This window comes from Ischnura elegans, chromosome X (genome assembly GCF_921293095.1).
Source record: "Ischnura elegans chromosome X, ioIscEleg1.1, whole genome shotgun sequence".
Lineage (NCBI taxonomy): Eukaryota > Metazoa > Arthropoda > Insecta > Odonata > Coenagrionidae > Ischnura > Ischnura elegans.
The window spans coordinates 68,382,169-68,526,347 of NC_060259.1; the positions used below are offsets into that span (position 1 = coordinate 68,382,169).

The window sequence follows — 144,179 nt, forward strand, 5'->3', positions numbered from 1 at the left end:
AAATAATTCCAAAATAATGAATATTCAAAACTTCAAAGGAGTTAGAGTTAAAGTGACTTACTCTCTGCGTATGCCCAAAGTTATCGAGCATTCATGAATTACAGCCAATTACTTGATTTTCTCTCTTAAGAATGTAATTCAAACGCCATCATTATACATAACAAATCGATCTGAGTTGATGAATCCGCAAGCGTACCGTACTTATTGCCTTGAAGCTGCTACATAAAGTTTTTGCAAGCTAGCACAAGATTTGACCGTCATCAGTCCGTGTAAAGTAGAATGTAAATATGTGGAAATTACGCGTTGAATATGCGATGTGTGTATTAAGTTTTGAATGCTCAAATTATTTGTGGGTCATGAGGACGAACTGCTAGCATTTGCGCTGAAAACTTTGAGACAAACAGATAAATACGTGTCTCTGCGACAGGTAGAAATTACCTATTCGAAAGCAGCTGCTTGAATCACACAAAATAGAAATTTTTTGTGTAGTGCGACCGCACCTTTTTTTCCAGTAAAGCACAACCGTGGAAAAGGTTCTATATTAAATTCAGCACGTAATTCATTCATATGCTACGGAAGCCGAACGATTCCCCTCCACCGTCGATGAGGTCCTTGCGGTGTGACGAGGAATGCCGAAGTGTGGCGGGGCGGTGAGAAGGGAAGCCCCCAGAGAGCGAAGGGGGACCGTGGGAAGTGGTTGACGCGGGATGGCCCACGGGCTGGCCGTGTCTGCGGCTGCTGATACCCTGAGGCCATTATCCGAGATTCGACTACGCGACGGTGGACTACCCATGAATAACGAACAAGGTTGTGGGGAGTTATTATGCATTTTCCACTTTGAACTCATTCGGGCACTGCTTGGAAGTATAATTAGTGCCACCGATGGCACGCGAGTGACGGCTCTCCAACAGAGCTCATGTCTAAGGGCACGGTTCATTTCGGTTGTGCTATCGTTGCTACTTCCAGCAATGAATGACTCATTGAACGATTCATTTGACGATCCATCAGCTCTCTGAATGCGGTCATTTTCATTAAGAAATACAGATTTCCCCTCCCCCCCCCAGTTCTTCGCCCATCAGTAAGGTACCTTTGGCAAGGCTGATGGTCCATTACTGCCTATAAATGCCAGATATGAACTCTATATTCTCGAATTCTATCATTATAACTAACAATAATCCCATAATGTGTGTCGACAATCTTGCCACTTAGGAGCGATGTCATTTCGTACCAGGTATTTTCAGTTCAAATGCCCATTTCCTGTCATCATTTCGTGCCATTTTGCCATTGATATTTGAACGTATGCGGTCCGCAACCAGTGATAAACATACCTCAAAGCACTATTTGCTACCGAGTCGTATTTTTGCTTTTGACCCTCGGTTATAAACCCCATAGTTTGTCAGCGTGAATATAATAGGCACTCTTTACAATGGGAAACCAAGCGTTTCAGGATATTCCGCTCTTTTCTTTGAATTTCGATTTGTAATTGAGTCAAAAGCCCTCAGTAGACTGTTCGTGGGAAATTTTGATGGATGTGATGATCGCAAAGTAAGCGGCTATCTGATAAGGCTGTTCCTAAGATTACCTTTGAAGAGCTTCTCGGTAGATACGCAAGCAGACATTTAAATTTAATATCTCCTCAAGAAGGGGAAGGAATTAGTCCACTACTCCACTTCTCATTTCCGTATTTACATTCTTCAGACATAAGTGTCCCCGCTTAGTCTAATGTGCTCGCCTCAAAAGAAAATAAAACAGCCCTCCGAATGTGTTTTTTTTTCATTTGGATGTAAGAATAATCCCCCTGGATAAGATATGCTAAATGCACTCCAGTATAATGATTACAGTGCCCAGACTGGTACTCGAGTACCCATGTTTCCTGGGAACTCGAATATGCCGATATATGTGTTCATATCTAAGCGGCTTGGTCAACTGTATCTAAGTTTACTGGGACTAGCCACAGTGATAACTTTACGGGAGTCTACCGCAATGCACAAATTGTCTCTGTGGATTTTTCGCACAATCGGTCAACTGTGTTGTATGTGAATGGAATGGATAACATTAGGTATATATTCGATAAATTTCTTTGCCATATGAACACTATTTTACCTTCTACGAGGGAGGTTTTTTTTTCAACCTCCTATCGATCATCAAAAACACCAAACCAGCGGCAGGCGGGTACTGCGCAGGTAGGGCAATTGTGGGGTAATTGCGCGTCCTCCGTGCCACATCCTCAATTGACCGTAAATCGTTAGTTTAAGGTTAGTAGCAATCTAATTTACTTCACTGCCTCAATTGATTCTCCCGCCAAGTGTGCACTGCGGAAAGACAGACAACTCGCCAAATGGCTTCAGTATTGACATTTCATGACCTTAATGCCGATAAAAGAGATTTTATGCACTGCGGCTAGAGTATGAAACTGTATGAAACATTACGTCCATTCCCATTCAAAACAAAAGAAGAAAAATGCTGACTTCTGGAAGTGTTCTGATCCATGACAGCGCCCGTCATCTCAGCGCTAATGCAGCCCAAACGCTCCTTGAGCAATTTCAATGGGACATTTTCGATAACCCGCCGTGCAATGTCGACATAGTGTCGTGTGACTTCCATCTTTACGCTGAAATAAAGAAGTGGCTAGCAAGGGAAGCGTTTTCAAACGGGCGATGAGCTCCAGGGCAAAGGAAAAATTCGTCGGAAGTCATTGGCGCCAGCATCCTATGAAGAAAGTATAATAAAGCTTGTCGATAGGCACGACCAATTCCTCAATCGCCGAGCCGATTTTGTCGAAAGGACACCCCAAGTGTGCTCAAAATTTAGCAATGAAATAATTTTTAATCGATCACTTCGTCTTCTGTTTATGACCCATCGGAGGTTGAAAAAAACGGCCCTCGTAAAACTTCTGACTTCTGTTAATGATGATAATTTTAATTTTTATGATAATTATTGATCCATGTTTAGAAAATTGATGACTGTGAAAATGATTATCTTGCGATTCGATCGATGGATTTTTCTTCCTTATAGGAAAATCCACAAGGATCGCTAGAACATTAATTGCTTATGCTTGGTTTCGCTAATAGTAGGGCCCCCTTCGCTTCTATAGCGTTGGGGTGTTTTTCCCTCGTCCCGTCCCTTCCGTACCCATCCCTTCCCAGAGGCGTCGGCGGGCTCCCATCGCGGCGGCGCCTATATCCTTTTCCTTCCTTTCCTTTCCCTCCCCGGGTGCCTGGGCGTATAAGCCACGGGCTTGGTTCCCGGCCCCGGTGCGTTGTATCCTTGAAGGGCTCCCCTCAGCTCTCACACGTTGTGAAAATTATTGTACCTCAATGACTGCTATAAAAATGACAATAATATGGGCAAAACTTATTTAGGAATAATTGAAAGTATTTGGCGTGTCACTAGCCTGAATATTATCATTTTTGTTATTACAATGGTCGTGGTAATCGAGTGCTCACGGAGGAATTCAAGCGTCCGCCTCAGATCCGAAGGTATTTTTCTAATCGTCTGGGTACCCAGGTACCTTGAGGAATGGAGGGATGCCGACTGAAATACCTTTCTGGGTTATCGAGTTCAATACTAAGACCTAGAACTGTATCAAAAGTACTCAAGTACAGATATTCTAGTTTTCAGTAATTCTTACGGTGACATTTTCCTGTCTTCACAAAACGAATTCCGCTCTTTGGCAGACAAAGCCATGGTTGTCGACTGCATGACTGCTCGTCTTTGGGCAAAATCCACCAGTGCGTCAATCGCGTGAGAATGACAGTAACACGGTCTAAACCAAAATAGGAATCATTGAAAGTATTTGGTATAATGTTAATCTGATATTAGTTTCATTTTTGTTGTTGCACTGGTCGTGGTAATGGAGTGATAATGGAGGAATTTAAGGGTTTGCCTCAGATCGGGAAGTACTTTTCTAATCGTATGTGTACACCTTGACGAATGCACGGCTACCTACTTCGGTATCCGTCTAGTTTATGATAATTTGAGGATTAGGAGTGTACGTTTGTTTATTGCCACCTTACCGAGGAAAAAAAACGATATTTGGCCTCATAATATTTTACAAAAATTACTTGAAATGTACACCAACACCCATTCTATGGATAGGGGCAACCAACCCAAGTGGGATTCGAACCCTCGATTTACGGTCTGGCATGAAGACTTTACCTCGAGGCCAGCGAAAAGCAGGGATGCCAATAGAAAGTAAACGAAAGTGAAAAACAGTAAAATTTCAATATTTTCGTTCCCAGGAGCGAAATATAGAAACAAATCTAAATGGATTTAAACCCTGGGAGCTAAACTCAGGGTCGAAACAAAATCGGAGTCAAAATTACTTCGTGTCGAAACTAAACTAAAACTCTGGGACGAAACGAAACGCAGATGATGTTTGGTACCGGAGGGACCACGTGCTCCACCTTCAGACAGCTTACAATTAGTTCCGACCCACACACCGAGTACGAAGTATAGGTTCGGAAGTAGAGGTTCGGACGGAAGTAGAGGTTCGGCGTACCACCATTAGATGCATGGAGCACTCATATTTTTATCACTAGCAGGGGAACGGTGAACGCAAACTGGCCATTTGATTTTTTAGCTCGATTTTTTTACCTCTCTGCACATGTGTCAAACGCAATGGGTCGAAACTATTCCCTCTTATCCCCCTCCACTCAAATTATGGGATCGAAACATAACTATGAGAAGCGGAGTTTCGATTAATTTAGTTTCGTTCCCGGGAGTAAAGTTTCGTCCCGGGTCGAAACTAAACTCGTTGGTGATTTTCATTTCGTGCGGGAAGGAAACTAAAACTAGGCCTCGTATTTTCGTTTCCCTCCAGGTCGAAACGAAGCATTTTCGTTTCGCCTCACTTGCCAACCCTGACTAAAACTCTACCCTGCCTTATTCCCTTATTGCTTTTTTATTCCGTCCAATCCACCTCTCACTTTCGAAGATTTACTAAGTCACACGACATATCTTGTTTTGATTACTCTTCATTCAATAGAGAGCTAAAACTAGCAGTTGGTGATTAATGATAATAATTGAATCCAAAGGTATTTCAACTCGGTAAGGAAACTCAAACTAGGCCTCGTATTTTCGTTTCCCTCTGGGTCAAAACGAAACATTTTCGTTTCCTTTCACTTGCCATCCCTGGAGAAAAGTCTTTAAAGTGGTTGAAGTCACCCCATCCCTTGTCGAGGATTATTTCTATATTTCTACAGAGAATTTTGAATGTGGGAAACCGTTGTTTCATCTGTGATCATCATCACCTATGGCAGATTTACTCACCAACGAGAGAGGCCAAAGAACGCACCAAAAGTACTCAAGTATAGGTATTTAATTTTTCAACAGTGACGTGTTCTTTTCTTCAAAAAACGAATTCCTCTCTTTGGCAGACGAAGCCGTGTTTGGCGACTGCTCGCCTCCGGGCCTGTGCGTCAATCGCGTGCCTGCTAGCCCACCCCCCAGGGAATCGTTGGTGAGCCTCGCATGTTCACGCCCCCGTCGGATCCTCCTCTAAATGCCGCGAGTCAGACGTTTTATTGCCCGATAATTTCTGGCGCGGACTCCAAATGCCAATCCCTTTGTTCATGCTAAGAAAATGAGCGCGTGAAATGTTCGCCGAATGAGCCCTGTGTTTCTCGTGCGTGGTCACTGCACGCAAACGCCTACGTATACCGCAGGTCAAAGCCTTTGATCGCAAGGGTGGATTAAGGGAGACGGCCGTACCCCTGTTATTTCTGGAAAAATTAAAAATGGCAATGTTTAAAGTGGCTCTTCGATGAAAGTTTTTATTTCACCAGCTCGATAATCGAGATTTAAAAATAATTATTAATATGTAAAAGCCAGTTGCGTATGCATAATAGACCACCACCCTGGTGCATTGAAAATTGATGAGGCCCCCCCCTAAAACAACATCTTTGATTCCCCTCCGTTTGATCGTAGCGACGCGTTCGGAGTGGAGTGAAATGGATCAAAATTGTATCAAAACAGTAGAAGAAATAATCTTAAAATGATAACATCTTGACCATCCTTGTTCTCGAGGTAAATATATATTTTGCTCTAACTACCTTATTCAGCGCTGTCCGCTAGTGTTGTATTCCTAGTGGTGGACAAGTATTCACTGAGGATTAGAATTATATACCTAGAAGTATTTGTCATAGTTCTCCTGGCGTGAGTGAGCCAGAATACATGAGTACCTGTGAAGGTACTCGAAAATGCGTTCTCGATTAAATGTGTTAGAATCCTTTCCCTACCGCAGCTTTGTGAACAGTTACAATTTCTCATTGCATCAAGTTCGTCGAATTCTCATCAAGAAGGAATTCCTTATTTCTGTTGATAAATCCACGGTCGATTAATGTATGATGAATCTCCTTTGATCCTTCAAGTTAGCGAAATCAATCTTTGAAATCTTCGAAAATCGAAAGACGCACCAAGGGATCTCTATTGTATACCGCTAACATTATTCCTGTTTACTTGATAAAGATGTAGGTACCTTACCATTTATTTCTATATCTCCTCATTCTTTAGCCTGGAGGTTGGTTTAAGGGAGGGTGAAGCTCGCCCCGGAGTAACCCACAGGCGTGTGAATTCAAGACATTACGGTTATGGGGTCCATTTCCTTTCCTTAGGCCATTTGAACTTTAAGGGTTTTTAATTTACTTATTTTCACTTTTATTATTATAAAATTTTTCACTAATGCTAAGTTTGAAATACATTACAATATTGATAGTCTTCATTGGTTGGTTGTTATTATTTGTTATTGTTATAGTTATTATTGGTTTCTTTTAGAATTATCTCTACTTTGCCTTTTAGAACTTATTTTCACTCTGCTATTCCCTGTTTGTTTACATTTGTTTGATCCTCTCTTTGAAATCATGAATGTCTTTTTTTACTTGGTACGTAGAGAACTCAATAGTAGATATTTTGTTGCTATTATTAACATAAAATTATGTATTTGTATTATTTTGACTCGTAAACACTCCTGTCAATTACGTTAATTTATGCCCGTATATCACTGAGAAAGCAGAGAGAAAATTATTATGTACTATTTTATTATTTCCACTAGAAAATGATTCGTGAGTGTTGACACCGATGGAGGCTTGTCATATAAATTTGCGTTGAATTAGTATAGAATTAGCCATTTCTTAAAATTTCCGCAAAGCTTATTCACAGTGCATTAAAAATGTACCATGATAGCTATAATTTTCCCTTATATTTCGAATTAATCTAAAATTTCACATTCTTAGCGAAATAGGCGTCAAGAATAAAATAGATATCGAAAAGTATAGATACCTATAGTAATGTAAGAAATGGAAACAAATTTACATTGTAAATTACTATTCGCGTTGCAAAAAAATCTTGAATCACTTTTCTAAATTCTGCTAAACACACTGCTTTTCATCATGGATAAAATTGACGAAAAGGGCTTCAAGCTCTCCTTACAATGAGCCTGGATCTATTGCTAGCGTAAATTATCATCCTAAACTGAGCTATCTTTAGCATAGTGTCATGTGATCTCTGGTCATTGTGTCAGTCACCTGCGAAATTCTCAACCTACAAGAGTGAGCAAGTGGCAAGGAAGTGCATGTAACAGGATATGGTTGCAGATCGGCATTGGGCAAATTTATGAACGCCTCGAGCTCCATCTACTTGATCGCCCGTATCCCTTTACCAAATTGATCGAGAGCTGTAATCGTGGACACCTCAACCGTTTTGATAATCATCGAACAGCTGAGATGGCAATCAGAATTGACAGCGGCAAATGAAAATAGAGTTTCACTTTCGTCCTGATCTAGTCACGGTGAAGCAACAACTTTCACTGAAGTAACGTGCACGAGCAGAGAAATTCAACTTGCCGTCGAGGGCACTTTATGTTGGGGTTTTTACAAAGGCACTGCTATCCTGATTGCTGAAGTGTAAGGAAAGATAGATGGTTGAACGAGGTTGTAAATGAAATGCCACTTTCATAAGATCTCTGGATTTATCGGTTGATGCTTAGATTGTAGAGGCCGGACGTTTCCACGCGGGTAGAAATGTTAAACTCCATCAGCGAGCAACGACGAGCCTGCGTCGTAGTCTCTCATTTCCTTCTGGCTAGGGAGCATTTGCAACATTCATATTTTCACACAGCGTGATGATCCGGCGGGTAGAGCGATGGACTAGAGGAGATCCATATTTAAGTCCCGGGTGAAGCCTTAGGACACGCCAAGCGAATATTTTCGGTGAGGAAGGCGATCCATGGTAAGGGCACAGGTCTCCATGCCCCAAATGAGTTATATCACGCGCCTATGGTTTATTCTGGGTTGAGCCCGAACCTCGCCTATTCAAACCAACTTTTTTTGTAGGAAATCAGCGATTGATAATAAGCATAGGAGATTATATATTACATTTACATCACGCCAACTGACCTTATGGCCTGAATGAGTGATGTTACACGCCTGTGGTTTAGTCTGGGTTGAGCCCAATCCGCTCCTATTTAAACCAGCCTTTGGGCAGAGTACTCTGTGACTGATGTGCTTAGGAGATTTTGTTATTACATTAACATCACGCCAATTGTCTTTATATCCTGAATGAGTGTTGTCACACGCCTGTGATTTATTCTGTGGATCCCAGGCCTCGCCCTTTCAAGCCAATCTTTGGGGTGAATATTCAGTGACTGAATTGCTTAAGAGATTATATTATCGAATTTAAATCACGCCAACTGACCTCATATCCTGAATGAGTGATGTCACACGCCAGTGGTTTAGTGTGGGTTGAGCTCAACCCTCACCTATTCAAACCAATCTTTGGGGAGTGCTCAGTAACTGAAAGGCATAGGAGATCATGTTACATTTACAGCCCGCCAACAGACTTCCTCCATGGCTCAATACCATCACCATTATTATTGGTATTATTATTATTTTCTCTTGGAGAAATTTTTCATCGGGAATAATGCGACCTCTTTTTGACTCAATTGACATCGGATTGTAATCAATGCGATCATTTTCCTCTCGAAATAATGAGAAGATGGCTTCATTGCCTATCGTGTGGATAAGCTTAGGAACCCAATTTTTCTCCCAAAAACGCCTGCTTAATGTTTAAATGCATAGTTGTGCTCTGTCGTAGTTCACCAATGCATATTTATAGGAGTGGTTCTAAAATTGGAAAAATAAGACCTACTTCCTCACATTCTAATCATTAACCCTATTTTCTTCCTCCCAATTTTCCGCTTATCTAATATTCTTTCCTCTAAAGGCTTTAAGCATCCCTTACCGGCGTAACTACTCCCTCACACTACACACGCTTTGTCCCCTTCGTATCTCCGTATGTATCGAGATATTTTAAAGTAATGATCGCTTGGTTTGTAAGCGATGGTAGTATCACATAACTTGCTTGATAGATCTCTGAAAAATTGGATGGTATGTCATGTGAATTAGATAAATCCCTCCAGGGGGAAAAATTAATGCCTTTTTTTAAACAGCTACGGAATACAAAGCAATACGATTCATTATATTTCACTATAGTAAAAAAAATAACTCATTAAAAGAAGATTACAATTAGACAACTCAGAAGAAACAATTATTTGATTTTAGAATCCTGAAATAAATTGGCTGCAGCCCATTTAACAACATAGAGATTAATTATTTTCTAGCTCCAGGGGCGGTCTTGGCTGAATGGGGGCCCTCGGCTAGGGCTTATGATCGGGCCCTCCCCGGAAAACATTAGGAAGTTGCATTCCCGGAAATGGATTTTGACGCTATTCTGGCTCTTTAGAACTAGATAAAAGTTTATATAAATAGCAATTTTGTATGGAAAAAATACTGTACAAAGGGAGAATTTTATAGCTTATAAATGTTGAATAAAATTAACAGAAGCAGGCGAAATGTAGTGGAATGAAATCCTGTAAGTATTAATAGAAAATTTCACTTGATAATGACCTTTTGGCTGAAACGCGTCGTACTTCAAATAAAACTGTGGAAAAGTGCCATCTCTATATTCTTTTAATACTTATAAATTTTAATAAAACAAATCTAAAAAAGCTCTAAAATAAGCTTTTCGAATGACCCTTCGAAAAAAGAGTCAGGTTCTCTTTATTCTTCTTGCTCCTTTATTTTATTTTTCCCTTTTTGCTCTCAGTATGTTGTAAATAGAGCAAATTAATGAAAACTCAGAATTTTATAATTGCATAAAAAAACTTTTGTTCAAGTAATCCGAGTCTTTTTTCATTACACCCTCCATGTACGCTTCACGATAGACGCGAGCGTCATTGGGGCCCATAAGCTCTGGGCCCTCGGCGATTGCCGACCAGCCGACCTGACCAGACGGCTCCTGTCTGGCTCTATGGAACGTTATTACAAATTTTCTCCACCGTAACAGTAAATAAATAAGATAGAACACAAAGCTCAACCTTAAGATAGAGAATAAAAACAAGGACACGCATTTATGATCTTAGGTTTCCCCGGCGTATCAGGTGCAGAAAAGTTTCGGAAGACCCCCTGAGGATGATCAGCAAGTCGCTGCTCGAAACGTCGGAAGACATGGACGACATCAACCGGTGGAAAACCCGAGAAAATTTTCTGCATAGGACACGCATCTTAAATAATCTCATAATAAATATAACAATGAAAGAGTCATAGCTTACCCTAGGACCAATGGAGCTACTTTTACCTTTTATTGTAATTATTTGAATTGTATATTTTAATTGAATTGTATTTTATTGTTTGGCACGACGCGATTAACAGCCGTGCGAATGCCTTGTCAATCATCTATGCCGAGGAGGGCCGTCGAAAGGAAATGCCTGTCTTGTATGCGCTGGGATTACCGCCCTTTGAAAGGCTTATGTCTTCCCCGCCTTTTCATCGCCTCGTCGTGCACACGTCCGCCCCTTTCGCCCAAAGGGAAGCGGGGGCGAAAAGAATCCATTAGCGGGGCTGAACCGCGTGCCCTGGGGCTACCGGCGATCATGAGTCGGGTCGTGCGACGCGTGGCATAGCTCGCGGCTCACCCAGCCTCGAGGCGACGAGGCAGCGAGCTATGCAACGCACGGAGGGGATACCCGACTATCTCAGTTCCGGTCAATTAAACGTCGGTGTTCAGGAAGAGCCCCTAACAACTGGCACGTGGCCGGCGGGGGAAGGGAAAGGGCCACAGTCCCCTTGCGGCACGGTCATAATCAAGGGGACTGCATAGAGGAGACCCCTGCCCGTCCGGTAGAATCTTGATTCATTCTGCCTCTTTTAGCCCCTTTTAACCCTTTCTAACCCAGAGCTACCTTTGGGAGAATTCAAATTTCAAGATTTTTCATCATGAAAACTTGAAAATTTTGCAATCCATCATAATTATCGTGGAAGCTGAATATTTCGTCATAACAATTAACAGCACAAAATGATGCGTAGTTTACATATTTCATAAACAAAGCATTTAATATGCACATTTTTGATGTTGCTTAGAAGCAACATTGGGTTATAATGGGTTAATCGGTTTCCAAAAATTACGGCAGCATGACAATGAGCACAGAGCAACCCGACTATATCCCATGGTTGAAAAAGTTACATAATCCTCCATATCCTTAATGAGTGATATAGCGCGCCTTTGGTGTAGTCTGGGTTGAGCTCGAGCCTCGCCTATTCAATCAAACCCTCGGTGAGAATACTCAGTGAGTGAAATGCATAGGATATTATATTGCATTTACATCGCTCCAACTATATATGTAGGTTCGAATATTTTCGCGGCGTTGATCAGATGATTTCTGCATTTTTTTTGGACCATCATCGCGTCCGTTGGCTTTTGCAGACAACGCCTTCGGCTTCATGACTCTGACAGCAATGCAAGCGAAACTGTTGTCAACATAAGCCTACGGACGCGGCGAGCACCCGAAGAAAATGCAAACATCCGAAACTCCCCGATACCGCTTTGAAAAGTTGCGGATCCGATGCATTATGCCGTCACGAATATGAACTTTGGTGAACAGAGCTAATTAAAGCTTATTTTTCTGTTAAGTTCGTACAGCTCTGCGTCGGCGCCGCAATTGGGAACTTTGTGAAATCCATCCTAATGCGCGGTTGGTGAGAGCATATCTGGCGTACGGCTGCAGATCCAGTATTGTAATTTTTGTGGCCTTTATCAAGAGGATTGCATAAATGAGGCCCAATTCCATCCCATAAAAGGTTTTTCTCGTTTGCCACCTCGGTTGGATTTTAATCGGTTTTCAAAAATGTCCGCGACGCGGTGTTGACTACAGTGCGATCAACTTTTTCCCCAATATTTTGCATAATGTTTGTTACTGCGAGGAATAACATAGAAAATTAATAAATTTTATAGATTACATATCATCATGTGCATAAAGTTCGGTTATTACCATTAATTTTACCTAATTTACCCGTGAAACTCGGATCAATTTGTCCGTCAGTGACACGAGTGGCGACTTTTGTAAACCCATTTAAATGCGCGGTGGGTTACAGCACATTTAGAGGCCAACTTGAGGATCCTCTTTAGTAGTATTCGTCTTAGACTTCTTAGACTTCCCACCTCTTAGACTTCTCTTGCCCGCAGCTTTTGATCGTCGACAGCTAAAGGAGCTGGTGCGAACGATAAATAACGATTAACTTTTCAATTCAAAAACACTGCATAGAACTAGTGACTTTGTTCGCAGTCACGCGCACGGGTGCAATACACACCAAGGATGAAGTTCGAGATTAAAAAAATTATTTCCGTCTGCCGGGGCTCGGATCCGAATCTCATAATTTGGTAAAAGCTCATGTGATGAAGGTAGATAAAATATTTTAGAAGGTATATCGAATACTGGGGTTTATATTACCATGAAATGTTCCTGCAGTAATGACCACATTCCTTTGCCACTCAGCACGTTAAAAGTTAGGCAGGGTATTGAAATCCATATTCACCTCCAAAATCCTAATTATCTTTTCAATTTGTAATATGTGAAGTGTATTAAATGAAGTGAACTCTATCTTGGTGATTCAACAGTTACGTCGCGGAATCACTGCAAAAAATATCAGGATACATACATGCATACATATCATGCGTCATATCCTTTGAGTCATTTGCCGGTCACGATGGAAAAATTATTTAAACTGTATTCACTCAGTGACTGCGCCGTTATCGTCGACTTTCACGCTGAGAGGTGAGTCTAACATCATTTTTGACTGCTCACAATTAACTTCCAAACTGTATCAAAATTCACCAAGCCATACCAGCGAAACCCCGAAAAGAAGTATAATTTCCTCAACGCAAGATGTCTTGTGATAAAAGCTACGTTCAATCAGTGGATATGCTATTATCATCGATTTTCACGCTCTGAGAGCACGAAGATCTGGCGTTGATTCGGAATTTTTTCCAACTCAAAGCATAATTCAGGATTGGAGCCTGGTTCAATAGGATAGAAATGAGTATTTGCCAACCTTAACTTGACTCATTTCAGATGTTTTCTCCTTCAAACGTGGCAGTTGAAAGTGTTTGATTTTCTGATGGAAATGACACTCAAAAGTATAACTTTTGTGTTCACCTTGAGTGACCCAGGCATTCCGTGAGGCTGTCAACTTGCCAGCCGTATCTCGGCGACCCAAATGGCCTCCCGCCTTCACTTCATTCATTTCTACTTCTTACACCTCCGGTTTCATATCCAGAGAATACGGCGAACGCTGTTGGCGAAGGAAAAACATTCAATGCGATCGTGGACCAGGATATTGTTGATTGACCTCTTGGACCAGTGCCCTAGGCATGCGTGTTACACAAGTTCGGTTGCACTTCCAGGAACGAGGCGGTGAGTAGTCAAACACCAGAAGGCGGATGTCTCGTGATTTCGGATCGGAACAGAAAAGAATTCATTTATGTATGCGATGGGAGAGTTTGCTTGACTATTTGAGCAGAGAATGTTTGGAATTTTCAGGAAAATAGATACTTTCTGCAACTTAAATTCAAACCTCGGTCTTCTAATTTAAATATTCATTTAAAAAATATATTAGTCAGTCTATGAATTTTGGCGATAGTTTTGGGAAAAATGAATCCTGAAGTAAGAAAAAAGATCTTTTAAAAAGAATTCGAGGAATTATCTCCTATGTAAATAACTGAAAGTGTCTCAATGGCTGAAGTGGAAGTGTAAGCCTGGTAATTATCGACATCGCTTAATATGCGCATAATGAAGCCGCTGATAGGATGGGTTCCTAAGAAAAATCTATTTTTGGCAGTGAGAGTGAGTAATACTGCACAGAAATCTGTAGGTAAATTTCTACCCTTGATGAATAAACTATTCCTCTATTCGTATTTTAACGCTTTAATTATTGTATGGTGATTTCGTTCTAGCTCTCACCCTAAATTACTCAAGTAACCCTTGAGAATCAATTTGTAATCGTCTCCCGAGATTAAAAGTGTGAATATGTCGTATTTGTTTATGTGGATGTTTTCAAAAGTACGACTTTTGAATATTTCCATATGTCTCTCTTAATTGGGAACCATTTGACGCAATTTAAAAATATTATGTTATAAATTATCCATGTTTGTAGTTCTTGAAGATTTTTGGCAATTCCAATAATATCTAAAAATGTAGCAATGGTGACAATTGATGCTCTATTGAAATAAATATTGCTGATATAAATAGGTAAGGCGTGGGGTGAATGTGAAACAGGCAGATGAGTCAATATTGGCTTTAGTGTTTAACTCGAGTAAGAGTCAATGTAGACCTATCCATTCGTTTTGCGATCGCATGTCTTTTTATGTGTCGGGAGAGCTGTCCATGGGAGAGAACATGAACATATAGAGTATGTGGACAAACATAGAGATAGTGGGAGTTAAAGATAATTTGTAATATACCACACAATGTTATCAAAGATAACGCTATTCTCTTCGCAAGAATTACTCCTGCAAATGGTGAAGTAAGTTGTAAAGTTGGTCTGGTTAACAAAGCTTTGTGGAATACTGAAAAAGTTTTTGCTGCTCCTATCGTGACAAAATTCCTTTGAAGTTGAGATGGAAGTGTTGAATCAACCATTACGTATCAGTAAAGCGCATTTAACGTTTTCCCCAATAATCATTATATTTATTCGTTTCCAGTTACTCGGTTGGCTTTACGCCGCTATTTGAAGGAGAGAAAGACTTCTATGAACGCCGTATGGTTATTTCGATAACTTTTGCCAGCTATTTATTTATTTATGTATGTACTATGCATAGTAAAATTTCAATGCAATCGTGAATTTTCACGGATTAGAGGAAGTAAATATGTTTCCCTGTTTCAAAACACGAGAGACATAAAATAATGCGGAGGAGATAAGTGATTACTTCATGTGATCGAAAAATTTGTCTCGGTTATTTAAGTTTTCTCTCTCACTGACCTTTAATAGTAACACTTTCTTATAATTGGCCTATGAGGAAGATTTTTAACGATTCTCACATAGATATTTGTTTTCCATGTGTATGCGTAGCGCGTGACGATTGCTAGTTTTTGGTTTGTTTGGCACATTGAGACCCAGGGTAAAGTCCAGTTAATAGAAACATTTTGTAATGAATTTCCCGCTGTGTGAAACCCACCCCTCACTCCTTTTTATCAGTTACCCTTTTCCCCATGGGGCGTCATTGGTTTGCCATTGCAACATTTTCATATTTCATTGGCATTGCAGAAAAATTGACTACAACTACAGATTTGGTACTCCAAAAAGTAATATTTCTTTTTATGCTACTTCTCACATTTAAGAGAGAAATACGAAAGTATTCTAAAATCCTACCTTTGAAAATATTAGCTCAAAATAATATATTTATTCATATTTTGCGTGAACAAATGCAATTTTTTCGTGATAGTGATTTATTCGTGAGACAACTTGGGAGACAGCAACAAAATGAATCTCAAGGGTTACTCGAGTAATTTAGAGAGAAAGCTGGAATGAAATCATCATACAATAACTAGGGCACTATAAATACGAGTAAAGGAATAAGTTAGTCATCACGGGTAGTACTTTACCGGGAGACTTTAGGTATTACTCCCTCCAACAATTAGGTATTGCTGATTTTTCTTAGGAATCCATTCTATCAGCGTCTACATTAATTATGAGCATATTTAGAAATATCGAAAAAAATGCATGAAGACACGATGGAAATTTATTTAAGCACGGAGATACGTGGAGTCGCAGTTGGTAGTTTCTGTGATCTCTTTCAGTGAATCTTGACGATTGCCGTGCTTGATGCGAAGGAGATGGACCTTAAAAAATTATCTCTGGACTAGAATTTAAAATGACGAAGGAAAAACTCAATTTCAATCCGGAGAACTGAGATTCGTAATAGTTTTTTTTTTAAAGAATGAGAGATGGTATTCGGTATACGTCAATGTATTTCAATAAACGCGCCAGTGTCCATTCAGTCATACTATCGCAACCCTAGGTTTGATGCACTGAAGCCCTCCATTTTTTACCTATCCCAAGCCAGCATCTTTATTACCTTGGATTTCTGCCTTTTTTCCTTATAGGTCTTCCCCAAATAGGCCACTCTTAGCCCTCCTTGAAAACGTTTTCCTGCAATTATTACCTGAATCGTATTTATCTCGTTGTTACTGCGTCCCATTACATGGTATGTTCTCAGGGTAATTTGTTCCTTCACTATTTTTCGGTGTACCTCCTTTTTTCACCCTCTCTGTATAGTTGGTCTTCAGTATCCGCCTCAAGAACCAGGTTTCAGAAGCTTCAAAAATTTCTAATTATTTTTTTCCAGTCGTCTTTGTTTCTTGTACTTAGTGTGCTGTTGCTCACTCAAGTGTGTTCGCATACCGTTTCTTCGTCTCCATCGTCTAGCCTTCGAGTATTGAACCTCACTCAGTGATTTAACCCGTAGGCTGGTTTGAAGATAAAATGGATCGAACGAGTAAGTAATGGGGAAGTACTAAGAAGAGTGGGAGAAAAATAAGTCTTCTCAAAACCTTTAGAAGAAGACGGGATACCTTAGCTTGACTCAATAAGAGACATGATGACCTGTTGAAAGAAATTGTAGAAGCCAGGTGGAAGGGAAGAAGGGAAAAGGACGGCCCTGATGAGTTACAAGGAACAGGTTATAAAGGATGTAAAATAGACGGAATACGTCACTATGAAAAGCCTAGCTGGTAGGAGAGAGGAATGGAGAGCTGCGTCAAACCAATCTTAGGATTGTTAACCAATGATGATGAGGCTGGTTTGGGTAGATGAGAGTAGAGCTCACTCCGCGACAAGCGTGAGAAATCAGAAATTCTGGGGGGGGGTCCTTTCCCCGGGTCCACCTCGCACTTCGAGAATTTTATTTCGCATTTCCGAAGGCTTCCCCGAGATTTGAACCTATGATCAGCAGCCTAACGCTCAAGCCACTACGCTACTACCCTCTCCCTAGTAAACCAAAAATGTTTCCAATTAACTCGTCGAAATCCTTAACGTTTTATTTATTTTTCTTCACCGCCCCGAAATCAGCGCGCATAAGGCCATCACAGCAGGATTCCAACGAACATCAACGTTGGACGATCACAAATTTTCATGTCTTGGATGATATCAACCTACCCTGGAAGGATTTTGAACCCGCAACCTTCCGCGTGGAAGGCGAGAACCACCCGAATTTTAGTGCATATTTCCTGTGTCACTATTGTTTTTCTTTTATTCGTCGCGTATTATTGGTTGATGGCATGTTAAAACATAATTTAAAATGAACCTAAAATGAATTTTACCGTGTTTTGAAGTGCTATGTCTCAGTGGCCTCTTAAGTCACTATTAATGTCAAAACGATCCGTCTGTCGCCCAAAGTATAAAAAAATCCACGGAAAATTTAGCCGATCCGTGGCCAATCGCTATGACCAGCATGGAACGGCGGCAATTTTCATTACCAGTCACTGTGACTAGTGTGTCAGTCAACGTGTAAATCGATTTTTTACTTTTCTTTCACTTTTTCTGAGGAGCGACCGTAAAGGTTCAAGGGGACTGCATAGAAGAGGCCTTATTCCGTCCCATAGAAGGCTCATATCTATTGCCAATTCGGTTGCAGTTAAATCAGTTTTGAATAATGTCTGCAGCGTGGTGATGAGTACAATACGAACCACTTTTTCTTCAATAATTTGTGGTATAATGTTTGTAATTGCGGGGAATAGTATTGAAACTTTATGAATTTGAAATATTAAATCATCATTAGTGATACGTGAAAATCGCACTTGCGATAAATGCGATACTGATGCGATGACAGAACTTTTCTGATATTTAAACCACACATTTGCCTTTTCATTGGAAAAATTCGTAAATTTAGTGCCGAGCCAACCCCTTGGTACGCCAGTGGACGTTGGGGTTTACTGCTTCAAAGATGGTGATGGATGTATTTTCATCGGCAGCTACTAGAGAGGTTGAGACCCTTATAACTTCTGCGATGTTAAGCAAGTATTTCGTGCCATCTACCTAGAAAAAACTGAGTTTGGTAATGATTCACTCCACACAATCTGGATACCAGTTTTCATCGTGGATGCAGAGAGGTTTTTCAGCCAGTACAATCTAGTAGTGACTGGCAGACGCTACCAGTTAAAAGAAGAAAGTGTTGAAACATGCTGAATGTTGATGTTAAACTAGTGTAAATGATATTCAGGCTGCTAATATAATTTTTAATTATTTACTTTATATTTTATTCCTTGATTTATTATTGCTATAACCCATTATTATTTAAACTAATCTGTCTTTTTTTTAATAATTGTGTTTACTCACACTTGTAGTCAACCACTGGTGATATATTATGAAAATAAAGAAAAAATTGATACTACGAAATGCTATAAAATGTAATTTAAAGTGCTATTTACATGTATCTCTAATCATCATGTGTGTAGATTTCGGTTATAACCCCTAATTAGACCTTATTTCCCCGTGAAACTCGGATCACTTTGTCCGTCAGTGATGCGAGTAGCGACTTTGGTAAACAATTTTAAATGCGCGGTGGGTTACAACACATTAAGAGGCCGACTTGAGGATCCACTTAGTAGTATTTGTTTCAGAGATCTCGGGGGAGTTATTTTATCTGACCGACCTCACAGTTTGAGAATTTTTCTCGGGATTTTTCACGACATCCCCCAGATTTGAAGCTATGATCAGCAGCCGAGCGCTCATAGCACTTGGCTACTACGTTATCTCTAGTGAACCAAATTTTTCGAATTTATCGATGTTTCATTTTTCTTCGTCTTCTTCCGTGATGCAGCTTTAAAGGTACGTCCAAGGGGACTTCATGAAAGGAGGCCCAATATCATAGCGATAAAGCGTTATATCTGCTGCCGTTTCACGCGCATTTCATTCGGCGGCGCCACTAGGCAACTGTATCTCATACAGTGTGTCTTTCGCCATGTCCTTACCTAGTGTTCAAGCTATCCCCTTGAGCCAATACCTGAGTCAATATACCAAGAAATATTTTTCCTGGAAACCCTGTGTATTCATCGTCACTCATAGTTCTCAAAATAATTTCTCTCCAAATGATCTGCGCCCTCATTTGGAGCCTAACCAGCTCATTACCTTCAGTGGCCAGTGTGCATGAATTTATCAGAAAATACTGCGATATTGTGATCCCTTCAATTCCTGCATTCTTTTTACTCACTCGCCAACCCCCGTTGTGCACGAAGACCCATCGGCGCCGGGTTACCCCCGCCCAGTCTAACTTTGCTTTTTTCCCTCCCACTCCCTTCCCTTTGAATCTTAGTCAACAACACCACGTAACTACGACTCTGCGATATCTTTCCTTACACTTACATGCTCACTTGCTTTTAGCATACCTATCAACTGTGGTAAACAAATCTTTCTTACCTTAGAATGCCAGTATACCTTGGACTTGCAGACGTTTTTTAAAAAACCATTGTATTTTGTGGACAACTCTATGGCTAAGTCTTTATACATCTTTAATTTTTATGACACAGTAAAATCCCAGAATAGCATAAGTAAATGCTGATTTAATCTTGCTCGATACGTGAAGTTAAAAACGTCAAACACAATCACAACTCGGTGAAAACTCATCTGCCAAACATCCTTGCACAAACACTCCAGCACTCATGTAGATGTAAATCTAGGACTAAAATATTGTACAATTGCCTGTAGTCAAAGTTTCACCATAAAAATTTAACATATTCCAGAAAAGTTTTTTTTTCAGTCCCAAAAGAAATACTCTTAACGACAACTGCCGCGGCGCGCCATTGCCCTGGTTTATCTGAAGTACCTACTCCCAACGTTGCGTGAACGCAACACTTCGTTTATTCTTAAATAATTTGAAAATCACTTCGTCAAATTCGCCCAAAATGTTACAGTGGCCTAAAATACAAACGCATCATTGCATGTGTGGATATAATCATCGAGTGCCTCAGACTGTACACAACTTAGAAGATAACCTAAAATAACGGCTTACCATAAATGAAAAGGTCATGGTAAAAACAAAAGTTATTAAATGTCCTCAATAGAAAAATTCATAACATTTAAAAAAGCATGTAACTACCTTTGTTAAAAATAGGAACTGCGTATTAACAACAAATACGGAAAAAATATCGCCAAGTTTGCGTTGCGTTCACACAACGTTGGTAAGACATGGGTTAACTGTAGTGGAAGTGGACCTTCTTGATAATCGTTTCGCATGCGTTAAATGTATGGTTTATGTGATTTATAGACTCAGTTACATATGACTGTATTTCCTCATGAAAAATGGATATAGATGACTGTCAGGGCCACGAGTGGCGATTTTGAAGTCTGATTTTCATGCGCGCGGTGCGACAACAATTCTATCGGCGGACTTGAGAATCATCTAATGTAATATTCGTGGGTACGTCGATCGCTAACCCCATGTTCATGGGAGAGAGAAAAATGCAATGCGATACGAGAGATGGGGGTCTTCACGGCACTCCTCCGTGACGTGAGCTTTGGGTGGCAGGGGTGGCAAGTCTGCCGCACTTAGGTAATTGCAAGAGGGGGATAGCGTGAGGAAGATTCATGGGACAGGTGGAAATCAGGTCCGTTTGGATCTTCTGCCCACGCGGAATTGACTTGGACAAGGGTCTCGGATATGGGGAGTGTGTTGGGTCTCCGATATGGGGAGTTTATTCGGCCTCGAGGCTATCTATATTTAATCCACGCGTTAAAGGAGACCGCTCACCAGGAAAACTGCAGTGCTCGGAGAGAGCGAAGGGAAAAATAGAACGAAATTGTTGAAGGAATAAAATTTAGAGGTTGTGGTCTGTCAGGTACTACGTGCATGGACGTGCTACGCGACAGTTCTGTGCAAAGGCGTTTGAAATAGGATGCGCCGTACCAACTTTAAAATAATTGGCTGTGCGGGAATGGGGATTGGAAAAGGACATGCAATAAAGGTATCGATATGCGAGAAATTTTCCTACTCTGATCGAATTATGATCTCCATCTACTTTCGTAGACGGCAGTTCCAGGCAAATAGGAAATGATTCGCCAACCTCCATTTCTGAAACCGCTTGTGAATTTATAGTGCTCTTCTTTTACTTATTTTTTCATGTCTAACAATTATCGCAGTCAGCATAAAAATACCTACATTGTTGAAAGGAAATTTAGTAATCGGAGAACATACTTGTATATGTGGAATGGTCTAATACGATCGAGTATAAATATTTACATACTAAATTAATTTGGGTAATGTCATTGAGTCCCTTCGGATTCTGAAATTAAAATTTTTTGACCGCTAATATGCATCAGTGTTCCGTTGAGGCATGTGTGATTTCGGTGGTCACACAGTGGACCACAGTGGCATTCGATGGAATTCCCCAGAATTGCAAGGGGATGATTCACATACCATCTTTGCAATATAAGGCTTTTTCTTCCACCTTTCGTCATATGCATGTTCCTGTATCCTTAACGTACTGTCTCATGTGCTGGTCGTCTTTCCACGTTTTCCTTGGCCACTCTCACGTAATTTCCCTTTCAGAGCATTTTCTCTTTCCACGTACATTATCCCCTGAGATCTATTCTATGAGGTCATTCCATTTTACATCCCTTCATCGAACCCACTGATTAATCCTTCTCACCCCTTACACTACTTTTTCGACAAACCACTCTATCTCTCAACTAACGTTTAAATAATACTACGCAGAAATCTCTTTTTTGTGGTTTCAAGTAAACGTATAGTATGGAAGTGTCGGATTGCAACTTTATTGCATATTTTAAAATTGCTTTGCTAAAAATATTGTGCCCACTTTTGCTTTCCTAATGTCTCTGTTTCACCAGATTGTGGCGTATAAGCAGCCAACACTTGCGTTTGCTGTTGTCTCTTGTTCTCATGCTTTCTTCAGAATTATTTCCCAAGTTTGGGAAGTCAATTCCTAGGAATTTAAAGGGCATTTCATGCGGAATTGACTCTTTCATCCATTTCCAGTTTATAGAGGTGTGTTTTTAATGATCTATTCGTATATTAAGTATAATTAATTTGTTGCAGTGCCAAATAGTATTTGCTGCAGTTTTTTTAAACAAGCCGGCCTCGGTGGCGGCGGGGCCTGCCACACAAGAAGTCGCGGGTACGAGTTACGCCTGTGTAGGTTGCCCCTATCCAGGACATGGATGCTCGTGTAAATTAATTGTTAAGTTGAAAATTCCGAGGCGAAAGGCCAGTGGTGCTTGTAGTGAAGGCTGCTTGGGTGCTCCACCGGGTAGTCTCCTCCATGGCTACCAACTTTTCGGGGTTCGAGACGTACCTACTCCATCATCAGGTCTGAATGTCGTGGCTGAGAAAGTCTTCATTTCTTGGAGACATTTTGGTTTCTATGGCGTCAAAATGGTTGAAATTAAGCTCTCCCGCAAATTTTATTTTGTTGCCGATTTTGTTATTTTTTTTAAATAAAGAGAGATATATTTTATTTTTTTTCCAGTGGTGCGTGGTTTTTGGGTGGTATAGGAAAAAATGAATAAAGACTTGTGAGGCTTTGGTGTCATATATATATATATCTTGATCCATCGCTTTCATCAACTTGTGTGCACCGGTAATGGGTGATGTCGTGGACCTTGGAGCGCGGGGAGGGGAGCGCCTTCCGGCCATATTGGACGGAGCGGCAAGGCTTCCATCGGCGCGTGGTTGGGGCGCGGGAACTTCCCTTGGCCCGCGTTGGGGGTCGAGCGGGAGGGACGGGGCTCCAATCCGCGTGGCGCTTTGGGTTGGGAGGGGAACGGACGTCCATGGGATGGGTTATAATCGTTCAAGGGGGAGGGATCGTGGATTTTAGGTCGCTCGATAGCTTTGGCCTCCAGTAGCACCCCCTGCCACTCACATCACCTTCCGCGTATCGATCCGTTGAGGGTTCAAAATGGCGTTTAGGCATGCGCACTGGCGTCTCCCAGGTGCGCAGGTGATTACTGGGTGCGCAGAAGTTCCTTTCACCTCTCGAGCATAGGTTGATGATGTCGGGAGGCCATAATAAACTTTTGATGTTGATTTTCGACGCAAGATCTCATTTTCTTGGAGTTATTTTGGTTTCTGCTGCGTCGACATGGTTGAAACCGTATCAGTTATTCCTTGAAAATAGGCTCTCTCACTAATTTTATTTTATTGTCGGTTGTATAGTTTACAAAATAAATAGAACCTTATTTTTTTCAGTTTTTCGATTAATCGCCCACTCATTACTCTCTTCGCTGAGAAAACTCGATGGGTATGAAGCATCCTGAAACATTCCTTAGGGCCTTCTAAACTGGATTTGTAAACAAAGGATTAGATAATGAAGTGTGACAAAAATTAAATGACACTCATTAAACAAACTTAGGGCGCATTATTTTATCAATTTATATGAATTAAATATATTTTAATACAAAGTTCAAGCGTCATATTTCCATAAAATTTTCTATCTATGTTAGTTTATATATAGTCTTGTTGTGTTGCCTATTTCACTTTATCTTTTCTTGTTTTGTCTCTATTATTAAAAAAAGGTTCACCAATTACTATAATGTTTCCATAATACGGACGATTATTATCCAGTAAATTTAAAGAATGCTCATATGAGGCTGAGTAGTTTCACGAGTACTATGATTCAAATTTTTCTTAAAAATTTTCTGTATTATAATCTTTTTCTCTTCAAATAAACAGAAACATAACATATTATACTGCTAAGATGACCACCTCATCCGCTCTATTTGCTAATTAGGGTGGAAGGGGGAAAAAGGAAGAGAAATTTAGAGAGGAATTCTTTTGATGGCGGTCGTAAATGATGAAATTGTTGATGCCCTATCAATAGACGGACTTTTGACGGAATTATAGGTAATAGGTAGGCAATGGGTATGGGATCTCTGAGTCACAGATAAACGGTGGGTAGGTAGACGGATTTTGCTGCGTTGATGATGCAGATTTCGTCGTAACTCACTTTCCCTGCCGCCTCCCGAATTCCTTTTATAAATGGTGGTTTCCGGTCGTATTTATCAACGCCATTGATGCTTGGGACGAAGCTTTTCCTTCTTCTCTCATCATGACAGGATTAGAGGCCGTCCCCGCCACTACGCAATGATATCTGGAGTAGTACAATTCCCAACCCGGTGTAACATTTCACTCCTTATCGGAAGCTGCTTTCCGGAATTCTCGCTTATACTCGGAATTTGACCATAATGGCTCTGTGAACACTCCAAAAGATTCCTGGGATTAACGGATTCCCGGAGCCTCGAGTTAGTAAGGCCGTTAGAATGTTGGGCCCGGGTTCAAATCTTCGCGTTGACAGAGGTTTTTCAGATATTGCCAGATCCCTGCTTGAATGCAATGAGAAGAAAAATTCAACATTGTGTCCGTCGGATGGGAAGTTAAGCCGTGGTCCCCTAGGCGCTTTTCGTTAAGAGTAGGCTAGGGCCGACGCCGGATTTCTCTCCACTCTTCCATCCCTTACCCTTTCCTCATCGCGTAAATGGCCTCAACTCTTGGTCGCCTCCTTCAAATACCATATCATACCATTAATAGGCTACCACTATCGTTACGGTTCGAGGCTCTAGCCAAATAATTGAACAATTTCTTCCTCTATTAGGGAATCAGAGGCTCCGGGAATCCGTTAATCCCAGGAACGTATGAATTGAGGGAGAGTGAATACTTTGTGGCCTCTCATCTTTATATTTCTCCAAAAATTTTGTATTAATAATTGTTTTATTACTCGAAAGAATTAATGCAGAACGGAGTCTAAATTACATGCGGAAGGGAGTAAATCTAGGTAGCCATGAATAATGATCTATCAATTGATAGTTTTTGTAATAAAACTTCGCAGAGTTCAATTTTTTATGGTTCCTAGTAACGCGAGGGTTCTGAAAGTGAATAGTAATAAAAAATGAAGCAATATTTTGGGAGAGAAGTTCGAATTCCGGAACAAATCTTATGTAGATAAAATCGCACAGTTTACGCTACGTCAGCGTGTCATTCGAGCAGTTAGGTCCTATTTGTATTGTGTGATGAGTTCTTGTTATGATATATTTAGGCGAAATAAAATCTATCGAGTAACTTTTACCCCCGTATAAAAAGTGGTAGGATAATTCCGAACTAAAAGCAAGTATTTCGCTGAGGCAATCAGTGCAAAAATAGGATGGGCTGTGTAGTTTGAGAAATATTGTGCGGCGGTTCTATAACATCAGAAATATCATCAATTACATAGACCTATAACTTCTGCAATTCAAAAACTGTTCGTGATACGCCAAATAATTCCCCAACAGTCGGAATTTATAGCCATAAACTGGATCTTACAGTTATTCTGCGCTTTCTATCGCATTTGGAACCTCGGTGCAATGGATATCGTAATCAAATAGCTCGACCCTGAATTCAAAGGAAATATCGGTGAATAATATTGTAGTCGGGCGAAAACTGTTGATGCTTCATCAAGGCAATTATGAAACACATAAGTTGAAGGATATATAAGTATCAGATGGGGAATTTTTTGACTCTGGAATCATATGCGGGCCTGATAAAAGAAAGAAAGGATGCTCATCGCTACGATTGGACGGGAAGAACGGTACAAAAACTTTGAATTAGTCATTCAAGAAATTTTATCTCTGATGTAAAATATAAAGTACACGTTAATATGCTGAGGTCAGCTGATAGATGAGTTGAGTGGAATACCGCTTCAAACCTATCTCAGGAAGGACGCACGATGATAATGATGATTTTAAATTGGATAAGTTAAGTATGCCATGTAATGAAATGTAGTGTTTTTAGTCAGGTATTATCATATAATAGAGGCATATATAAGAAAATATGTGTTACTTGTCAGCGGTACACTTCAGTGACATATCATCATTCTTTTTTTGTTTCATCCTTCACTGCGTATTACTGTACATTTTTTACTTGTAGCTCAATTTGTCCTTTTTTGTCGTCTGTTTGAAATGCACTCCAGCATTTGTATCCGTTCTTTACCACAACAGCTTATGGGCCCAGACACTCTAAACCGCCTCGAAAACGATTGTAATTACGTTTAGTGTTGTATCAGGAATTGAGACTTTCTATGCCGTCTCGTTATGAGACCAGAATTTATAGATAAGTTTATGTGTAATACAACATAGGTCCTCTCGTACGTAGGCTTTCTGAAGTGGAAAAGAAACTGGAGCAAAATGTTTTACTCGACAAGTAAAATAACTTCTAACAATTTAATTTGCCTACAAACACTTCACGTTTATAATTGAGGTGACCTTGGATTTTTAGTAATTGAAGGCGTACCGTGGGGTGGGAATGTCACCTCAAAGCCATATTCCTCCACCGCATGCCTTAGAGAATCCACCCTGGAGAAGACTGAAGACTACTCCATTAAGACGCCAGAACAGTATAGACTCCATAACTCAATGGGAAACCCACGGAATTTCTTCAGCATTATTCGCCAAGAAAAATTGAGATATTTCGTAAATATTCGGATTTTAGGAAGTGAGGAAATAAAGCAACGAAGTTGAAAACAAGCTAAATATATTGATAATATTTTGCTATGTATTGCTATATTCCAATATATTGTCAGTAGATTGGGCGTAGTACGCTGTAACAAGCTCACAAAATTGTACATAATTGTACCAAAATGTACCATAATTCATGTACTCCTGTAATCGTTATTCATAGTATACGACCGTAATTCATGTTAGTATGCCATGTGCTCATCATTTAATCAATGAGCAAGAAGCTTTAATAGTTTTTCTCTCCTGTTTTGGGTCATGATGCGTATTGCACTTATTGTAAATAACAGTCAACCGTTACATTGGGGGACGAAATAATGTATTTAATGTTCCCATTGTATTGTTAGAGAGAAACCATTTACTAACACCAATTATAATACCCTCTGCATGCAATCGAAATCATAGATAGAGACGACGACATTGACCTTGTAATTATCTCTTGAAACATCACGCCATGTCACTTAACCACACGATTCGCCATGAGAATGGATTGTGTGTGCAGAAAGAGATACGAAATCATATGATGCGGTTGACGTCAAAGGCATGTTAGAATATGGTGAAATGTTTTCTCAATTCTTTCTTCTTGTGTCCCATATACATTATTTCGTGTATTCGAGGAAGCCGGGGCAACATTGCTATCATCCACCCAATAAACAACCACCTTGTCTCCCTGTACAGAGTGTTTCAGGGGGAATCGGCAATATTTCAGGAGGTGGTAGGGGAGAAAATTTTAGGCATATATTGTTCATAAACATGCATTCGTGATTCCTTAGTCACTGAGCTATGGCTACGCAGCTAGTCTCAAAATGAATGAGATTGCGTAATCGCATTGTTGCTACTTTCTCAAAGCTCTTGCTTAATTAAGATCAAAGATAAAGTGTCTCAGACAATTTTAATCGTATATTTTCGTCGAGGCTTAATTATTTTATGTCCTTAAAAATCCAGGGTATAAAATAAAATGTTGAAAAGGAATGATACCCAAGGAATATCGTTTTCATAGTAACTGCAAAGAAGAACCAAACTGTTTGCGTTGCCATATCTCAGTAACTAAAGAGTTGCGACCAGTGGTGCCATGGTGCCGGAACGCACCGTAACGCACAGTTTAACAAAAGACACAGTAGTCAAATAACACTTTAAACAATTTTTTTTCTTCAAAATTTCTAATATATGCATTCGTAATCAAAACAAAAAAAATATTATAAAATGTAAATAATAACTTGTGATAAAAAAACAGATAGAGTAATATTTCACTTCTAAAAAAAGAATAAGAAAGGGTGTTCCGGTACTGCTAATTTTTCCATGACGTCACTGGTTGCGACCCCATGTATATGGAAAAAAATGCTTAACATTGTCTCCCCTACCACCACCTGAAGTATTGCATATTTCTCCTGAAATACCTTGAATAATTATCTGTATTTGTGTTTCTCGCCGTATGACCGTCATTCATGATACGAATGCGGTCATACTTATACTTTTACAGCCTCAGACTGGGACGTTTATAATCGGGGGGTCGCACCACCCGAATGAGGAAAGCTTTTAGCGTTTAAGCTATTTACCAACTGCTGCTTAAAGTAATCGCAGTACCACCTCTCCACCGTGCTATCGCACTTTATCAATGTTATTTAACGTCACATTTATTTTGAGTATTAAATATTGCGGGTTTTCATTATTTAACATTACCCAACCCAACCCAACCTAAATCCTGGTTATAGCCTTCTAACCCTCCAAATAAACTCTTGTAAGCGATACGTGGTCCAGGGAAAGAAAATCGCCCCTCTACCGTCAATGTGTGATATTCCATCGCCTGCGGCTAAGTCTTGGGTGAACTCTACCCTCACCTATCCAAATCAATATTTCGGGTTGAGAGGGCCGGTTGAATGATGCCTGGTTAACGCTAACCATGTGATGATACAGCCATTAAATTTACCTAGAGGTGGTTGAAATATCTGGTTAGCTTCGGGATATGATCAGAATTCAATCTTGAGCGGTAAAGGTCTCGTATTACACTGATGTGTCTTCAGTCAACGTAAAGATGAGTATTTTATGCTTTAACCATCAAAGCTACGCGTATTGTTATTGAAACTAACTGAGAGAGCCATCACTAATCCCTTTACCACAGTCCGTGTTAAGTTCTAGGTCAATGCGATATTGAGTGCTTTAAGATTTTCTCCTTATTGTCATTCTTCGGCATATGCTCAGACTTCAAGCTAACCAGAACTTTCAGCCGATGGTACTTGAAGTTGAAGTATGTATCATCTTACGGTTAGCGCTAACCAGACATTATAAAAACCGTCTCTTAGTGAAAGTGACACTAATCTTACGCTAAAAAATTTTTCTTATGATCTTGGCCTGAATGATAAGTGTATGCGCAGTTTTCGTTTAATACAGAAAAAGCAGCAAATAGTCAAAGGTTGTTCGTACAATATATGTGTGAATAATTTTGGTCTCCCCTACCCCCCAAAGATTTGATTTATATACGCCACTGGTCTCTGATCACATTCTGTATACAGTCGTAGTCCAGAATTTCCAGTTATGCAAGACAATGCAATCGATGATGTCTTTTCCCTCTCTCCCGCTACACATTTATTTCGATCGAGTCTTGAAATATTGACACATTCATATACACGCCGCCCCCTCAGGGCGACACGGTGCTTTGTATTACGAGAGCGACTCCTTCTCTGCCCACCAGATGACGCCAGAAGACCACCAGCGAAGCTCAGACCGGAGACATGCTGATAAGGATCGCCGGTAATCCCCGGAGGATCCAACCATATGGACTCACGGACGAGGCCTGGGCTTCGCGGTCTGGTGCTCGCAGCTAGCCGCGTGGGTCGTATTACTCTCTCGGGTCACCACCCGAGAAAAGATGCTTCACGAAAACTCGGATAAGGAGCTGCTCATGGAACGGCTTTAATCGTATCTTTTACTGTCTGGTATGTTGCATGGCAAGGCTAGAGACGTACATGGATGGGGGGACAAAATAATAATAATTAATTTACTCCCAAAATTTTATTGTGCAAACTAAAAACGAAGGAGAGGGAGCTTTAGGTGGTATCCAAGGTCATACGACCGGAATTGAGCTACCAGCACGTAACAAAAATGTATTCCACGAAAATAAACGCAGTGACTATTACATTATTATTGTTACAATGAAATTACATTTGAATAATGTTCAATTTTTCTTGAGAAAAACCAGTCTTTTGCAATTTTTAACATTTTATTTGAGACTTAATTTCAGTGGACAGCAGATAAAAATATCTTTGGCCCTAAAAAGAGAGAACGATGTTTATATAACGTAAATCTTGTTTTTTTTTGTTACAATGAATGACTCGCTCCTTATATTATATTTGTCAGATACACTCGGTATCTTGCCTCTACTAAAAGCAGTCTATGGTTAATAATTAATTTTAAATAAGGGCACACCATGATATTATATATTTAAAATGTTTGAAGAAATATATGGCTAAGTATCGCTGCATATCGCATCAATGCCATCGCGCATGGGCCATTAAAATAGTTCACACCGTGGTTCGTAATATTTTCTGTATTTTTTTCATTTCGGGTGGGGAGGAGGGTCCCCAAAACCCTTTTCATATACGCCCCCGTTGGGGCACATCAAGAGCCATAGTCGAGTCGGTAAAGGATGCACTGATGACGGTAGCGTTTTCTTAAAACGTAAAAATTTCGTATCCATCTACATTGAAGTTTTGCTTTAGGGGGAAAGATAATCCATCCACTTCGGCTTCACTTCGTATTTTGTAGAATGATCGATATAAGAAACCTCTTATTCCATTTTCTCCGTTTGAAGATTACCGCGGCGGACAACTACCTATGAGCGAACTCATATGGTGGCGAAAAGCGAGGTAGATGGCGTCCATTACGTATTAGTGGTGATTAGTTTTATACAAGCACCTCAAAGCCATTAAGCTAATTTTTCATTAAGTGCTCACTTCATATTTTCACTAAATGCTTCTATAAAGTCCTTAAGTCAAGCTGAGTCATTCAATCGTCGAAATAGTAACAAAAATAAATTCATTTTAAAATCGCGATTTAGTTGGAAATCCATAAATTTTGCACAGAAAAAATCTTTCACATTTTTTTTTGTCGAAAATCAATAATTTTGCAATTGATCGCTGGTAGATTTGCTAACCAATCAATGTTTTTGTCGGTCACGTGAGGCATACTTTTTTTAAATTATACTTAAGTTTTTGGATAGGGTTTGGCATGAAATTACTCTTGAGCGGCAAAGATGTCGTATTAGCCTGATTTACCTTCAGTCAGCTTAAAGATGAGTATTTAATGCTTTAACCATGAAGGCTATGCCTATTGTTATCGAAATTCACTAAAAGAGTCATTACCACTGCCTTTACGGCAATCCGTGTTGATTCCTAGGTCAATGTGATGTTGAGTGCTTTAAGCTTTGCTTCTTATGTCCATTATTGATCATCATAATAAAAATTGGGATCAAATCTATTCAAGTATCTGAAGTGTGGAGAGGCGTAACTATCTTTCAAAAACTTAAATTTTGTTTACAAAACACATTTGTTGAAATGAAAGTTAACAGAGCTTCTTTTCAATTTTTTACTTGATCCTCGTAAAGTTTTATTTCAATTGCAAACTTGAAGCCAAAATTATCATAAGTTTCTTACCATTTATTTTTTAGTTTTGAATGGTACAGATACTTTTATCTATCGGGAACAACTCACTTTAGAATATCTATTTATGATTGCTTGTTTCACTTCTCCTTAATTATGTAATTTTAACTTAGAGGAATTTTAGCCAGTGATAGGTCCGAGGAATTATCATTTTAATGCAATTTTATAGTTTATCCTTTGTGAGAAATTAATTATTTTTAAACAAACAATCAGGTGTAGTACAGACCACGGCAAATAAGGATACTGCCAGACATTCCAGCTCTTCGCTGAAACAGAAAACTTTGAAATGATGACAGAAGAGAATTTACTCTGGATCCTAACTTTGACCTGTCACTGTTTGGAAATCTATTATTACGTTGGGAGATGCTAGATAAGGGTTGCTTGCAACGAACATGCAACCCTGCGCGCAACACATTCATCGGGTACTTCCGTCTCACCATAATTAATGGTTGTGTAAATTTATCAAGTTTTTAACAACCACCTGAGGTTGTTTCAGCAACTAAGCAATATGTTTTTCCTGTTTAGAATAAGCATCATTCCCTATCGATTGAATCTCCGCAACGCTTAGGATATTTGGAATTCTAAAATACGTGGAAAAGTTGAATAAAGCGCTTCTGGACACATGTGTGCTTTCTTCTGTTCGGTGTATCAAGAATGGTAACTCCCCCTTAGTCATTGATTTTGTGTCTCGACTATCCAAATTGCCTCAAAAAATTCATCAGATGCTATATATGGAGCATGTCTCTCTATGAGAGCGTGGCTTGGACGTTGACAGCGACAGAAAAGTCAAGAGCGGCAGCATTCGAAATGGGGTGCTACCGAATAATGATGGAGTAAAAATGTATCGACCGAGTAAGCAATGAAGGAGTGCCAAGTGCAGTGGGAGAAAATAGAAATCTTCTAAAAACCTTAAGGTAGAGATGGGACAGCTTAGCCACATTTTAAGACATGACGATCTGACGAAAGCATTTGTAGAAGAACTGGAGGAAGAGAAGTCCGGCCCTGAATGAGTTTCATAGGACTGTTTACATGGATGTAAAAGAGAAGAAATACATCACTGTAACAAGGCTAGCGGATAGAAGAGTGGAATGGAGAGCTGCGTCAAACCAATCCCAGTTGTTGACTGATGATACTGACTGAAAGGTTAATATTAGAGTCATAGTATGAAACCCAATATTTTAGGAGTACTTCACACACTGAATTATATGCTTTGAAAATTATGTTACTATCAAAGAAGTAGAAGTAAGAAATGTTAGATATTCAATTACGCTACTTTCTTGGAGTGACACTCGTTCATGACTTATCACCGGAGGGCATATAAAAAGGCTTCCTTCAGAAGTTTTGAATGAGCTTCTCAGAGATTTTACTTGGTGCAAGGGTGTATTCGCAAAATTTTGCAGATATTTTTCTAAAAATAAATTGCTAGTTAAAACTTCTTAATAATTAAAGATTGTAAGGCTCATTTGTTGCTGATTTTTGGAGGACCGATGGTCTTTTCAGACTCAGGGCTGCGATCATCATCGGACATAAGATTCAAGACAATTTATCAGAACAAAATCTCACTAGCCATGTGATTGATTTTTGAAAGTGCGAGCCTAAAATGCGACGCTGCAGTTAATCCGCACATTTTGAAAAATAAACCAAAAAAATTGATGGTATTCGTGAAGATTCTGATGTGAGAATGAAAATGCCTGAAACCAGGTTCCTCTCGCTGACCCACGTCTTGTAGATTAAAAATCGACGTTTACTCTCCTATGTCGGGAACCTCATCAGGACTACGACTGTCGACTTTTAGGCCACATGACGTGGGTTAATCCAAATTTTTTGATTAATTTACAACATGTGGACCACGAAATGTTTAAAAACTACATTAGGTTTCACTCATTTATTCGTCCTTCCAAGAAGCATTTTTCTTCTAAATCTCTCATTCCGCACGCTGCATTGGCCTAGAATCCAGCTCAAGACGCAAATACCCAACGATAAAGGAAGGAAAAGGCAGATTAAATCCCAATTCCGAAGAATCCATATCTTCGATTGGCTGGTCATTCAACCAATAAAAATGCGCATGAGCGTGACGGAGGTTTGAGAAATTATTATGTAGATAATAATCGCGTGCGGTCCGCTCCTCCGCTATTCCATTTGTAGCCGAAATGAGTTCATGAGTCTGGATTTCAGGTCTGCTTCATGGTCATGACGCCCCGAGGCTGCTATGTGGACTGCGGGGGTGTCCGTTACGCCACCTCTACTCTGATAGATGTTTGCGTAGCGAGCTCGACTGTTCTTCCCCCGAACGGCTCGAATGGTTGTTGGTAAACGCCAGAGAAATGGATGTGGTCAAAGGTGTGGGGCTATTTATTATCTGAGATAAATGTGAGCCGTTGAGTTTGAAAAAAAATATACACGCGGGGTTCAACACTGCACGCCGACTTCAAACGCTTAATAACTTTATTCATGACGCGCGAGCAGGAAAAATCGTGCGAGTTACACGTTGAAAGTTTTCACGCACGTAACTACTTTTAAAGCTCTTGTTTTTTCTCTAATTGCAGGTTCTTCCTAGTGCGTACTCTTGTAAAATGTGAGACTCAGAATAATGGAGTTGGGGAGTATTAGCGCTTGGTATCTTAAGAGTTTTATTCACACAAAAACGAGTTGCAGTTGTGATGAATAACGTTAGACTTGAATCATTAAAGTTGAAACAGAATGCTGCAAATATGCTGGTGGCTGCTTCTCGTATTTTAACATGCGTTCGTGTGAATCTCCGTAGTAATTGCATGCGTTGAAATCTCCATAGCAAGGAAACCATTGACATTTCTGAGACGCAACCAAAAGGAAATTATGCAGAAAAATTTTATTTTTGGGAAAAATCCTTTCAGTTTTAATTAAAATTTTTAACGTGAGCAGAGGGTGAGTGTAGAATGCAGTGCGGGCTCAGCCAAAGGGTGTTTAATGTTCGTTCACACAAAAAAACGAAATGAAAGCTACAAGTTGAACTTAAATTTTTTATTTTAATCCTGATAGAAAAAGGATGTGAGCCTTAGTATCGAGTATGGCGGTATATTTAAAATTGAATTCAACCATTACTGCCGTCTTACGATAACTCTCGTCACATCGGAGTTGTAGCGGATGATATTACTGAAGCTGTGGGTGAAATACTATCAAAACCCCTAATCAAATTTAAAATGTACTGTGGCTATAATTTCTCACCAGTCATATGGTAGTTAATCAATGCCTTTGAATCGGTATAAAATAATGCTAACACTATTCACATCCCTTTATTTAAGAGAATATTAATTTTAAATTTACTCAATTTCATAAGAATGACTCATTCCACTGAACCGGTAAGTAGTACACTAATAAAGCTGTGAAGTTCGCATATTCTTCGAGTGAACAGTTATTGTAATTTATCAGGTAAACATTTGATTCGATTTGAGGACATGACGTAGACCTCATTTCAAAACGCTCATTTGGCATAATTTTTTTGTTCTAAGGTGGCCCGCAGACTCAACGAAAGAATGCATCTGGGGAGGACCTCTCCCTTTACTTAGCGTTCGGAACCTCGTTCTTAAGGGATGTCACGACTCAGTAAATAAAAAAGAGCAATTTTTGGCTCCTACACTAGTGGTTAAGATTCATTTGGCAAAATTCAAGACTAAGTAATGAGTCTGATTGACTGACTACGACTTTGCGTTTGTTTCTATTTTCTTTTTATTCCCATTTTATTACCATCCTACTATCAATTTTATTCCCATTAACGTTAATAACAAAAGGAGTATCAGGATTTTGATTAAATCTATTTATGATCATTTTTCTGACAATTTACATTTCCCCTAATGGTACAGATATTGCGGTATTGGTGTTGGTCTCATCATTTCGTTACTAAGCAACTATCTTGACCGTTCTTTTTTATGTTTATTTTGAGGATGTTACCCTCTGGAGCAGTGCGCGAAGGAATAAAAGAGATCAGCAAAACACTCCAGCGCAAAAACCTTTCCTTGCCCTCGTAAGTATAAATGTATGCATTATCTCCCACATCAATGTGTTGGAAACGAACAAGGCCTATTCGATCCTCCGGGCTCTTGAGGTGTGTAGCAACATTCAACCAATATACCTCGCCGGGCGAGCTGATAAACGGAATAAGCTTATCACGGCCCGCGCATATATTTGAGCGCGCGAATGTGTGTTGGTGCGCTCGGGGCAGGCCATGCGAAGAGGTCGTGATGAAGCCGTGACGGGCGTGGGGTCGGGCCCGATGGGCGAACGTGTGTTGCGAAACCTTTGGCTCGCGCGCGCGCGCGAAAAGGAGTCAAATGGGGCGTGGGTGGGGCGGGAGGGGTAGCCCCTCCCTCCTCTCTCCTCCCGGGTGAGTGAAAGTGAGCGGGTGGGGGGTAGGTAACGGCGAAAGGCCACTTGTTACCACACAATCCGATGACGAGACCGAGAGCAAGTGGATCTGGCGGACGGGGGCAATGAGAAATGAACGCGAGAAAGGCGTGACAAAGCGAGGATTTTAGACATGCACCCATTCAGCTTCGGTCTGCGCGTTCATAGGGATTTCTAGCGGACAGATTTTTCCGCGGAAATATTTTGCTTCACCCTGAATCACTCGATTGTTTGTTCCATTGAGTTATTTTAGCACTAGAGATGGCGCTGCTCATGCTTAGCCATCAGTGAAGATGAAGCCATGTGGGCATAACCCTCCGTCACATTGAATAACTGTGGTTTTCCATTGGCTTAACTGACCAGAAGCTATCAATGTACAATTTTCTGTTCTTAAAATAACGATTGATTGAGAAATGTGGATAATATCGGTAAGATGGATGATATAGTACATTTTAGTTTTGTACGACGGATCACTGTGTTAAATTAAGGAGTAGGAACAGAGAGTGATTATTTGGGTATTATCGATCAATTACGGATTGCTTTGATATCGTGAAACAATTGAAAAGTTTTCAGAATTTTTTTCTGGGAAAAAATGTGAGGATTTTAGCAGATTTCAGCCTTACTGCGTACAAAGTTGATTGTTCTTGGAGAAGGGGTCGGAGATCGGGTGGATAGGGTGATGACTTCCCACCCAGATAGCCTAGGATCAAATCCGGGCGGTGGCGGAGGATGCCCAATCCCTGCTTGAGTGCCATGTGGAGGGCAGTTACTTCTTTAAGTGTAGTACTCCGTCCGTCGGATGGGACGTTATGCCGTGATCCCCTTGGCGCCCTTCATTATGAGTAGGTTAATGCCGACGACGGGTTTCTCTTCTCTCTTTCCTCATGGCGCAAATGACCTCAGCTGTCGGTCGCCTCCTCCTAATACCATGCTTGTTTGTACTTCGTGGGTGTCCTATCTAGCCTCTGCATGATCACTGTCAACTCTTAGAGAGATTTATCTCTACCCATATTCTCTCCATAAACTAGCTTCACCGCCGCCACCTGAGCGTTCCTGATTTGCACTTGCTAAAAACGGGAGGAGATCACTTAGTTTTTTCCACCATTCATTTTTCTGCGCGCACTCATTATCTACCACTCGCCTATGACGCGACAATCTAATGGCACATATGGTTAGCCATATTTCGCCCTGAAATTTCTAAACCTTTCCATTTTCTGATAAGATTGATGACTTTATTTTTAGAATTGGTTGAAATTTTGAACATTCATGATGAATGAAAATTAATGAAATTTATGTGTAAAATACTAATTTTTTTTACCTTTATCCGCGAAACTTCATTTTCGGGCTAACTTGAGAGCATTTGGAAAAAATCGATTTTAACGAAATGAAAAGATCGAATGTTCAACAAAAAACTAAATTTAAAAATTGATCGATTCATCGTAAAAAAACGGGACAGTCGTGGGACTGGCCGACAGAAGTGAAAACTGAAATAATTATTATCCATCTATTTTTTATATAGATTTAATATTATTAAAGAACTAATTTTTCCAGTGATACTCATTTATCAACAAAGATTGAAATTATTTTTTTCAGCAAACTGTTTATTATTAAATATATATTAAAAATACGATGTCTATGAATAGAAAGTAACATCATTTATACATTAAAATATAATATGCTTTTATTTAATATGCTTTAAACCTATAGTTGTTCACTATGCACATAAAAGAAACTGCCTTAAATTGTACTGACCTGTATTTTTATAGCGTGTACGCTCTTCTCTACGTTCATGCACGAGCTCTTTATATTTAATGAACTTATACAATATACACTATAGATTTTTATTTTCAATTTTAATATTTTTAAAACAAAAAGACTTTAACAGTCTATATATTAACAATATATTTACAAAGTTTATTTACTATACCTAGTCAGCCTGCGTAGTTGAAATATCCATTGTAAATTTTTTTTAATTGTATAAGATTGAGAAAAAAATCCTCCCCGGCGGGGAATCGAAGCCCGGTCTCCCGCGTGACAGGCGGGAATACTGACCACTATACTACCGAGGATGTAAAACTAAGAGACGAATTTTAAGACAGAAATGTATATCTCGCTGTAGCGTGTCGGGTCGGTGACGCTCACGCGAATTCTATGCTTTTTCCCCATCCCGCAAAAGTGCTTAACGCCGCTAAAGAAGTTTTCACTTCAAAAAACTTTTCTAAAAACTTTTGAACAAAAAAATGTTTGTTGTTCATTCGAAAACCACTAAACTACTCAGTAGTAGAAAAAAATGTGCTCATACATGTTTGAATTATTGGTAGTAAAAATTTACAAATGCTCGCACATTATTGGAATCACCGCTTGGATCCATTCGGCTTTACTAAAATTTTTAAGAAAGATCTACTGAAGAAGATGCCTTCTTGATGATCGAGGGAGCTCCTAACTTATTTTACCGGCCTTATAGAAAAGCCTTTCTCAAGAGAAGGAACACGTCATCATAAGCTAGTAGTCACGCTGCTGACATTAAAGGAAATGGTCAAGATCGGAGTTGAAAATTGGAGTTTGCATCGAAAATCGAAGATGACTCTATATAAAGTTCCTGTATTCCTGATATTTGGCCATTAAAAATCGAGTTTCCATTAATATCGAAATCGGATTTTCCGTCACTATTTTGGTGTTCACCAATCGTGTTTAATCCAATGAAACGGAACTTGCCTGGATTTCGCGTTATTTTTTACTATCATTCCTATGGTTAACATTACTTATCAATTACTTATCAATTGCATAATCACATCCAAGATCAAATTTTGTAATAAGTAACTACCTTCAGTTGTCTAAATTACCACGTACAATCCCAGCAGCATGATCAATGAGACTACACTTTACTATACAGAACCTTTACCCTTTTCGGTCATATCATGTTTGCAATCAGTGTTTCATCCACAATGCCGTTATTTTCACCGGTTTTATTATGCATATAGTGCGAAAAATGAGACGGTACAAGACGTGTATCAAATTATTTTAAAAGGCTGGTTATTCATAATACTTGGATTATATTTAAAGGCAGAAGTAGTTCATATAAAAATATTTTGCATGTACAATCATGATGAAGTCATTTCAGTCGGAAATTTTTTAGTAATATGGCCTAGATGGTATGCATGTAGTTCGCCATTCTCATACCTTTGAGCCAGACGCCTTGATTTAATAGAGAATAAACTGTGAAATTCTGCAAGTACAGAGACGATTCTTTAACTTTAAATGATAATAGGATCAAAGTTATTGCCGAAAAACGTTTGCAGAAGATTCACCTCGGTGATTCGATTAATGATATTCTTTCGCAATGACCTTTGGCTTGGTATAAGCATTAAATGGTAAGGATATTTTATGAATAAAAAATTATCTCTGCATGTATCAGATAACTTGATGTTTAGAGCGGCGAGTTTTTTTGTGCAGCCCTAACTTAGCGAGGCTTTGACGTCAGTCTTGCTGTCACTATTATGAGCCAGGGTGAGAGCACGTTTTAAACACACGCTATTAAAATTTATACCTTTAAGTCTTGCTGAAGTGTGAGGAAGATATCTTAATCGTTGGCATTGTGCGCGAATAATTTGAATTCGACACATTTCGTTCCAACCCTTTCCACTCATTAGGGATTCTGGTGGAAGGGCAATTGGATGCCTCCGACTTAAAAATTCTGAATTAACGGTCGGCATACGTATTATCTACTTCAACTTTTTCTCAAACATGAGTGAACGTGAATAATTTATAAATTTCTTTTGCTCCCTCTGTGGAGGATAAGCAGGAATAATCTGAAATTACTTAATTCACAAATCGACTCGACTCTCATTACGGTTTTTTTTCCATTGCGATCTGGAGATATCTTTACGATGTAGACATGGTAGGTAGCATGGAGCTAAATTTTTCCGTGCGCAGATAATAAAGAGTGTAGGGAGCGGGAGGTTTATGAACCGTTACGAGGCTATGTTTTTACCCTCGGTGGCACGACCTAATGGTTACACGTTTTGGCCTCAATTATTTATTTCTTCTCAGCAGCCTAAAAAAAGTTAACTTGCCAAAAATATCCTTCAAATTCCCGGCGCGAGTCTCACGAATCAACCCTCAGTAAAATTGTTCGATGCATCTGATTATTATTTGGATCCAGGCTCTTAAAATTTTAGCGAGACAATTTTTTTTTTGCATTTTGCGGGGTTATGGTAATGAAAATCCACGATGGAGGTCATTAAAGAAGATTATATGAGTAAAAGGTAGAGGGCTTAAATTGATATGAAAAGGCTTGTAACTGCTCTTTCTCGCTCCCGTTTGGCTCCTATCGCTTGATCAAAAAAATCTGAAGCTGGCTTTATTCAACGTGGGGCAAATGGAGGAAAAATGCCAAAGGAAGACCTGGCATGAAATGCATAATGAAAATAATAAAGGGTGTAAAAATGAAGAATTAGACTAGCGTTAAACATCTTTGCTGAAAGGAAAGTAAGGGGAGAGCTGTATCAAACCAATTCATTGCACGCTAATGATGGATATGAAACCATCTTTAAGTGATGTTGTGAAATAAATTGGAGATCTATGAATTGGCCAGTGATGCATACTCAGTCTATGTAAAAGCCAAATAGCTATGTGAAGCTCCACAAAATGATGAAAAAGGATAAGGACAGTGATAAGGAAAGGAGTGAAACAATATCTCTTGATGACTCCCTTACATTTCAATATTGACATCGAGGTCATTACAAAAGAAATTACGAGGAAAATGTAGGGGGCTAAAATCGATATGAACCGGCTGGTAACGGTAGTTAATCGTTGAATAAATGCAGGAAAAAGGAGTGTGCTGCCACTTGCTGATGGCATAGTCATACTCTAGGCATAGAGGGATTTAAAGACGACTTGAAATATTTTATATCAGTATGCAGCTGAAAAGAAAAGGCTAGTATTAAACTCGAAAAATACACTAGAAGAGGTGAAATAGTACTCTTACTTTTCTATGAAAGTTACCGATACATGGGCAGTAACGAGCGATCGATGGAGTTGGAAAGAAATATGCATTCAGATGTATGGCTCCGACAAAGAGGGTATTTTACGAAAAGAAATTTTATTTCTCTAAGCATCCAATTTCTTGCATGTGAGATTACTAGAAGAGAAGTAAGAGTTGCTATACGTAATAGCATTGGATTTTAAGTCATCAGAATGTACATCCGGAGTGCATTTGTTTGTAGAAGAGAAATACGGGCGACGACAGCTGCATGAATTCTCGAGCAGAATTGTCCGATATGTGGAGTTACATTCTAAAGGTCGAGGGGATCAACTGCGTAAGTAATATGAAATTCTTTACAAGGGGAGAGTAAGTGCAAAGTCTCTTCAAAACCATAAAAAGAAGAAAATGGGCTGAAAAACAAGACTTTTTTCTGTGGTTTACAGCGGATCCGACCTCACAAGTTTCCTTCAACTCCTTCTTGTTCTCTCATTTACCATTCGTATGGTTTTCTGTTATTGGTATTTTTATGAAGTTCTTCCAACTTGCTCTCATTATGGCTTTACTATTTTAGTTTTTCGTTTAGACTGGAACGTAATTTGTAATGAAAGTTTATCCTTGACTGTCTTACGATACAGGTTTTTCAGTCTTAAATCATTATGAGCATTCATTTCAAGTCCAGGAATATCTAAGTATTTGTAACTGACGTCAAATTTCACTATTTCATTATAAATGGAGTCATTGATATATTTCAATTCAAAATTATTATCCGGTGATGCGAGCGTATGTAAATAATGGTTTGCACATATTTTCTACCCTCATGTAATGATAGGGAATTCATTAAAAATGTACACCTGTGTTACAGCGTCATAGCCTGAAAGAATAGAGCAAGCATCATACAAAAGCCGGCATGTGGTCACCGATGGTTATTCCACGTCAACTATCGTCGCTTTTGAACACACTTGAGACACCACGTCGAAGACTTGATTTTGGGCAAATCCACAGTGTAAGAAGGGAGAGTAAAACCAATTCATTTGATGGTCAGAGTAAGATTACTCAGTCATATATATTAAGAAAATTTCATCAAATAAAATTAGCCTTAAATCTTATTACAATGTAAAGAATTCAACAAATGATATGAGCAGCATTTGATAGGATAGGTTGAAGAGAAAGTTAGGGTTGACTAAGGCGTATTCGCGTTTAAATGCACGTGAGTATAATTCGATTTGTAGACATGAAGGCAAAAGTTCATCTGTTTTAAGTTCCAAAAAGATATAATGATAATATTTCATTTCTTCTATTTAAACATTTTTACTATATTTTTGACTTTGAACATAATCTGAGTCCCTCATAATGTGTCATGATGTCGGTTCAAGTATCCTGGAATAAGCAACACGTGCATTGATTGAAATGATTCAATGTATTTCAATCATCGTAATACTCCATTGTATGCCCTCTGGTCTAAGTTTTACCCTTCATTCTGCTTGAATCAATCATGTGGTACATATTATTCAGCAGTCACACGGTTAAAATTAATATGATGCTCACTTCACTTTTACTTAATTCATTTTTAATTACACCCAGGAATAAATATTTTTGATCCACTCAAGGAGGACACGGCTGAGAAACCTGTCCAGCCTTGACGAGCTCGAGTATTCAATTCGGATGGTAAATGGGGCAACTGGAATAATTAAATCTCGGCGAGAACCGTTGGGGGCACTCATGAACTCAAAACGAGAATGGAACTCTCTGGGGGAATGGGCGAGGGGTTCAAAGCCGACGGCCACTCCCCCACCCCCAGAATCCGATGAAGATGTTGATGCGAATGATGTCATGCAGATTTCTTGTCTTTTCCTCCCGCTTTATGGGTTGGGTGCTGTGAGGTTTTCGTTGGAAACCTAGTTTCCTAAATCCTTTGGAGTCATATTGCAATAATGAGGTGAGATCTTAGAGAACGTGGCGTATTTTCCATTATTTATAATTAAAATATTATAGGGATTGAGAAATGAGATATTTATCTATAACAAACTTCAGGAATTTAAAATTTCTTGAATTTTTTAAAAATCACAAACTTCTTCATAGAAAAAAAATCTCTCAAAGCTCTTAAACACTTTTCTCACTTACGGTTAGTATGTCTTTGGTACTCTGTCTATGTTTTGCTCTTTTACCTCCTTTGACAACGTGATGATATACATACTATACTGTTGGAGATATTTATTTGCGTCGAACGACCGAGTGCTTGCATAGCACTCGCTTCTCAATATTTTGACCTCTCACCTCTCCTCATGCACCTTAATTTTGTTGAAAAGTTAATGAAAGCCTTCACTTATGTATTTTTTACACTAAATGCTTGGTTTAAATTGGATTTTTATCATGTGCTCAAAAATTGCTTCAGAGTCCTTAGTATCTTAATAATCAACGCCATATGGTCAATGAAGTAGTAGTAGTGTTTGGATTTAGGGTGCGTCGACGGCAAGGTCATTTTGCACCACTACTGTGCTATTTAATTACAATTGTTATGTATAAAGTAATCTAATGCATCTGATGTCTTCGTTGAAAGTGTACATAATTAGACTTTATTAAAAATGTTTATTTCTCTGAGAAACCGAAATGTACAGATTAAGTTGGTAGGGTGGTCTCCTAAAAGGGTTTTTAGGTCTCCCCCTAGATTATTTCGCCTTCGCGCTTCGCGGTACTTAACACAATCTAGCATGATGTGTCTAATACTTAATGGACATTTACAATCCCCACATTGGGGAGGTTCCTTCTCTTCAGTAAAGAGATACGCATGGGTCAGGGGGCTGTGCCCTATCCTCAATCGTGTAAGTACTACTTCCTCTCTCCGATTACTACGAGCTGAGGAGGGCCACGCTGCTACCGTGTCCTTGATGCCACGGAGCTTGTTATTATTTAGAATCCTCCATGACTCCCTCCATTTTCCAAATACCACATTTCTTAGAGATGCTCGTAAGTCCTCGTGGGGAACCAGCGTTGAGACTAGAACTTCGTTATTCAGAGCTTCCTTGGCCATAGCGTCTGCTATCTCATTCCCGGCTATCCCCTCATGTCCCGGTACCCACAGAAAATGGATATTCAAACCCTTTCTCGAAAGGGTCAGCAGGAGAGAGTGTATTTCTTGCACGATCGGGTGCACGGGTGAGAAGCCAGAGATGGCTTGTAGCGAGCTCCTGGAGTCAGTGCATATCACAAAGGAGCCGCCGTGGTCATCTAGGGCTTCTAGAGCTGTCCTTATGGCATAAAGCTCCGCCGTGTACACACTGCACATCGGGTGAAGCTTTGCTCTGATGTTCCCGTGGATAGGGGAGACCACTGCACATGCACAAGCAGAGTTATCTTTCGAACCGTCAGTGTAAACGGGGGTAAGGTTGGGGTGATTCCATCGGAACATGGCAAACAAACGCTGGTACTCCGAGGGAGTTGTGGAAGACTTCGGTCGAGATCGTGAAAGAATATTCACCACCGGAGTGGGAGTAATCCAAGGGGGGTGTTCCGAGAATGAAACAGGATACACTTCAGGTAGCGTGAATTCGCATCCGCGAATAAAATCGTTAAAACGAACGCTTACTGGTCTGGTTGCTTTAGTCCTTCGGTTAAAAACATTAATAAAACGGGGTTTAAAAAGTAAACTATAACATGGGTGACTCGTCATTGCTAAAATTTTGGAAACGTAGCTACAAAGAAGCCAGGTCCTTCGGTAGCATAGAGGAGGCTCGCCTGCGTCGGTATATATACTGGGAATCGGGCTGGTCCTAAACGCCCCAGTGCATAGTCGCAGACCTGCGTTGTGCACTGAATTAAGTGCTTTCAAATACGTCTCGCGTGCGGACGCATACACGAATGAGCCGTTGTCTAATTTCGACCGCACCAGTGTGCGGTAAAGTAAAATTAAGGTGGTGCGGTCTGCTCCCCAAGATGCGTGGCTTAAAAACTTTAAAATGTTTAAAGACTTCAAACAGTTTACCTTGACAGAATTAATGTGCTCCTTCCAGTTGAGTTTGTGGTCGAGGGTCATCCCCAGAAAACGGACTGATTCCACAAATGGGAGGTTTCTACCACCTAGGTGTAACGTGGGATTTACATGGACGCCCCGAGTGCGAAAAAAGTGAACGCACTTTGTTTTCTCCAAAGAGAAAAGGAAGCCGTTATTTTGGGTCCATTTGTGAAGTTTATTGATGGTGAGTTGCGCCATACGCGATGCATTCACGACCCTAGATGATCTGCAGAAAATCGCGAGATCATCCACAAACAGTGACCCTAACACTGGCTCCTTGATGCAGTGAGCTATGTCGTTGATCGCAATAGCGAACAACGTCACGCTCAGAACCGAGCCTTGGGGAACTCCGTTGTCAAGAGGGTAAAAATTTGACAACAACTGTCCCGTCCTTACTTTAAAAACACGGTTGGTTAAAAAATTTTGTATAAAAATGGGCAAACAGCCTCTAAAACCCCACTCGCGTAATACGCGTAGAATCTTACGTCGCCAGACCCGGTCGTAAGCCTTCTCTAAGTCGAAAAATACACCGACTACGTGTTGGCGGAGAAGGAAGGCTTCTTGGATGAAATTTTCAATTCTGACCAAGTGGTCCATTGTGGAACGGTTCCGTCTGAATCCGCATTGTATCCTAGAGAGGAGTTTTCGACGCTCCAGCCACCAAATGAGACGTCGATTTACCATTCGCTCCATTAACTTGCACAGGCAGCTGGTGAGAGAAATCGGCCGGTAAGAATTCGGGTCAGCTCGGTCTTTTCCATGTTTTGGGATGGGGACAATGACGGACTCCCGCCAGGACGGAGGAAAATCCCCATTGGCCCAGAGCTGATTAAAAGTTTCAAGGATTTCCAGCAACGCCGATTCCGATAGATTTCGGAGGAAGGCATTGTGGATCTCGTCGGGTCCTGGGGACGTGTCGTGGGAGTCATGAATGGCAGATTTCAGCTCCCAAATGGTAAATGGCATATTGTAGTCTGCCGTTGTTTTAGGCTCCATAAAGGATATAGGGACGTTCTCGAGCCTTTTCTTGAGGATCGCAAAAGAAGGGTCATAGCATTCGTCGCTGCTCACTTTGGCGAGTAATTGGGCGAATACGTTCCCTATCGCAGCTGGAGAAGTGATAACCTTTCCTTCGACTTCTAGGAAGGATATACCTAGATGCTGGCTGCTACCCGATATGCTCCTCACCTTACGCCATACCTGTGCAAGTGGAGTCCTGTGGTTGACACCGGAGACAAAATTCATCCAAGAAATCCTCTTTGCGTCCTTTATTACCTGACGCGCTTTCGCTCTTAGTCGCCGAAAAGCGGAGAGATTATTTGCTGTAGGATACTTGTTGAAAATTCGGAGAGCTTTCTTACGTTTTTTAATGGCTTCTGCGCAGGTTTCATTCCACCATGGCACCGCATTTCTTGGAAGGATGCTTCGAGATCGTGGTATGCTAATTTCGGCGGCTTGAATGATGCTGGATGTCAAAAGATTTAAGTTTGTTACACAGTCGTTGTTTTTATCCCACACGTAGTTAAAATTTGAGTTAAAAAGATGCCAATCAGCTTTCCGGACAATCCAACAGCCTGGTCTAATAAAATCGGGGTTTATATTTTGCTTTGCTATTATATTTGGTCAATGAATGTGTTCTTAATTACTATGGGCCCATCAAATTATTCCCCAAATCTATGTAATGTTCCTTCGTAGCAGTACTTTGACATAGTGTAGTTCGTCACGTTGTGTAGTCACGTCGTGAAAAATGTTTGTTATGCTACAGCTTAAGTTAAAAAGGTGCATACGATATGCGTGAAAGTATCTAATACGCTTATTAACTTAAACGGTCTTAAAAGGTGATGAAAAAAATCGTCCTAGGATAAATAAATGGAGGAATGGCTAGGGAGGGCTTGGTATGAATTATTCAGTTCAGATGACAAAGGACGCCGAGGTAAGTGTCATTTTAATATGTAGAAGGTTGTGAGTGAAGTTTTGATTTTGTAGAGCTGCGTTGCAACAACGCGTTGTACCTATCACCGTAGACTAAGTATATAAGTAATGTACTTACTCTATGCTATCTCATAGTTACTGGCAAATTATTATGATCACTATCATCTAACTACTTGTTCACGGCAGGCAGGCAGGTCAAAGGTAATAATTTTTTAAGGTAGCTACAAATATTTTTGGTTCGCATGACTTCTGGAACTTTCTACGTAAAGGTCGAATCATAGGCAATACTAGCGAAAAATTTAATTAATTTACAAAAAATGAAGCGCATTAAGCCTTACAAAAAATTAAGCGCATCATATAGCGTGGGCGTATGAAATAAAAATGACACGCACTTGACGCCTTGGGTGCCGTGCCTACCCTATCAAAGGAATTAGAGCCATCCATCATACCCACTGCATTACAATTGAATTGTTTATGTTTAATGCCTTTACTTTTCGTATGAAGGTTATTATTCTGATATAAATTGTGTCTTTCTTTCGGAGATTTCTGTTTCGATTATTTTTGCAAGAGTAAACAAAAACTGAAGGAAACCATGGGTATTATTGACTAGCCCACGAATATTACGGAAGAGGTTCCTCAAGACTGCCTCCGAATGTGTTGCCAACAGCAGCGCGTTTAAATAGGTTTACTGAAGTCGTCACTCGCGTTGCTGAAGGATAAATTGATCCAAGTTTCCCTGGGAAATAAGGTATAAATAGGGGTGTCATCCGAAATTTACATTCATGATGATGTGGTTTATCAAAGGCATTACTATTTAATGCTATTCCTCGCTATTGCAATGTCCATACTGCAAAATATTGGAAAATATTGGATCGCATTGCAGTCATCACCGCGCCGTGGTCATTTTTGAAAGCCGATTAAAATGCGACCGAACTGGCAACAGGAATCAGCCTTGGAATTGGGCCTCCTCTATGCAGTCTCCTTGGACTAGCCGGACTAGCGCATCCGAGACGGTGGAGTTTTCTTCTTAGCGTGAATGTGGTAAAAAGTGCTGGACTGCGCTCCAAGAGACTGTGTACGGAGCATTTTTGTATGACATTCGTTAGGAAGGGTCTCTCGGATAATCGCACGCTCTCAGTTCCAACCTTTTTCGACCCCTCCCAGCATGGACTCCGCATTACTTCGGACTACGAGGGTGGTTGGGCCCCCTCCTTTCCGGGTTTATGACCCTACCAGCGACATTGGCTTGCGGTCAATCATTCTTTGTTTACATGAATTAGCTAGCTGTATGGATAAATGTTGCTTGCACGTAAATTGCGGTCTTCGAATTGAATTCCTCGTTTTATTCTGGGAATTGTCAAATTTTGAGCAAAGCTCTACCGTCAATTTTAACGGATTTAATGCGTCAACAATTTCCATGTTGATGTTTATGCTGAAATCGTTATATAAGTTAATATTTATCGTAGAATTTCGTTCAAAAATTGTAAACGCTGTTCAAAAGACAAAGAATTCCATTGTTGGTTTATATTTTTTGAGAAGGGAACAAATATTTTTATTTCGAAAACTGACTGAATTAACAATTGTATGACCGCGGTCCCTTACCGCTAAGAGGGGGAATATAAGACGAGGGGTCCGGGTAACTGCACCCAGATTTCGGGGGTACGGCCAAAGTCCCGCTTTGTTAGGTCCCGAAGCTAAAACTTCGCGAGCCCGCGAGCCCGTCATAAAAGGGGGAAGAAGCTAGGAAACGTATATTTTCGGCATTCGACCCCCTGCGTTGGAAAATTTTCGGCCTTCGTCTCCTGGGTCGAGAAACGTCCTGCCGCATATTTTCATCGTAAGTGGCGAAAGGGCTAGGACAAGGCGCGATGAAGATGCCTTAGGCCACTCGAAAATTGTTCATTAACTGCACTTATATTTTAGCTAATTCACTCAGTTCTTGTGCTCATGTTTTATTTGAAGGGTGAAATAAACATTAAGGAACTGTGATCTATACATTTACGGTTTTAATAGATTATCTGGGAATATAAAACAACGCCAACAGGAAGCCCGGGTTCATGGCTTTGATCTAAGCTGGCATCTCGTACTCTCTACCCCTGAGTGGTACGGGTAGCTATGGTATTATTTTCACTCATAAGTTCATCGACTTTTTTACACATTTTTCATGAAATTCATTCCTCAAGTCTAACTGTAACATGTATTAATGCTTGTAATTTCTGGTGCATAGCAAAAAGAAATATCTGTAAAAAATTGTATTGAAGGCAAATGACACCCCACATACTCGTCATTGACTAAACTGGTGAGATTGTTAGTGGGTACCCGAAACTAATTAATGCCAATACCAATTAATGTTAATAAAATAATGCAACTAAGCATTACTATGTAAACAAAACAGATCACATCTCGCGACACATTCCTTAAATTAATAGGTGTACGGAGCATATTTTTAACGATCGTTACGGTCATTTTCAGCCGGATCGGAATGATAAATAATTCATAAAGCATAATTTTGCTTTGCCTTTGTCTTTGAGCAGTGTTAATTATATGCTTCTGGCGTGTATTATTGGAAGTTTGATATGTATTACCGTCACTATAAGCTTAAGTTTTGTGGCATTGTGCTCCAAACACCTTTGTGGTTATGGGACACATTACAACTACGAAAATTATAATCACCGGCGTATGGAAACATAATCGACGCTGTGAAATGCATTTAGTACCGGCGGGAGATATGCAATTATCATGCCTGTCCCCATAAAAAAAGGCTGTATCTGGGGCTTACATCACAGTCGATAGTTATAGAGTACATGGGGAGATGATTTCCTATTAATTGTTGTGCTACTCCTCAGTTATAAAGCAAAATTTATAGTTATCTGGTAGCTGTACCAGAGTTTTTATAATGATTAAAAATGCATCGATTATTTAACCTATGTTTTATTCCTATTCAATCACTCAGAAGAAGCACATTTTCTATTTCTATTTTATCTATGCCATGGTGTATGTAACATTGGTAAGAATTAACGTAAATAAGTAGCATTATAAGTCATGAACATAATCAGGAATTACACAAGTAAACCGAGTTAAATAATCGAAGTAATTATGTGACATTATCAGTTAAGCGAGTGGTAATCCTATTCACTTGGTCGTTTTCTTGAGTACCTACGTCGTAATGTAAAAGCAATCATATTTTGGTGGCAAAAATGTTAGAAGTTGCTTTTCTCAGCAGTTGTGTGAATATAATGACTAAATTTCCTGGAAGCCATTTCTTTAAACTGTCATCTGAGGTCTTCACTGATTGGCTTATTTTTTGAAGGTCGGAGTAGTTTAAGTGATCTGAAGGTTAATTTCATCCCCATTTTTGTCCATAAATTGACCTTCACTTTTTTCCTCATTCCGCCCTGAAAGTTGTTGATAAAATATTATCGTAACAAAAATGATTGATGAATTCCCACATTAAATTTCATTGAAACGGCCCAGCTTTGAGTAAATTTTCATTGTCAGGTTTAGATACCGAAATTTTCAATATGCCTACGGAGGTTGAATAATATATACTGATGAATTTTACTGCGTTAGTGTTTCACCATAATAGTCACACATTTACATAGACAGGCAATTAACATAATAGATAAAACAGGAACGCAATACGTTATCTCCTGATTCTTTGAAGCTAAATGACAAGATGTTCGCTGTGTATCGCTGGTCATGGGCGCCTTCACCAATGGATATACCGACCGACCGGATGCTAATTTCGCTGCACACCTCCAGATTGTTTCCCGCTCAAGTTATTGCACTTGGAATTAACGCCTGCGGAGGGATGAGGCGTGTGGGTTGGGCCCTGCGGTCGCGACTCTCAATGAATAGTCTCTGACACAGAAACACGTCCGATGTGCGAGCAAACACTAGCTAACTCGTCGCGACGACTTGGATAACATAATTGTCGTACAAGTCGAATCTAGGTGGCGTATTTTATCTTAGGATCGTTTCCACAGAGTTTCTCTCGCCAAACCACAATGCTAGCAGTATACTCCGGAAAAATTACAAGCTCGTCACAACATGTATTGGACCGGAAGTAAGGATTAATTTTTTTGCAAGGCTCAGACTGCTGTGGTGAAAATTGATGAACACCACTGTGCAACATAATTTTCCCCTTTTATTACTCTAACCTAATCGTTTACTTCCAGACAGGGGAGCGCTTTTTATTGGTTAGTGTAGTTAATTATATAGTGTAGTTTGATCTTTTACGCAGGTAAATTTGTGATAAAGCCTCTAATTCGATCGATATTGGACGAACTGTAACTTGAGTTATGTGCTAAAAATTATTAAGAATCGGTGTATGCGATGAGAAGTGAACCAGACTATTGTTCATTTTTTTAAACTTTTTCAGTAGCTTGTCCTCGAAAATGCACATTTTAATCATATTTCAATTACATTTTATTAAAGGCTGGAATGGAAACGAAGTAATTAATTTGAAGTGTAGCCAAATGTAGATGGTAAAGCCCATAACGTATTATACTCAGAATAAGGGTGATAATAATAGTTTTAAAATGATAAAGCCACAGGAATTAATCATTTATTAATTTTTCTATCGATGTAAATCACCCAACACTTTCAGAATTAATTTATCGGATGTTTCTGAGCTGAGATAGCCTGCACAAGAGCCCACTTGTCGAACTTGGGTCACAATGTACTGAAATCATCTTGGTTACATAACGCCAACATTATGATGATTGTTTTGCATATTAGCTTATTATCTATTTCGGGCGGAAATTCTTGACGCTATGAATGCCCATCTGTAATTGATTTATCGGGGATAAATGGGCTTGGTATGACTGCAAAAGAGTCCGGGAATCGATCTGGGGCCCTCGGCTGATTATCGTATCGTAAATACATATGAAAGCTTAACCCATTATCACCTAATGTTACTGATGAGTAGCATGAAAAATATTTACATTTTCCGCTCTATTCAGGAAAGATTTAAAGTACGTGTCTTTTTGTGCTGTAAAGTTTACAAGCGAAATATGTAGCTACCACAATAATTATGATTTAGAAGAAAATTTTCACATTTTAAAAATGAAGAGAACTTAAATTCAATTTCTTCCAGAAGTAGCTCTAGGTTAGAAAGGGCTAATTACCTAATTCATCCATCACATCAGGAATTCGATCACCTGACCAGCAGCGATCTTTTTCATGTTAAAAATTACTTATGTACGTAATGCATACCGAATCAATATACACGTGCGCATTGTTTACCGAGTAAATAAGTGCGTATCGCTTGAAGATAAATCGTCATGGTTTAATGTACCTATGCTATCTTGGTTCCCTAAGGCCACATTCATGGTGGTTGTATCTTGTGCCATGACGCCTACGCTACTGCCAGGGTAAATGCTCCTCCGCAATAAATCTCTGTGTACGTCCAAAATGGATTTTGTGGTGGTTCCGAATTAAGTATGACCACACACGAGCCATCAAATCGAACCCGAGCCCCCGGCACTCGAGTGCACCGTGATACACAGGACCACCGCTAGGCCAACCCATTCGCGGGCCTCGTCCGGAGGAGCCAGGACGGGCGAACGCAAAGGAGACATTGCGTGTGACACGCACGCCATGAACGGACACGATTTAAGCACTGGAGGAAACGGAGTACCAGAACAGGCGCATTATGCAAGGCGAAGAAATGGTTGAGTCGCCTTTCCCTTCCCGCGGAACAAGGATAGAACTGAGATTCACGGTCTCGCGGCACGTGAGGTGCATTCGAAACCGTGGGTGGGTCGCGTCGCATGTCGGCTACAGTTGTCCGGACGTCGACTCTCTCTTGTCACCGGCCTACGGGCTCGATTGAAACTCCGCTGCGGCGACTTTATTTCCGCCAAACCGACAAAGGGGCACGGGATGCAGCCGGTGTTGGACTCGCCTTGCACGTCGGCGGGAAGCAGATCTACTGGTGGCCCAGAGCCGCTAGCCATTGCTGTCACGTACGTTTGCTGGTCCAGGGGAGCAGTCCGGGAACGGGAGGTGCTTTGCGATGGGGGGATAACTGGCTTGGATGGAAGGAAAAGGCCTTGCTTGTTCAGTTTCGCTCGCTGGTGAATTGCGAAAACTATTCTCGTAAGGTGTGCTCGTCGTGCGTCACTGTTACTTAAGCAAAATGCAGCGCTGGGGACTGCTTTTGGCGCAAACGTTATGAGTCATGGCCATTGGCGTATTATGCTGAATTTGGTTCAAGCGACACCTTTCCTTCACTTCTATCGGGATGCGGCACATCCATATAATGAGAACATCTTGTCGCATATACATGCATTGCCATGAGAAAAAATTCCCCGGAATCGAAAGATGGGCATTTAGCTTTCCGGGCCCCTGCGCGGACCATTACACTATCCTAGTTCTATGATTCCCATGGTAATTATACCGAAGCTCATGGTACTAGATTTCTTGTCGCATCTTAAGTAATTTTCTTCCTTTTTTATTTATGTATTGCCATACCACCGAGAACAGTACAATTTGGCATTTTACATCGGGATTTTTATTACATCCGAATTATAAGTACAAAAATAACCATGCCCAGGGGCAACCTACCCAGGCGGGACTTATACCCGCGACGTCCGGTTTGGCAGGTGGGGACTTTGACCCGCCGCCACCGAGGCGGGCAATGTTGATCTAATATCAATTATAGTATCTAATAATGACTCTAATATTTAGGGGTTAGATGGAAGATGGGACTTTCTAGTCCCAATCTCGCCCAATAAAAACGTATTATTATTATTTAAATTGACCTTCTTGATTTTCCCATCGATTACAGTGTTACCCGTAATTTCTTATTCAGCCATGATTTTCATCGATTTTTTTGCGAGCCACCTCAAATATTTATGGTATTCCTATTAATTTGTCTATCTATTGATTTATCCCCAAAAGTATCTAACATTAAAACAGGCGGCTTGATATTTGAAGTCGGCTTTCCACCCTTGGCGTTGAGGTAGGATAATGCTGTACTAGTTGTAAATGGTATTAATCCGACTAGATTATTATTCTAATCACATTATTCTGCATTCATTTTACACTCTTATCGTAATTTATGCTTCTACGCTTTAAGCGGAAAGGTTGTGCTAATTATTGCGCCGTGCAACTTGAAACGTATTCAAGGGAGAATTCTCATCTCACATTGGCATCACATGACAGATATGATAATGACATTGGGTGATAAACTATTTACCAGTTGTCACGGATTTCATGGAAAATGAAATTGATTTATTTCACGCTAGATCTTTGCATTCGAAATTCTAATGAATGCACAATTATGTCCAAAATTTTATTTACTTTATAATTCGCAGTATTGGAAATTTAAACCCAATGGAAAGCCTAAATTATGGACGGTGACTTATGTAGGTAACCTGGAAAGAGATTAAAATTTACATTATATTCCTCAGGGTTAAAAGTTTCAACGGTATTCAGTGTAAACGTATCCAAAACTCATAAAACACGCAATGAACAATCGAGCAATGTTTCAGCGAGTAAAGCAAGAAAAAGAGCATTGATTTAGAAGTATCAGGTGTCATTCTACATTGTCAGGAGCAGTATGACGTGCTACTCATAACTAGTCTACGGGCCGAAAGGGGAAACTAGTTGGGCGTGATCCTTGCATCCAGTTTTCTCTCCAGCTTCACCGCACTGTTCTCCGAGACCGGAACGCAAGCCTTTGTTCCCGCTGCCAGTGACACTTAAATCCGAGTCACAATTCCGCAACTTATCACCCGCTCACCATGCGTCGAAATGTCTGTCATGCGCGGAAGACTAACGACCGTAAAATGCGAGGTGCAATTCTGTAACGCATAGTTGATCGATATGAGGTGATCATTAGATGTCGTAACGACGCCTCGTGAGCAATATTGGGTCTTACCTGAGTATCTCCGCGTGGATGACAGCTTTAGGATCACATACTTCGCTGTTCGGATTATCCGAAGTACGTTTACTTCTCCACGACCTCAGCTGGATCTTTACTTCACCGCTCTACTCTAGGTATACGTAATGAAAATCATGAGAGTCGAAAATGATAAATTTTATCCTCGTCTAACGTGTACAATACATTGATTTTGAGTTTTATAGCGTCGTTAAATTTTTTTCCTTTATTTATGGCCGATGTAATGAGTGCTTTTATGAACAGATCTTTTGTTCTGTGGGATTTTTACTGCTTGGATATTAAACTACCTCCATGCGCTATGGAAACTTGATTTACGATTTCACCATTTCGTCCTCATTCAATTTTCTTCTCGGAAGGGTGACGTATCCAATGCTTTTTCACAACAGGAATAATGCCTCTCTACGGAATTTATGCAACGCATTTCTTTGGGTGGAACCCGTTAATACCTAGATCCTTATGTTCTAAAATTAACGTAGCAAACAAATTAAAAACATCTAACTTTTTGTCTACCACAAGTGCTGTTTTAATTTCCATATTCATTGCCAGAATTGTTTGATTCTTGTAAACTGATTATGTTTTTGATTATTTAATAGCTACGCAATTATTTTTCCTTAAGCCTCCAACTTTTGCGATAGTTTCAAAATATATGGTTCCTGGACGATTATGTCCTTACAATAATAAGTTCTGTCAAAATGTCACATTGTCTAGAGTAAGCAGTAAGAGAAAAATATAAAAGCTTTGATTTTTACCTTCCTGATAACTAAGTTTTTCTGAGGCAATTAAAAAAATTATCAATGATTAGCATCTGGATCCAAAAATGATATTTGCCTTAGGTTTAATTTGGGGCCAAGGTGAATAATTTCTTTTTGCGTAAATCAAGAGCCTCAAGGGCTTCATACCGATGGAACACAAAGTTTTGGGCAAAACAAGCTAAACATGTTTGGGGCCCCGTTATAATCATGATTTGGTAGCGATATCAGAGGTATTTCAATTCGCATTTTTATTGGTACGATATCTTTAGCAATAAAATGGTATTTCGGGATGGATTGAGTGATGGAATTATCTTGTATTTTAACGGTTCATTTCATCAAGGCTACGTTTCATCCATATGGTATAAAATAAAAATCAATGCCATAAGCTATGTAGCTGATTAATTGGAATATCCTTGAGATAGCCAACCCCATTTAGGAGGATAAGGATTGACGGTTTTGGATTGCACGACTCAAATTATTTTCGTATATGATATTAAATAACGTTTTTCCATTATAGCTGATCTCTTAAGAAGCTGAAAAGCAAAGTTAGGGTGCAGAGAAAGTAGAAAATTTTGTCTTTTTATTAAGTTGATGCTTTTTCCAGCTATTTGACTAATGAGCCATTTTAATGTAAAACCAGCATAAAAGTATGCATTTTTAAATGAAATTTCCAGAAAATGTAACAGGAACACTTATTATCTGTTGCCGTAAGTCAATGAGGTACCATTAGAAAAGCATATTTTGGAATTTTCTTGAAGGTTTCATACACTTTTTTTTAGTCGTAATAGCCCCAAATTAGAAAAAAACCGATAGTGCATTTAAATACTCTCTGTTCCTTTCATATCTCTCTTTTTACAAAATTTTCTTAATTTACGGCGTTTTATCCTCCATATATTCCGCATAAAGCTTCGGTGAAGCTCTCTTTTGGATATCCAATGGCAGGCGTACATGCATAGTAATGCAACCCTTGGATTGTTATGCTGCAGACCTTTACTCCTGTCTTTACCGTTTCAGTCCTTATTCTTCCTTAATCAGATGTGATTTTCTGGAGATTTATGGGCTATTGGCATAATTCCCCGGCCATGAATTCATCATAAGGGAGGGAGTACCCCTTTGGAGACTCGACCAATGCTCAGTTGTAAAGGTTACTTTGCTTATTATGGGGGAGATTTCTTTTAGTAATAATTATCTCAGGACTTCGGTTTAAAAATGAGGTTATTTTTGCCTTTTAATCGAGGATATTGTTGAAAAAACATATAACTTTATATTTTATTAGCTTATGTTTAAAATTTTATAAGATTTTGTCAGAAATATTTTGCTTCGCGTCTAAAGCACTCCGAGGATGAAATTTCATTGAATCGAAAGGTAAAATTGTCTTTGAGCGCTCGTATAAGGCTCTTAGGTAAAGTTAGCACATTCCATAGGATATGGTGATCAGTTTATCCCTAGGGTAATAAGTCTGAAGGACAATTTCATCAATGTTATGCGCAAGTAGATAGCCAAAGTTTTCGCTGGCAGATTAAGGTTTTTACCGGTTGACTGGTCTCTTAGAAATAAAAATTGAATGGCGATTGTGTAAGTAGTGCGCCTATTTCTCGCTAAAGAAAAGAAAGTACCTACGCCATTGTGATACGATGAAAGGTTGAAGCTGCATAATATAAGGTTCCGTACATTTAAAAGGTTGGACACGATATTTGAATACCAAATCCGAAGTTGGTATATATATTAAGACTTGAGAAAGAAAGCCATTTATTTGATAAAAATATTAAGTTCATACTTCATTATGGGCAAAATGAATGCCAAAAAATATTCGGAATTTTCCATGGCATGAATGAATCACTCCATGATGGTGAAATATGAATGGCACGGTAATATACAAGCCACTCTGTATCACGTTATGCATTTTCAAGCATGGAAGCGCACAATACCTCTCGTTCCCGTTTTGGCATCGGGTTCCGCTAAAATGTTTACCCTCGTCTTTATCTACTGTCGAATACGGCCATCAAAGTCATTGCACGGAGTGCTCTCGTATCACGTGCCAACCATCGCCTTTCCCGCTTCGCGGCGATAAGTTCGAGCGATGAATTTCAGTTCCGTGAAGTGTCTTTGGACCGCTCAAATGAAACGGTTGAGTCAAGCCCGGATTGTGAAAGGTAGGTCAAGGGTGAGAGCAGAACAAATGTATATTTAGCACATCGCTGGAATTGGTTGAGCTCCAATGAGTTTCGCGATCGGAGGGAGCCGGGTTCGAAAGCTTTCCTCGCAAATCTCGTGCAAACTTTTCGGAGAACCAAGGACATGAGGTTGCAGAAAGTGTGAATCTCAATTTGAGCCGCTCTAACTAAACCGAAGGAAACCGTGGAAACAAACCTTAGCCTAACGAAACCATGGAAAATCGTTGCCACGGAAACGATCACCGTTAACATCGCAATAAAAGGTAAAATTAATAATTATGGCCACAACCACATCCTTCATATTTACCTCCTATTTAGGTTTTCATTGCTATTAATTCTGAAAGTTTTTATAAGTTTTCATTTTTAACGATCGGAAGTTTATATTAATTCGAAAGAATTGATAATTATCATTTTCATCGTTCAACATGAAATTAAGCGAAGTGAAATGAAAAATTGCTCGATAATACTTGAACAAAAATCTTCCAAACCATTGGCTTCTCCGTTTACTTTCATTGATTCATGAAAACACCTGGATGAATGCGTGACATGCTTTAAATGACCTATTCTAACGGGATGTCATGTTACGTGCACCGTTATCTGCAGTAGTAATTTTCAGCTGTATTATAAAAGAAATGTAATATCGTGATCGTTGGAAAATGTTTGATATTTCAAAGCATTAGAAATCACGAATAAAACTTTTTTTATCATTATCGCTTTAAGAATCCTCTCGAATCAACGCGAATTAATATTCATGAAACTCTTTTAACTTCATATGTGCTTTTGCATCATGAGAAATTGCACTGCGCCCTTAAAGATCGTGCTTTCTTATTGACGACCTTATAATTTTTTCTTGTCTTATATATAATAATGACTACAAGCACCTCCTTCGTATTTATCTCCTGTAATTATTTTCCCTTCGTAGCTGTTGGGGAGTGATGTTCCTTCATTATTTTCTATTTTCGTAACCTACTTTCATTTAACTGTCTACATATTGAGTCAATAGTTTACAACTTCATCCTAACTTTTTGATGGATTTATTGAAGCACCTAGCTTTTACCTGTCTTTGAAAATGTCTGTGAATTTTATTAGGGGCTGCAAAGTTAAAGTGAGAATGGTAGAGAAGGATCTGAATTATCCTATTGTAAGGCATTAGCTCAATTAAATGCAGAAGGATTGATGCACGGAGCCGTGCGTGGAGATCGTCTCACGGCAAATCAATGCTATTAATGTAAGCTACGATCCAACGCCGCGAGCTTCAGGATACTATTCGGAAAGAAAATAATATTATTGAGTCCTACGCCTCCCTTGCCCACAACGACAAAGAAGACTTGTAAGACGGAATAACAGCCATATCTGCTGCCCTATCTCTTCGGACAAAGACGAAACTGATGACACTAGAAATAAAATCCTGAGCGGGGCACTCATGCCGCCAAATTTCTTGCCCTTGTAGGCAAACGGGAGGTATTTTTCATGATTGCTAATCATCCTTCCTCTGACGCACTCTCTCATCGGAAAAAGGTACAATTGGTCGCATATCGGAGGTGAATCACCGCAGAATCATTATGGGAGTCAAACTTCCACCTAACAGGATACCGCTGTAAATTAGGCTAACGTGTTACTTTAACTAGGGGCATCGCAGGTTTTCATACTTTGAAGCCGATTCGCGGCCTTTTAACGATGTCCAAATTATTTCTTTTGTTGTTATTTTTATTGTAACTGTTGAACCAGGTTTATTATTTTCCGTACATATCTTCCATCAACATTCGCAGAAATAATATTTATTTCTTGTTTTTTCCACTTTTTTCGGAAGGTTATTTGCCATTTTATCTTTACCCTAAGTTTTGTTCGATTAGAATTACCAGTATTCATAAAAAGGTGGTATCAAATGGCTGACCCTTTCTTAGCTCTAGAAATATCACCTATGTATTAATAATGCTATTTCTCTGTTTTTTTAACAGTATTGCTATGGAAATAGCTGGTTGATGCTATTGGATGAATTGAACCTTGTTGAAGTTGTCCTCGTTAGAAATTGCTATATTGATCCTACAACGTCATTTTGAATTCAAGAAGTTTTATCGAGGTAACTAAAGTAATTCATTCGCCAACTTTTCATAATGTTTGACAGCTAATGCAGTACATTTTATCACGTTGAAGGAATTGAAACTCCTATTTATATGTACTTCAGAACAAAATTTGTTCTTGGATAACAACATGTAGGTGTAAAAACAAAAAATTTGCCCTTCACTCCAGTCCACCAAATTGCGCCAGCATGACTCCTTACTTTCATCCACACCAACGACTGAATGACAGAACAAGAAATACGCATACCAGGTAATTTGAACTCTTCCAATTGGCTGTACTACTGTTGACCTCTGTCTACCTCTCTGCCAACGAATACGTAGCGTCGTATAAATCTATTCACGGCTTGAAATAGGAAGGTTTAAATGCAATCCATTTCATAAGCTTTTCTTGCGTTATTATAAATATCATATTTGAGCGTAGACGTCAGAGCGGAGACCGCATGGCCATTTTGAATTTTAGCGTCAGAAAGTCTTCATTATCAGTACTAAGCAGAATGTATCTTTATTTTTTATGTATTTCAAGTATTATATTACGCTTTTAATTCAAATTATCGTTCAGCAAGAATGATGTCAAGCATTATATGGGCGTATGACATTATTTAGAGCTTTTCCCGTTATAAATTGTGGGTTTATTGTCATGATGATTCTTGTCACCTCTACTCACGATCCAAAATGTACACGCTATGTTCTATTGGCTATAGGATTTTGTAGTTTCTCTAGGTATTTTTGTAATATATTTCCCATAAATTTAGAACCTTGCCGTTGGTGGCTATTCCCTTGTATTTTTATTTTATCTCTTATGTTCGGCGTTTGATGATTCGTTGAAATTCCTAATGGTTGATGAGGGTATTTTCAAGTGTAATATCTAGCCAGAGATGGAAGTGACGGAATAAATATTTAAAATGAGCACACACTCTTACGACCCTTCATGAAATACCTTAGGGAGGATTATCCATACAAGGGGTTTTGATACTGGAAAAGGTGAAATCTAACGACTTTGTCACGCAATTCCACTGAATTCATCGCGTATTAGCGATCTGTGTTGTCAGTTTACTGAGAACACCTGAAGGTAATTGAGTCATGGAACGCAGGGACAGACGTCTTGAAAGGACAAATCCGCCTGGAGAGCGAAAGGACAGAGACATTAGCAGACACAATGCACATATCCCATGAAACTTGAGCCGACTGCCCATGGTCCGCACATTATGGAATTATTGTCCTTCAGGGTGGTGGCATTGGCGTAAGCATTCTCTTCTCCTTGAAAGAATTTTTGTTTACTACCACCTATTAACTGCAAAGGTTAAAATAAGTAAATTATGTATGATTTCCATCTCATATTTCAAAATTATTTGCGCTATAAAAGAAAATTCGTAGAGATTGAGGCCCTAAAAAGTGTATTTCTGAGAAAAAACAATAGTGCATTTTCTCGCCTTTGGCAAAATTTGGGTACCTCTAAATCCGAGTAGAAATGCCGTATTTCTTCTTTTTTTTGGCCACTGAACTTTATTTGTAGAAAAAACTTTTATTGATTATTATTTACATGTATTTGACATTTATAATGAGAATTGTGAAGAGTTTTGGATGCTTGGACATTCTTCAAGAAAAAAAACAAATGAAAAACTTGACTCTCACAGCGCAGGGGCTTTCTCCTTGAGTACTGGTGCCTTCATCTTTATTGACATTCCTGAATACCGATTGCATCTTTTTTATGTCCACCCTTTATAATTTTGTGATTTTCTGCATTATTTGGATTTTCTGATGCGATATTGAGATTTTCCTGACGCATATTGTATGTTTAGTGTCTTGACCTTTACTTCAAGAAAATCATTTCTCAGTGCATCATAGAGCTGTCAACTCTTTCTCAACAATTAAATTACTTTTCAATCTCAGACATTTATCATGTATACCTTCTCTATGAATTAAATGCAGACAGAAAAAAGTGCAATTCTACATGCCTGGAAGAATCATTTGAATATATTTTTTTAGGGTGGAATATTAGCGGTGGCGTAAAGTTGGACTTGTTTCCGTATTTTAATATAATTTCACTTTTTAATTGACGAATTTTAACTTTTACCACACTTACTTCTTCTTATTTTAAAATATCCAAGCGCCATCTATACATTATTCCATCTTTAGCCGCATAAATAAATCTTCACCTCCTTGCTCTGTTCTCTGTCTCTCTTTCTACCGCTCAGATGGTTCTTCACAATGTCCCTCCGCATTTCAAGTGGTCTCCCTTGGGCTGTTCTTTCTTCCAGATTCCCATGAAATTACTCCTTCTACAGACATCTCTCTTCTTTCTAATGATTTATTTGAGCCTATCAAGCTGTGGTAGACGTAATTCCGTTTATGAAAACTTAATGTTTCTAATTTCTGTTTTGATTTTTCGCATTATGTCATAAGTATGCGAGTCCATAGATTTATCGCATTAGCTTTGTACCGAATGCTGGCAGATGTTTGTCGTTGTTGTGAAGTTTTCATGATTAAAATCCGTAGATTAGTCCAATAGAAATTACTTTAAGATGACCGATATTTCAGTTTAAGTTCAGGATGTAGTATGTAATATTCTGTCTCAGACGTATGGTCATAGCGTATATACCCATGTTGTAAAAGACTCAGACTCAGATCTATTGTGAAATACAAGTTACGATGATGCATAGCAAAATAATGCATCGTTTATGACCAAATTCTCTCCATCCTTTCATTTTTCAGTACGCTATGACCTGATCGAAGTTATGAGTGGTCAATGACATGCAGAAGAGGAGATAAAATGGAGTGAATCATAAAAATACATTCCCCTGGTTGGTATTTAAAATACATATTTCCTCGTTTATTATTTGGATAAGATTATATTTCTGAGGACCGTACGAATTATATATCTTGGGTCTTTTGTAATCAAAATAGGAGATAGGAGTCTTCAAATATGGGGTTGAAGGTTTAAAGTATACCGGGACTAGCCGCGGTGATAACTTTTTACGGGAGTCACCAGCAATGCACAATCGTGCGAAAGATCCACAGAGAAAAAAAATCATTCGCCTTGGCCGGGATTCGAACCCGGATCCCCCGAAAATATCCACAGGGAAGAATGACGCCTCAATAGCTTAACTGGCTGAAGCACTCGACCGGAAATCGGGGGATCCGGGTTCGAATCCCGGTCAAGGCGAATGATTTTTTCTCTGTGGATCTTTCGCACGATGGGGTTGAATATAAACTGAACTAATTCAAATGCATCTAGTATGACTGTGTCCTTGTTCAGTTGAAAGAAATGTAGAGAATAAAATATGATGACGCCCACTTTTGAATTTACTCGTCCATTGCAATCAGTTTGCATTCACTTCAAGTTAGAAGGTATGTCTAACTCGCGCGGCTCTAGAATTTCTGAGATCGCAGCCGACTGAAAATGAATGGAAGATATCCAGGTATTAGTCAAGGTGCTCTGACTCAATTTCCACTGGTGCCTAATGAAAAAAATGACTTCATCAAATTAGATCAATCAAAACTCGTAAAACCTGAAGCAAATCATGACCCTTTCCCTTCATAAAAATTAACCACGAATTCCAATAAAAATATATTTAAAATGAAGACATTATCCGACCCCAGAATTTGAAGTGTAAGACTTCGATTTTTTATGTTAATCAATTTCAAGAATACTTTTTGAGCGTAAATTAAATCTGCTATGTCTCAATGCAGGTCATTCCGAGTCATCATCTGAGAGTGATTCCCGGTTTCAAAGATGTCTTATTTAGATGTATTCAACGGTGTTCGGCGAGATGTTGTGGAACATAATGATACAATGATAAATGAAGAGCAAACTTAGTGCATGTCCACAGTAATTTTATTTGGTACGACGCGTTTCAGCGACCTTACTTCGCTATCATCAGGTACAAAAAATTTTTTTTTCCTGATGATAGCGAAGTAAGGTCGCTGAAACGCGTCGTACCAAATAAAATTACTGTGGACATGCACTAAGTTTGCTCTTCATTTATCATTGTATGTCTTATTTATAAATTTGAACGGATATCGGATAGTTTTTTTTTCGCTTACTGAATTTGTAATTGAGCATTAATATTTCTAACAAGTTGTAATTTATTGAGATCATCTGATGAAAGGCTCATGAAAAAGTTTTCATTTAGCGACATTCCTTGAAGTTTCGGGAACACTCAAGTGTATTATTTTTCTCTATTTTACTATTTTACCTATATATAGCGTATGAATGTCGTGGCCACTTCCTGTTATCCTGGTATCTTGAGGTGACTTAAAGAATGTAGAGGAATTTATTTATTTATTTTGTAGATTAAAATAATATGTTTTCTGAAATGGTACTTAGCCAGGTTAGCTATGAAGTTAAATGACTGATGTTGTATGAATGTTCGGAGTGGGAAATTTATGTGATGAGTTAAAGAAACGAAGTTTGATCCCTTAAACTAACCCAATTTTATAAGTACCTCGTTGCGAAAATTTTAAAATACGCATGAAACTCCCAATTATTTTTAAGAGGAGTTTGTTTTGCTCAGCCACGTAATTTTTGTTATAATATTTTAGATAAATAAATGATTCAGAACAGAATGAAATATTTCATTCCGATGGGTAAACCCATAACGATTTGATAAAATACTTTACGTACAAACTTAATTTTGACAGTTTACTCGCTTCTATTTCGGTAGTATAATTAATTATAATTCGGTGATAAAATGTTACAGAAGTAAAACCACGCATCAAAATATCGCATCAAATACTTGCATCAAAACCCTTAAATTTAACTGATAGATCCGGAGATTATTCGGTAATATAATTAATTATAATTCGGTGATAAAATGTTACAGAAGTAAAACCACGCATCAAAATATCGCATCAAATACTTGCATCAAAACCCTTAAATTTAACTGATAGATCCGGAGATTATTCGGTAATATAATTAATTATAATTCGGTGATAAAATGTTACAGAAGTAAAACCACGCATCAAAATATCACATCAAATACTTGCATCAAAACCCTTAAATTTAACTGATAGATCCGGAGATTATTCGGTAATATAATTAATTATAATTCGGTGATAAAATGTTACAGAAGTAAAACCACGCATCAAAATATCACATCAAATACTTGCATCAAAACCCTTAAATTTAACTGATAGATCCGGAGATTATTCGGTAATATAATTAATTATAATTCGGTGATAAAATGTTACAGAAGTAAAACCACGCATCAAAATATCGCATCAAATACTTGCATCAAAACCCTTAAATTTAACTGATAGATCCGGAGATTATGAGACCCGCCGCAATTTCACGATGATTACTTCTTAGTAGTATCGGTATGAATATTATTGGCGAGACGCATAAACACAAACGCCCACTACTAAATTTCAACGACACCGAGACGCTTTTTCAGGCATAAACTTGTCAGTACCTACTTCTTCGTGCGGGTCACTCACTTAGTCACCGCTTCCACAGCCCGCCTTGGTTCGGAGTGAAAATGCACGGGGTGGAAAAGATAGGAATTAATCGGTGCACTGCATCAACTATTACTGAGTGGGAACAAAATGAACACCACGGAAAAGCACCCAATGATTTCTAGCGTCCCGCGGAGGTTTCAATTGCCTCACCCCCAAGGCCCGGGGACTCGTGCATCGGGGAACACGGGTTACGTGGTCCAGGACGTGGAGCGAAAAATGTTTTCCGCGTGCAGAGCAGCATGCCATTAAACGCGCGGGGCATTATCTCGCAGAAAAAAAAAGATCTCTTCAGTTAAGGAGCCCAAGAGTAAATCACAGCCGCGCACCACGCCCCCGCTCCCGGCTGCTTCGAAAGAAAGCGAAAAGACGGCTCTCGCACTGCGCTATACAAAACGATTAACTAACGCGACCCCTTCAACTGGTGCAACTTAAATAGATTGGAAAAAAGTCACACTGAGTGCCGGCGCGGAAAGGAGCTTTGGCGAACCTGATTGGGGATCTAAAAGATAAAGGTATACTGGTGAAATGATAGCGTTTGTTAAGGGAAATCTCTCAAATTTCGGAAGATAAGGTGCATAAATTCATGAGGATGTGTTGTAATTTTCCGTGTATTGTACCCATTATTTCTGCAAAAATGGATCAGAAAGTTGGGTATTTCAGCAAAAATGTCTTTATCATGTGGCTTTATATGCTCATGTTATCACCGTGAAAAATTATCAAGTAATCTAATGCGTCTTTTACAAGGACACAGACATGGTTTCATATAATTTATTTTCATTTAACTGTCATTCTTCATTGAAGCTTTATAATAAAACTTAAAGGATCCCGAAAGAATAATTTTACCACTGAAGTCTTGGAATTCTTAGTCACCAAACTTGCTAGAATCGTACGTTACTTAAATGCGAGGAAGTTCTCATACCTTGCTCGTAAAATCTCAAGTATAGGGTGAGTGATACATAATAAAATTACGATAATATACTGAGGCTTAGCGATGAGATTATGGTGGTGTTAAACGTTGGAATTCGAAGTAATATTTGAGGACGCGAAAATTCAGGCAAGGTGGTGCTCATCTAAAAGCTATAAAGTATACATACTTGCGATCGGACAGATATTTTTTCGATTGAGGCTTTGGGACCTTTGGGAATGCAGAAAACTAGGAGATGCATATTTTGTATTGAATGTTATTTTTCTGTAAGGAAATTCCTTCAAGAATAACCGTAGCATCTGCGACATTTCTTCATGCCGAATAACTTGCCGGTGTTAACAGCGTCTCTGACATCTTCTTCTATACATTTTGACCCTTCAGTTTGTCACTCAGCCAGTTTTCCGCGCTGTCGTAATGATATCTATCAAAATCCGTGCATCCCTGTGAAAATATCGAAAATATCCAATCCGTTTTAGAAACGCATGTATTTTTCATCAGACAATTCATTCGGACATGTTTTGAATTTTCTTCTTTTGTTAATCCCGTTGTATGTTAACATTACACAAATAAAATTTATTCCGAATCTACTATATTATTCAAATCCTGTGTACGTGAGCTCTTGAATTCAAGCAGTAATGATATCGGAACTCTCTGATGGTCCTTCACCCACCTATACCAATGAAATATTTTATGAGTACCATGGTGCGAAATACGCTCATTATCAATCGTTGTGAATGAGGCTTTGATGGTTTATCTGTATACATCTTCCCATTAACTTAAAAAATTCCGTTTCCGCTTCTTTGGAACATTAATGGAATGTTCACCCCAATGAAAACCCTAAATGGAATATTAAACCTTAATTGGTCACATCGGGTCATATTGACCCGACTAGATTTTCTTAGATGACTTTTTAAAATGTAATATCGTCGTTCCATATTGGAATTCTTTATAGTCTATTATTTCTTTTAATTCTAACTCTGGGTAAGGTTGGATTTTCAAAGTATTGCTTTGTTTCGCTGCAACCGATGTTTTGACCCGACGCGACCGTGAGCGTATCATATTTTTTCCGCCTTTGACCCGGCGCTTAATCAGTTTTAATCTTATATTAGTCTGTTTTTAGTTCAGGATGATTTCTTCAAATGTTGTAAGCTTAATAAGTAAATATATTTCTCTCTTTTCATGAAATCCATGTTTCTCAATATGTTCTTCGTATAAATATTGATGCCGTTTTCTATGCATGGGCCATAGTTCATGCAATGTTTATTGTGTATCTAACTGCAAATTAAAACCATAAAAATGTATAAACCTTATTCAAGTAACTTAGTGAGTAGCAGTAAAATGACATAAATACATTGATAATTTTTTTGTAAATCGCAGTAAACTCAGCTCGGGTCAAAATGACCTGACGCGACCAGTTACGTAAGTTTTGGAGTGCGACCAATTAAGGGTTAGCCGGATAAACCATTACGTCGCTTTTTCATTTCACGTGAAATATTTATTTTAAGAAGGCATTCTACGTTGATCCTTATATTTTAGCGCTCTAATTGTTCCAAAATTGAATGTGAATGCTCAATAATGACATATACAAATGTTGCGGTGAATTTGGACTTGAGTGTAGTATTTATTAGCCTCTCTGTTAAAGCGTTCTTTATCACTGTTTTGAAGGCGTTAAAGCTTCATTAACTCTTTCCCTAGATAGTAGTTACCTCGTATTTCATCTGCCATTTAAGAATAATATTGTCCTCCATCGTAGTTTTTATATCTCTAGATACCTTCTACGGAAGAATTGAACTACTTTTCTTCTCCATAGAAAAATCTGTCTCTTTCGTAGTCAAATAATGGTTTCGCTAGTGGTGGCCCGCGTCGTCCTGATGACGGTGAGCGGTTTCCCCATCCTATCCGTTCCTATCCTTAGTCGGGAGCCGTCGTCGGGCTCATATCGCGGCGGCCATTCCGTACCTTTTCCTCCTAACCCCTCCGGAGGATGACTGAGCGAATAAGTTTTGGTACTTGGTTTCCGGCCGTCATGCGTTGTACCCTTCAAGGATCCACCCTGGGTCCTCACACTAAATACTCAGAGAAGATGTTCCATATAACTTCTTAAGGTAGATATACTTAGTTGACTAGCCAGTTGATGTTGAACTGGCACTAAGTGATGTTTACCATTAGATTTGAACCAGTAAAAGTCACAAAATCCCGAGAAAAATGCCTCGTTTATTTTATATTTTCACTTGCTACATCCTATTATTATTAAAAATTGGATGCAACAAGTAAAAATATTAAAAATCATCCCAGTTTCCATTATTGACAGCATTTAATTACCTCAACCCATTCACTAGTCTTATCTCCCAGTGTTTTCTTACAAGACCGAGAGATTCTGGGAGAGGCCTAGTTCAGAAGAACTGCTACGTCGTTTCCTGATACAAATATCTATCACTTACGCCTTCACGTTTATTCTTGTAAGGTTATTGAGCGGGCGTTGAAATCACCACCAGTTATAACAGTTATATATATTTCTAGCTGGGTTTTCTGGACAGGAATTCGTTTAGAATTGAGGCATTCTTTAGCGATTCGTTGTTAACTTGAAAATAAGAAAGATCAGTGCGCATGTTTTGTTAGCACCATTTTCCTTAAGTATTTACACCTTATTTTGCCCAGTCCACCTATTTTCACCACCTTGATGCAGGCTCATGCACGTCTAAAGCAAATTGTAACCAATTTGCCGTGTAATCAATCCTAAATTCGGTAATTTTGGTGCAACATTTCTGTTCATTATTATATTTATATCTTCACCTCAGACCAGCCATCCTGAGATTGGTAGAGCGCGGCTCTATACACAACTTCCTTTGTATTTACTGTTAGATATTTGGATATATTATATACTATTAACTTATTTTATCATACCTCACTATGTGCCCTATTCAGCGTTCCCATTATTTCATGATATTCATTAGATTATCTCATATTGTCTTTAGTTCTCACCCGCTTATCTTATTGGATTTCCCTTTGAAATGGATATTATAAATAACTTTCATGCGGAGGATGTATTTTACTATTAGTTCTTCGTATTTCAACTCGATAGTGTAAGTAAGGGAGAGGGAAAAGCAAAGATAATATTACAACATTAATTGCATTTTACATAGTATTTTTTTCGGAATGGTAGGATCAAGATAATGTAGAAACATTAAAACCCACATAATAATAAATTTAATAATTTTGGAAAATTGTAAGTATTTATTTCAATATGGAAAAATTGCACTCCATCATGGTCGAGTCTCCGGATTTTATTTTTCGGAATTATTTAAATGACTCTTTCATGCTAGGAATCAAAATGTTTAAATACGAAGAACTAATTGTAAAATATATCCTCCACATAAAAGTCATGTATAATACCAATTTCAAAGGGAAATCTGAAAAGATAGTGAGTGAGAACTAAAGACAATATGAGAGATGAATCTAATGAATATCATGAAATAATGGGCCCAACGAAATGTTCAAGTCAGTTGGAATTCTTCAGATATGTAGAATTAGTTTTGGAGCATTACGCAATAATTTAAATTCAAAATATCAATATGCCTCATAGAAAAACATTAGAACGTAGTGTTTATTTCCCACGACGTATTCACCAGCTAAATTAATGATGCATTGCGCAGCCAGATATTCTCTTACCGTATTTATCACGAAGTCCGCGAGTAGAATTGTGACCTGCCAAAAAGATCTCCGTGGGAAATAGTTTCGAAAGTAAGGACGCAATTTAATGTAATAGCATAGAATGCGAGATTGAGAGCGATGAAAAAAAGATGTCATTTATCTAAATCGGTGATGGTGGTCGTGTAAAAACCGTGACGAAAAATAGGATGGCCAAGTCATAGTTTACACAGTCGGTTTGAAAAGGCGGAGCGAAAGGACTTGACGGCTTCTTTTGAATTATATTCTCGACTTGCAGACTTTGGGGCGGCTGGTTTCTGTCCCTGCGGAAGTCACCGTGGTCTCTCGGTAGATGGCATTAATTTACGACGTGAATGAAGTGCAATGGGCGACAAGGTTGTTCACCCTCCCAACATTTGGCAAGGCTTCGGAAAAGAAACTGAATTAGGGTATCACATTACTTTCACCGTGCTCTGGCACAGTCATATCTATTCATTAAAATTATCTCGTGACAGAATATGTTGCGCCCATATGTAGCACATCATTACCATTGGGTATCGGACAGAAATGAAGAAGGAAAATTTCTTCCGTGACTTCTTTATAATTGTGTAATATCTTCCTTACCAGCATATAATTTTGCTTGTTCACTGCACGAGTTCTTTTATTTTACTCTCACATTTTTTTCTCAAGCCTTTCCAATACTTAATCAAGTTGTCATTATTTACACTTTCGAAACACGAAACGACAGTGCACACAATGTAAGTATATTATTTTTCGATATCTCCAATCGGAAATATTCTAATACGAAATTACGTCCAAATTTCAACTGAATAATAATTACTAATCCCATTTGTTTTTAAGGATGAATTTATTGTTATCGCCCCGGTGAAGACAGGCCAAAACGGTATTTCAGAACGTTACTCAAGTCTTGATCCTGACTCAAACTCTACTCAGTGGCTATGTTGGCATTACGACACCTCACTCAAGTCCCAGCTCATATTGAGTCACCAGGTTCCAAGATGCCCAATCCCTCGTTTTGAAAATGAACTACCTCTCGTGAAAGTACTTTTATGAGTGATATTGTGGTCCCGTAATGATAATTTTCGATGGGCAAGAGACCATGAATGAAATTACTCAATATGAATGTTTTATTTTGTCAATTTTACTACAGATAATGTAGGTAGCTCAATTGAGTTGAGTTGAATTTAGTTTCTAAAATACTTCCTCTAACCAGGGGTGGTCGGGTGTGATTGGGGGCCCTGGGTGGGGGCTCATGATGGCCCCTCCATACCTTGTTATTTTTTGTTTCGAAAAGATGTGTGTCCATATGAGCTTTCCCCATCACCATATAGCTTAGTGACAAAGTTATTAAGCGCTAAAATATTTTTATTCGAGCGCTATCTAATTTTTATTCTAAATATAATGATCAGTCTCTTTGATGACGGTATCAACAATATTTTCATGGAGCATAAATGGATTGCTAGTGCTAAAAGATTTCTGACCAAAATTAATCATTTTTCTCTAAGTAATATTATTAAGAGAGTTCTTCGATCATTGAAATTGGCTTCGCGGAAACTTTTGCAGGATGAAGACTGGAAGAAAGGAGGAAAGTTAAAGTTGAGTGCAGTTGGTGAAGCTGTTTTCCTGGATGCGCTAGATGGTTAGTCCAATTTCATTGTTAGCGTATTTATTAGCCTTCTACGTTGATTTAAAAATCATCCTGGCGTGGCCATCTAGAAAACATTCGAACACACTCATATTTGACGCGGTAATAGCACAATCAGTTTTTTACGCTATGATTGATAACGATTTTACGTGATAATTGATTGATGATTTACATGGTTATGACATTCCCGAGAAAGTGCCAACAATTTATATTGCATCATTGTATTTATTTGGCACACTTTGCTATTCTGAAGAACTGTCATGCAGTCATATTTTTCCTATCTTTATTTCGTAACGGATCACTATGCATCCTGATTTCTTACAATGTAAGGATGCATAATTAGATAAATAAAATAACAGTGCCTGAAGCAACAATATTACATCAAAAAATTCTGAAAGCAATTTATTTTCTTGTTCGAAAACATATGTATCCTCATGAGCTAATAGTATTACCGTATACGAATCCCTTATGAATATATGAAATCCCTTCGTACAATTCCTATCAAAGATCTGATTCTCTACTACCATTTCCACGACTCATTACTTTCGACCATTCTGTTATATCATTTTGTTCCTTTCCCCCTTCTTGAACGGCTCCAAGAAATACCAATTCAGGACAGCAACAAAAAAAACACAAGGCGCTAAGTGGGAGGAGTTACGAGTTTTGAAAGGTGAAAGGAGATGAGAATTGGACTGGACTCTTGCACAGTCCCGGCAAGTAAAAATATCAACCGTCAAGAAATTAAAATCTTAATTCCACATCATTTTTTTAATTTCTCGTCTTTTGAAAAGAGATTTAACATTTAGTTAGAGCTTTTACAGTTCAAGCATAAAATCTTCATTACTTATGTAACGGTTTAAGTCATAACTATGTACATAGTCAAAATGAGGAACATTACAAAAAGATAAATAGATTCAAGTGAATAGATAAAAAGTGCAATTTTCTATCTGCATCCCTTTGTCAGTGCGGTGGGGTGTTTGAACACCCAAACAAGATACCTGTGTATATATTTTGGGACTCAGATCATGAAAATGAATTACAGAGAGATGGAAACATAAAATTTCAATATATTCAGGAAGGTACTCAAAATATGAGGTTTATCAGTGCTACCTAAGTCAAAAATATAATCTTGGGGTGTCTAAACACCCCACCAGACTAACGCAGGGTTAAACCTTGTACTCCTGACTCCGCAATTTACAGAGCTCTGGAAGCATTTTAGAACCGATTTCTGGCTCCTCCAACTCAAAAATCCTTGGATTTCTGCATATGACCCCGATATCCCGTGCCGTTGTCTTCATAAGTGTACATTTGAATCGATTTTTATTTGTTTACCCTTTCTAACCAAGAGCTCCTTCTGGGGGAAATTAAATTTTAAGAATTTTCATTTTGAAAATGTGAAAGTCTTCTACTCAATCATATTCATTTTCGCAGCTACATATTTTGCCATTAAATTTACAGTACGAAAGAACGAGTAAATTAATTGTTGTACGAATAGAGCTGAAAATATTTGCATTTTTGATGTTACTTAGAAGCAACATTTGGTTCTAACAGATTAAAACGAAACAGAAAAATCTAGAAGTTTTGTTAAAGTAAATAATTTAGATCTGGTCTCTCAAGTGCTGCCAAAAATTAATGCTTGTAAAATTATGGTAGCGGAGTAGGAAATTATCTATCTATTGTGAGTAGTGATCCATTACAGAATTTTATTAGATGATCATGTACTTAGTGGGATCGAGAGAGCTATCGGCTGCTTTGTGAGAGTTAAAGCTATTTCAGGAAAGAAATACCTCATAAAGTTCGTTCCTAAGTAAAAAATTGATCGGAAGACTGAAATTTTCCCACTCATCATATAGATAGGTCTACGGAAAGGTCGAAAAATAAATAAAAAGGAATAGAAATCAACCCATCGACAGTATTTATTATGCAACGGACTGGCAATTTTCTACAAAATGAAGCATTTTTCTAAAAAATAGCCCGTCTGTTTATTAATATTTCAACCTTCCTACATATTAAGCCTGAAAACACATTGATCGTAAGGATTAATATACATTCATTTCATTTTTTTGTAGACGAAATTGTGAATTAAATATTTTATTTGATTTTGTGTTACTTATTGATACTTTAGTCCAAAGTAACACCACGCAGGACTCAAACCATTTTCCCCCCTCAAGATCATTTGATATTTATATTAACTGCCTTCGGTTGGATCTTTTGTCCTTCAAAGTAATTTTTTAGCAATCTATATGACATAACGTTGCATTTGAATCTTATTTATCAGGAAAAAAATGCAATAACCTAATAATAATTTTTACAGTTTTACCGTATAGAATTTACTCCGCCCTGTTTATTGCATTGCTATGGATATTAGACACATTTACTTTTAGTTTAATCTCCTCTCGCTTAATTCCTCTCTTTAACAGTCAAACAGATTGTAAAAATAGTATCAGTGAGTTCTGGTGATACTGATAAATAAATAAAACCATTTTCTTGAAAAAACTTAATGAAACTCCAGCATACTCCTTTAACCTATTGCCCACATTAAAAAATGCACAATGAAGAGATAAGCCTATAAATAGGTCGTATTACTGTCACATATATGATGTATCCAATGCAAATTGAAGATATAAGTACTCTCTTTAGACCTGTCGATACAGTAGTAAAACAAAATGTGGCATTGATGCAACTGACTGAATGTTTGGGCAATGAACCTCCAAATCTGATTCAGAGGGTACATATCCATTCACTCTATGCTTTCGACTTGGCATGCATTAATATTGTATGTACACACTAGAAGGAATGGGGTGGAATTGGTTGGCTCTTCGAGTTTAAATTGTGAACTCATGGGAAAATACTCAAGGAATCAGTTAGGTGCAAAATGTAAAATGCAAAACGTCTACAACTTCAGTGAATCTTCAAGGTTCTATATTAGTATTGATGAGTTAAATTCAGGAAAAATGATATAAATTTAAAGCTTTTACAAGTAGTTTACTGCAAATTCTTTTACTCAATTTATCATTATCTACTGGTTTTAAATGTCGAGAAAAATTCAGGTTATTGAAAACCCCTTTTATCATGTTTGTAGATATATTAGATTATTAAATGATAAATCATCGGGTGTAATTTATATAATTGTTATTTCATTGAAGGCTCTTCGTACAGTATTTTTATGATGAACATTCCGTTATCTTGCGTTATATTAGTACTTCCTGATCAATCATCCGTAAGAAACCAGTTCTACCACGAAGGACACGTCACGAAAATTAATAAAAAAACACAAGCACTTAAACGGTCCTTGAATCGGCCACTCATCTAATCTCAACTTTTCCAAGTATTTTCGCACATAGCAACGCACTTATCGAGTCGCTCACCTTCCTTCGACCTATACGCGTCCATTTTGTGTGAAAAAGAAGGATAGGCCAAAATTTTTAACGATTTGGAGTTCGAAAGAGCTAAGCTGGAGATGCTGAAGAATAAAACTCGTTTTTGAGTGAGTTGCTTTCGAAAATTCTATAGCACAAGGAAATAAATCTGAACTCAGCGAAACACTCAGGAAAATTCCAAATAAAAAAGTTTCTTACCCATAGGCGCTCATTCGAACTTCTTGACGAAAAAAAGATTAGTTGTGTAGTGTGTGAATAATGTCATCCCTTTTCGAAGAGTGGTGTCGTAAATTTCAAAATTTTCTCGGAACAAAAATTGCGGGATATCGTTCTCTTCCACACAGCTATGCTGCCGAGATTTCCTTTCTCCCCGTTACATTAACGAACAACTTCATGTGTGCCCGCATTATTTCGTTTTAGCTTAGAAAGCTTTCAAAAAAATGATTCTTGAATCAAAAAACGTATTTTTTAAACAGCGAGAAAGAGTTATTGCCTTCCTAATTATGACGCCCAAAATACCCGTTGATGAAATGTGTTTTAAGAAGTCGATATAAAAGTTTTTCCTGGAAAACCTTCGCTTTGGTTGTTTAATATTTGTAAAACCTTTATTATTAATCTTATTATCGAAGCATTTTTACCGATGGAGGTAGGTTTGCGTACAGAATATACGAAGTATTCTTGCAGCATCCCCTATCTTCTTGAGCTTCCCCCTTCGGCACACTATTTGGCCGGTTCGCATTCATTCCATCTACAAACCCTATTCTCTATCTTTCGCTTGCTCGTTTTCCCAACATTCTTTCTTCTTAATATGTTTCCAGCCCTTTGTCACTCCTCCTCTTCGTCTACTTCACATCCTTAATTCCTTTTCATACCCACATCTCAAAGATATCCAGCCTTTTATCGTCCTCCTTCCTAAGGGTTCAATTTCTCATCCTGATCTAGTTTTTGCTCACCTACCTTTATCATGAGTCTCACATTCTTCATTCCTCTCCATACCCACATCTCAAAGGTATACAGTCTTTTATCGTCCTCGTTCCTAAGGATCCATGTATTCGCACCGTAAAGATGTAATCTCATCTTTACTTCAGATCAGGCTCTTCACTAGCCTTGTCTCTAAATACTTACATAATGACCCTCTCACCAGCTCCTTCGTATTCATAAACGACTCCTTTGCTGACGCAATTCTCGTCCCGATGTCCTTATTACAGCATCCGGAATCCTCCCATTAACTGCCCAAATAGTTCAATTTCCCAGCCTGCTCTAGTTTTTTGCTCACCTACTTTTATCGTGAGTCTCATATTCCTAGCTCATAGTGCTTTACAAAACTGCATTTCTTTGGTATTCTTATTCTCTTGGTCTTCTAATTTTCATGTGATATTCCTTGCAATGCTTGTCTAAAGCATCCACTAGAACCTGCGTGTCTCTCGCTGATTGGCTTATCAACGCATTATCATCCGTAAACCTCAGGGAGTCAAAATCATTCCCTCATTTTAACTTATTACTACCCAATGTTGTATCTAAGTAAAATCAAAAATGTTTAAACTCTCAGCTATATTCAGGAAAGATCTGAACTGCGTGTTCTTTTGTGTGGTAGATAAAGTCTCACTGCGAAATATGTGGCTGCCACGATAATTATAATTAAGTTGAAAATATTCACATTTAAAAACATGAGAAGTCTTGAAATTAGATTTCTCCCAGAAGCAGCTCTCAGTGAGAAAGGGTTAAATCCAGATTCCAACTCATCCAACACATCTTTTCGTTCGTCTTCCAAATACTCGTTTGCCCTCGCCTCCATTCGTCGGTTCAAAATTCTCAGTAGCACTTTCGTCCTATAATCTCCGCATTCCGCAACTCTCTTTTTTTTCGGTAGAAGCATTCAAACTGTTTAAGATATTAAAACTGTTCTTAAGATAGAATTTATGATAAAATTCTTTCCATGGAATTTTATTCAAGCAAGAAACAAATAAATCTGCAAGTCTTATAAATAAGTAAAAACGGGGGTGCTAGTGGTTAATGTGCGTCAACTCTAAGGGTAGTTGCCATAATGAAAGAGTAATCATCATAATTGCAGATTAAGTTGGATGTACATCAAAGGTGTTCGAATATTACTTCCATCATTTCATTATTATTAAAACTTAAAAGTGGTGAACTTAGTGGCTCCATTGGACTCTTTGCCGGTTAAAGTGCCCGAACTCAGTGATAGAGCAGACAAACGTTTCTATAACCATTAAATCGCTTGCAATTGGTTGCATTTTGATTGCAGTTAGTCAAATGTCACTCTCTCAAAGTACGTTCGGGTGAAGTCATCAGTTTCAACCTATTATGTAATTGAGGATATTTATTCGAATTATTGCAGTGATTATATAAAACGTAATTCCATACCGTCTTCTTATTTCTTGAAAATCAAATGTCGAAATGAATTCATCTTTTGCACCACAGTAGAATATTCGGAATGTATTACTCGCTATAAAGACGATTTTAATGCATGTGAAATCAGTTGCTATTTTTTTTCTTATTAAGGGCTCCAAATTTCAAATTACGCTTTAATAAAAGATACAGTGTCCGGCGTGATGCGGTGGAAATCTTTGATATTCAGCTTATTAAAACAACTTGTCTGTTTCCACACTATTTTATTTTTACCGACCATGGTTTCGGCAGCTTGTGCCATTGTCAATGTGCCTTGACAATGGCACAAGCTGCCGAAACCATGGTCGGTAAAAATAAAATAGTGTGGAAACAGACAATTTGTTTTAATAAGCTGAATACGCTTTAATATTTTGTCGTTGAAACTATATCACATCTTTTCTTGAGGATAACTCGTTGTCATTGCCGTGATAATCGTAATGGATAGAATCTTCATTGTTGTTTCGTGTTTCTTCCATGCAACCATTTAGGACATGGAAATATGCTTATTACAGGTTATTTCTGTCGTAGGTCTCTGATACAGAGGACAGTACCATTTTCAAATCCTTACAAAATCTATCTATTTATTTCAAAATACCTGTCTATCCTTGGAAGGAAATTCCTTTTTTTTAAATATGACGTTCCTTTCCAATAGCTAAGCGAAATATGACTCGATCGTAAAATTGAAGGCAGAGGAATTTTGGCGGTGAAAAATGTGTTACCCAGCCCTATTCGATAAGCTCGCGGTTAGCTGACTATGGATATAATGCCTTTTTTAGTGTACAGAAATTGCAAAACACCCTTTTATAGTCTGACTGTAATTATCTGATTTAGATTTATTCCCCTCAAAAGAGAAAATTCATCATACCCATTGCAACACCTCGGTTACCACATGGGGACAAAAATAATCGGACAATTGAGAGTGAATTTTTACCAGAAGTACCGGGATATACGTAAGAGCACGTATTACTTGTGATAGATGTCGAATGTATTTGATAAGAAATTATTTGTTTGTGTTTTTATAGAGGTAACGTTGATCACGCAACAATGAGGCGTGGAGAACATCACATGGCTTTGAAAATTTCCTCTGCGTTCATGTCCTCTCAATAAAAGCCGCATATGAAAATCAAATCTACCTTGCAGGCAAATAATTTGAGGCCAATAAAGTCGCCACTTGGCTCCGAGGGCGTTCATCAATTGAGTCGTCCCCGGACAGCGGGCGTCACCCTGGTGACTGATACGGGCGCGTCTCCCGTGAGCAGCCGCGCCTAATTGGACGCCTCGCGACGGCGGCCGACCCTCTGGGTCTGCGACCGGCGGACCCGGGGTACATCCCGGCTGCTGCCGGCGATAGCATCGCCCAAATGCCCTCCGATTCGATCACTACGACGTCCTCCGCAGTGAGGTCTCACTCGGCCAGCGTCTGCGCACCTGCTGCCCCGGGGACGGTCGCACCTCGGAGCCAGTGGAAATGAAGCAAGTCGAAAGGATCATCCGATATTTTCCTCTCGGATTGTGACGATGTAATTTATTCGGATTTTCAACCAGGGTCAATCTTTGCCGAAGTTTCTATTTAACCCTTTGTAACCCAGAGCTGTTTCTGGGAGAAATCAAATGTCAAGATTTTTCAGTATGAAAACTTGAAAATTTTACACTAATTGTAAATGATAATTACCGTGGCAGCTAAATATTTCGTCATTAAAATTTACACTACAAAATAATATTTAGTTTTGATATCTCCTAAATAGAGTTGAAACTTTAAACATTTTTGATGTTGCTTATAAGCAACATTGGGTTATAAAGGGTTAAAGGCCTGGTCAGACGCTACATTAGCACGCACGAGTTAATGTCTGATTGCATGAATGATGTTGGTGGACCAGAACGGTACATGTGCGAATGCATGAACCAAATTGGAACAGGTATTTTTTTTGCTCATGCGTTCGCACAAGTTGGTGGTTACCCGGTGCATTTTGGCGTTCATTCTCGCGTTCGTATATTTAGACATTAACTCGTACGTGCTAATGTATCGTGTACTCAGGCCAACAGATTGATGAGGCAGAAAGGACAATCAGAGACTTTAACGGTGGGTGGTGCCGAGGTAATTTATTCGGGTTTTTGACCGGGTCACGCGCAACATCTTTGCTCAGGTTTATAATCGCGAGAGGAATCAAAGCCGGCCAAAAGAATTATCGGAGTTTTCCTCGGGGAATGGTGAAACTGGCATAAGTATTCAGCGGATTTTTTTTGGATAAGCTTGCGGAATTTAAAGCATTGGGAGTAAGAAAGAAATGAATAAATCTTGGATCTAAGCAGGGCTAATATTTGGGTAAATATTCAGCTACCCTGCAAGGAATTTTTTAAAACATTTTCTGCATGACATAAGGAATTATACGGGAAGAGCCTATGATTCCGTAGAAAACGTTACTTTTTTTAAAAGATTTCTACGGAAAAAGCTATTCCTTATAAATATGTAGAATAGTTTTGTATGCCCTCCTCGACTCATTTCGTACTCTATGTTCCGTAGTGAATAACATCGGGAGTTCCTTTTCTAAATATTTATTTTTCTATTTTACTGAGCACACAATTTCTGATGAAATGGTAACAGGTCTACTTCCAAACGGAATATTTGAGTACGTGTGAGCATACATGCACATATTGAATTGTTTTTACTGGAAGTAATCGAGGGAAACTTAAAATTTTTTAATGAACGGAACATAATAATCACTATATTATAAGGACATAATTGAATTTAACGCACGCTTTCATAAGAAAAGTATGTGCTCGGGTGATGATAATTACATTGTCTCGAGGAAACTAAAGCTTTTACGTAATTACTCAATTATTATGCAAATACGAAGTAATCATAACTGCTTAATGCTTTAACTTTTGGAAAAATACTGTAATATTGCATTGCATTAATAAAAATGTTATTGACATTGACAAGGTAATGAATAAATAACGGCGGAATTGCGTCACTTTGTAAAGTCTAAGAAGCTTCCATTATGGACTGTTGTCATTCACTTATGATTCCAGAATTTTATACAATGTCTGCAGTTTTGCTCACTATTTACCAAGCTTCTGTTTGTATATCATGGTAACATCTTAGAAAAGTTTCTCTTACTAGGTTTCCAATGGAGGAGGGACACCTCTCAGTCATCCATGGGTCTTCTAATATATGCGAAAATATCTCTCAAAATGCGAATTCATAGAAGAAACATGGAAAATTTATCACTTTTCCGTTAAAGGAGGACCATTTAGAGCTATAAATCTTATGATCGTGTCTCAAAATAACTGAGATTATATTTGAGGACTGTGAATAGATGGTATACCAACGCTTGTGTAATCCGTAATGTATAGCCCCATTTTCCACTTTGCTAAGTTGTTAGAGTAAGGGTCGGAAACGTGCTGTAAATATGCTTTGTTTTCCCACAGGATTTTATGCGTTTTCTTTTTTATTTATCACTTGAAATCAAACATAAGTTAGTGATTAAAAGTTTTCAAAAATGTAATTTCTATTTTTAACATTCAATCGTTAACGAGCGTGGAGATGGAAAAGTTATGGTAAGGGATATCTGCAGAAGGTTCGATGGCTTTCAGTATAGCTTTTCAGAAAGGGCTCTTGTAAAACTCAACAAAAAGTGCTAAGATAAGACAAGAACTTCTAAAATAAACTGCTTTGAAATTATGTGGGAATTCCTTTAAAAAATCTTAGCTGGACTTCAGTATAACTATGCAGAAACTGCTGAGGGCTTCTGTAAAACTCTACAACAGTGCTGTGGAACTTTAAAAAATAACTGTATTGGAATTCTATAGAAATTCTTTTTAAAAACACTTCCATATAAGAATTTCTCTTCAAAATTCTAAAGAATTCTGGGATAAAATTCAGGATTAATTTTTTGGCAGAATCTAGCTTTACAGTTTTTTTTAATGAAAAATTGGCCTCCTCCAGTTTAAATTCTATTAATTTCTCAGAGTCATATAACGAACTAAAGACGCTTATATTTCACGGGATTTTTCGTTAGGCTCCCGTTACTCAGACCCAAGATAGCGATTTAAGCTCACCCCTTTAAGAAGTTATTCCGGGTGAGAATAGACTCTTCCTCTACCCCCGCATCCAATTGATAACACATTCCGGTGAACGTTTTTACTTGCAGTCCGTAGACATTTTGTCGATGTAATTAGAAGTGAGGAGAGTGCATTCAGCAGACCATTCAGGTCTTGAAAGTGGTATACATAATGTCAGTCACCAAATTGCCGTGTGGAGAATGAACAATACCATCATTTGCACTTTTCATTCGCCATTCATGAATGCAAGATCAGCTTGCATTATGATGCCCGAGGTGAAAATAATTCCATGGAGAACGAAATCTATTCGTGCTGTGCTCATAAAAATGAAAATAAACAATTAAAAAATGAAAGACACAATTACGACAGCTTGGCAAGTATTCAACTTGGGTTAAGAATTGGTCTTAAGCGACAAGATTTATGGTGATTGGATGAATTCGCCATTGACCTATAGATCCTTAAACTTGGCATTAAACGATCCAAGGTTTTCCGGGCCATTAAATGGTTTATTACGAAGTTCCGTCCTGGTAAACGACCAAGGCATTCTGCTCACACCGATTCACACGTGAATAGAGAGGTGTCGTTACTTATCGTTGCACACCTATTAGAGGCGAGGAAAAAATGCTCGAATCCTGTGACACTTACGTGAAGTTCTTGATATTTTGCATCGTATCATCAGCATATGCCCTGAATTCATGTTCATCACCATTAAAATTTCCATCCTAGTTCCATCGTCCAAACGCTATAGTTAATTAATAATATGAGTGCGAAGGTGGATGAAGTCGTAGTAATACATTCGGGTTTTCAACCGGGTCATGTGTTGCAGTTCACGAGAAATATCGGAGATTTTCTCCGGATTTTGCGAAAAAATGTGAACATTTATCTACAGTTTGTCGATTATCTAACGGAATTCAATGTATAAGTAATAAGAAATAAATGTTTAAATGTTGATTATTTTGAGAATGGACCACTAAAGGGAAATATTCAGGTAGCCCGAAGAAATTTTCTATAAAACTTAAGGAATAATGCGGAGAGCGTCTTTGATTCCGTAGAATGCGTTACTTTTGTAAAGAATTCTACGGATATTCTGATCCTTAAAACTGTTGTAGTAGTTTTGAACGCCCTCTTAGACTCATCCCATACTATCTGTTCCATAGAACATAGTATTTTTCCTTTTCTAAGTATTTTTACTGAACACGAGGTCATGATGCGTAGAAATTATTTCTTTATGCGGTTGCTGACGGATTCTGTACAATCTGTTCTGTAAAATGTTAGGAATACCGAAAAAATTTCGAAAAAATATATTCAAAACGGAATATTTGAGTAGATGTAAGCAAGAGTGCATGTATATAATTGTTTTTACTGAAAGTAATCGAGGAAAACTTAAGAATTGTAAACGAACGGAACAATATATATTCATAATATGGGCTGAAAATATGAGTGCCCAGCGAAGGACCTATCACTCTCACGTAGCAAATCTTTTTCGCGAAGTCCGTGATTAAATCTTTCGCTATCCCCTTGAAATATTCATGGTACACTGGATGGAACCATGTCTGAATTTTAATGCAAGACAAGGTTGAAAATTTTACATCAGTGATGATGATCAAAGATGATAAATATTTTCATTTAAGGCATTGCTATATTTTTGCAAAGGTCAAATCCACATATCATATAACTTTAAAGTTGATGGCGTAAGTTGTAAACAAAGAAATAATTGCGAATAATGAAAAACTACGAAAGGTCCAGAGTAAGTGATACGCCCTCTGAATATTAAATGTTGATGGCGTAGAAATTTCTTTGAAGTTCATTTAAGTTTGAAGATAAAAGCTCTGGTTTCGCTCTTTTCACGGCGAACTGACCTTTCACTGCTAATTATAGTGGATGTTACTTCCTCCATAACTCCCTGTGACGCGATATATTGAGACCGCCAAGACGAAATGGAATAAAAACAAATGGCGTTTATCGGAGAAACATGACTGGAATATTAATCCTAATATTCAATGAATAATGGAATAATTAGATTTTATGAGTAAAAGTGAGGAAAATTCCAAGTTGAAAATCTTTCCCATCGAGGCTTTATAATGTATGGTATTTTAATATATGATTATGGTGGTTCATATGTGGTATTTTATAGTGATACTTTCCGTCAAAATCGTCGTATTTGAAAAAAGTTACATGTGATAGAGCAATTGAAATAAAACGCTATCACAGAGACACCTTCCTCTTCCAATGTTAATAAACACTTTGGTGATAATACACGAATTCAGCGCTTCCGGACATTGAAGCGTTTGTGATTAAAATTGCATGAGACTGAACGAGGCATGCATCGAATTTTTTATGGTCGGAAGAAGATGAAGAAGGAACAACCATGCATCAAAAGTTTGGTTGGACCGGCCCACTGCCGAATAACGATAGCACATCGGGTGAAAAGCATCAAGTAGAAAATATCCAATGTTAATATAAGTATTCACCTCTTACTCATTCTTGATTGACTCAAGAATACGATTTTTCAATGCATCAAATGCTTTATAGCTTCCTAAGTGTCTCTCAGATATGTGGCGCGTATTGTTTCAGACCTGTTAGAAAATAAGGAGGTCAAAGCGCTTTCACTAATTTTCCTGAGCACAAAAAATAGATTGCATTAGTGACAAAGGATCGTTTTTATAACTCTAAGGCTTAAGATATCCTCTAACAGTGTATTTATCAGTGAAAATATAATTTACTACCAATTACTCGCTTTTATTTCATGAAATAAGCGATGCTGGGTGTTTTAAAAATACCCCATTAATTTTACATCATTTTTTGCCACTCAATGTTTTCGATGCATCGGCCAAAAGAAATGAAGTCGTGCAATGCATTGATTATGGGGGACTTGGGGACATATATATGCGGTATTTGGATCTTATATTTAGCTGCCATAGTCAATTATTCCTTCCCTTTGGGCTACAACCTTGCCGCAATGGAAAGGCGCCTTCTTATTACCCCCGGAGCTGCATTGGCGGGATTAATTCTAAATTTCACTCGGTATTCTTCTCGGGGCATCCATACCAGATAGGTCGAAGGGTAGAAGCCAGACGAAGGGTTGTCCACGTTATGGTGTCATATAATAAACAATGTTGGAATGGAAGTAGAAGATTTTACACACTATCTCTTCCCTGAAAATATGGAGGACAATTAAATGAGCCACGAAAACTCATCGAACGGGACCTGTTTTCAAAGGGCGGGTGTCGTTCACGGCAGAGAGGTCGACCAGGTCCTCGGGGTTGTCAGCATGCAAAACCCATGCAGACACTTGTAACCATCATCAGCAGCTGCATACAGGAAAGAAAAAAAGAAGACCAAGAAGATGGAGAGGAAGAAGGCAGCAGTTAATGTAGGGACGCGGAATTTTAGGATAACGATGAGGGCGGGCAACCTATAAAATATCAAAAGGGAAATGAAGGAAGGGAGGATTGTTATCTTAGAATTATGCGGAGAGAGGTGGAAGGATGGTGAGGACTACTGGAGCGATGGGCGTAGGGTTATGTGTAGTGGTGGGAAGGCTGTATACTGGATAGCGTACAATAAAAATTTAGTGAAGGCTTACTTCTTTTTCTGGATTTCTTCACTTTTTTCATACTTATTTTCCGTTTTCCTAATTTTAAACTCTAACTCCTTCTGAATTTCTCAATACTGTTCCAAACTCCTCGCTCTGTTGATATCCATGCGTTTTTCGGATGTTTTCATTTGTCGTCATAAATTATTTGTCGATATCTAAGTGCTCAGATGTATTTTCTTCCGTTTCCATATGTTATATGTGTGGAAAACATGCCGAGTGCATTAATTTTTGCTTTCCAGGTGCCTGGATGGCAGCATCAGCGGTGACTACAGGGTTGTGGTTGAGCACCCAGAGGGCGGTTTGGCGATCGTCAACCCAAAGAAGTGACACCTGCAGGGAGAAAGACAAAACGGACACATGATAAGTGACTTGGTTAAGTACCCGCAACCACGAAGAAGGCTTCCAAAGGCTTTCCAAAAGGTTCGAATGTGAAATATCTTTGAAAAATCTTTGGAACCCTTTTTAGGTCGCTGGACGCTGAGGAAGGTGGTGTTTGTCCTCAATTATCATTAGGAGTCCAGCAGTATATTATAATTACTATTAAGTAATTAACGTACATATACAGCTAACTTTCCCTGTCAATTTAGGGTCCTTGAAACAAAATGTACACAATACCAACTTAATTTCTTCTCAAACAACATGATCATCCAAAGCCATGGTATGTGCTCACAGTTGGACGTTAATTACACACACTCAAGTGTTCAAACCACTAGACACTGTAGCACTGCACCTTCATCAAATGTATTATACTTATTATTTCGGCAATCGTCTGTTGGCTTTCTCGATGACTTGCTTGAAGACAAACAAACCTACGAAGAAAAATTCGAGAGAGGAACATCATAGTGGTTAATGACTAAGAGTGTAAATGTGCATAAATTTAACCGTTGGAGCATTAAAAGTATTTCAGTTTTTCATTGTATGTATATCATTGTACATCAATGTTACATCATATGTTTTCATTGTACATCAATAATTACCCACAAAGTGAGTGCTATCACGGTATTATCCCGTTAGTAAAGATCGAATGATGGCGTCAGGCTAATGTGAATTGAGATTGAAATTTTTAAAGATAGCAATGATGATAGATCATAAGATAATCAGTGTGGTCATTGCATTAATTAAATTTAAATTGGCTAATGAGTCAAAAATACGAACCACTACTTTTTCGCTATTTTCATCTGACGCGATGTATCTATGGGGATTTTTAAAATTTTGAACTATTTAACATATTTATCAGACGGAGCTTGGAAACTTTATCAAATTTTACGGTAGTAATAAACTTCTCTGTTGCTTAATTTTCCAGTCGATGGCTTTTGAACAATGCAATGTAATCGAGTCGGGTCCGGTGTCGTGAAAGATATTTAATTTCGACTAATTGCTCAATAAGACACAGGTGCCATAGAATGTTACACGCTCAGACGTAGGGTAAAATGAAGTATTGCGCAAAATTTGGTTCAATAATAGGGAATTTTCAATCGTTTAAACTGTCGTACGGGATCCTGGTAACTTATATCTACACAACAACTTAATCGAAATCAGAACAAATTGGGAATGTGGTCCCCGCTTTTTGGTTACTACATTTGTATTTCCACCGTAGCTTAAGCATTAAAAGTGGCTTAAAAGCATAATATGTAAGATTTTTGCGAATAATCTCAAGGATATCGTATGAAACCTCTAAAACTATATATATAAACCTGGCTTACTCAATGGATTGCTTAAGATATTGTTTTTCACTACCGTGATCAGGTAGGTACAAATTAAGGAATGAAATAATACTCAGCTGTATGAAAGAATGAAAAATAATTTAGAAATTTGATTCGAGTTGCTACGATAAGAGTAGGTACTAATCATCATCCCTATATGCTAATATTGGTATTGATATTTGGAGGAGGCGACCGACAGCTCAGGTCATTTGCGCCATGAGGGAAGGGTATGGAAGGAAGGGTGGAGAGAAACCAGGCGTCGGCATTAGCCTTCTCTTAACGAAAGGCGCCAAGGGGACCATGGCTTAACGTCCCATCCGACGGACGGAGTGCTGCGCTTGAAATGTCCTCCACACAACACTCAAGCAGGGATCGGGCAGTCTATGAAAATTCTCTGCCACTGCCTGGATTTGAACCTGAGCCCGCCGGGTGGGAAGCCAATACTCTAGCCACCACATCAATCCGATCCCCCATTTTGGCTAATACTTTAATCTAATAGCTGAAATTGAAATTTCATTTTAAACTTCAATACTCGCGTTGATACTACAGTGAGAATATCTGACGCGATGTCACATTATGTCAGTGGTCTTCTTGTTAATTGATGCGTAGAAATTATCCTGGTCCATTCCATTTTCTCAGCGGTTAACACGAATCATTGAGCTTCTCCCTGGGTCTTTGTTCCCATATTCCTTTCTATCTAACATGGCGAATCGAAGCTTGAGGCAATTTCGATGATCAACTCATCAATGGTGAAATTATTTCTGGCAAAATAAAAACCAATAGAAAGTGTTTCGGGGAGAAATGTAGCGAAAGGTAAGGCATAACTTGATGAGGCCCCTTTGAAAGCAACGGAGGAAATTTGAAAGATTGGGGGCATCTAGATGGACTTGAGGATTTGAGAAAGTGGCTCGTGTGGCAGACATTGGTATTCGGACACTGACGTTTGGTTTCCGCCCGGGCGCTTTTGGTGTTCATCTCGCAAGAAGACTAAAAGGCCACTTGAAACATGTCAATTCTCCAATCTCAAACTGGAGCTAAAGTTCATCATCCAGGTTTACCTTCAGGGAGATGTAGTCAGAGATGGATCAAGTTCCAAGGGAGAGTAAGTGCAATTATTAATGGTTAATTTTAAAGCATGAAATCACCTAATAGTATCAATTACAATTATAAAAAAGGAACTAGTTGAAGTCGTAAGGAAAAGTAAAGTTACTGATCATAAAAATGATGATGACATTTTAAAATATTAATGAGCGTTATGCAAAAAATAGTGCTTTGTGAGCGATAAAATAAAAACTACTTCCTTGAAATATACAAATTTTGCCCTCATTTCCCGGGCGAAGCTAAAAGCGTGGTTAATTTGAGTAACCTTACGCATTTTCTCACAATGCTTCTTAGGCGAGTAATAACAAAGGTAATTCTTATCAAAAACTAATTGATTCGGTTATTTCTAGTATTTTAAATAGAAAAAGGTCATTATAACAGCTGAGAATAATAACTACATAAATATTATCCCGGTAACTGAGTGACTTACATTCTCTGGATATATTTGCAGCCAACTGACTGGCATTACTTAGAAGGACCTCACCATCTAATATTCAAGTATTGGCGCTTGCACTTCAATAACTTCACCACTCAGTGTGACACAATTTTTACTGCATCTCTGCAGAATGTGATTTTGTATTCAAGAAAAAAATCTTCTCATGAAGCACCAACAATGACATAAGTGACACAAAGTGTATGTACACTTGATAGTGAGTCTATTTTAATTGCATTTGCTGGTTTTCTCCTTATATTTTTATATGTTTTAGCACACCAAAGTTATTTCACCCATGATTTTGCATATTTTTACATTCCTCAAAAGTCTGCTTCTGTCAATTCTAAGGACGATTCAGATTAGCACGAGTTGCTAAAATTTGCAGCATCCCTCTCAGTACGTCACATGGACCTATTTCCAGCGAGGTTGACTAAAAGTACAACTCTTCTTCATCTTGTAAACCCCCTTTGAGATGTAGATGATTTAAAGTGCTATAATGGATTTTATAATGAGCCACAGCACCGTCGGTAAAGTGAATTATTCTACTGATATTGTGGCCTATTTGAAGGAGAGTTATTAGTTCCTCTTTTAATGAATAAAAAGCATTTTCGCCATATGATATACAGTATGAAATAGTGTAGCATAGGTATTTCTGCTGATATAAGGAAATGGATACCTGTAAGTAAATGGAGCTCTTTGAATTCATCTTGGAGAAGAAAAGAAAAATTATCAGAAATTATCTCCAGCATTAAAATGATATAGAGTTTGCATGCGTATGATGTAGTCATCTATTATTGCTGTTGTGGTGAAATCAGTGAAAGCATCAAGGAAACGGTATGCATTCTAGACTTTGGTACCTAATTTTTACTGATATTTTTCATAGCAATGCTTGAAACTAACTCATCCCCACTGTTCTTCTTAAAGCACTCCACATTGACTATTGTAATTCTGTCTGTACTCCCGCAATTACATCTTCTTCACGCGGTAGTCTTTTTCTGTTCTCAACAATGATGCACATTTCTCGTTGAGGGTGACAGACTGAGAAAGGGCATAGCTGAATAAGGGGGGGGGGGGGGGGGAAAGTCCCCTCTCCGGGATTTTTCCCGTACTAAGGGCATACAATTTGGAATCAAATGGGACTAACTTTCCCACACTTCCAGCCCACTAAAGCCGCACCAGCTGGTTGGCTCGAAAATAATATTTTCACTGTTTTTTAGATATCTTGCACTAGAAAGCATATTTTTAATGCAGTTTGCGGTATTTAAAAGCATTTTTAATGGGGAAAATTCCCATGTTATCAAGATATTTTAGCGGGACAAAGAAGAAATGACGTAGATTTGAAATTTCTGACGCGTTTTTTTCATAAAATATTTTTTAGAGGGCCACAGCGAAAAAATATTTTCCAATGGCTTTTTGAAATAAATTTCACCTAGTGAATTGGGAAAAATTTTTTAGGTGGTGGAAAATGGCGAAAAAATTAGTATATGCGATTTTGGCCATTTTTGTTGTTTTTTCTATGTTCTGGCCCAGCATAACATCCGTTTCATGCCATCTTACATATATATTTTGTTCTCTCACAAAGGCTAACTCTCACAGTGGTTGTAATGCCCACCATAGGGTCAGAATTTTCTAGAATCTTGTGCCGAAAATGGCTTCAGGGCCTCCGAAACTGCCGGAATGTAAGAATATAGATTATGAAAATGAGCTCGATTTGAGTTATCCCCGCGTTGTATCTATTCACGAGTACTGTTTCATTGTGGATATACCGATACAATATATCTTCTTTCCGTATCTTGGAAGCTAGATTGCAGATCTTCACTGAGAGGAGGTTGTTCATACCCTTCAAAAATGCGGTCTGTAAAGATCATCTTCCACAAAAATCGGATTTGTACCAATAAAATTCCCTCTTTTGGTATCTATTGCACCAGTATTTCCTTGCGTGTTTCTAAAATTCCTCTATTTACGGAAAAAATCGCAGATTTAGCTGACCGCAGTTTGACGGCGCAAATTTGCGACCTCCTTTTTCAAGAGACCTGATGGGTTGTAATGCCCAGACCTTTTTTGGCCAACCAAATGTGTTTTCTTGTCCGAGATATAAAAAAACAGTTTAAATCGTATTTTCGAGCTAGCTGGCTCTGGTGGGCTTTGAGAGAGCTGGAAGTGTGGGGAGGTTAGTCCTATTTGATTCCAAATCAAATACTAAGCCCTTAGTACGGGAAAAATCCCGGAGGGGGGACTTTTCACTCTCTTATTTAGCTATGCCTTTCCATAGGTTTGAAAAATATCTTCTTCCCTATGACTTTGTTTGCTCTAACCCTGTTCCAAAGTTTGCAAATTGAAATTTTTATGGATCATTCCGAAACAATGGTGTAGGTACCACGTAAACCAGCCAGTACGAGCCCAGGGGGCTTAAATTGGCAAATTTTGAAAAAAGTTTTCTCTCAAGAGGATTTCTTTCTTTGTAGGCATCATAGAGATCCCTCAAATGCCAATGCATTAATTACTCATGCATTACTGCATGACCGTTTCCTCCCTTTAGAGACACATCCTTCAACGACACACATAGCCCTCAACTTTCCTATTTGGTTGGTGAAAGTGATCTCTTTATTCCGGAATCCTTTCTTGAAATCTGGTCAACCCTGAAGTAACCTATTCAAGTGATGTTTTCACAGCAGTGGCAGCTATTTTTATTTCTTCACCAGGTACTTACTTGAATTGTGAACATTTCTTGTTTTCACATATGTTTATGCCAGGAATATTAACAACGCATATAGTTTACAGTAAATTTCTTCACCTGGAGTGTACTGAATCCCAATTGGATGTAAGAAAAAAATGCTGAAAAGAAGATGGAAACTGAAGCAGTCTGGCAAGATCTGTTGAGCCGACTGCTGGGAGTTCTGCGCAGAAAGCAGATGCCATGGCTGCAATTGAGCGTGAGACATGTAAAGATGTACATCAGAAAAAAATGAAGGGTATGCGAGAAAAATGGATGAAGTGTGAAACATTGAAGAGGTAGCTGCATCGTAAAAAAATCTTCATGGAAAATTTTTATTTAAATAAAATTTTTATTCGTCAGAAATCTTGAATTTATTGCAACTTCAATAATTTGTTTTCTTTAAAAAGTAACATGTTAATGTTATTTTTGAATATTAAATTGTTTAATACTCATTAAAATCTACTTATTGTCTTTTTAAGTTAACCCATTACCGGCCGACTAAAGAAATACTTGAAAATATATAATTTTTTCTTTTCAATTGACCTAATAACATGCTAAATAAGGTAAATTGAAAATATGGGCCTTCAAAAAAATTTGCTTATGGTAAAAAAAAAATGTTGCGTTTTCGCAACGTTGCGTTGGCCGAATCCGGTATCTGTATGCAGTTATGCAACCCGCATTACAATACATTGCCGCCTCATAGGAATATGCTGTTTTTACTGTCGGATATCATCCTATGCCTTTTTATGCCACGTATATGACAAATATCGTCATATTGGATAAATAAAATCCTTAGATATTATGCTTCCAACGAGATGTTGTTGTTATTTGACCTAAATCCACTATAAAATAGACATGCTTTACGGTTTGAAAGAAATAAGTCAAAGCGAAAATTTTCTTAGAAGAGCATGTATTTCACATTTTTTCATTGACTTTAATTTTATCATTGCAGATTGAATTACAAAAATTAATGGCTAATTATGAAATACTCAAGCATTTTGGGTGCAATGGAACATAAAATTTCGTACATTCAAACATGGTTTGGCTTTTACACTGTTTCGGCAACTACTGAATTTTTTTTAACTCTCTGGCCAAATTCGTCCATTCATGCTTCACGAATCCGCGATGAATTATATGGCCTAACTTTTTCTATGTTTATGGACGCGAATTGTATAGGGGTACGTCATCTACTGACTGATTCACTTCACTTTTTAGATGCGTCCCTGCTAGATACGCTATGGAGTCTACCAGTGAAATTTACTTCCGTTGCATAACGTGTACAATCTCCTGGCGTTAGTGCAAACGCTGTCCAATAAGTTGATAAGCTAGGACCGTTTTTCCCCTGAATTCTAGTGCGGTAATTTTCATTTGCATTATCAAGTAGGTCCACACCTCCCATGTATTTACTATACTCCCCAATAATACGAATGGTATTTTCTTTTATTAAAATAGAATATTATGTGAAATAGTATTTTCTTTTTTCTGCTGAAACTTTTCCCTGTGCCAAATGTAAGCGAAAAACTTGTATTGCTGTCTACAGGGACAATCTATTTATCATTCCATCGAACAATACTAAGACCTTGGGCTTTATCAAATGTTTGTTTTCATGTTCCTCTCGGTTTCACGTTGATGGTTTTATTATATTCTATCAGGCACTCCTCCGTTATACGTATTTACTCGTATTTTCACGGATGGCTCCATTGACAAATAATCCTTTTTCTTTCAAAACAATAAATAGTCTTCAAGATGAAAAGAAGTTATTGAAAAACATACGATGATTCGAGGGATCAGGGATAATCTTGAGAAATTCCAGAATAACACTTGCTTCCAAGCCTAAATTTCGATAGAAATAATTTTCTATCGCCTGGTTGAACCCTAAAGCCGTCTGAATAACATAAGCACCAAAGTTAAAAGCAAAATCTAAAAGGCTTGTTTTAAAAGAACATTTATGCACTGTAGTGACCAAAGTAAGGTACCATTTGCTCATTATTTCAAAATTTATGCGCAAATATTCCGAATTGTAATAATTTTTTCAAGTCGTCAAATTGAGGTCATAATTTACAAATCTGTCATTTTTGTCCAGACAGGAATTGTCTGAAAAGTGTAGATTATTTTTTATTAATCTAAATATGTTTTGGTTCAATCATTGCCGAACCATATCTACGCCTTATCGTCTTCATTCACCCAATAACCTGTTGTGGAAGTCGGTGATATCGCTGAATCGTGAAGTAAGGAAGGACTAATTCGGATTGAAAGTACAAATTTGTGTGTTCCATTCCACCCGAAATGCTTTCATGTAACTCATAAATAATCATTATTTGTTGTAATTCAATCTATTGTGATAAAAATGTCAATTAAAAACTGGAAAATACGTTATCTTCTGTAAAAATATTCACTTTGACTCATTTCTTTCAAGCCGTAATGCATCTCTATTTTATATTGGATTTAGGTAAAATAATGCAGCATCTCATTGGAAATATAATATCTAAGAATTTTAATTATAAAATATGACGATATCTGTCAAATACGAGGCATAAAAATGCGTAGGATTATATCTGACAGTAAAAACGGCATATTCCTAAGAGACGGAAATATGTAGTAATGCGGGTTGCATAACTAACTATAGATATCGGATTCGGCCAACGTTGCGAAAACGCAACATTATTTTCCGGATCTGATTTTCGCTTAATGTTGACTCCCTGACGAAATATAAGCTTTAATATCTGTTAATTGAAATTTCTACGTCCACATGGAAGAATAAAAAACTTAATAAAGGGAATAGTTACTCTTAGGAAAAATTATTTATCTTGCTTAACAGGAGACTCGAAAATTGACACATTTTGAGTATTTTTATAAATATCGAAATACTTATTAAATGTCATTATAATCTCACTAAAAATCAGTTCAAACTTATTTTTAATGAAAAAAGCGAATTCTAAATGAATAAAATTCAATTGAAACATTTTTTTTTGCATTTCTCAATAATGTTGCGTTTTCGCAACGTTGGCCGTAAATGGGTTAAAGATGTCCAAATTGAGATATTGTGCTTTTATATATTGTTTATTTCCGGAGATATGACACCTAATGCGAATTGATTTTCGTAAAACTGTAGTTTCACAACATTTCAATACCTCGTAAATCTTAGTATGCATTACAAATACATTTTTTTCTGTTTCCGTTTTCTAATCAAGGTAAGGCGTTTTGCCGACTTTGGTAGAAATCCACTGCATGAATCGATGTTTCAATAAGAGTACATTAGCGTTTTTGTTTGTCATACGGCTTACAAAGTCTATAACAGTTGACATTCTCGTCTGTTTAGTATTTATGGTGGACATAGCATGTTTTCCTCTGATAACTGGTTTAGGTATCTATCTGAATTTTATTTCTATTATGGGAATTCTTTGGAATGGTATTTTCCGCCAACAAAGTCCCCAAATATATTTGATAACAAAAGAGAGAGACATTACGAGCTGACAATGGCATAAAAATTTCAAAATCTAGAAAGAACGGAGCAAATGTAAATTATAAAACAGGGAGGAAAGATCCGCAGTTAAATAATCCCATGATTCCAATACCAATTTAAAATAAAAATGATCCTTCACCACTTCCACACTCTGATGCGAGGCTTTGCCATTCTGACCAATTTCCATCATTTTTTCACGAGAAGGAACAACCTTAAACTATTATTTAGCGTTTCCACTTCATCTTTGCAATATGCTTCTTCCTTGTTGTAATACTAATTTACCGTTGTTACCGCTTTTAAAATTATTTCCGAAGGCTGAGCTTATCTTATGAATTCTTACAATGTTAGAATGGAACTATAACGAGGTATTCTATTAATATATCAATTCGTAAGTGCCAATATTTTTTCATTGAAAAATTATGACATTATTCAAAGTTAAAATTCTGCTTCAACATGGCTTTCTTTACGAGTGGGCCAAAAGGTGTGAAATGATGGTCTCACTACCACTGAGTTTTTACCCGTATAACATGCAAAAACACTTACAACAGAGTATGAGCTCAAATTATAAGCCTGACACGCAGTTCACTGCTTCGCGTAGTTAACTTCTTCTAAACCCTCAACTCATTGCTTTGATAGTTTTCCAGAGTTTTGGCTGGAATCACTGGTGATTAAGCCTTGAAGACAAAAAAGTCATTCACTACTCGTCACTCCTACTCCTATGTGACCATTTTTATGGTCGCCATGCCCGTAAATATTTTCGTGCAGCCTTAGCACATTAAGCCTTTCGGATGTTTGGGCAAAAAATCCTTAAACGCGCGGCCACTTGTCTTGAAGTCAATATTTTTTAGGATACCGAAAGAAAAGGTAAGAAAGGAATCAGGTTTTGCTCGTGACAAATGAGTGTATTCCCAATTAGTGATTAAGTCAAATGGCAACATTCTTACGGAGCAGGTCGGGGAAAAAAGTGCCACCTAACTATGGAGCTGATCACTTGGTCAGACAAGGGTTCGGGGGAGATAGAAAAGCACCTCTTGAAATGCCCGCTCATTCCACGCGAGAAATGAGGAAAGCGCAAGGCTTTTTCGATGCCATTCCGTATTTTTTGCCGTGCCCGCTTTTTAGCTTGGCCCGTGATCGTTAAATTAGTCTTAAAATATCGCTTCCCTTAAGAGGCGGTGCTGGAGAGCTTCCAAAGTGGTAGTTTGGCAAGACCTGGTTTCCGAGCATACTATCTCAATGGATTAGCTCGGCCAATTTCTAACAAAAAACATTAGGTGCCCGTAAAAAAGGGGAACTTCATTTAATGCACAGCAAATGCAAATCTGCTGTAGCAAATTTTACGAAGCGATAGTCAACATTGTCATTTTATCTAGCTATATTTGGAAATACGATGATTTCCGTTATTTTGCAAAATTTTTGTTGTCTTACAGGCTTATTTCTTACATAAAAAAATTTTCTCCATTAAATATTTGGTTACATTTTTGAATGTAGTTGGCTGGTTTGGGTATTGAAAAATGATCCCAAATTTGGTACCGAAGGCCGCATTGACTCCATGGATGGCCATGAGCTCTTTTATTTTGCGTGGGAATCATTCACCTAACAACACAAGACATGCACTCAGTACCCCCTAAGGTTTTTTTCAGTATAATTAGGGTAGAGATGGTTGGATTGACGGTGCTGCGTGAATATTAACATGCAACTTGATTGATATGTGGCGTGTGACTTTCCAGGGATCTCACGCATTTTAACTCACGACCCTTCGATCAGAAACCAAACCATCTAACTTCTTGGCTTATCATCGCTCACATGATTTTTGCTAAATAACCGTGTTTTCTAGGAAAAAATTAAGTGCATAAAACAAATTTTAGCTCTTCTGCTGCTCAATAATTTTATAGCTCAATAGCTGTCAATAATTTTATCTGTTACAAATAATAATCATTGTACGAGCTTATTGCTATTACTAATTATTTAATTGTTTTAATAATAAATAACAAAATTTCTAAAAATGAGAAAAATTACTTGGTACTCAATCGTTAAAAATGAATTTTGAATTTGCTTTCAGTATTTATCGTCAATTTAAATAGAAATAGCGTTTCAAATATGAATAATTTCGTGATATAAAAAACTCCTTTACGGGCGTTCATTTATCGAGACTGAACTTGTAATAAGTTATTCTCACAAAATAAAAATTGTTGAAGAAATCTGAATATTGGCCAATGTTTTCTAGCCAACTATCTATGTCAGTTAGAACATCAGCTTATAAAATAATATGTGTAACATATTATTTGCTACTCAAATAATAAATACCAAAGTTTTAAAACTTTCAATATTAATAGAGTTGATGTTTTTACAGAATGTAATTAGTATTAAATAACAATTAGAATACTTTAGGATGTAATAATTGGATTATGTTATGATAAATACCATTGCAGTAAGTTATTACCAGTGAAATAACTCTTTTCTTCAAATGAAAATATTTTTTACTTGAATAGTAATCTTTGATCCTTTAATTTTTACAAAATAATACATCAAGCAGATACAATAAAGAGAGTCAGGTACATTTTATTGGTCTATATTCTTATAGTGGTATTTTCTCGTGATCTCTATGTTCTGATACCTACTGTTCCTCTTCATTCCTGCTATTCTCTTTTCTCCTCTTTAGTAATTCACTTCCGATTCTCTTATCGATCAGTAAGTTTCCCTTTCCATGCTTATCATACTCACTCTGATCACCTTAATGTTGACTGACCGCGTCGTGCCGTACACTCGTGCACTTAGCTTCGCCAGCATGTATTCACATTTTCTTCACATTCTTTGCTATCCCTATCACGCTCATCCCGTCACAGCTCGAATCGTCCATAATCTTCACAATCTTTAATTGCGGTTTCAATTTTCTTCAAAGTTTTCGACCCTTCCCAGAGTCCTATGCAATTGCATACTCATCGCAGAAGTTACTTTCCTTGACACAGAACGAAGCTTTATAGGAATGGAAACATAATCTTAGCCAATAAAAATAATCTTGAAAACTCAAGGAATTCTTTGTGCGTTAATCATCATGCGCATTATATACACAAGCAGTCCTAAACATTTTACTACTTCAGTGAAACTCCTTCTTACAGTTCGCATAGGGGGAATTTTCTCTCTTTTATTTTAATATTCACAACATTAGACAATAATCATAAGATTGGTTTCACGCAGCTCTCCATTCCTCTCTCATATCCGCTAGCCTTTTAATAGCTTAGTAATACTTCTCAATTACATCCTTTATATCTTTTCCTATGTAACTCATACGGGATCACCCCTTTCCCTTCTACCCTTCCACCTGTCCTTTTACGATTGTTTTCATGAGGCCATCATATCCTATTATGTGGCCAACTAAGTTTTCCCATATTCTTTCTAGGGTTTTGAGAAAAATTCTCTTTTCACCCACTCTTCACTTAACACTTCTACGTTACGTATTCGGTCGATCCATTCCACCTTCGTCATTCTTCGGTAGCACCACATTTCGAATGCTTCTCATTACTTAACTTCTCTGCTGCTGTCAACGTCCAAGCCTCGCTTCCATAGATAAATATACTCCATATGTAGTATCTGATGAATTGTTTCCTTACTTCTATGCTTGTATTCTCAGCTGTAAGAAGATTCTTCTTTTTGCAGGACCCCTCTTTGCCTGCGCTACTCTACTGATTATTTCTTTCTTGCTTCGTCCATCGTTGGTAATTCGCCTTCCCAGGTATGAAAACTCTTTTACCTCTTCAAGCTAATGCTTTCCTAGGTTAATATTTGTCTTAGCCTCCTCTCTTTTGCTGCATACTTATATCTAAGTCATTTTTTTGTGGATTTTCAGCTGATACGTGGTCATTGTCCTTTCCATATTTGTGAAAGTCTTCTTCAAATCCTTCTCTGTCTCGTCTGAGAGTGCTATGTCGTCAGCAAATCGCAGCAGACTAATTATTTCTGCGGGGATATTGAATATTTGGCTTTATAATTATTTATATATCATATTCATTATTTCGGCTCATATACACCCAAAACCTTCTCCTTAATTTCATTGATAGCTTTCTCGATATAAATATTAAACATTATGGGGGAGAGTGCACACCCTTGTCTCACCCCTTTTCCTAATTTTGCATTTGCAAAGTTGGGTCCCCATTTTATCTCAGCTACTTGTTTTTGTTATACAAACTATGAACAACTCTACGATCATTGTAGAGCACTACGATTTCTTTCAGAATTCTAAGATTGTATTCCATTCCACTTTATCAAATGCCTTCTCTAAATCGACAAATTATATGAAAGTCGGTTTGTTTTTCTCCATTATCTCCTCTGTGAGCAGTCTAAGAGCCAAATTTGCCTCTCTCGTTCCCTTACTTGTCCTAAATGCGAATTGGTCCTCATCCAGGAATTATTCTGCTCTTCGTTCTATTGTTCTGTAAATGATTCTTGACAGAATCTTCTACGCATGTGTCGTCAGGCTTACGGTCCTAAAATCAATGATGTTGAATAACGTAGAAAGTATAAGAATGCGAATACTGAGGAAGGAGAGGCTTGCTACAAGAGTATAAGGAACGAGATTTGCCGCGAAGCGAGGAAAACCAGAGAAGCGTGGATGAGGAGCATATGCTAGGTCGCGAAAAATAACCTCGTGCAAGGGAAAGTAAAATGGCCTATAGAATAGTAAGGAACCATTTCAATGAATTGAGTACAAGATTTAATACAATAAGGGACAAGTATGGGAAATATTTTAATTAAAAACGAAGATAAAGCCGAGAGAAGGATGGAATACCTGGAGGAATTATACAACGCAAGCAAACTTAGCCAAAAATTTATCGAAGAGAAAATTATAGCATATTACATATATTATATTATGTAGCAATATACCCGTGACATGGGAATCAAAATGCTTTTCATTGGTCGGAGGCAATAATGAATCACCGAGTGCTCACAAAAATGCTGACGTTAAGTTCATGGCCTCGCCTCCTAGCAATAATGATCATTACTATGTTTTATTATTTTGTGAGAATGAATTCATGCTCAATCAATCATACCATAATTATTAATAATGACTGCCACGGTTGAATAAAATTAATGCCCACACCGGTGTATTGTGTGCCCACACTGGGAAAAAAATAAGTGATGACCTGGGTAATGCAGACCATTAATTAGTGATGAAAGTCATTATCTCCACCATGTTTATGAAGGCGAGTTCGAATGGAAACTATTTTTTCCCATGCTAAATATTTTGATTCAGCATGAAATGGCTTGCTATGAAATCCATTTTCCAAATTATTTGTTCTAACTCAGCAAATATTAGCTATTCTTTTGTTTTCGCCCTGTTGTTCTTTTTTGTATTGTTTTTTTTTTACCATGAAGAAATTCTAGGGAAAAATATTTTATAGTGGATTGCCACTATGTTAACTATTATGAATATATAAGTAAATTTCATATTGTCTCACTTGAATACTATCACTTCAAATATTTTTTTTCTATTTATTTTCATGGATTACATTTGACTTGACTTGTTAATGAAAATACGTCTCGGAAATTCATTCGTATCTGGTATATTTTCAATCCTGAAATAAATTAGCGTAATTGACATATTTTTCCCATAATAATTCAAAAATTACCTATCGGCCAACTTGGAATGAAAAATTTAATCTGTTTCAGACCACCAACTTCCCATCATCGCCATATAAATCTAATAAACTTCATACTTTAAAAACTAAAATACTTTACTGAAGTGTAAAATGGAGCCTTTTTTCTTACTTAGTAGTATTAAGCTTACTGGTTCCCAGCTTTGTTTATGAACGCCTGTATGAGTGGCGTACGGAATTGTATGTAACTGAAGATCCTTAAGAGTACCAGCTACACATTAGGCCAGAGTCTAAAACACATGTACTACTAGACCCGAGAACTTGTAAGTAGTGATGGAAAATATTAAAATCGAAAATCGAGTTTTGATGAACAAAGATCTACGAAATCAAGATCGAGCTACCATCTTCGAGTTTCGAGCCAAACTCAAAATTTCAACTTTGATGTTGACCATTACGTTTGATCTCAGCAGCGTCAATACCAACGTATGATAACATCAACCGTTCCATGCGAAACACTTAAATTTAAGGGCAGTAAGATCGAAAAAGTGTGCCCCCAGATCATCAAAATAGCATCTCAGTCAGTTGATCTTTATTTAAATTTTTATTGAAGCCGAATTGTTTCAAGCTATGGAATCCTCTCTCCAAATTATTTGCTCTAGGCCGGCAAATATGAACTATTCTATTGTTTTTTACCGTTTTGTTGTGCAACGTGCGTCAATTTGTAAACTTTTACTAGGAATAATTCAATCATGTATTCTGAGTAGATTTTTATACTGCTCAAATATGTTATATTTGAATGTTTTCCAAATGAAAAATAGACATGTTTTTATGCGAAGTGTGTTTTTTCAGGAAAGAACGGTCGATTTTTTCGATAATTCGATCTTTTGGTTCAAATTTCGATTTTGGCTGAAAAGTCGAGTTTTTCATTTCGATTAAAATTCGATTGTTTAATATAAATCGATGTTATCCAACATTTCATCATCGCTACTCGTAAGTTCTAGCAATAGCAGCGCGTTCATCTCTAATGAAAGTAACACCTGCCTGGAAATAATTTTTTATGAAGAATTCCGGCTACCGAAAATCCAAAAAGCAATTTTGCTGCATGTTCTCGGCCGTGGAATGCGAGCGGCGCACAGATCATTGATCTTCCAATTTCGTGACTTGTCAGGTGTGTGGTAAATATCACTCAGTCGGCTTCATATCAACGCTCATACGTTGAAACGGCTAATTTTCACGTCTTCCAATTTTGACACGCCTGGAACGCTCGCCGGGAAACATCCTGAAATTTTGTAATTGCTTGCATTCACACCTTGACACTCTCGGCGTCTTTTCACCGCAAAATGCCTGCTCAAAAGCAAGCCCTTTGAGAAAATGGCAATCGAGGACAGTAAATTGGAGATCGCTTGTCAATCCTGAACTTGGAAACAAAATTTTGCTTGCAAATACAGACTCTGGAAAATGTATTCCCTGCCTGCAAAAAATTAAAGGTAATGCATGCTGTGCGTGAGTTTAATGAGTATAACGCTATTTACATCTCAGTTTTTATGGTATCCATACCTGATGACTCAAAAATACGATGGTGAAATTTTATGTTCTACTTATTCATCAAGTGAGTGAAAACAGAAGTTCATACAAGATTTTATTATTTCTTCAAAGTTACTACGGGTACCTAAGTCGTTCGATAATTACTCATTAAAAAGCACTTCACGTTATTGAAATTAAAAGAGTAAAAACGCTTCAAAGGGAAATAAGATGAATTAATACTTGGTTAATTAAGTAGCTTAAATTATCAGTGGGATTACCATGGGGATTTTTCAAAGCCATTTTTCAATGAGGAGATTACAAATCGGTATAAATAGTCAAATACGCTCCCATGAACTCCAAATTATGATTAAATTTTTATCCTCTACTTATTTTGATTCTGAGAAGAATAATGAAATGCGTCCTGTTTATCAGTTTCGTCGGCTTGTACATTTACTTACCCGCTTTCCCTTTAAAGAATATAAACTTTTCATACAATTGACATCTTTTTATATATTGATACTAACAGTTTGATTTTGCAATTTAAATATTTGCCAGTGATTGGAAATAGTTCGAAAAAAAACAAGAGGTCAAATTAAGCTAAATATTTTTTTTAGAAGTTGATATGCTTTTTTGTTAAAATTTAAATAGTTGCTTCTCTTTTTTTTTAATTCTCGAATGCAAGGTTTCGTTTTGATTTCCCAATGCAATTTCTAGGTAATTACTAAAATATGATTGCACTTTGCATGATTCCAATCATTCAGGAAGTGGGAATATGACAGAAGAGAAACGAGGACCATTATTGGACAACATTTTTTTCCGGCATCGGCAAGCAATCATTATCATTTGCAGGTGTTTCGGGAGTCACTTTCGTTGTCACATTGAATGCAAATTACATTCTGGTGAAGGGAATTGATACGATTAAGTACACGGAAAGAACAATCTTGGCTTTGATTGCAGTCTAATAATAATCAATGGCGAGGTATTTGTGGTGGAAGTAATAAGTTTTCGATCAAAATAACCAATAAGGCCGATCAAAATGATGATATTGAAGGAAAATATTTCATTTTTATGAGTTTGGTGATTATAGCCCTAGTAACATCCGTATTCGTATAGGATAACCACTTGATTCTCTAAAAATACGGTGATGAAGTTTTATGCGCTACATCATCATTATCAGATAAGTGAAAATGAAAGTTCATGTATGGTTTTATTATTTCCTCATAGTTGCGACTGGTAACTACTTCATTCAATAATTAGCCATTAAAAACCCTTTAAACGTACTTTGTTATCATAATTTGCATTGTAAAGTGGTTGATTTCAAAAATTTAAATACATTTTTAGATCCTCAGTTTTTCCAGAAAATAGTTAATAGCGATCTGATTAGCAATATTACATATCATAAATTAGGTACATACAGTGGCACTAATTTTCACCTATTCGGAATCTTATATTCGGAAGAACACGAAAACTAAGGTTGCGAATCTGAGAATAGATTTTTGACGATAACCCAGTAGCCAGTTCTGCAGCAGTGTACCGGGTTGAGATAAAAAAGTCATGCGTGTAAGTTTCACGAAAGAAGTGCTTAACTCCGTTCACCAAGGCAAAAAATAACTTTATTTCAGGATAATTTCATGTAGATAAACGATATTTTAGACATTTGCACCAAAGATGAAATTCGCCATAAAAAAATCCTTCTACTTACATAGAATATTGAACCCAGATATCGCAATTGCCAGTCTGGTTTGCTATTAGTTATAGGACCAAGGGAAATTCATCCCAGGCGATTCTCGAACTAGGTATTTAGAAGTACTTTGGATATATTTAAAGCGCAGCCTCCGTATCTTTTCATTAACACCTCTAGAAGGCACTACATCTTAAGATGCGATTACTTCTCTTTAGTGTAAGTGCTCTGCGATAGCTTAATGGAATCATCTTCAACTTAGGCTTCAATGAATAATACGCTTATTGATTTTAACCATTGCCAATGTACGTTCACATCGAAAAAGAGAACGTACTTGAAATTTCACAGTATGAGTAGCGATAAAAACTCTTTGTCAATAATTACCTCCGATAAACTCACTACAAATAACCACAATAAACAACTAATAAGTGACACCTGTTATGACATATTAATTTCAGAAGTTAAATGTGGCCAATTTGTTAATGATTTGTAGACGTATGTTAACTACTCACATTTTTTCTAGAACTATACACGATGGTGACTCCGCACTTTTCATTTGAGACTGCATGAGCTATATTGGAATAGCACTATTTCTAATTGCAGGTGCTACATTCAAAACTTCAGGCCATGGCACACTTGGAATCAATAAATCTTGGCAGATTTCATTCATCAGTGATAACAACCTCATCCACATAATATGTGGCAAAACTTTATCGAGAATGGTTAAAATTTTTGAAAATTCCATTATTTTAGCAGCTATTTATAAGTGGTACCATAAATTTGAGTTGGCGATTAATTCTGATAAAATTCTATATGTATTTTTGATAATATTCTGGAATTATTTAAGGAAAAGTCTCGATAGGTTCACAGTTGTCTCATTTCCATTGAAGTTATGCTAATTTCTTAGGTTAAATTAAAAGTTATTCTCATAAAATATCAGGGAAAGTTCGATAATATGGGAAAACGTAAGCAGTTAGCTTCTGAGTGCAAAGACATTTAAAAAGAAAATTATTTCCGAGGAAGCGTTGGTCGTGATGCAGTGCCCCCAAATTACATTAATTATTAAAATATATGTTTTATTTTAACATTGTTTATTTTTAATGGTTTTATATATGATTTTGCTAGTCAGAAATGGCTGGCTGCCATGTCAAAGTATCAAATTGTATGATAGACTTTTATGAAGATTTGTGCCATTTTTTTAAGCTTATGGCGTCACAGCCACCGCGGCAGCGCGTTATAACATAAACTGCGTTAAGTGCCTCTAATAGATACTCAAAAGCGATAATATAGTCACAAGTGAAACATTATATGATGCTAAGGAATGGGAAAAACCGATGATCAAGTAATATATTAATTGGGAGAATCATAGTCACTAGTCAAAGAAAACTGACTTTATCTTGGTAAAAAATTAATGATTAAAAGAAAATCTCCCCCGCTAAACGAGTCAGATTTTTCTTGCGTTCCAGTAGTTTAAAACTTACGCTATTATCTTGAAGTACTCTCGGTACAGAGAGTATCGCCCTGTCAACATTTGTCCATCATCAGAATGTTTATTTTACCTCAGAATATTCTTGGAGATAAAAATCCATGTTCAGGTAAAGGAGTGTGTAGAAAAGGGCTCACTCTTCGCATGCACTATGAATATTTTAGGATGACAGAGCAAATAGAAAACAAGTTGTAGGTCACGAAATAAGACAAAATGCGATGGATGCAGCGGGATTGATGTATTCTTCTCATACGATTCCGTCTTACTACCGTTTGATGTTGTGTTAGAGGGCGGCTACCCGGGAATTATGTTCATTTTTGGACAATCACTTCAACTATTTCGAGCTTCATTATATCGCACAGCCGGATCAAGGACGGCACGGCCGCGAGAAGTGCAGAGTTCGAAGCCGGGGGGAAGCGGGCCGCCCCAAGGACGCTACCAAAGCCAGCGTCTCCCACCCCCAAAGCCATCCCCGGCACGAATCCATCGCCCCCCCCCCCCGCCCCATTCGACCCTCTTCCTGCTCCGCCGGCCTGCACGTTTATTCGGATTAGGTGTCAAATGGGGCTCAAGGACCACCATTCCCCAACATGATTAAGCGCGCGCCCTCCATCTTCCTCGGGCCACTCCCTCGTCGCAATCTTCATTCCACACCCGTCTAACGCCCCCCTCCACCCCCGCCGAGTGGGTGGGGGCCCATCCCTTGACTCTTCCCGCCCCCGCCAACCCAACTCGCAACCTCCCCCGACTACGGCCTCCACACAAGCCCCGGCTCAACCGCTCCACCTTTTACCCTTCAAAAACTTTCCTTTATCGCTTCCACATTATATACCCACCCTCGCTTCCTCGCTACAACCGCCTCACGAAGGTGTACTGCTTCGTCGGGTGACGTGATCCACGAGGTTGCTTCGCCTCCTTTTCCCCCCGTTGCGAGCCGTTAAGTCCAGCGAAAGTTGGAAGCTGCCTCCGGAGCGCCGCTGATAATAGCATGCCGTGGCGTGGAGAAACGATTCTCATTGATAGCTTGTCGTGAGTGGGGCTCGCGTGGTGGAGGGGGGGGGCGTGATGCGGGGAAAAAAGGTGGGTTTTTCGCCCGTAAAAGAGAGCAGCCGGCTACAAGCGCCGTGGTAAACTGTCGACGCGGGGTAAACATGGCCGCTACCGCACTTGCTACTGCGAGAAAAACGGCGGCTACCTCAGCTGTTCCACCGAATGGGGAAGCGTAAATGCAAAAGGATCGGCAGCACCTAGCACATTCGTTGCTTACTTCCAATGGCTATGATCGAGTGCAGGAAGATGAATATCTTTTTTTTTGGCTCCAATCACCCGTGGTTCATCAACGTCATGGCGTCTCGGAATGAATATGAACGAGAGCGCTCAATATGGCCCTATGTAATAAATATCAAAAGCAACCTTTTAAATCCCAACATCGGTATGCCACAATCTGCCCGTTTACCCAAAATTATTTTATCCTTACTCTGACCTTATTTGTGAACATTTAAGTTGAAAATAACTTTGCTGAAATGAACCGGAGAGTGCCTTTGGGTGTGACTGGTGATAATGGAAAACAAAAGTGATATTCCGGAGTGGCGTGGCAACGTCCGTATCGTTATAAGAAATGGAAAATCTTGCAGACGAAGCTGTTATAAAAATATTTTCTTTATATTGCGGTACTTCTTCTTCGTCAACATTAAAATTAACGGAGACAAAATTTCCAATTAAAAAAAAACGAATATAGAATCAAAAGCTATGGTTGTCGGCAGGCTGTTAGACCCATAGCGAAACCACGGATTTTCCTTAGTACCGCTGTCGCACGTGCCTAAAAAAAATATTTACCTATTCTTATACAAGACTAGATATATAGACTTATAGAAGTGTGAGGTCAGTGGGGAGTATAGTGGCCCAGTGCGTAGAGCGCGTGGCTACCGACCGTAATGGATGAACGCGTGCGAAATTATGTGGCAAAGGAAATATGTTAAGCTCGTCTGGGATTTGCACCACATGGGGGTATCTAGTGCAACATATTTCTTTCATGCCTCTACAAATTCCACGGTTTATTTTTTTGAGAATTTTCGCTTGCCATGAAATGTGTAAGTAATGATTCATGTAACCAAAGTGTTACTATATGAATGTATTTTAAAATCTATCAATACATTGATTGCACACCAAATAAAGTTCTCATCTTAATCTCGCAATATAGGTTGAAGTGGGAAAGCAATGATTCTTCCCCGTACTCTGAATAACGTAATTCTGTTGACACGTTCTTACCAAGAAAGTTTTTTCTTGCCTCGATACTCTATAATTGATTCTGATATTAAATAATTGCTATCCTTGAAATTACCTCAACACGGAATCCAGGATTGAAGGTTTCAAAGTTATTCATAATGCGTTCATTTACAGCCAGAAATCAAATTTTTTAAAGCTTTTTTTGACTTGTCCCGTCGCAGATTCCCTGTCATTAATCTCTCTCTAATTACTCTGGAAAAATATGAATTGAAGCTATTATTTTAACAGAAGACCCTAATTGCAGAACGGAAATGGAATTTTTGTGTATATCTTATAATGGTTTTGAAACTATTTTATTTCCTGTAGTTAATACTTCGTCAGCAAACGCATGAAATTGAAAGAGAAAAGCACATGAAAATTTAGTTATTGTAGATTGAACTGCGTTCAGAACAAAAGTTAATGAATAGCTATATGTTGATTCAGAATACTTATGATATCGCACGACGACTTAACTAATTATATATACTAAAGGGGAAAAAATGTGCGCTACATTCAAAACCGCAATTCTATGTTAAATAATACAAAAAACACTTTGCTGGTGTATGGACGTAATTTATACAATATTTAGTGGAATAGCCTAATAAAATCACTGAATATTATTTTAGTTTGTCATTATCATTTTTTGGTAGTAACTCTGATGATGTCGTGGCATTGACAGAAGAAAGGTATTATGCATACATCCTCTGTTAAAAATCACATGCGATATTACAAACACCCTCGCAGATGATAAGATATGCCACTTTCTTTAATTCACCAATGGCCTTAGCGATATAAATTGAAGGGGTCGGGTTAAAAGAGTGCCAACCATCAGTTTTGGCCAAACTAATAACCAAAAAATACAGGAGCCATATACGTTTAGCTAGGATTAAAATTATCTTACGATTAAAAATTTTAATATATAGACAATACTAATGTGTTGAAATGGGTTGTTCAATAATTACAAAGATTTATGGAATAAACCAAGCTTTAAAATATGAATACCACAAAACGCTAGATATGATGGCTTGATTAGGAGCGACTCGGAGAACATCATCTCAGAGCCCTAATATATATCCAGGTCCAACAGAAGTGATATTAAAGGGAGATATTTTGCCAAAGGGATAGATATGCGAATTTGTTTTTACCCCAAGCATTACCTTACTACTATAACTTTAGTAATTTCTTATCGTAATTTTGTTTGAGCATTTGCTTTAATATATAGACGGCTGGTGCCCTAAAACCGCCTGCCACACTCCTTTTTAAGCGGCTTGCGGGGTAGTATGTAGATATTGATGAATTAACTAAATCACGATGAAACCATTCCCTGAAATGCACAGTTCGTTTCAAAACTTCCTAATTTTCATTCTGTTTAGGTTAGGTTAAAAAATTATGTAAGATAAAAGACAAAAATGGCAATTCATCGCCACAGAAACCAAATTATTTTTTAGCATAATTTAATAGTGCATAAATTTCAATTTTAATGAACGTAATCAAATAAAACTGATTTAGATATGCTTTGATTTTCGCACATCTGAAAAAAGCTTTCATATGAGATAAATGTTCCGAAGATGGGACGCAACATTCTGTTGATAGTGAAAATTCTATTTGCGCCGTGATTGATAAGTAAAGGGTTATATAACCATAAAAATATTAGTTATAACTTCTCTTTTGTCATGTTTCCCTCACAAAAATAACAGTGAGCTAATATTGAAATAATTCACACAATTAAAATGAACCACAAGACAAGAAAACCAATTAAATGCTAACCTATGGATGCTTCAGGACTGAAATAGATACGAGTAATGATGACAGTCAAGAGTATTAATATGGAGTTTTTGATGATCTAAAATTGAATGAATATCTCGCAAAATGTGAACTATTTTGCTAGAAAAATATTTTTATGTATAATTGAGATAAGTAATTACATTATTAAGCTCCTCACATTGCTTACTATCTGGTGAAAATTCTCAATTTCGTAATGTTGCCGTGTAGCATGTCGTGCGTCATTTATTTCAAAATAAAGATCAGATTATATTTTTTGAGTTGCTCAGCCGAATAGAAAAGCATAAGTAATAACGTGCTATCGTTCCATTCGGCAAATGTTTTCCGAAAAAAATATATATAAATAGAATATTTTAAAAGTTAACATCACTATGGTTCCACATATCCCACTCTAGGGTACTGACAGTATCGACCAAAGATTTAATTATATTAACCAGGTCTAATGTGTAATATTTTGTAGCATGCCGCATGAACGGCAGTGAACTACACATGCATTGATGTGAGAAAAAATTCCCCTGGACCGGGATTCGAACCGAGGACCTTTGGCTTTCTATTGCTATTATAATTGCCATGGGAATTCAGGAATATGGATCACGTAGTGGGCTGTGAAGTGGCCATGAAAGCAAAATGTCTGCGATTCGATTCCCGATCCAGGGTAAATTGATGTAAGAGTACAGCTATAGAAGCTCAAAAATAGCCATCGTGGAAATTATATTGTGGAACTGTAGCCATGAGTTAGCTGTTGTGTCACTGATACTATTTGAGGAATACTTATGCAAACAATTAATTAGCCTCTATGCAAACTTAATGAAGGAAGTCTCTAGTGTAACGTTTAGAGTACTTTTTGAAGACTATGCCTAAGAATAATAAATACCATATAATAGCACTTATCGGATTTGGTTCGCCCTACCCGCCCGCAGCATGACTTTGTATTCTTGCTGCCTCCCCTAGCTCCTTCACTCCCCTCTCCATGTTACTAATACGCTGGGCTCTCTGACGCTTTGATGGATGATGGGACCCGGGCGAACCGTTGTGGTTGTTGTCGGATAACGGACGACTTACTTAAAAAAAGGAGCATTACTTCATGGCTTATCTTCTTCCCTTTCTTTGTTTCATGTTTTTTCCCCTCCGCCCTCTGTTTCAAAGAAGGCAGCTCTGAAACTACATTTGATACACTCTTTTTTTCCCCTTCTCGTCCAAATGCCTTTTCTATGCACGTTCATCCATCAATGATTTTTTCTCCAGCACACAAGGTTTTAGTGTTCTTTCATATACGATAGTAGAGTTCAAATTCCGGTGAGTCTTTTGGACTACCCCAAACAAAAATCTTGGAATAACAAAGTGGCTCATAGAAAGAAACTGACCTACTCGTCAGTGAAAGAAACTGGCTCACCTGCGAATGTACACAGATGTTCCAAAAACCAAGCGTATTTTACTGATGGAAAATGATTCAAAACAGTCGTAGATAAAGTCATGCATAACATAGTAATAGATTGGAACTGGACGCAAATTGATTGGCATAATTTTTAAGTAGATATAATTATCCTATAATATCTACCACATTTGTGGCATACTTAATCTGGTATAATTTTTTCCTAAATATTTATTTTCGGAGAAGTTGTCTTAATCTATGTCAAGGCTAAAATTGTTTGTCTTAAACGCTTTGATAGCCTAAGGTCTGAATAATAACATTAATAATGTATTCGTAAAAATGGAAAAGTAATGAAATGCAGAAATATATATCTGTCGCATTAATATTAATTACAAAATTTTCGTAGGGCAAAAGAAAAAAGATTTAAAGAAGAATCACCAGTAAAATTCAGGAATTTTAACATTATGGATTTTAATTGCATTCGTGTTTGTAAGGCATCCTAAAATTTAGATTTAAAGAGTTATAAAAAGGTTTTCAACCCCTTTTTTGAGCGTGGTCCACCTCAGAAACCTTTATTTCGATATGCCGCACTCCATGTATTTACTCCATTGGCATTATTTCAGAATCCCCACCCTTTCGTATTATGCCTCTTTAGCATACTTTGAAGTGACCTAAAAGGTTCTTGCTTATAAAGGGAAAATGAGAAGTACATTTTAGTGAATAAAATGTATATATTGGTATACCAATGGAATAAAAATTAGTAGCTGCCTTGACTACCGTCTCGTTTTTGCACCATAGAACGTAACATTCGGCTTGAAAACGTGCAAATTCAGTTGAAGCCGGGTCAAATTACTTTAACTACGAAATTTTCAAGCACTTTGATGCGAAAAATATCTAATTATCTTATTTTACCCCTGGATTATTTCAATACTTTAACAGAAATACTACGAAATATCTAAATGATTATGCATATTAAGTACCAAATTAAAGTAAACGTTCAATTGAAAGCCAACCAAATACGTAATTTATTTAGTGATGAAATTTTTCCTCAATCTCAGTATACGCTTAGCTGCGGAACGTATTAATTTGGATAGTTCGTTGATGCGTAGTAGTTTTTATTATAGGAAGCAAGCGAATGAATCCAATAATGGTACTTTTCATCGACCAATTCGCTAAAAAATCGCTGTGTAGGCAAGCGAAGGTTAGTAACTATTTCAATACTTAATCAATTAATTTTAATACAAATTACCACCAATCATTACTAACTTGAATTAATTTAAGATATTGGCTTAACAATGAAATTAAGAAATATTTTTTTAGTTTTAATGAAACAGAGATTAGTTTAGAAATATATATTAGGGAGATACAGGACGTAGGTGTCAGAGAAGATGATTGAACTGTCTCACTTGCCTTAATAAGATCCATCGAATGCTAATATGTTGCCTAATCAATCTTGAAAATGCCTTTACATCAATAGCTGAGAGTCACTTCAGTACCAGCTCCCGTAGGAGGCTTGGCAAGATCCTAGAAGCTTTATTTTTAACGCAGCAAGTAATGAAGCCAATGAATTCTATATTTAATCATTGCATGCGGAAATAAGGCTCTACCTGTTTACTTTATTTTTAAACGTCAAATCCCGAGCTGAAGAGTCAAATTAAGGACCATTCCAGCGAAGATCTCCACTGCCGGCCGACTCCGGCTTTCGAATTGATGGCATCAACCTGTCTGGCTGCCCACCTTCAAGAGGTCAAAGGTTAAAGAGGCCACTAAAGGCAGGAGGATACTCTCCTTAAAATTCCATCCGCGCGGCTTGCAGTAATTACCCGTAGGGGAGGCTGCGCACGGTCGCGTATCAGTATGACTGGCAGTTAATCTGGTGAGCCATAGGGCAGTTAGTTCGCCCGATATGGGCGTTGTCGGCGCTCAAGATGGTCGCGGTCAAATGGATCCAAAGCAAGCAGTTGCTGCATAAATGGAATCATGTCAGAGATAAGGGGGAAAGCGTATTGGATCTGAGACCCCTTCTACGACCTCCGCTGTCCGTAAGTACCTTCGCGGAGGAGATGAGAATCGCTGAAGCGTAAATGCATCAACTCGGCATTTGCTTTCATTAATTGGTAGCCTCGACTAAGTAAGCATCCTTCTCTCCCAAAGTCCTTCCACTTGATTGCAATGATGATAACCGGACCATAGAAACAATTTGCTTTCCCCGGCAAGATTATACCCACGCAGTCCATACAGTTAGGATCGTTCCGAAGATTTAATTTTGGATTAACGTGAAATGTACTTCCGGGCAGTGATTCACTATCTCTACGATTAATTCAGCAACACCATAAAGGAATTCGATGCTAAGTGGTTTAAAATCTTAGTTCCTAGTCCACTCAGCTCGAGTTGTATTGGCTCACGAATCATGCCATTTGGAGAGAAACGATTGCTGGTTAAACGAAAAGTTCTCTGTGTATCTAAACTGCTTATTTACGATTAAAAAATATCACTGTTGACTTCGCTGTATGGGTCTCTGATTTTTGTTGTGGAGCGTATCATTTTGTGATTATACACCTGGAACTAAAAAAGGCTTGCGAAATTAAACAGAGAATGTAAAATCTACCACTATAATGAAATAGGTAGAGCAGTAGTGTGATGAGTCCTATTCGAAAATCGTACTGGAAACGCTTGATATTGAATTTAGTCCTTCCTTAAGCCGATATTTTACTTGTTTTTAGCATCAAGTGGGAATAATTTAAGTCCAAGCAAGAGAAGGTTGTGAAAATCAATAACTTAAAGACGATTCAATGCAATAGTTTAGTTAAAGTTAGTTATAGAATTCTTAAGAATCGAATTCGACAAACTTTGATTCACATTTGGCACGAATGGAATATTTTAGCGTGATAGATTAGAATAATAGAGCGATAATGAGCCAATATTTTCACCTTAATGATGTATGGTGAGAGACATCAACACCCTGCGTGCCAAGAATTTTGAGACGAAGAGGATTATGCAAATCTATCCCTCTCCAAATGCCTACATCCTAGAGGCCTGGTTACATGACGAATTAACACGTATTGATTTGTATGTACTGGCACGATCGAGACAATGGATGTATAAGTTTTAATGCATTGAAAACATAATATCTTCTAATATGGCTCTCACATTTCACGTCTTCGGCTCCGTGAAAACCGTTTGCGCTAATGTGCATGAACTCATACAAGTTTATGAATGGTGTACCCAGAACTTTTGAGTATATTGATATCCATGCAAGTTTCAACGAGAATGGTCTATCATAAAATCACCATCGGTCACAAAACAAGCTCTTTTACCTACATTACTTGACAGGTGAATAATAACGTAAGTTGAGGATGAGTTGAGAATTAGTTTAAATGTGTCAAGATCAGGGCTATTTCAATGTGTTGCATTTGCTGCGAAATAAAATTTTATTTCGTTGTCATGAAGTCATCGTCATGAAGGAACATAGAATTGCGAAACATAGAAAAAAATATGGTGGATAATTCCCGCTTAGCCGATTGGTACATATTCCTATGCGCAGCATGGGGTAGCAGAGAGTTAAAATGAGTTTTATTACCTTAGGTCATCAAGTTTTCCAAGCAATGCATCCAATTCAAAGGGCCCTAGAAATCAGTTTTGACTGTAAATATGAGTAAAGTATGTAACTGAGAAGTCGCCGTTATTCTAATTCAATTAAATTTGTGAATAGAATACTGTAACCATGTCGGAGTGATACTTATCAGCGAAAATTTGCAGGATTCCCCAATTTAAATCCTCCCCTACCCAAAACACAAAATCTCTTTGTATTTACAATGATTGACACTTTCAATGGATAAGGATTTTAAAGTCTTATGGCTCGGGGATGAAATCCAAATGGTTTTCAGGTTGAAGACTAGTCAGCATTGGGGGATAGGGTTCTAGGGTAGGAATAAGGAAGAAATGTAGAGAAAAAAAACGATCGCGAAGTCATTATTAGCCATAGTAATCGCCCTTGTGAAACCGAAGTATCAGTTCCGACTGGATTTTCTTTGGGCCTCTTCTATCTAAGCAAAGGCCATCAATAGATACTTTAATTTTATAAGGTTATCATAAACGAATGGTGTGGTTTCAGTGAATCATAGGAAGGTATTAGAATAGGGTGACAGAGATTATTCAGGGGCTGCCCGATCCCTCCATGAGTTCCTTGATGTTCAACTTGTGCCTCTTCCCCCGGCCAGGCAAGATCAACAAGTCCACTTCAAGTGCAGTACTCCGTCCGTCGGATGGGACGTTAAGCCATGGTGCCCTTGGCTCCTTTCGTTAGGAGTTGGCTAATGTCAACGTCGGATTTCTCTCGTGTGACTAAGGACGCACGTATTGAAATTTATTTATTCAGTATTCGAACTGCTTGAGACGACAAATTAAAAAAACAGAAGTACATATACTGTAAACAATTCTGTTTTAATTTAAATCATGCTCTTAACCGCATAATTCTTTTATGATAACCCCGTATTTCACGAGCAGCTCAGGGAGAAGTTATGGAATGTAAAGACGAAAAAAAAGGGTCTCTAATTTTTTTAACTTCATCACAATAGACAGCAAAAAATAATTGAATGAGCCTGTGGGTGTTGAGATATGAGGATTGGTATGTTCCAATTTTTTTTCCTGCAGAGATGAGAATTAGACCTCATCAAGACAATGCAGACGACGGATTCTTCCCTACGATTACTTTTTTGGGGCACGGATTACTTGCGTCAAACTAAAAATTTTCAGGGTGAGCAAAATAGGTCCTGCTGAAAATGATCCTGTATCACAAAATAAAAAAATCCGAGGAAATAATTTAACGTTAAAAGTAGAGATAGTAGCAAATGAGGGCGACAGTCTATTTATATTCCCAGAGGGCTTAATGACGATCGCATAATTTATAAGCGAATAATCTGTCATGTTTGACTAAACACTTTCCCAGCGAATACAATTTTTGGCATCTCTCGGGCTGGGTACGAATAAATGAACCTTGAAAATGAGCATTTTAAAAATATCAAAATATGGGCATACATTATTTAAATTTCTAGTCATCCTGTACATATTCTATAGAGTGCAAGGCAGGAACTTTTATACGAATTAAATGTAAGAGATAATGGTGCCATCTGAATAGATGCTGTATCGGTATTGTATTTGATCCGCCATATTTAAAAAATGTATGGATATATCTTATAGGCATCATTAACATAGAATACAAATTAAGAGAACATATATGGGTATATGTTTTTGATTCTTGAGAAATATCAACACCTGTGCATACATTATTAAAATATAAATTATCAGGTACATGAACAGGTAGTAAAGGTAATTTCAACTACTGCGTGGGAGGTAAAATAAATTCTGAGTTCTATAGAATGCAAGGCGGGAACTTTTATATGGATAAATGCAACAGATGATGTAATATATAATAGATGCTGTATGGGTATCGTATTTCATCCATCATATATGCCCAAATGTGTGCATGTATCCCAAACTTCATGTAATTTTGCTGGGCAACTGGCTGAATTTATTTATATTACGTGGTAACGAGACAGAGATATGAAATATGATTTGATGCTTTCCCGGCGAATAATGTGTAGCCGTTAAACTATATTACAAATTAATAGTATTGCACAATCATGCAACGTACAAGAATGTACATCATTAACATAGCACACAAATTAAGAGAATCCATAAATATTTAGAATGGGATATTTATTAATTATTGGTAATATATATTTAAAATTTTCCGTAATATATATTTAAATAAAGAATGGATAACTTAGCCCGGTGGGAATCCCGAGAAGAGTTCACCTACGAGACCGAGATAGGTTTACTCAGAGTAATCCGTCTCCAAAGAGAAGGGCTGAGTAGGAGGTACTCGTCGTCTTAGAGCAGAGGAAAAGGTATACTCGTAAAGTTTTGCGGCAAAGGTAGGATGGATAGGGTAAAGAGCGAGTAGGTCACGGAGCACAGTGGCAAGTGAAGTAATGAAGGCATACGGAAGGAGCGAGCTCGTTGGTTAGGCCGCTGCGGAGAGAGAGAATGGATGGGTGCGGAATGACGGCACAGAGTTATGGAAGGAGAGAAGGGGTGCGTGGGAGGGGCTGGGAGATCAGAGGTGAACGCGGTGCACTCTGGGAAGGCGAGAGCCAGATGAGCCGTGGAAGTAATGCGTGCGCTAGGTGGAAGCCACCCGAGTATGAATAAGACTGCCGTGTACTCAAAATGGGGCATATTTCATTGGGCATGCATAGCGTTTTGGACTCCTTGATTTTTACATTAAAATTGGGAAGCAAACACTAGTGGAGGTGGATGAATTCTGTTATTTGGGATGCAGGATAACCAGTCACGGGAGACAGTGCCGCAGCGAGGGGGTTTTGGGGGATAAAATCCCCACAGAGCACAGATACATTTTTAATTTTAATCCATTTTACTTCATTGGATTGATATTACTAATAGAATAGTGTAAGGATTACTAAAATATTCCTCAGAAAGCCGTAAAACTCACCATTTTAAACCATTTATCTTAAAATTCCGCAATTTATTAATCTCACACCTACCGCTTATCTTGGTGGGTATACCATACCTCCACACACCTTGGTATTAGTTGCATCTAATTGCCTTAATTTCTAACAGCGCCCCTGACGGGAGGAGCAAGAAAGAAATTATCAGCAGAATAGCCTAGGCGAAATGAGCGTTCCACCGAAAGAGACACCTGCTTACAGCGGGAAACTTTAATATGGAAGTAAGGAAACAATTTATAAGAACCTACATTTGGTATGCTCCTATATGGAAGTGAGGCATGGATAATGACAGCAGCGGAGAAAGCAAGAATAGAGTCCTTCGAAATGTGGTGCTACAGAAGAATGATGAATATCAAATGGATCGACCGAGTTAGTAACGAGGAAGTCCTGAGAAGAGCAGGAGAGAAGAGAAGCCTCATGGAAACCTCAATAAAAAGATGGAACAACCTTTTAGGCCGCACCTTGAGATATGATGGCCTGATGAAGACAGTCATCGAGGGACAAGTAATTGGCTAGGCAAACCCAGCGAGGGGCAGCTGCCCTCCCTAGTAGCAAAAATCACATAAGTCTTTAAGCAAATCAGTGCTGAATTAAAACGAAAGCATTCAACAAATTTCCTTTAAACCCACGAAAAATGATATCTATCAGTATAAGATATATTACTAAAATATAACTATTTTATCGTCGTCCAAACGTCCGAAAACAATCAAAATTCAAGGCAAATCCTAAATAATGCCACAAGTAATGCAAAAAGAGTAAAAGTGTGATGCTGCAAGCATTTTTACTCACGTTCTTGATATTGCTTTCTGTAATTGAATATTGCAGTAAGACCCAAACACAATCCAACACCGAGGAAAAAAATGTAAATAACCCCACGAATAGTATAAATCGCGAAAAAAACATGTGCAGTTAGGAACATATTCGGAATAAAAAACAATTGGGATTTGAAAACAAAAAGAAATTCGTTGCGCGCGTGCGCGCTGCTAACATTTTGGTCCACGAAAATTATGACGAATACTTCTTTCGACCTATTCCGTCCTTAATGATGATGACGAAAAGAGTAGAAAGTGATATATCAATTTTTTTGGTCAAATATAACGAATCAAATACGATACCCATACAGCATCAATTCATGCAACGCTATCGTATTATTTTCGCTACTTTTAGCTCGCAGACTTCGTGCCAAGGGTGATCCTTTCTCGTCCATATTTGGGCATAGTTTGATGCATCTCATTATCTTTGCGCAGTCTCAGGAAAAATAAATTACATTTTCCTTATTGAATACATAATATATGTAGAATAGCGTAATTTGGTAATTCCATAGATTTCGAATACCGATATTCTTATTACAGTTCCACAGAAGTATTTAAGGAAACAATGGAAACGAAACCCTAGGGCGGGCTCGCGGGGATACACTCCTGGGGCAGGGACTGTATCGATAGCTTTTCTCCTCTGCACCCAGAAGGGGAGGGACGGGAAGGAGCAAGGACGGAGGCGCCGCCGCGATGAGAGCCCGACGACGCCTCCGGGGAGGGGATAGGGAAGGAAGGGACGAGGAATCCCGCACCGTCACAAAGGCGGGCGGGCCCTACTAACAGCGAAACCAAGCGAAACGCAATTAATATTCTACCAATCCTAGTGGATTTTCCTATGAGGAAGAAAAATCCATCGATCGAATCGGTAGATTATTTAAGGAAACAGTAATAAACTCCAGTAGAGTGCATCTACATGATACCACGCTAGTCGCATCGAAAGGTGTGTGGATGGAGGCATTAGGGCACCAGCCGTTATTAAAATAAAAAGGAAATGCTCAAACGAAGTTTCACATAGCATTTATTGAAATCCTTTATTGTTCGGGAGGAATACGAATTCTCATACCTATCTGTTCGGCAAAATATCCCTCTTAATTTATCGTTGATGTTTGATGAAGAAATACTGTGGAGTTTTAATGTGATGCTCTCGGTGTCACTCTTAAAGTTGTCTATCCTCGATTGCTCAAGCAATCAAAGCCTAGCGCGCTGCGTCCGTGTCTCTAGAGGCTCCCAGTCTAATCTATTTACCATCTGTGCAACGCTTTCTGTAAGCCCTGAGCAGTTTTGACGAGTCGCGCAGCTTTCCTTTGTATTTAATTTAGTTCACGGATTAAATCATTCTGCACCGGATCCCATAAGCTCGCAGCATATTTAATGTGGGGACGGACGAATGCGAAATAAAACCTATGAGAAGTACCAGCAAGAAGCAACCCGCTAGTTCACGTTAAGTGAAAACATTCAAAGGGAAGGAAAAGGATGATTATTTTCCCTCACCGTGATTTGAACTTTTGTCTCCCGAATTCGAACCAGGCGTTTCACCACATGAAATGTCTATACATCATCTTTCTCTGCGGAAGATTTTTAAACATAGCAAACTATTGCGAATAAAATTTGGAATAAATTACAATGAAAGATAGGCGTGCTATATTTATTTTTTAAAAGATATAATTCAATAGAAGGTACGCTAATTTTTAAACCAGCTTAAAAAACCTTCGAATCTAAAAAATGAAAATAGCGCACAAAGATACCGAGGAGCCAAGCACCGAAAAAGTCGTAAATGACGCCATGAATACTAAAAATGGCTCAAACTATATGAAGCCATGAACATTTTGGATCGCAAAAATCAAGGAACAATAACGAATAGAATCTGTGTCTTTCGAAATTTCCCTTCCTGAATTAATACGGTGAAAAATATAGAATGGCTTGCCGAACTTATGGCAATCATATGAAACCTTTTTATATTGTTCACATGGACCAATAAATGGTATTTGCTTAAGCTTCAACTTGATTTTTCAATATTTTCTTTGTCCAGAGAAGTATATCAGATATCCACCTGAAGGAGACGTTGTACCCTAGTCGGTGGATCGCCTGACTGCTGATCAAAGGGTCCCAAAAAATGAAATCTGTGTATTGCAAGGTGACCTAGGGAAAGGAAATAGCCCCCTACCCTGGGAATTTATCTTGTGTTTCCGAAATGAAAATGACCAACTCGAAGAGTATTTGGATCTTCAAACGAATCGTTCAATTAATTGCTCGAAGCAATAACGATGACACAATGGAAATGAACCGTTTCCTTGGAAGTAAGCTTTTTAAGTGATCCGTAACTCGCGTGCCGTGAGCGGTTACTTAATAAACTTCAAAGATATGCCCGTATTTGGCAAAATTTGTGCTAATAAGTGGAAAGATATAAGTTAAACTCTTTAATAAAGTACATCAACCGAATTTAATCTCAAATTAGGTAGTTCAGAATGACACTATTGAACAGGGGCGCAGCTAGGAATAAAGGCTAGGGGGGTTTATGCGCAAAAAATACTGGGGGTCTGAGGGTGTGGAATACCCGCCAGGGTAAGCGGGAGGTGCGAGGGCCCTCCCCGAGAAAAATTTTCAGATAATTGGCACAAAATGGTGAGTTTTACGGCTTTCTGAGGGATATTTTATTGATCCTTACACTATTGTATGAGTCATTAATCAAATTAAGTGAAATGGATTAAACGAAAAAAATCTCTAAGCTCTGGGCGGGGGGCTGGTTTATTCCCCAAAACCCCCCCTCGCTGCGCCACTGCTCCTGAATGTGAGTTAGTATTCACAAACCTGTGGGTAAATCAGGAGTAAGCTCTGTGCTCACGTATCGAAACCAACCTTCGCGTTAAATCTCTTATTGTGAGTTAATGAGTGTTACATTACTCAGATGCGCTTATACACTCAAAATTGTAGCATTACACCCACTTAAATATTTAATTAACGCACGAGGTCTCCAGCATGTCTCTAACCATCTTCAAGGGGTGCTCCATGGAAACGAGAGCAACGCTTAAAATCCTATCCTTTTTTTACAGAGAATTATATCACAGGTAAATTAATTGATCGATAGCACATTCGTGAGATACACGCGTGCTCTATAGATCCAACTGCCCCGGTACATAAAGCCATAGACTAAAAATTGTAAGGCTACGCCCAATTCAGTACTAAGAGAACGTACATAGCGTCCTTATAGGTCTTCTGTATATCTCTAACCAACTTCGAGGGTACTTAAACCATGGAAATGTGAGCAACGGTAAAACCCTATCCTTTTCTTCCAGAGAATTCTATTCCACGCAAATTCGTTGACCAATGGAACATTCTTGAGATGCACGCGTGCTCTATAGATCCAGCTGGCCATAAAAATGCAATTAAGAGTGAGAAATCGCGGTGGCTTTCAGCCATAGCACGCGCCGAGAGTGTGCGCCGGTCTCTTGTCGAGTCGTGGTGCACGCAGAAGGTCGTGCCCCGCACGTGGGCAGCCGGGTCAGTTCCGGGTGCAGTGGGGAGGGTCGCGGCTGCCGCAGCCCACGGCGGAGCGGCGAGTCGCCGTTGGAAGGACACGCGGATGAAAATATGAAAATTTACACCGCCACGCTCACAAGCGGATAAGGAAATGGAAGCAAATGGAAGTGGGATTTGGATCGTTTTCAAGCTCACGAACTTTCCACTCACCTCGCTCGCAAATATGTAACTGCGACAGCCATGGGGACTGCATAGCCTCTTCAAGCCTGAAAGAGTATCGTATTTGGTTCATACCCACTAAACAATAACAATGTAGATTTCTCGAGTTCTGAACCAGGTAATTTCCTCCATATCTCCTTCCAACGTTTCGACAAGCAACTCGTTATCTTCTTCAAGGATTCAGGAATCCAATGCGCTTTGCCTCGGGATATATATTTATTTTAATAAAGACGTACACATACAGAGAGACTGCCAATTTAAAGCGCACTTATAACAGAAAATACTAAATGATTAAATAATAATTATTTATTACAAATTTAAATAGAGTAAAAGAAAACAACAAACATTTATCCGGCTATCTGGTCATTTATGCGATAAATATGTTGAACTGAGGTGAGTAAAATTTTTAAGTGTCAGAGCACACGGATCAATATCACGGGGAAGAGACTTTATTAGAAAAGAAAGTCTACGGAAAAGTGAGCGCTAAATTACAGATAGCCTGTGTGTAGGAATGTGGAGTAAAGAGGTAGATCGGGTGTGGCGGGAAGGTAGTCTAATGTTGAGGAAGGAAACAATGTCAGGACTGTCGAAGTGGGCGTTAAGGGTATTATAATTGAATTTGATGTCTGATTGAAGTCGGAGAAGGGGGAGACTAGGAACGGATGCAATGTACATATGTACAAAAATCCGTGGTTGACAGCGGTTGCCATCTCAGCGTCTCCTAATTGGCTGCCAGCCTCTTCGGATTTTCAGGAGATGTATGGAGAGAGGAGAAGAGTCCCATGTATAGCTAATGTTGTAGCCAGTCTCTGTTGATCGTATTGTCGTGCTGTCGAATTTGAATGGATTCTTTCATTAAGCGGTCCCAGTATTCATGGGATCGACATAGGAGCTACGTTTCTTCCCGGTGAATCATGTGATTTGCAAGGATGCTGTCACGAATATTAAAAATGAGGAACCTCAAGTCGGCCTCTAAATGTGTTGTCACCCATTGTGCATTTAAATGGGTCTACAAAAGTCGTCACTCGTGCCGCTGGCGGATAGAATGATCTGAGTTTCTCGGGGAAACAAGGTATGATTAGGGGTTTAACCGAAATTTACGTATATGATGATGTGATCTATCAAATTCATAAAAGTTCAATGCTATTCCTCGCAATTAAAAACGTTATAATGCAAATTATTTCAATACAGTGGATCACACTCATCAATGCGCCGCGGACATTTTTGAAAACCGTTAAAAATGCGACCGAAGTGGCAACAGAAATCAGCCTTGAATGGGATAGAATTGGGCCTCCTCTATGCAGTCCTCTTGATCTACATCATCCACCGGGATGGCGTTAACGATGTATAACTCGACTTCGATATTGGCACATAAGCACCATTTTCAAGTTATAGAGACTGTCCCAAGGGTCGTGCGTCATTTTTGACCTGTAATTTTAGTAACTTTGCATCGAGCAATATTCATCCAAATTGGCACACTTATGGGAAAAAGTCCTATGTTTTGTTGAGTGTAAGCAACATTTTACAATTTTGATCTTTTGACTTCACAATATGGGTCCAAACAAAAAATTTGAATTTGCCTTATGGGGTTTCAATGTTAAAAAAATCGAGATAGAAAAAAGTCTGAATTTTATTAACCAAGATTTCAATTCTTAGGTTTACGGACTCGAGAAACCCAAAAATAACAGTTTTATTTACGAAAATTCAAGGTCATAAGGGTGGCAAAAGGAATAGCGTACCAACAAAGGTGTCGATCCATGGGTATTATAGGGTGCCCAAGTCATTGGTATTGTCCAAATACCCGTATTATTAACTATTATTCACTCCGAGGGTCACAATGGGGGTCAAAGGTCATAGAGTTAAAAGTTGGGCCATGATGACAACCAACGTGTTAAACCAAAGGTTATGAAGGGTGCCAAAGTGTGTGCACTGAGGATAAAGTTCGCCATGAGAAAATATTTGGATTGGACAGGATTCGAACACTGATCTCCGTATTGTTGGTCAGGCTTGCTAGCTAGTAACACCACCAAGCCATTTTCTCAGAGCGACCATACGGATTGATTTCAACCAAAGAAAGTGTCGACATCACAAGTCCACATTTTATTTCAGCGTCACAATTGCGTAATGGTTGAGACTGAAAATACTACGAGTATAACCTCCTTTAAGTAGTAACGTATCAAAGCGATTAAACACAAGGAAAATATCACTTGACACACTGTATTTTAATCTTAATCTTAATATACCTTCACCTCAAGATGGCTTTCCTACTAGCAATCACTTATTTATATTTCATTACCATAGCGTCCAATCAGCAAAAAGAAATCAAAATAAAAACAAACATGCTTACAAACAAATAAAACACAACAAATTAACTCAAAAACAGAAAATAAACCAAGCACATGCAAAAGTAATTTCGGTCATAAATACACATACATCAGTAGGTGAAGTATTTTTTAAGAGTAGCGTATTTGAACGTATTATGAAGATGTGAAGAGTTATCGTATTTCTTTTTACAACGTTTTTGTTAGCTTACTTTCGTATGTGTCTGTCTGTTTTTTTACGGTGGAATTTTTTAACTGAATTTTAGCACAATTAACGACTAGCTAGAACATTGAAACTTACTCAGTACTAAATATAATATAATTGAAATTCTAAATGTAATGTTACGTGCGCCCTACGTTTTTCGTTTTGGTCGCAATGATTGTCATAAAGTATGTCACCATTTGAGTAACAATTCATAACGAGACTCAGATATGGACAGAGAAATTTATTTTATTCTTTTTAGCTGGTGAAAAAAAAACATTGTTTAAAATTTTTTTGAATTTATTATATTATTTAACACTTGGACTGCGGAAGTTTACTATTTTAGCTGCCAGCCAGTGCAAAAGAGACCATCTATACAGGAGGCACTCCCTGCCATGAAGGCTGCTCTGGTAGAGTTAATCCCCTTAGCGATCCTAATGATGAGTAACAGTACCCAAGTGCAAGACATTCAGGTACCAATAAAAATTTTGGGTAAACGCCGCAGTCAGCATGCAAGAGGTATTAAAAAATTTCTCGCACTCTAAGAGTTAATGTCTGTTACAGGAACTTTTTTCAAATAACGTATTAAAAGTATAATGCACGCTTAACCTCTGCAGAACTGAAAGTGTATTTTCCGCAGAAAATTCTCGTTTCCCTCATTTCTCTGCAGAAATGTGACTGAAAAATATTAAACCGCTCAAAAAATTGTTATTGTAGTGATAATGATCCCTTGTGTCACCTAAGATTCGTAAAAATAATGGATCAGGTACAAGAAAGGGGTTTAAAAGAAAAAGAAAAACATTACATGTATACATAGTGTTAAAGTTTGTATAAGTTCATGTCATTCAAAGCAAGTGAAATAGTATCAATAAATAATACTCACCTTTCTTAATGCCACTCATTGTGGGCACCAAAGAACTTATTGTAAACAACAGAACGAGTATTTCGTCATCGACCATGCTTCAAGTTCAAAAAAGAGATAAAAACAGCTGAGTATCTTCAAGCGTGGAGAGCGTCTGATTAACTTCAGAATGCATAGAAAACGGTATAAAAGCGCTCAGCACTTGGAGATACTCTTAGACCAGGCAATGATAGAAAACCAGATGTATCATGTACGATACACTGGAATTGAAGAGTATAAAGGAGGCCCAATTCTATCCCATAGAAGGGTGATTTCTGTTGCCACCTCGGTCGCATTTTTATCGGTTTTCAAAAGTGTCCGCGGTGCGGTGATGTGATCCTCTTTTTTTCCAAATATTTTGCGGAAATTTTTTTAATTATGTGGAATAGCATTAAACTAATATGAATTTGATAGATCACATCATCATGCATACAAATTTTGGTTAAAATCGCTAATTATACCTTGTTTCCCCGTGAAAATCGGATCACTTTGTCCGTCAGAGACGCGAGTGGCGACTTTTGTAAACCCATTTGATGCGTGTTGGTCGACAGCACATTTGGAGGCCAACTTGAGGATTCTCTTTTGCAATATTCGTGGCACCAAGGCTCGTGCCAGTCTATCTCTATCATTTAACTCTTTAGAGAGCCTACGTTGGGAAATCGGACAATCAAATTTCTTGCGAGTTGCAAGCATCGACTTCCGTATAAGTCATTCTTCATCGGCCCTTGAAGAAAGTTGTTCGTTACGGTGGTAATTGCGAAGTATCTTGCGTTTAAATGTAATCAACTGCTAAAGTTAGTGTTCGCCATGAACAATATTCAGGTTGGCTGGAATTTGAACCAGAAGCATTTCTCAGAGCTAACTTCGGGATGGGTTTTACCGAACAAGGTTTTGACGTCATCAGCCCACACTGAGTCGTTGGTCGTGTTTTCTAATCCACTGTTGGAGTGTAAAACCCCTATTTTGTCGTCGGTCGGCGGCGACGAATTTCAAAACAGTGCATGAAACAAGGGGCTTTGTACGCAGTCACGCGCACGGATGCAAAGATAAATACACCAAAGGATGAAGCTCGCCATGGAAAAAATATTTGACTTGGCCGGGATTCTGCTGGCTGCTAACGATAACGACCAACTGCGAATTAGAATTTAACCAATAACCTGATAGGTCAGTCGTGATTGCGGATATTTTTACTCGGGAAAGTACTTTCAATTGACTTCAGGGTCAATCCAATCAATGAAATGCACTCGGAATTTCCTGATGTATTTTGATGCTATGCTATCAAGGCAATGTCGAACAAAGTCGTCATAAATCAAAAATTAATATAATAAACGGCTGGCAGTATGGCCAACTATGGTCACATAAACTTTATTAGATAATTTAGTTAGTGGAAGGAATTTCTCAATTTATTCTTGTGATCAAGCGTCATGATTTCTATGCTAGCTGATAGAATGCATAAAGAAAGCCATTCACGTACACCATTTAATTAGATCTATCATCTAGGGAATTCAGTGGTCTTCGTATAGCCGTAATATGAGCCATAAAATCACATATACCGATTAACTAGATAGTATTTTCACCGCTCCACGTCATATGCTTAACTTGTCAGCTATTTTTAATTTTTTTGAAACCTTTGCCAATTTTACTTTGCACTCGAAAATGAATATATGAAATCAAATTACATATTTCATTATTTTTTGCGAAATTAAGAATACTTATTTACTGCCCAGCCCACAAAATGACAATGAAATATATTGATGATCTAACGGCAGCTGGTGGATATCTATTTGGTATTTTATGTTGTCTCTAACCCAGCACGGTCTATTTTCCGTTTGGAAATACTTTATTCACATGACTTTATTTCGTAAACTAACTTCTGATTTCATTATGTTCCTAAGGTAGGCATTTATACCCCATGCGGCACGAATAATAGCTGTTCTGGTGAGCATTACGATCACCCTAACAAGCCAGTTCACGCTAGACATTAATTTTGTTCTCATCGGTTTGTGCTTTCGGTGTAGTGCGGTGGTTGTGTTTGCTGGAAACTTAATTCTATACATTGATCATTTTGAAAACGAAGAATATCAATGACATTTCCAGTTTAATAATAATTATATCAAATAGGCATGATATTATTTCATTTCTTCATGCTGAGGAGACTATGCTTAAATAGGTAAAAGTTATGGCATATTGTGGAAGGATACACGGGATCTCCACCGGGTCAGGTTCTCCAACTCCATCTCGGCCGACGATTCGATGCGCGAGTTGTCCATCGTCTTTAGAGCATGTGACATAGGATATGTGACATGGGATAGTTGACCGAGGAAGTGGCCTTTGAGGGCTTTATTGAGGGCTCTCAGATTCAAATCAGAGGAAGGTTTTTTCAACAGCTCCGATCGTCATGGCGAGAGTTGGCAATGGAAGGGAAAAATCCAACAACTCGTATGTGTGAAACGTATAGCCATATGCCTTGATTAGCGTTGCCCACATCTTTCCATGCCAAACGTCCGTAAGAAACACAAAAAATGAGTAATTTGTTACAAGAGGGTATATATGTGATAGTGAGCTGTAGTCATGACAAAATATAGAGCCATCATATTGAACTTGATCCTAAAAAATAAAGGAAAACTACCATTAAATGCCATCTATGCTAGTTATTCACGAATTGCGACTACGCAAAAAAATTTACTAATTTAAAAAAAAGAAATGTCATTGTCAGAAAAATGAAACACGTAATATATTCCAGCAAAAAAAACTAAACGATTTGAAATGAAGTTGATTACTTAACTCATTTACGGTTTACTTTTGTTATTATTCATATCTCAATGGTCTTATATCACGGCTTCCAATAATCTAGTGCCAAGACTTTTGCATCCAGAAACGGCCGTAGGCCTTCACAGCAAATATGGGCAAAGCGTTTTAAGTGACTACGCAGTAGCCAGAAACCGAAGAAAACATCAAAACCTCCGTATTCACATTATTGTTAGGTACAATATAAAAAATAGCAAACTTAATAATTTTAAATACATTTTATCATTTATTTACGATGCCCCTCATTCTGTTTGAGGGTCAAACGCACTGAGAGTATAATTTTGATTCAAAATAAAGAACGTGAAAACAAACGCAATCGTCGATGTACGCCAATCAGCGATCTTTTCAGCAACGGAATGGTTGGAAAGGGAAGCATAGGGGATCGCGTAATACGATATTTTTATTTACGATATACGATTTTAAATTTTTTACCGTGGTTGCATAAACAGCAGCAAAAGTCATACATTTTACTGTTTGATCAGAGAATCCCACAGGATGTAGCTCACAGGTCTCATTTTAGGAAGGAACTTAAAAGCGATGACCTGATCGACATTAACTCGTATGGTAATCAACTTATTCGTAAAGGGCATTATTGCCATCGATTTTTCATCCCAGATACAGTAACTCGAACGATATGGGCGAATCAAAACAATGGAAAAAATACATGTTTCTCATTTTTAAATCTCTATCACAATCGGTATTTTAAAAGTAGTGAACGAGCTAATTTTCCAGAGTTAATGAAGTTCGGTATTTCAAATAATTTCAACCGATTCAGGCGTGATATAGTGGGAGTTCTACACGTTGAAATGAAAGGCAGTCGCAGTTCTCCAAAATAATTATTGTATTTCAGTTATACGGTGCTGTGCTCACCCAGGAGTAATCATGCACAAGGACGAATTTTGTTTTCTGCGCTTGAGGCCAAGACTTAAATGGAAACATTCGAAGTCACTTGATTTGAAGTCCCCCTCCTTTCCCCTTCGTGCGTCGTAGAAGGTCGCTTTCATCGATAGCATTTTCCACTCTTTTTGGATTTGATCGGGAATTTTATTTCCATTAAATTAAACAATCACTGAGGAAGAAGAGAATCAGTATCTTAAAAAATCTCTATACAAGTATTTTTCTCTTTAAAAATCTCTGTATATGAGTCCTTCACTCTGACACGAAATCGCAGTTCGTCAAAAGAATTTCGAGGACGGCAGAGAAGTTTTGGCGAAAAAATCTTCCATGCTCAATATTCTCAAGAAGCCTTAAAATAGGAAACGCTTACGTCACCGCACACTTTTCTGGAGTCGGAGACGTTATCATAGTTAAAAAACTTATTTCAGGGATAACCTTTAATTAAGGGAATGAATCACTCGCAAGGATGTGAGCTGCAATGAGCCAACCATACGAGGCACATGCACAAGACCAAGGAATATCTGAGAAGCACTGATTGGATCAGCATGAGCTGGTGACGTAATCAACTTATCTGCTATGGGTTTGTGGCCGACGCTTTAATATCGCAAGAATAAAAACAGTGGAAAAATACGGGTCTCTTTATTTTTCATTCTATATCACAATTGATAATTTTAAAAAATTGCTTACGAGGCAATTATCCAAAGTTATTGAATTTCGGCATTTCAGTGATATGGTGTAACCTCTTGGATCAAAACTGTGGAGAAATTCGCTTCTCTTTATTTTTCAATCTCCAATGCAATCGACAATTGAAAAAAGAGTGAGCCATTTTTCCAGAGTTATTGAAGTCAGTTATTTTAATGATGGCTTGTGGTTGCTTCGCGACCCACTTGACTACTCTCGTTTACATTTACTCTATAATCTCAAAAGATTTCCATTCAATTCCCAGTTGCGCGGTAGCCCTACATCCTTCGACTTCCGCACTCAAACGCACAGGACCTGTCTCGCCGTTAAATAATCGCTCCTACCCGTCTCTCTCGCTTCCTGGCTTCTGCAGCAGGGCGCATCCATTCCCCCTTCCCGCCACCAACTCCTGCGCGCCTATCAGCGTGGGATATCTGCCGGTCGACCATATCTGCACTCGCGCCGATTGGGTGATTTACGCGCCATCGGAATGCAAGAGGCCGACCGCGCGGAACACATTAGCCGCAGGTTTTCCGGCCGGCTGTGTTGGGGCTCCTTATCGCTAGCGACCGTCTCGGGTGTTTAATTTGTGTAAGTCAGACGCAAAAGTACTCGCCCGCTCCCATGTCAAGTGCTAAACTACGACCGGGCTTGTTTTTTTTTCGAGCAAGACCCGTGTTTTCGAATGCACCCCAGTGCATTCTATCGTAAATCACTTGATCTACCACGACTGTGACTGACAACGGGCCCGTAAGTACTTTACTAGAGTAGACTGGATTGAAATATCTACTTAATGTTTTAGTATGGTCGAAATTGATCTTGTTTCCTGATTTCGTGTGGATTCGATCTGTGGCATAATATTACAAAATTAAATAATTCAATGGAAAAATTAAAAGCACCATTTGCTGAAACATTTTAGCTTATAACTAAATTTATGCGACACTTTAAGCACTTGCCTATGCCAATTTAAAACTTTGAATATTTTGGCATATTGTATGGCCGCAAAACTTGAAATTTGTTTATCATTCTCATGCATCGAAAAACAACAAAAAATTATTAAGATAAACTGTAATATTCGTCAAAATAATCGTGAGTGTAACAGTCATCATTGGTTATTAGTTAAATGAGCTTAGTTGTAGTGATTTATTCTCCATAGGTGTTTGTCTCAAAACTACTTACCTTAATTCTGGGCAAAATACGGTCAAGATTACGTAAATCTTGAGACATTGAGAGTTGGCGAATGCAGAATTTATTTGTTTCCTTACTTGCTTAATGTGGCACTACCATCCTTAATTGAAACAAAGAATTGCTCAGGTTAAGCAATTCTCGTCCACCCAATGTGGTGCACAAAAATCGAAACCTTTTAGAGCGAATTTTGTCTATGATGAAGATAACCATATTGTTCGTTGAACTGAAAATCATGGTGAGTTGAACTGGTTGGCTGAGGAATAGTCCGTCCCGGGTGTTTAGGAACGGGAGGACGTGGTTTGCGGTTTTGCACGGGAGGGGTTTCACCAACTCCAGATTTTAGAGCACTTCATTGAACAAGCAACTTTGTACGAAGTCACGCGCTGGGGTGCGAAGTGGTATATACCAAGGATGAAGTTCGCCAAAAAAATATTTGATTTAACGGGGATTCAAACCCGGATCTCTGGATTGCCAGTCAGGCGTGTTAACCAATCATTTTAGTCATTTTCGGACGTAAAAACAACGGATGGAAATTACCGTAATTTTATATTTTTCATCGATTCGCAATTAAAAGCATATTATATCTTAAAAGAAATCGCTTCTTTTTAATAAACATTTTAGTACCTAGTCGTTTAACGAGGCTCACGGAAATCTAAGCTGATCAAGAATGGAGCCCAAATTCTTTCTTGATGTTATTTACGCCAAAGATGACTTTCACCATGAAAAAACATTTGGCTGAACCGGAATTTGAACGCTGATCTCCCGATTGCCGGTCAGGCGTGTTTGCCAATTACACCACCGAGCCATCTTTCCAAAGTAAATTTCAGGATCGGTTTTGCCACACAAGGTTTTGACGTCACAAGTCCACTCTATGTCACAATAGAAAATGGTCGTGCTAACTAAGCCACTGTCGGAGAAATAAGCCCTACTTTGTCGCTATTCTTTGGCGACGAATTTCAACGCACTGCATGGAAAAGTAACACTGTACGCAGTCACGCGCACATAGGCAAAATTTTATACATCAAGGATAAAATTCGCCATAAAAAATACATTTTGCTTTGTCAAGCCTGTGGTTTACCTTGGAATAAGATGGCTTAGTGGTGTAACTGTTAGCATATCTGACCTACAATTGGTATATCCGAGTTCGAATCCCGGCTACCCAAAATAATTTTTTCGTGGCACATTTCATCTTTAGTGCATAGGGGAACCCGGGGCGGAACGGGGTAAGCTTTTTTCTTAGTGCGAAAAAAGATGAGCGGCAATGACTATATTTAGTCCAGAATGGTGTTGCTTATAAGTTTAGCAACACCAATCTGGACTATTTATTCTTATTGCTTCTCTTTTCGCACTTAAAAATCGCTTACCCCGTTCCGCCTCACCACCCAGTTCCATCCAGGGTTCTCCTGTGTGTTAATTACTGCATATTTCATCCTTGTCGAACAACTCATTTTCTCTAGGGTCTAGTGGTACTTGGTATATTATTATTATTATATTGTACATGTTACAAGTTGGCTATTTGCCAGGTGGTAACAGTTTATACAAAATAAAAAGAAAAACAAAAATATTGCAAATGAGAAATACATTACCAAAATGAAACTAGAAAGTGAATATTTAAAATTCAGTGATATTATTTTCCAATATTAATCCTCTACACCTCTTCTTGAAAATCCTTACGTTGTTAGGGTAGGGCTTAAACAGTTCTGCAGGGAGTCAATTCCATTCCGTAATCGTCCTGTTGAGGTACGAGAATTTCTTTACGTTAGTTCTTTGCGGCCGGCATTTCATCTTGTATTGGTGATCATGTTTTTTTACGTTCATAGAATGTGAGAGTAAACTGTATGAGTGGAGTGTGTTCTCATTACGTTGCAATTAAATAAATTTCAAGGAAATTGATAGTATTTCAGTGAAAAAGAGAAAATTCTCTACCTTTATAACGTTTTAAAATGGTCTCTTCTATTCAGTGTTTGTGTCCAGCAATAACATACTTTAAGCGGGTTTAAAAACTGGCTCACCTAGGCAAACGAGAGTGTTTGACGATTTCAGAGATGAGCGGGTTTGCTTAGCCCGCTGCTAGTCGAGCGCATTTATAAGGATTTGATACTTTCTCGGTGAGTGGTGGCTTTAAATGTCTCTCGGGCTTCCCACCGGGTAAGGCACTTTCATCGTCCTCAGGGCTAATTGATAAGCCACTGGGGAATTTTTTCAGTCTTCTTTTTGGCAATGGATGCCGAAATTTTAAAATTTTCCAACGGTTAACAACAGAATATATTTCAAATCCATACGGTAAACGGAGCACATCCTCCAAAATCATAGTATGATCAATCATTGTCATATTAACGGGCTCTTGTTTCTGATGAGTTCATACAATCATTGCATATTCTGTTCTCAGTTGATGAGCCAGCTATGAGAACAATGAAAAAGTATTTCATGGAAACGTCGGCAGATATGGATTGACTAACCAGGTGGTAAGCTCGATATATACTCACAGTGAACGTATTTATATTTCCGGGCAACTGGTTGAGCGGGTTAGCTAAGACGCTTGAGGACCACATATGAGCACTAATGCCTCGTTCAGGTTACGATTATTCCAGAAATCATGGGAACTATCGTGCATGAACACGACGATGGTTAAAACCTGTACTGCCCTCTAGTGCTGGTATCTAAAGTGAACGAGAAATTGACGGTTAGAAAAGCTGTTGAGGTATGCAGGGTCAAGATATTATTGTGTTCCACGTGTATTTACCGAATAATTTTTCTTCCGCCCATATTCTTCCTTCCTGGGACAAATCTATGAAAAAATAGAACGAAGAGAGCTTCACGAACTTTTCGTCTTTCTCCTGTCGCTTCCGGTTCCGGTCTCCCATTGCCTATTCATCGTAAAGTGGCAACGTTCGGAACTACGTGAACTATTGTCACGACATGCATTCACACGGCTAGTTCGGCCAACTATCGTTTGGACGATCGCTCGGACAATCGTAATGTGAACGAGGCATTACCTTTTGGAGGTATCGATATGTTCGGTGGGACCTTCGAGAATAGAGTTGGGGGCGTTTTGGGAGGTGCTGCCCCCTGTGGCCCGACATGCCATCCCGACCAGCGGCTTCGCCAAACGCACGCACTCTTGAAACGGATACTCTGAGGCGGTCAGCCTATTAACTTCCCATCCAGTCCTTGACAGCAGCCTGTCTACCGGTCCTCAAAGCTACCTGCAATTTAATAAGTACGCAAGCGAAAAGTCTTTCGGTCAACATTCCCTCGCAGGTTTTTGGCAAATCTAAATGCCTTCTACCAGGTTCCAACCGTTACGAAATAAAATAAGTTAATCACACCGTTGAACCTTTTTTTCTCGCATTACGCCCTCGTAAAACGGTGAATAAGATGGTTAACCAGGCCTGAAGAGAATCTGAAGATATGCATAGATTTTAATGAATTTGTTAAGTTCGGAAAAATAATCACTTGACAGTATCTTTTCCGCGAGGAAAGGTTCATCTCCTAGAAGGGAGAAGCGGGAAGCATGTAATCATCATAAAGCAAAATTTTTTGCAGTCGCTTTGTTAACTTTTACTCGGATAAGTTAAATATGTTATGACCACCAAATTTCTTGCATTAAATTTGATTTCAATATTATGAGAGTGAAAATTTATTTATGCAAAGCGAAATTTTATGCTTAAGCTTCAAACTCGGATTTCATGCTCCATAACAACGGAAGCTGGCGAGTATTTGCCAATAGAATACAGAAATATAACTGAAACCTGCATGTAAATCCGGAATTTAAACTCATTTACTATAACAAAAGGATGAGTGTTTTGCTCGGTTACGGCCGGTCAGCCTTGGAATAAAATTGTATCACAGAGGGTCGCAAAGAGAAGGCAAGAGAGATGTATGCGAAAATAAATTAATTATGCAAATCATCGGTGCACCATGGTTATCTATGGCAATCTATGATATCTATTTAGCAAAAAAATATCAGGAACGATCTCATTAAAACCCCAATCTTAATGTAGGATTAAGAGAATTAAGTGAACGATAGTCACTACGTTATAATCTCACATTTAATGGAGGGTAATATCACAATGCTACGGTAGACACCAAATTTCCGTAGATTCCCGTCGTGGGCAGGTAGCAGCTTGCCACAGTCGTTCGGTAGGGGCAGTGCGGTGTAAGAGCTGGCAGAAGAGCCCGCAGTGTGCTGAGTAGTCGCCGTGTCGGCATGGTTGATTGGCGACTAATCCCCGCGTCTGTCTCTCTGCGCTGCAAGGTGAGCGGTGTGGTGGAAGTGAAATTAACGTTAATTGTGTTGAAGATGAACGCATCGATCAGATAACAGAGCTTAACAAACTCCTCGGTCGGGTGTCGGGCAAAAGGCAGTGAGACTGAGGCGCCTCCACTCGTAGGCCTATGGCAGCCTATCAGCTTGCAGACGAAAACAAAAGAATAACAATAACTAGACTCCTCCGTCCTAAAAATTGAATACTAGACACTTAACATCTTCTAAAGTAGCTCGATGTCAATTTTCAAAATCATTCCCAGAAACCAGTAACCAACTACTAGTCCTTTCCTGCCGGCTCCGCGGCGCTTACGATTGGTAAACGTTTTCCTTGCTCTTAGTAGCATGAGAATATTTTTAACCTCTCTGTACGGAGCTCTTTTTTGGGGTTGAGTTACCCTGTTATTTTCGTCCCTCAGATTTGGGACCCAGCTAAACGGGGCCACTGAACTACACCCTCTAACCGTATCTCATCTCGAATCCATGGTCACATTATTGCGTTACCAGTGTTTTTTCAACCAAAATTGCATTTGAATTTAAATAATTTACTCTTATAAAAGAATTACAATTTTTTTAAGCCTTGCTGAATTTTTAACGGGTTTCTAGCGTTAATAACAACAAAGTTAGTAAATACAATGTAATGAGTCAGTATGTCCGGAAGTCCGTTATTTTTAGCACTTAAACTTCACTTAAAAATTGCTTACGCACAGAAAAAAAACGAAGAATTCATTACAAGGTATTAAAAAATTGTTGTATGCAGCAAAATATATTTTTTGAAAATTGAAAAAAAAAAAACGATTGACTATGTAAACACTTCGCAACGGATTCTTGCGGTGAGGTCGTTCATAAATTAGTGGGAGAGTCGAGCTTAATTGCCGATGAGTGGCCCTAAGGTCTCGCTAAGCTTGGTCTCAGGCCTGGTCTGAATGCATCCGACCATTGCTACCTCAGCGGTCACTTCCTTTCCCTCGCGACGTCCGGGCATTTGCGTTGAAAAATCCGCGACAGCTATACCCAACGTCAGGTCTTCTACGTATGAAAAGGACCGTCTGCTCAACCCGACGTCCGCCGCGAAAGGGTCAGAAAAAATTTGGAACTATGAAACCCATTTAAACTCTAAATATCGACTCCCTTAATGTGCACTTAGCCCTTATCACTCCTGAAAACCAAATTAGCTTCCTTTTAAGGTTTAATTCTATGGGCAATGGTAATATATAACAAGCGAGTGATAATAATATTTATTAAAATCTCCTATTTGATCAAATGCCCAAGAGACAGCCTGAGCTGGAAACAGAATACACAAAAATAAGAAGAAAAATACGTCTTGGTTTTGGTGATTTTATTTCAGGAATGACAATAAATAACTGTCTAAGAATCTCCTTGAAAAATGGGAAAAAAATTCAATAAGCTAGAAGTGAAACTTGAAAAGAAAAAAAAGTGCCTCCTTTATAGGGCATGGGAATATAATACGAGCTCACTTTTCTGGATTTGATTTTTTAATTTCTACGGAAGACATTTTGAACATCGGATATAATCTCTAATGGGATCTAAGAGCTTATACGTGATACAATTAAAATCGTAATGGTAAGAGATTCCACTCCCTGATAAATTTCTCACGGTGTTTCAGTTAAAGGATCTATAATCAGCTCAAACAAGTATTCACCGTAGGTAACCGTTCGGGTTTACATTTATCTGCCAAGTAAAATTAATTATCCGATAAATGGAAGCATTTTATGAAAAAAGCGCCATGTAAGAAGGGCGATAACTTCAAATCAAGGAAGGATTTAAGGCAATCAGTAGCACTGGAAAAAACTAAGCATCACTGAAGAGAACTATAATTAATTCAAAGCACTGCAGGAACAAGTGACTTTGTACGCAGTAACGCGCACGGGTGCAAAGCTAAATACCCCAAAGGATGAAGGTCGCCATGAAAAAATATTTGGCTAAGTCAAATATTTTTTCATCCCGGCTAAGTCAAATATTTTTTCATGGCGAACTTCATCCTTTGGTGCATTTATAATTAATTCAATTTTAATTTGATAACAGTTGTTCATTTACTTCTTCTCTACATGAAAAATAAATATATTGTGCCGAACTCTGTGATGCTCACTATAAAAATAAATTAATGAATGAAAAGGCCTGTGGGACTCTTCAAGTGCCTGCCAGGATGGACGAATTTATTATTAATATAACAAATAAAATGACCAGGATGTGAAATTTGACCTTAAAAAAATTAGTCAAAAACCACTCCTTTACTTTAAAATACAACCCATCAACGGCTGAAAGCCATATTAAAGCGCTTATTAATTATTTTAATTCCATACCACCAAAAACAGCACATATTGGCCTTTTACATCGGGGTCAGTTAAACATTTCAACAATATAATGCACGAAAAACCATGCCCTGGAAAGGTTTAACCTACCCAGGTAGGTCCCGAAGCGCGACCACTTGTTTGGCAGGACTTCACCCCGTCGCGTCGCCACCGAGACCGGCTGGAATTGATGACTTACCATTATCTTATTGGAACTTGCTAGCATTATTGGCACCAGTAAAATTCTCTTCGATAAATAAGCTATGGAAGCTTAGTAAGGCTAAACAATGATTTTTATCATATTAATACTTCGAGAATGGAGAGGGTGGAGCTTCTTGGTTACAAAAATGGTATCAGTAAAAGTGAATTTGAGGTCAAGTGAGATAGTTCATATAACGATTACAGCTCAACTTTATCTCTTGCAGAGCATTATATATGTTGTCTCGCCAAAAACTTGTTTTCTTCGCAATTAATCAGGGCAACAATCTCTCTCTTTATTTAATGATAAGTATCTCAAGGTCTCACTCAGAAATGAGGAGAAAGCATGCTTGATCAGGACGCCGAAATAACGCAAGGAATCCGATTGATTTACGACACGCGAATCAACCAAAGGGAAAATAGAAACGCATAAAATGTCAACCAGTCTCACTTATTATTCGGCCATCAAGACTATCTATTACGTATTAGTGATATTGGGAAGCTTAACTTATTTCTCCTTGGAAAAAATCAGGAGTCTTAACTTTTTTTCCGAGGATATCTGAAAATTCGTTTGTAAATACAAAAAGTCAAGTTAATGCCTAATTAACAGTTATTTGCATTGAAAGCACAAGTCCTTCCAGCTTCCAGTGTGCCGCAAACGAGAAGCTGTCCGTGTGACCTTTCAAAAGTGTCAGAAAAATGCAATACCATTTACCCTTTCGTTTCGTATCCAAACCAAACCAGTGGGTAAATTCGCTTTTAGAAAGTTACGGGCATTTTTAATTAGATGAACGTTCGTTGAACGCCCATTTGGAATTACTGATAGCCTCATCGACAATAAATTCTTCATTGGATTAGCAGGTGAGAGGAAAGAAATTAAAGGAGCATATTATTCATGATTTGTACCATCGATAGCGATCAATTTAAGGCTCGTTACCATTATGCCAACGAGGGGATACATTTCAACGTACCAAGAAAAGGTATTAATTTTATCAAAGAGAAAGGTAAAATATGTCTTTTTAACCAGCTTGTTTAGGGTAATGCGGTTTTAATGGTAGCAAATCATGAAGAACATTAAAATTCAAAGGAAGCGGCTGAATTTCCATTTTGAATTTTGCAAATCGTGTTACCCTAAGAATCACAAAACGAGTCACTGTGTATAGTAAGGATTTGCTACAACAAATTCGATAGAGAGGAAAACGTTTTTTGGGTAAATGGGAAGTTATGAGATTTGATAAAGGTGTTAGCTAGGAGCCTGAAATAGTCTGATCCAATAAGGTTGACACTAGCGTGACTCAATCTGGGTGGAAAGAAAGTGTGAGTTGGTAGCAGGAATTCGAAATAACTTATATGGAGAAGAATTAGGAGAGAATAAATGGTTACAAATGAATGAACAGTGGAGTATGGAAGTAATTTTCAGATCAGGGAATGAACAGGAGTAATAAAAACTGAGATGAACAAAGGCGGCGGAATTAGGACATTGCGTATACAAATGCAAATGGATTGTTTAACCCAAATTCAACCAGGCAGTTGCACCTTAAGTCACTGATTTAAACCAAATTAGGCAAATCTTAGGTCACCGATATCAACCAAATTTGTCAAATAGTTTTCATTTGATTATAAAATCTCTTGGTATTTTTGTAATGCATGCAAATAGAATAGCACAAACGGAGACCGGGTTGTAAATATGGTAAAGCGGTAAATTTGATACGAACGCATTGAATGCTCCAGCCACCATCTGATCAGGGAACAAATAAGAATTAGCAAAACTGAGAAGACAAATTTATGTGCAATGTACAGGAATAGCACAAACGGAGACAGACTTGTGAACATGGAAAAACGGTAAATGGGATGCAAAAAGTGACCATACGCTGCAGACTTAAGACGCTGCAGACTTAAGACCAGACGCTGCAGAGGGGGAACTTGAAATATTTTAGAAATGGAAGAAAGAGTGGGAACCAAATTAAAGAATGGAAAAAGGGAAAGAAATGAATGGGATAAACAGCTGGAGACCCTTTCATGAGAGAAAAGGTTATGTGAAGGTCAGGCGATTGGTCAACCTGTTATGCGTGGCGGAATATCTATATCGTGGGTATAAAAATGCTCATCACCATCGGTGGTAAAGGTGTTCCATTGTTCGTCCGGCTGCCGCTGCCAGCGGAGCGACACGCCGCGCACCGGTTGTCCTCATTAGGGCAGTCGAGGTCGCGGCGATCACGATTGAGCCGTACGGTTGACCCTCGCTGCGACCTTTCCGTCTTTCAACATCTCAATGTTCCGCCTCCGGAGCGCCTCCCCCACGCCCCCCAACCCCCGCGGCCCCTCCCCCATCCACGCCTCCCCACGGAATGCCCGGCCCACGCGCCCTGCATCCCACCCGCCCCCGCGCTGTCCCGGGAGACTGCCCCAGGATGGGCCTCGCCTCGCCGCGACATTCCGTTGGTGTCCTCGGAGAGGATCGTCCCATTCCGTCCCCTCGTAAAGACGCTGCGCGTGACAAAAGATCTGGCACTATTATGTACTAAGGTGTCCTGGCGTTTCAAATTGCAAATTACTCACCGTTTCCGCTGTATTTAGATTACTGGCAAATATTTTCAGCGTATTACCATGTACTTGAAATAAATTCTTGCAATTTTCCACGACTATAAAATACGACCTGGGTTTTGATGCTATTGCATCATCTTCAAGGTGGAAATGATGATTATAAAATTTATTACGACCTAGGTAGTAATAAATTTAATCGTTAAGACTTAGGTAGGAAATTCACGGTAGTAAAATTAAAAGATTCAAGCGTGATGGAGTGAAATTTTTTCATATTTAAATAAATACTTGCAATTTTCAGCGGTTAAAAATTCATTACGACCTAGGACAAACTTTAAACATTATTACATTCAACCTGAGATATTTCAGCTTCCAAATAAACTGCACCTGAATTAGTGACAAACATGACTAGGCTAAGAGTTGGTTAGCGTCAAAGCCATGGTACCATCCACCCTTTCTGTCATACCCGCCTCTAAGGTGCGAATGAAATGTGCCGTCAGCTACCTCCTCCAAAGATCAAACTAGCCGAATCATTCTTAAAAACCAGCTGATCTGCCTAGCAGGGTAACAGAGAGTAAATAATTGGAATACTTAAGATGTGGTGTATATCGATGATGGAAATTAAATTGAAATTTCATTGAAAAATACGCAAAACTATCCCTTTCCATTCGCCAGTGATTTTATTTTATTTATAATATGGTACCTAGAAAAGAAGTTCGGCTCTTAAATTTGTCCTCCGTGTCAGCGAGAACACTTAAAAATGAAGTTATTACATTTGTATTTGGTATTTTTTATACGTCTCCTTTTCGTTAAAAAATCCAAATACAAAGCGGCTACAAGTGCAATTATTCAAACGATAGATTTATTTTCTCAATATTTGAGTCGTAGAATTCGAAATTACCTCAAGGAAATGTGCCTAATACGATTTTCATTATTATTTTTTATTTGTCCCCAGGAAAATATTTGGTTCTCGCCGGTTACATGTACCTATATTTTGAAAGCCTGTCCTCGCATTTGGAATATTTTTCCTTAAACTGGACAGAATTATAAATTTTCTTTTTAGAAAAAAGGCTGACAATTTTTTTCACCTCCAAGAAGTGTGTGACGGATAGAGAATAGTGAATTCACAACTACATTCACAGTCAAATCACTGAGAGTAAAGATCGACAAACATTTTTAAGCCGTGTTAAATCTAGAATTGAATGTGAAGCATTGGTGATCTAAAATACATTTGTTCTTGAAATTTCTGCGCAATAATGAAACCTAATCTAACGTAAAATAGCTAATAGTTCTTAGAATGTCACAAAAAAATGAAAAATTAACGATCAATTATTATATCTGTTCCGAGAAGTGCCGACTTCCAAATAAACTATTATCGAATAAACGACCAAAGATAAATTTACCAGATCTACAGCAAAATGAATTGCAACACAAGCCAAAATACTTGTAGCTATCGCAGATTAAGGACTCTAACTTCAAGGATGTTGAAAATTAATAAATATGGTGCTATTACAAAATAAGTTACACGCCTCATGCCTCGAATTGGCGGAGCAAATTCGACTTATTCCTGTGTTTTTCCTCAACAGGCGAAAAATGCACGAAATTTGCTGGCATATTTAAGAACCACATACACTTAATGTATTTTTCGTACATACTCGTATTTAATTCATCTCAATGGCAACTAAAATCCGATAAATAAAACAGATTTCTTTACCTCCACTATCCCCTTGGATGATTTCCGAAACGCATATAGTGCCAGGCAGAGAGTGATTCAACTGAAAGTGTTTCGACTGCAAGAGAGAACAATTCAACACCTCTAACAGAAAAAATGCTGGCTCACCGTAGTACTTCTTGAGTGAAACCGCTAGTTTTTTTTCCGGTTTATTGATTTCACGACCAGGTGGCGAAAGAATTTGGAGGTAGATATGAAAATTGGTTGCTTAGAAATAACCGTTATAAGTCGGTTAGCTGTTTTAACCAAAAAAGGTGCAAAATACTGAGAGCTACAGCAAGCCCCTTTTGACAACCCAGATCAATTTTCCTCGTCTTAAGTAAGATTCCGTATTTCAAAACACCGGAGAATGAGGAAAGGTTACTTTTTATCTCATTCCAAAAGCAGTTTTTTATATTTTTTGAATACCACCCAAGTACGGGGAAATGTTACTTCTAATCCTGTTCCAGAAAACAGTATTTATTTATTTTTTCATTCTAGAATGACACCTATACGCTCGGTTACAAAGGTTTTCCGTACAACTGAGCTGAAATATTTTCTCACAAGGACTTGCCGCTCAATATTGTGAACTATGCTCTCAGTTTCTTTGTAAGTGAACAATTTACTCAATCGCTACAAGCAAGAATTTTTATTTACATCTGATATTCCGAGGTGGAGTCAATAAATATATGGAAGCTTTATACATTTATGATATATCGTATGCAGATTGAGCCGATTACTTTCCCGACAATCGTATTTTTAAGTAAACCAAAAATCTACGCAACCATTCGGCAGAATTTAGCTATACAATGGACGGCTTTGTTTGTGTGCTATGAGTAAACAAGAAATGAAAAAATACTATCTCTAAGTGATAACCCTTAAGCGCAATAACAAAGTGTAATTCACAGGGAAATCCAGATAACGAAATAAATACGGTATTCATGAATATATTATGGTAGAATTTCATTCAGACCTGGTATTCAAGAGCCTTAGCATGCCAAGGACTGCAAAGTTTCTTCTAAGATTATTTTGGTATCCCCTCACCGATTTAAAATGAGCCGGTCAATACCATAAATAACAATGAGGACATGTCATTAAAATGAGAGAAATAATAATTTAGAACGACCATCAATAGGAGGCGTTTCTGACCTAAGTTCTTATTTTCCAAACATTTTCCAAGTTATAAAATCCTTCAGCAGTAAATTCAAACTCACTTCAATAAAAAGGTGACACCGGACATTTGTTTTGACTCACGTCGTAGCGAGGGAACCACTTTCAGTGCGAGATTTGTTTCAAATCTGGCGCGGTGAGGCAGGGGTTCCGTGGGTCCCCCCAGTTTTGAAGGCCTCGAAGCACTTTGTTGAGGTGCCGAAAATGCAAATAAAATGACACGCTTATCGCTTTACGATCCGATCGTCGGAGTTCAAGCGATTATGCGTTCCATCAATTACCCCCACGTGACATCCCGAGGTTCTGCTCCGATGGCCGCCCTGCCTTGGGTTGAGTGGGTGGTGAGGCTGACAAGCACCGGTGGAATCTTCGTGGTACCGCCCGTCGAAGAGATCGGAGGGCAGCTTGTATTCTGCACCGTAAACGGGTGGACGGCATGGGAAATGCCGAAGCATATCCTGGCGCATGAATTCGTTCAAGTAACGTGTCAGAAGAAAAAACGAGGGGGCACTAACTGTCGAATATATTCGCTTTATTATGTTTTATTTATGCAACCTAGAGTTCGCCCAGGTGTGGTATTCAAGGATAACACATAAAATATACAGAATACGTTTAGAATGGCAAATTTAGTCATTTTTCAACCATGTTATGACCTTCTTCCAGCGCACATTTCAAATATTATATAAGAGTGGATTTTTATCGGATTGATAGTATTAGACTACTAATACCTATTCTTCTTTCTTGTTTCAGCAAAATTTTAGCTTAAGTTGTAAAATTTAATATTTTGAAGGTCGATTTACGCGATGAATTTAATCGTATAGCCATGCAGTTTTCCCTCTTTAGATAAATTCCTCGGAAGAAAAAGGTTCAATCTCGTGAAAACATTTGCGATTACATATATATCAAAATAGGATAAGTTGCAGCTCATCTGAATTTTCAGATTTCAATAGTCGTAAAAGTTTCTGTATGGATTTCATGCAGTAAAAGAAACTTAATTAGTTATACGTAGATCACGTAAATTATAGGATGGGAGTCAATGCATTATAATTGTACATACAGCACATTGTTTGAATGAATGTGAAAATAATTTATCCTCTCACACTACGTTTCTCTGAAAATGAGATTTTTAAATGAAATAATGCCTAACTGATCCAAATGATCATATTCTTCCTAATTATGAAGATTTATTTTTAAAATCATCAGCAAAATCATTCACTATTAGAGAATATTATTTGTACTTTATGAAAAATATTGAAGAGTTTATATTATCATTTATTATTTTTATGTTGATTTGATATTCACGACAGCAATTTAATGTTTAAGCGCCTTTTGAAGAGGAAATATGGATAGCTTCAAAAATAAATATATTATCGTTGTATAGTTGATATCTCAGATATATTTTCACCGAGGGTATTACGCTGAAAGTTTGTGTTTTCCCTTTAGAAACGTTTGAGACATGCTGACCTATTCATTGTGCACCAAATGGGAATAGCTTGCCTTTAATTGGTATGTAACTCATTTGCAAAATTGAAATTTCATCCAGGCATGTGAACGTAAAATAAAAATGAATGCATTTTACATACGCACGTGTAATGCTACAGTTATTAAACGTAGTTTTAAGAGTGCTGGAGAGCAGGAAAATAATTTAAGCTTCCACGACGGACACTAAATAACTAATGTATTTAAAGCCATCACTCTCATTAAAACATCCACCAGGTGCATCTTTTATAGTTTTCACAAGGCTTCATTGTTAACGTAATTAAAGAGTTTGCATTGAAAATTTTGAGACCACCATTTTACCCAAAATATTAAATTTAATTTCAGAAATGGAAATTAAATAATTAAACTGACATGACATAAAACTTTCAGTCTGCAGGAATATGGTTTAAGCTGTTAAAATTACGCCTGATGCTGTGCTCGACGATTTGATGACGGCCAACCTGTTATCTTCATGGTCTCGTTTACGATTCAAGAATAAGAA

At 38.3% G+C, this 144,179-nt stretch overlaps 1 non-coding gene across 1 annotated transcript; it reads right to left on the minus strand.

Moving 5' to 3' along the window:
• Positions 1–37,854: 37,854 nt before the first annotated feature.
• Positions 37,855–37,926, minus strand: Trnad-guc. The gene has a single exon. It is a non-coding gene; the product is annotated as a tRNA-Asp (tRNA).
• Positions 37,927–144,179: the final 106,253 nt, after the last annotated feature.